The 144,179-nt window shown below is 47.0% G+C and overlaps 4 protein-coding genes and 1 long non-coding RNA gene across 11 annotated transcripts in view; 4 read left to right on the forward strand and 1 right to left on the reverse strand.

Moving 5' to 3' along the window:
• The first annotated feature begins 5,097 nt into the window (after window positions 1-5,097).
• Window positions 5,098-33,286, forward strand: MFRP (membrane frizzled-related protein). Its single transcript, XM_032976330.2, has 14 exons — window positions 5,098-6,922; window positions 15,598-15,670; window positions 16,975-17,094; window positions 18,253-18,303; window positions 20,234-20,308; window positions 23,177-23,405; window positions 24,083-24,213; window positions 25,408-25,536; window positions 25,881-25,957; window positions 26,704-26,846; window positions 27,859-27,989; window positions 28,343-28,489; window positions 29,335-29,462; window positions 30,660-33,286. The coding sequence occupies exons 1-14, from the start codon at window positions 6,860-6,862 to the stop codon at window positions 30,879-30,881; spliced, it is 1,719 nt and encodes a 572-aa protein (XP_032832221.2). The 5' UTR covers window positions 5,098-6,859; the 3' UTR covers window positions 30,882-33,286.
• A 3,778-nt stretch (window positions 33,287-37,064) lies between these two features.
• On the forward strand, window positions 37,065-69,132 carry PRDM15 (PR/SET domain 15). 5 transcript variants are annotated; one of them, XM_076074992.1, is made up of 26 exons: window positions 37,065-37,234; window positions 39,060-39,109; window positions 40,203-40,290; window positions 42,587-42,755; window positions 43,157-43,306; window positions 44,433-44,517; window positions 45,937-46,002; window positions 46,870-46,950; window positions 47,550-48,047; window positions 48,510-48,573; window positions 50,841-50,950; window positions 51,332-51,426; window positions 52,316-52,403; window positions 52,995-53,162; window positions 53,509-53,603; window positions 54,249-54,380; window positions 56,921-57,052; window positions 58,034-58,203; window positions 59,749-59,828; window positions 60,144-60,263; window positions 60,623-60,754; window positions 61,956-62,045; window positions 63,132-63,307; window positions 64,525-64,590; window positions 66,150-66,242; window positions 66,717-69,132. In XM_076074992.1, exons 2-26 carry the CDS (start codon window positions 39,073-39,075, stop codon window positions 67,563-67,565), a joined length of 3,834 nt encoding a protein of 1,277 aa, XP_075931107.1. In that variant the 5' UTR covers window positions 37,065-37,234; window positions 39,060-39,072; the 3' UTR covers window positions 67,566-69,132. The 5 variants fall into 5 exon arrangements, with proteins under 5 accessions (XP_075931107.1, XP_075931105.1, XP_075931103.1 ...); XM_076074990.1 differs by lacking the exon at window positions 37,065-37,234 and adding an exon at window positions 37,376-38,394 and having other exon boundaries at window positions 60,147-60,263; XM_076074988.1 differs by lacking the exon at window positions 37,065-37,234 and adding an exon at window positions 37,377-38,394.
• Window positions 69,133-76,450: 7,318 nt separating this feature from the next.
• LOC116955349 (transmembrane protease serine 3-like) lies at window positions 76,451-109,313 on the forward strand. Its single transcript, XM_032976375.2, has 13 exons — window positions 76,451-76,713; window positions 91,452-92,121; window positions 93,658-93,753; window positions 96,423-96,506; window positions 96,703-96,832; window positions 97,107-97,214; window positions 97,981-98,018; window positions 98,806-98,971; window positions 102,110-102,282; window positions 102,855-102,947; window positions 103,247-103,389; window positions 105,856-106,008; window positions 106,617-109,313. Exons 1-13 carry the CDS (start codon window positions 76,699-76,701, stop codon window positions 106,626-106,628), a joined length of 1,881 nt encoding a protein of 626 aa, XP_032832266.2. The 5' UTR covers window positions 76,451-76,698; the 3' UTR covers window positions 106,629-109,313.
• On the reverse strand, window positions 107,326-114,669 carry LOC116955367 (uncharacterized). Of its 2 annotated transcripts, XR_012947286.1 has the most exons (3): window positions 112,947-114,598; window positions 111,771-111,964; window positions 107,326-111,519 (listed from the first exon to the last, which is right to left on the reverse strand). It is a non-coding gene; the product is annotated as an uncharacterized LOC116955367 (long non-coding RNA). The 2 variants fall into 2 exon arrangements; XR_012947285.1 differs by having other exon boundaries at window positions 111,771-114,669.
• Window positions 114,670-137,696: 23,027 nt separating this feature from the next.
• TNFRSF17 (TNF receptor superfamily member 17) overlaps window positions 137,697-144,179 on the forward strand; it is a 7,644-nt gene continuing 1,161 nt past the window's right edge. Inside the window, exons 1-3 of one of the 2 annotated variants that reach the window (XM_032976406.2) lie at window positions 137,697-138,337; window positions 141,043-141,177; window positions 141,878-144,179. The exon at window positions 141,878-144,179 is cut by the window's right edge and continues 1,161 nt beyond it. In XM_032976406.2, coding sequence (XP_032832297.1) covers window positions 138,121-138,337; window positions 141,043-141,177; window positions 141,878-142,068 — 543 coding nt within the window. In that variant the 5' untranslated portion in view covers window positions 137,697-138,120 and the 3' untranslated portion in view covers window positions 142,069-144,179. The remainder of the gene's footprint in view (window positions 138,338-141,042; window positions 141,178-141,877) is intronic. The other variant, XM_032976415.2, reaches the window with a different exon arrangement.

Consider the following 144,179-nt stretch of genomic DNA (forward strand, 5'->3'; position numbering starts at 1 on the left):
ACTTACGACTCTCGATCCGAACAGGCAACTAGACGTACGGACATGTTTGTTCGTATCTGTGAAAGTTCGTAAGTCGAATGTTCGCAAGTAGAGGAGTCCCTGTACTGTAAATACAAGCAACCAAAACAACTCATGACACATTCTTCCATAAAAATTGCATTCACGGAAACAAAGAGGAAAATGTGTAGGGTAAATAAAATAAATGTGAAAAATGTATAATCAAGTAATTGCCCTTCATCTTTGCTGTGAAGAAGGCCCAATTGCCTGAAACTTCACCTATTTCTATACTGTATACTATATAGTATTTCCGCTTCGGGCCACACTGTTATTGACGTCTTTTATTTGTGCTTGTGAACCACTGCCAACTCTGTGTCACGTGTTTTTGTAATAAATAAAGCGACATATGTCTTTGCCACAGTGGACATGCTCTGTGTTAGTTATTACAACACATGGGAATGGTTATCCTTCATGTTAAGGCTGGTAGTCCTGATATTTATATTAATCCTACAAAAGCCACATCGCTTCAATGTTGCACACAGCTATCTACCACATCATGCACAATAATGTGATGAGGATGATTTATTTACTGTACTTAGTCAAGCAACTGCTGGATGATGGCCTTCTTACGGGATGTAAGGGGCCGTACATAAATGACGTCACGCGATTTTGTGCGATTTTTTGCCCCCCCCCCCTCGTCACACGGCGTCACAAAAAGTCAGACCCCTCCTTAAATATGACGTCACAAAGCTCTGCCCCCTCCCCCAAAAAAACATGCTTCAAATCGATGTTGCACACTTTTCTTAGAGCCTTAGACCAGGCTCTAAGGAAAGCGGTCTCGGCTCTGGACCAATCAATTTCAAGGACAGTGCATACATTATCAGTTATGTTTTTTGTTTGCGTTCCGACCGCAGGTATTGTGGTCAATGCAAACATGGCTCCTTGTAAAAAAAGGTGTCAGTTTTATTGCCAGATAAAAGGGTAAAAAAACAATATCATATTTTTCTACTGGCAAAGGAGGTTCCAATGGTGTAAATGCTTAACCCCAAGCTCTCATACTCTGATAGTGCATTGTCTTTGAGTCGTGCGCCTTTTGGCGTCATCTGGTCCAACACCATGTGAGACTAGTTTCTAAGGAAAGCTGTCTCGGGTGTGAACCAATCAATTTCAAGGACAGTGCATACATTATCACAGTTGTGTTTTTTGCTTGCATTCCGACCGCAGGTATTGTGGTCAATGCAAACATGACTTCTTGTAAAAAAATGTGTCAGTTTTGTTGCCAGATAAAAGGGTAAAAAAACAATTATCATATTTTGCTACTGGTGTAAATGCTCCAAATCGCTTTAAACTATTGTCATTGTAGGGCGTATTTAATGTACCGCTGCACTCTGATGTTGTAGGAGAAAACATTTATCAAAAAGTCTATTTAATTCAGTAGAACGTGTTGTCTATATTTATTTAAAGTTGCGCATTTTGATGTGACGTCACATTTCTCAAACCCCTCCCCCCCTCGTCACACACTGGTTCGTGCAGGCCTGGAGAAGATGAGCCCAGGAATGGTTCAGATGTCACTCACTGTTGACGTGAGCTGTGGTCGGGAATCGAACTCTCGGGCGGCTGTGTTCATGGCGCAGTGCGCTAAACCACGTCATCACCGTCATTTTAATTGGATGTGCACTGCGCTGACTGCCGACCTTTGAAGCCTTATATATCAGCATTCAATCAATTTCCATTTGCATTTAACTGTTGTGCTAACTCGCCTGCTATAACCAACGGTGTTAGTTGTGCCATTAAGAGTACCAGTGAAGCAAACACCCTAACTCATGGCCATACAGATTGGGTGCTGCACGGAGTTTGCTTGAGATGTGTGTGGAATGTGACTGCATGTCATGTGATGGCTTAGTCCCTCAATGCCTCTGGTGGGAATACACGTGACTGAGTGCATGCATATGTAGCGGTGTTACGGGAGGGTGACACGCGGTTGTATAACGGTGGCCACAAACACGTCCGCTACGGCCACCACCCTGGGAGGCTGTGGGGGATGCTGTGATCCCTCCCAGCCCCACCCCTCAGTGAGGGACAGTATAAAAGGTGGGACCCGGGGAGCTGAGAGGCACTTCGACTCAAGCAAGATGAAGAGCCAGTGAAGAAAGAAGATCGACTAGCCAGACCCTGGAACTCCTTTGGCCCGCTGTCCTTTTGAGGGCCGGGCAAAGCAAGCCAGGGTGCGACACCAGAGCCGCGAGGCCCGATGTCCTTCTGAGGGCCAGACTCGTGTGGCTGGTGATCGGGACCTGCGCCGAAGCTGTGCCAGGTCAGATAGCCTCCTGAGAGAGGACCAGGATAGAGGGAACCAGGAAGCTAGCGTGGGCTAAAGCTCGGGGAACGTACCCTCTATAGAGCACGGGTGAAGAGGCCGTTACCTCTTCAAGTATCAGATTCGCCACTGTCAGTAATAAATACGTGTTGCCTCAAGTGAACAGTCTCCGACGTCAATAAGGCCACTACACATACATGCACACGAAGATTAGAGGAGGTGCCTTTACTCCCATATACACTGTGATGGGTAGAGCGGTATGTGGCGTATGGCCCTGAAGACCTGAGTTCGATACCAGACCAGGACTAACATTGGTGAATCGTGATATATTATTGGCTGAGACTTTCCCCAGACTTCAGCTTGGCAGTATGGGTCCTTTATCTGATCATGGTGTCACTCAGTGAGAGTCAGCAGAAAGAAACAAGAGCTCACGCTCATGCCTTGAGTGAAGTCACATCAGTTCCACGAGAAAAACGGCTCCATTGAGAGACAAACAGCGTCATCTATGATGGTCTCGCAACGAAACGACCCATCTTTCCCATTCGCACGAGCTGATCTCACCACTCGTGACTCCATCACTGCAGCACATGGGTTTCTTCCCGGGAGTGTTTCAAGCCAAGCTTTAGCTCCTCTTTGATGTTGCGGGGCCCAGTAAAGATGTTTTACGCGGGGGCACCATCACAGTGATATACTGCTAAGGAGAGTGAACTTGAACATGGGACTTTGTTTTTACAGTAGCAAAGTATGAAAAAATAAGAATAGGTTTTACACTTTCTAGCAATAAACAAGTGTTAAGATAGAAACCTTCCTTGAAAAAGGTTTTTATTTGGTATTTCAACATATTAACACATGGTTCATTGCCAGAAAGGGTAAAAAGTATTCTTATTTTTTCAGAGTGAACTTGGGTTGGGGCCAAAGGAACGTTTGGCGGTGCACGGCCCAGCCCAACACCCCTCTAGCGTCAGCCCTGGCTTAAGTCTGTGTTCTTGCTCATTACAGTTAAGAAGGGTCATCACCCGAAACGTCATTCTATTGTTATTGACGAATATGTTGAGTGATTCCCATTAGAATATATATTTTTTATGGCGCGTGTATTTTTTAGTCACACCAAGCCACATCACTTGTTTGGCAGCTGGGTTTCCAGTAATAAAAACAGTATCACAGTACTTCATATTACGATACGAATTTATATTACGATAACAATTACACGGTAGAAAAATGTCAGCAAATTACCTTCAAAACTAATTTGCAGTATATGACATTACAGTATGTGAAAAGTGTATTTTGTATTATTAATGGCAGCGTTGCCAATAAGGTACCATATAAAAACTATATCACTTAATAAATACTTCTAATAATTTCTGGTAAAATATACATTTGTTGACAGTCAATTACCAATGGTCAAATACACATATGACTTAATCAAATTGTAATAAAAGACAAAACTAGCAAATTACCATACATTGGTTTTATTAGCATTCAACTGTAAAAGTTCATTCCAAAAATATACAGAAGGACATTTTTAAACTATTCAAAAACATTTATATTATGTATTAAACAGTAGAGAAACAAAATTAAAAAAATTAAAAAACTTTTTTTGAAAAACTTCTGGTTTCCAGTGTTAACTGTGGGGGAGGCTTCAGGCAATCCTGGTCCCGGAGTAGCACGCGACACCGTGTTTAGTCACAGGCACGTTATTCAGCACTTCGCTGAACTGCCTCCACTTGTTTCTGAGTTGAATGCAACTGGAAAAGTCTAAATAAGACGGTAATTAGTTCCATTAAGTAATCAAGAGATCAGTTGAAACGAAAATCCAACACACGCAGTAGTCCTCAAGAACATGCAGAGTGAAACTCTTGGTCTATAAATAAGAATACAATCTATTAAAATTAACTTTAATCATTATTATTTGGCATATCCTCCATTTTCATAATTTTCACGGTCGAAGTATTAAAAAATATAGTTTGAAATATAAAAATCTTATAATGCACTGTTTTGTCATAAAACCTGCATATATACGAGTGAACTTAATTTTCAATGTATACGAACACTTACACACATCCCCCGTATATCCTTTAACAGCTCTTGGGACAAGTGCTGTCAGCACGGCACGCGAGAAGGGGGCACAACGCTCGGCCGCCTTTGTTTTCCCAGTGGCGATGTTTACACGCACGCACCAGGTACTCATTTAAGGCTGAGTCGACCTAGGGGAGACCCAGGACCGGTTCATATAATCGTCACTGGTGTTGACCGTGAGCGGGAATCGAACTCGGCTCGCCGGGTTCGTAGCGCAGCGCGCTAACCGCTACACCACCGCTCACCACCACAAATACAAAGACCCATCCCATATAGCCTTAACAGACTGTTGGGGCAAATGCTGTTAGCGAGCACCTATGAAGGCCGGCACAGCACACGAGGGGGTGGGTGGCCAGCACCACTCCCCCACACATGAAGATGCGCACACACACACACGCGCACGCGCGCAAATTCAAGCACACGCAAACACCCACTTACGCTCATGCCCCCTTTTTCACGCTCGCCCACTTATCCTCGGTCCCCCACTTCAGCACAAACACACCCTTACGCGCACTTCCACTTTCAAAAACGTCCACACTTATCGCCCCCCCCCGCCCGCCCCCCACTTAACACACACTCTCACACACACGTAGACGCGTAATCCACCTCGCGCCATCCTACTTGCGCGCACGCACGCACGCGGTCAGCGTTGATTGGGGACGGTGGGTGAGGAGGAGGTGGGGGTTGGAGCCCCGCCACCGTTGAGTTGACCCGGCAGCGAGCGGCGAGCACTGAGACGTGCCCACCCACGGCTCTCACTCGGAGCGGAGCACCACGCTCGCCACACACGCGCGAGCTGAGCTGGAGGGGTGGTGATGGGCCGCGTGTGATGGATGGGTAGGGTGAGTGAGTGGCAGTGAGTGGCAGTGCCGGTGAGTGGCAGTGAGTGGCAGTAGGTGGCAGTGCCGGTGAGTGGCAGTGGGTGGCAGCGAGTGGCAGTGAGTAGCAGTGAGTGGCAATGAGTGGCAATGAGTGGCAATGCTGGTGAGTGGCAGTGCTGGTGAGTGGCAGTGCCGGTGAGTGGCAGTAAGTGGTAGTGAGTGGCAGTGAGTGGCAGTGCCGGTGAGTGGCAGTGGCAGTGAGTGGCAGTGCTGGTGAGTAGCAGTGAGTGGCAGTGCCGGTGAGTGGTAGTGAGTGGCAGTAAGTGGTAGTGAGTGGGAGTGAGTGGCAGTGAGTGGCAGTGGCAGTGAGTGGCAGTGAGTGGTAGTGAGTGTCAGTGAGTGGTAGTGAGTGGCAGTGGCAGTAAGTGGCAGTGAGTGGTAGTGAGTGGCAGTGGCAGTGGGGTGCGAGTTTCCGAGTGCATGGCGAGGAGTGAGTGACGAGGTCGCGTCGCGAGGTAGCGTTGGCTGCAGCTTTTATCGCTGCGACCCCCCCAGCTCACCCGAGGTCGATTCCCGCTCACGGTCAACAGCAGCGGCGGTTATCTGAACCGGTCCCGGGCCTCCCTTAGATCGATTCTGGTGCGATATGTAAACATCGCCACTGGGTAGACAAAACAGTGTCCGGGCGTGGTGCTGGTCACCCGTCCCCTTCGTGTGCCGTGCAGGCCGTCATAGCTGCTCGACGCTTAGCCCAACAGTCTGTTAGGGCTACACGGGGGACCTTGTGTGAGGAGTGCTGTGTGAGGAGTGCTGTGTGAGGAGTGCTGTGTGCTGTGTGAGGAGTGCTGTATGAGGAGTGCTGTGTGAGGAGTGCTGTGTGAGGAGTGCTGTGTGAGGAATGAGGAGTGCTGTGTGAGGAGTGAGGAGTGAGGAGTGCTGTGTGAGGAGTGCTGTGTGCTGTGTGAGGAGTGCTGTGTGAGGAGTGCTGTGTGAGGAGTGCTGAGTGAGGAGTGCTGTGTGAGGAGTGCTGTGTGAGGAGTGAGGAGTGCTGTGTGAGGAGTGCTGTGTGCTGTGTGAGGAGTGCTGTGTGAGGAGTGAGGAGTGCTGTGTGAGGAGTGCTGAGTGAGGAGTGCTGTGTGAGGAGTGCTGAGTGAGGAGTGTTGTGTGAGGAGTGCTGTGTGAAGAGTGCTGTGTGAGGAGTGCTGAGTGAGGAGTGCTGAGTGAGGAGTGTTGTGTGAGGAGTGCTGGAGGAGTGCTGAGTGAGGAGTGCTGTGTGAGGAGTGCTGTGTGAGGAGTGCTGTGTGAGGAGTGCTGTGTGAGGAGTGAGGAGTGCTGTGTGCTGTGTGAGGAGTGCTGTGTGAGGAGTGCTGTGTGCTGTGTGAGGAGTGCTGTGTGAGGAGTGCGGTGTGAGGAGTGCTGTGTGAGGAGTGAGGAGTGCTGTGTGCTGTGTGAGGAGTGCTGTGTGCGTGCTGTATGAGGAGTGCTGTGTGAGGAGTGCTGTGTGCTGTGTGAGGAGTGCTGTGTGAGGAGTGAGGAGTGCTGTGTGAGGAGTGCTGTGTGAGGAGTGCTGTGTGAGGAGTGCTGTGTGAGGAGTGCTGTGTGAGGAGTGCTGTGTGCGTGCTGTGTGCACGCATTGCGTCGCGCCGGGATGCGTGGGAAGAGTTGGGCTCTCCCGCAAGTACAGGAGCTGCACAAGAATGACAACAACAAGGTGAGGTGGACAATATCACATCACTCACCTCACTCACATCACTCACCTCACACACATCACTCACCTCACACACCTAACTCACCTCACACACATCACTCACCTCACACACCTCACTCACCTCACACACATCACTCACCTCACACACGTCACTCACCTCACACACATCATACACATCACTCACCTCACACACATCACTCACCTCACACACATCACTCACCTCACACACATCACTCACCTCACACACATCACTCCCCTCACACACATCACTCACCTCACACACATCACACACATCACTCACCTCACACACATCACACACCTCACACACATCACACACATCACTCACCTCACACACATCACACACATCACTCACCTCACACACCTCACTCACCTCACAAACATCACTCACCTCACACACATCACTCACCTCACACACCTCACTCACCTCACACACATCACTCACCTCACACACATCACTCACCTCACACACATCACTCACCTCACACACCTCACTCACCTCACACACATCACTCACCTCACACACCTCACTCACCTCACACACCTCACTCACCTCACCCACATCACTCACCTTACACACCTCACACACATCACTCACCTCACACACATCACTCACCTCACTCACATCACTCACCTCACACACATCACTCACCTCACACACCTCACTCACCTCACACACATCACACACATCACTCACCTCACACACATCACTCACCTTACACACCTCACACACATCACACACATCACTCACCTCACACACATCACTCACCTTACACACCTCACACACATCACTCACCTCACACACATCACTCACCTCACTCACATCACTCACCTCACACACATCACTCACCTCACACACATCACTCACCTCACACACCTCACACACATCACTCACCTCACACACATCACTCACCTCACTCACATCACTCACCTCACACACATCACTCACCTCACACACATCACTCACCTCACACACCTCACTCACCTCACACACATCACTCACCTCACACACATCACTCACCTCACACACCTCACACACATCACTCACCTCACGCACATCACTCACCTCACTCACCTCACACACATCACTCACCTCACGCACATCACTCACCTCACTCACCTCACTCACCTCACACACATCACTCACCTCACACACCTCACTCACCTCACTCACCTCACACACATCACTCACCTCACACACATCACTCACCTCACACACATCACTCACCTCACACACCTCACTCACCTCACACACCTCACTCACCTCACACACATCACTCACCTCACACACATCACTCATCTTACACACCTCACACACATCACTCACCTCACACACCTCACTCACCTCACACACATCACTCACCTCACACACCTCACTCACCTCACACACCTCACACACCTCACACACATCACTCACCTCACACACATCACTCACCTCACACACCTCACACACCTCACACACATCACTCACCTCACACACATCACTCACCTCACACACATCACTCACCTCACACACATCACTCACCTCACACACATCACTCACCTCACACACCTCACACACATCACTCACCTCACACACATCACTCACCTCACACACCTCACTCACCTCACACACATCACTCACCTCACTGACCTCACACGCATCACACACCTCACACACATCACTCACATCACTCACCACAAACACATCACACACATCACTCACGTCACACACATCACTCACCTCACACACATCACTCACCTCACATCATACCCCTCGCCTCACACACATCACTCACCTCACTGACCTCACACACATCACTCACCTCACACACATTGCTCACCTCACACACATCACTCACATCACTCACCACACACACATCACACACATCACTCACCTCACACACATCACTCACCTCACACACATCACTCACCACACACACATCACACACATCACTCACCTCACACACATCACTGGCCTCACTCACATCACTCTCCTCACACACATCACTCACCTCACACACATCACTCACCTCACACACCTCACTCACCTCACACACATCACTGACCTCACACACCTCACTCACCTCACATCATACCCCTCGCCTCACACACATCACTCACCTCACTGACCTTACACACATCACTCACCTCACACACATTGCTCACCTCACACACATCACTCACATCACTCACCACACACACATCACACACATCACTCACCTCACACACATCACTGGCCTCACTCACATCACTCTCCTCACACACATCACTCACCTCACACACATCACTCACCTCACACACCTCACTCACCTCACACACATCACTCACCTCACACACCTCACTCACCTCACACACCTCACTCACCTCACACACCTCACACACATCACTCACCTCACACACATCACTCACCTCACACACATCACTCATCTCACACACCTCACACACATCACTCACCTCACACACATCACTCACCTCACACACATCACACACCTCTCACACATCACTCACCTCACACACATCACTCACCTCACACACCTCACTCACCTCACACACCTCACACACCTCACACACATCACACACCTCACACACATCACTCACCTCACACACATCACTCACCTCACACACCTCACACACCTCACACACATCAATCACCTCACACACATCACTCACCTCACACACCTCACACACATCACTCACCTCACACACCTCACACACATCACTCACCTCACACACATCACTCACCTCACACACATCACTCACCTCACACACATCAATCACCTCACACACATCACTCACCTCACACACCTCACACACATCAGACACCTCACACACATCACTCACCTCACACACATCACTCACCTCACACACATCACACCCCGCGTGAACCTCCACTTCTCTCTATCTACTCATCTGCGTGGATCTATGACCTCGGTGATGAAGCGACTGGGCCCCTCTGTGAGTTTTGGCTTTGCCATCACCACGGTTTCCTGTCCTCCAGGTGACATTTACAACAATTTTGGTCCATCGGAGTCTCCGTGAACCTCTGTTAATTTTTTCCTTCAACTTATACCAGACATCGACAGTTTCTCCAGGTTTTCCCCATGACTTTCCCAGCTATGTGTCCAACATAACCTCGTTTCCATCTCTCTTATTACGGTGTACGATGTGGCCGTAATGTCACCAATATTGTGCAGTTACTTTCATGGGTTTTTCTTTGCTGTCCACTGGACACTACGTAACGGTCTTCTCCAGAGCCAGAGCTCACATACTGCTTGTCTTCCTCCTCTCAGCAGCATTGACAACCCCCAGTTTAAAATCTCCACATCGCAGACTCCAAACAAATACCACGCACAACCCCGTACACATTTGCACGCACTGTATGTTGAACTAATTTTGCACCGTACGTAGCCAACCGCGCTAATCGGAGGTGCGGGGGGGAAGGACAACAGACTAAACACAAAAAGCAGTTATAAAGAAACGAGCTTTCAATCTAGATCAAAAGGTGCATAGCTCCAGTGACTTCCTAATATCGAAAGAAAGAGCGTTCCAGACGGCCGCAGAAGCGCATCCGAAAGCGCGACGCGATGCGATGACCGTCTTAGTTCAACGGTGCGAGGATACCCAGAGTTCGCATGATGGTTTATGTTTCTTGACGAGATAAGCAAGGGTCAGCACGCTTCGGATGACAGCACAGCTACACTAACCGACACGTCTCTTTTGCCAATATCTTATTCTATTATTGCGTATCATGGCAGCAATATGTTCAGGATACAAATGCCAAAGTCGCTGTTTGCAAGCCACGAGAGGGCTTCAGGAGAAAGTTGGTGTAGTTCTGCTGTTCCCCCTCTGTTGAAGGAGCGTCGACTACTCTGGTTTACTATATAGTCCGTAGTCCTTTTAACTGTTGTTCAATTTTGGTAACTTGTTGATAACTCTTGCAGATTTCAACTTAGATTGTGCTGGTTTTTTTACTGGCCGCTTGACGTTTTAGGGCCCTTTAGGCATGTGCTCAGCTATTGTGTTTAAAGCATGTGCTCAGCTATTGTGTTTAAAGCATGTGCTCAGCTATTGTGTTTAAAGCATGTGCTCAGCTATTGTGTTTAAAAAAAAGTCACATCAAATAATCATGAGCGTCGTTGTGGAAATGTATATATTGAAAAAATACACAATCAATGTCCCCTTGAGAAATCCGTCTCTCCACATAAAATTATATTTTACACAATCAAAAAGCCCTAGGGCGTTCTGGATGTACATACTTTTATCAGCATTGATTCACTATAAATAAAAACGCTGCACTGATTTTGACATCAGCAAAATAAAAAATGTATACACGCCTCAAAGCACACATCATACACCTCCAAATCCTGGCCCACACTCTGCACAAAACAAAGATAAAGAGCCCCCGTATGAATGTTGAACTTCTTTCGCACCGTACGTAGTCAACCGTGCTAATCGGAGGTATAGCCTTAACAGACTGTTGCGGCAAGTGCTGTTAGCGAGCTCCTATAAAGGTCGGTTCGGCACACGAGGGGGTGGGTGGCCAGTACCACGCCCGGCCGCCTTTGTCTCCCCAGTGGCGATGAGTCGACCTAGGGGAGGCGCAGTTTTAGATATTCACTGGTGTTGGCTATGAGCGGGAATCGAACTCGCGTCGCCGGATAAACAGACTGTTGGGGAAAGTGCTGTTAGCGAGCACCTGCACACACACACACCCCTCACGTGTTCCGCACGTCACACTTTGCTCACCGCACTCTATCGCGCTGAGAGGTAGAGTGGTGGCCCAGTTATTAACGCACTGCACTGTGTATCCAGCCACACTAAAACTCAACACATTCGTCAATAACACTGCCTTATAAAGGGGAAAAAATATAGACGTAAAGAGCGAGTTTTCGGGCAAATGGCCCTTCTTCATAGCACATGGCCACATCAGTTCGATTCGAGGGTATGGCAAACATCAGTGTCGGAGTGACCTTTGAACCAGTCCTGGTCCTTCCCCCTAACCACTTCACCAATGTGCGTTGACCATATTGGTGAAGTATGGTCAAACAACTTTCATGACCGACACAGCATTGGGAGAACCTTCATCCAGCAGTGGATTGAGGGGGCTATACATTATACAATTAGGCAACTACTGTGCATCACTTATTTACATCTCATTACAGTATCATAGTTTTGTTTTCCTCTCACGTCAATATACAAGTGTTGGCATGCCAGGCTTAACCATATTATGGGTTGTTTTATATTTACATCTGTTGGAATATTACTTTACACTGTTTTTTATTTCTTTCCAGCTTATGAGGTTGACCTCAAATTAACTGAATTATTAACGATGACGTGGTACTGTAATTTGTCTTTACGCCACTTTTACTGGTTTAATTATATGCATACCTTTGTAATCCACGTAAAAGCTTACAACATAAAACAAATAACTTTTACGTGAGTGTAAAAAAAACAATCACAATTGGAGGTAATTGCACCCTCCCAAGAGCATGTTCACCTGATGAATTATTGATATATACCGTCTAAAACGTTAGAAAGATTAAGTCTTGTTACATGAAACCGACTGAAATACAGTATCAACATCAAGTCATATGATCACAAATAAGTTGGGCCCATCGGAAAGCCTTATTAAATTCGTCTTAGTTCTGGATTTAAAAACCAGGGATAAACGAAGACATTCTCGGGTGAACCGGTGGAAGAACATTCCGGAGGTAGAGGTGGGAGGACATTCCGGGGTTCGGGGCATTTATGAGTGAACGGGCCTGCTCACAGTTGCGTTGATTGAACTCACAGACGCTTCATAGCAGATGCAGATGATGAGGATGCACACATGGAAAATTAAATAATAATTTAGTTTTAGATCGCGTCATTCATGCGAATAGCATACTATAAAGCTGGACATTCATTATATATGAGGATCAAATCACATATACAACCACTGCCAAACAAATGAAAACCCTGCTACCAAGCAAAATAAGAAATGAATAAACAAATAAAGAAATGGCACTAAAAACAAGAGCAAAAGCAACCAAAAATGTATCACAACAAATAAATGAATCCTTTAGGTCACATCTCAGACCATAATCCCAACTTCCCAACCAAGCCAGGAAGCCTTCACAGGAGAGGTAGTGGAGTGCCAAAAAGTTCTGACTAATTTAGACCAATTGGTCAAATGTCCTAAATGTGATCACCTAGTTTTCAGCGTATGCCTGGATGAATAAACATGTCTTTAGTTCAGATTGTAATAATATGATAGAGTTGATTTGTGAGAGTGGGAGGGTATCCCAGACTTTAGGGGTTGCGCATGAGAAAGCTCATCCACCAATGGTTTTACGTTTTTTTTGTGTGGTGGAGAGCATGCCTAGCTAGAGAAGATGAACGGAGAACCTGGAGAGGGGAGTAAACTGAAATCGGAGGGGAAAGATAGGCAGGGGCCAGCACGTGAAGAATTTTGCAATCTTTCAGGTGATTCTGGACTGAATAGGTAGCCAGTGGAGGGTTCGTAACATGGGTGTATATGTTGACGTTTAAGAGTATGATGAGTGAGTACTCTTGCAGCTGTGTTTTGAACATACTGCACACGTTGCAAGAGAGGCAAAGGAAGGCCAAATAACAGAGAATGGCAGCAGTCTAGCCTGGAAGTTACAAATGCATGTATTATTGTTTCTGCAGCCATATCGGAGAGACAGTTGCGGATACGAGGAATGTTGCGAAGATGAAAGTAATTGGTCTTGCACATATAGGAAATGTGAGAAGAAAAGGAGAGGTTAGAGTCAAGAATGAAACCCCAGATTTCGTGCCTGTTGACGAATATAGAGATCAGGGTCAAGCAGATGGACAGTAGATTGTTGTAAGGTAATACATTTTCCCCAACTTAGTGAATTTCAGTTTAAACGTTATTTAGTTCAAGAAAATTTGCTGCGAGCCAGTCAGAAACTGCAATAACACAGTAAGACAGAGCAGACAGGGGATTTAAATACCAACGCAAATATCAACGCCAACCTCACGATTAATATACTCACCACCACGTACACCACCACAAATATTTACCACGACCACCACCATTAAAACTGTGGAGATGGTGTGATACCTGAACCTACCCTGGACCTCCCCTAAGTCAACTCAGCCACGAATACGTACCAACTGTGGTGTTTTAAGGCCAGCACAGTGGAGAGAAAGGAGGGCGGCAAGCCCTGGTTCTGACCTCACTATCCCCCCATGCCCTGGCTCTGACCTCACTATCCCCTCGTTCCCTGGCTCTGACCTCACTATCCCCTCATGCCCTGGCTCTGACCTCACTATCCCCTCGTTCCCTGGCTCTGACCTCACTATCCCCTCAAGCCCTGGCTCTGACCTCACTATCCCCTCATGCCCTGGCTCTGACCTCACTATCCCCTCATGCCCTGGCTCTGGCCTCACTATCCCTTCAAGCCCTGGCTCTGACCTCACTATCCCCTCATGCCCTGGTTCTGACCTCACTATCCCCTCATGCCCTGGCTCTGACCTCACTATCCCCTCATGCCCTGGTTCTGGCCTCACTATCCCCTCATTCCCTGGTTCTGACCTCACTATCCCCTCAAGCCCTGGCTCTGGCCTCACTATCCCCTCATTCCCTGGTTCTGACCTCACTATCCCCTCATGCCCTGGTTCTGACCTCACTATCCCCTCAAGCCCTGGCTCTGGCCTCACTATCCCCTCATTCCCTGGTTCTGGCCTCACTATCCCCTCGTTCCCTGGTTCTGGCCTCACTATCCTCTCAAGCCCTGGCTCTGACCTCACTATCCCCTCATTCCCTGGTTCTGACCTCACTATCCCCTCATTCCCTGGTTCTGGCCTCACTATCCCCTCGTTCCCTGGTTCTGACCTCACTATCCCTTCAAGCCCTGGCTCTGACCTCACTATCCCCTCATTCCCTGGTTCTGACCTCACTATCCCCTCAAGTCCTGGTTCTGACCTCACTATCCCCTCAAGCCCTGGTTCTGACCTCACTATCCCCTCAAGTCCTGGTTCTGACCTCACTATCCCCTCAAGCCCTGGTTCTGACCTCACTATCCCCTCAAGCCCTGGTTCTGACCTCACTATCCCCTCAAGCCCTGGTTCTGACCTCACTATCTCCTCATTCCCTGGTTCTGACCTCACTATCCCCTCATGCCCTGGTTCTGGCCTCACTATCCCCTCATTCCCTGGTTCAGACCTCACTATCCCCTCAAGACCTGGTTCTGGCCTCACTATCCCCTCATTCCCTGGTTCTGACCTCACTATCCCCTCATTCCCTGGTTCTGGCCTCACTATCCCCTCATTCCCTGGTTCTAACCTCACTATCCCCTCATTCCCTGGTTCTGGCCTCACTATCCCCTCATTCCCTGGTTCTGACTTCACTATCCCCTCAAGCCCTGGTTCTGACCTCACTATCCCCTCATGCCCTAGTTCTGACCTCACTATCCCCTCGTTCCCTGGTTCTAGCCTCACTATCCCCTCAAGCCCTGGTTCTGACCTCACTATCCCCTCAAGTCCTGGTTCTGACCTCACTATCCCCTCATTCCCTGGTACCGGCATTAACAGGTTCTCACCAACAGCAGTCATCCCAGTGGCCCGTCGCAAGCTACGTGGGGAGACCTTTGTCTTTGGCAGCAAATAATTCGTGGTGTGATCCTGCGTGCATGTGGTGTGACGAGAAGACAGATTTCTGCAATCCTGCATTCGAACCCAGTCCGACTGAGGGAGATAACGAGACACCTGATGCCACTCCAGGTAAGACAACTCACTCTAGCACTGATGAGGACCCATCACGTAGAGCGATCCCTTTATTAACATAACAAGCATTCAATCGTGTTTTTCACAACTCTGCATCTCAAGCAATATATACCGTGCCTGCACTGAGTTATGATTGGCTGAATGGAACATTTGACCAAATAGGACATTTAACTCAATATGACAACCGTTGTTTACTCGCTCCTTTCTCTGCAAGAGCTATATTGCAATTTTTTTCAGAAGCGACCTGGTCATTACAACTGATAGCTCAACGAAGTGGGCTTATCGTGTAAAAATGTATATCAGACAAATACCCTAAACGAATGTTGAGTCTAAATGTGGAGGGAAAAACCGGAGGACCCAGAGAAAAATCCACGTGACCACGGGGAGAACATGCAATCTGTACATATACAACAGGCGTCAGGGTCAGGATCGAAACCAAGACCTCCATAACAGTCGAGGGAGTTTACATCTCACCACCACGGCGCCCCAAGAAGACCCTTGCTTGCAGTGGCAGAAAGTAACCGAGCGCACGAGATTTAAAGACGCAGGGTTGCCGAGTTGAACACATGCCCTTCTAAAACCCGATCCAGCGCGGCGAAGAAGCTCGCAATGATGGATAATAAAAAGGTTTGTGGGCTATTTGTAAGTGGCAGGGCCTCGCGCGTCCGCGGGCCGCACGCTCTCGACTCCGAGAGGCATCGAGGGCCGCCGAGCTGTGAGGCACATTGGCTAAGAAACACGAAGTCATAGAATTGCTGAACACGTTAAATTGTTCACATGAGACGATCCGAATTTTGGTGAATATTATCTGAAAATATTCATTAGCGCTCAGTGATGCGGAACTATTTGGAAGAAACATTCCATTTTATGATTCTTTCAAACTAAGGTGTCTTCTGCTGTGCTGTTCTTTACTTTTTATTACATCCATTGCGAATCCTTGATAGTGAACAGAATGAACAGGAACGTTGTTAAAGGTTTAGATAGAGCGCGTGCTGATTTTGTGATGTAACTCTGAGGTATTGTATGATGTAACCAACAAAGAGAAGAACATGACTTCTAACACAAATATGGGGTTTGTACTCAAGCATCAATGCAATGCTTAAGTGCGGTACGGTGGTGTGTGTGGGATGTAGTCTATATGTGTAGTACCTATTTTGCTGTGTACATATCAGCACTGGTGAGACAAAGGCGGCCGGGCGTGGTATAGGGCACCCACCCCCTCCATAGGTGCTGGCTAACAGTACAGTACTTGCCTTAACTGTTAAAGGCTATACGGGGGATCTTTATCTGTGTGCGTGCAGGCGTGCGGCACAGCGTGTGGAGCGGCGTGTGGAGCGTGCGCAGGCTGCTGCAGGGAGTGGCGTTTGTGCTGGGAGCCGCTGCTCTTGCATCAGCAGCAGCGATCACCACTCACACCCTCCGTTAGTCCACCCCTTCCATAGCATACTCAACACAGGCACACCACCACTCACAGCACACCCCAACACCACCCACACCCACCGTGAGTCCACCCCTCCCATAGCATCCTCAACACAGCCACACCACAACTCACAGCACACCCCAACACCACCCACACCCTCCGTGAGTCCACCCCTCTATAATATTTCCCATCACAAAGAACCCTCCCTGCGTAGACTTTCACGGACTGTTGGGGAAAGTGCCATTTGGTGAGCACCAACACGAGGGGCTCTCCAGTGAACTGGAGTTCTCAATTCTAGTGACTTGAAGGTCTCAACCAATGATTGCATAAAAACCCGTCATATTGCATTTGGTTTTGTACCTAATTAGGCTAAATTTCAGCTCTGATAATTAAAAAAACATAAATTTGGTTATCATGTGAGGAACGTGAATTGTTAGCAGGCCGAGTGGGAAGGCGCTGCCCTCTATAGTGTGGAACAGAGGTCACTTGTATGGATTTCAGAAGTAGTTCTGTGATATCTGCTTCTGGGGACCGTTCTCTAATATGAGGGGTTGCACTCCTCTGCCAGCGTCACATGATGTGACGTCAACAGCCAAATTGGGATCAAGTTTGGAGAAAAAAATATTTTAAAAAGCAAGATGACAATGTGCATTGGCATCTACTTGCACGTGCGTGCACCGGCATAGCATGTGCAGTGGTAGGCAGTGCATCGACATAAGCCGGGTGTGGTGCTGGCTATGCACTTGGCTGCCTGCAGTCCAGCACTGTGGAGCTAACTAGGGTTGGTGGATCGCACAAATGTTGCAAAACTCCCTTCCCGTGGGCGTCAAGGTGCCATACTCTGGCTCGCCAAGAGAAGGCAGCAATGCAAGTGGGCTAATAGCCATCTGTTTCCATCTGTGCGGGGATGGAGTGTTGCTCACTCACGCACGTGTGTTTTCTCTGGAAGCTCTTGTTTCCTCCCACGTGTATATACTCTCATCATTATTCGGCAGGAAACATCATAAAATAAAAAAGCCAATGCTGGACCCTCCGGAAAAGAAGTCCTCCCACTCATTGTGGCTTTCCTGGACAAATAAGTCATTAAGTAAAAAGTAAATAAGGAAGTGAATGTGTGTCCAATGCTCACGTGTGAATGTGTGTGCGGTGTGAAACACAGTGTCCCAGTCGTCTCGGCCGTGGAACAACGCCACGAACGCACCAAGCCCAGGTGCTGTCGCTCACCTTCCGCTGCTTCAGCGAAATCCTCAACAGCTGTCTTTCTGCTGCTTCCCCCTGGCTCCTCAACGCTGCACCACCTTCTCTATGGACCTCTCTTCAAACTCCCCCCCCCCCCCCCCCCGCAGGCACCCTTACATCTTTGTGCTGCCACCTCTTTGCATCTTCCTTCTCTCCATCCCAGTAAAGAGCAGCGCACAGACGCAACGAGCACCGGTAAAGTCATGATGCACCCCCCCCCCCCTCCTTAATTACCCAGATCACATTGAACAGTCACCTTCGCTCACTAGTTTCCGTTCCTCACTCAAAATTCACTTATTTTCCCTAGCTCACCCCACAACCCCTTTAATCCCCCCTCATTACTACCACCATTCCTGTTCCCTCTTCATATTCTCATTCCCAAAATTCATTCAATCCATTCATCACCATTCACTGTCATCAATTTCGCTTTCACCGAATTCACGCATCACAGATGTGCCCGTTGCTTCCTCTCATCTGTTTTATCCACCTCATCTCCACCATTACATTCATATGTACCGTTCTTAATTATCTGTAAAGCGCCCTGGTTAAGGCGCTATATATATAACGTTCATATAAGATAAGATTATGTTACTCCTGCGTTAGCAGTGGTGCACAAGGAAACGTAACAAAAAAACTCAACAAATTCGTCAATAACACTGTGGCCTTAAAAGGAAAAGTATGTAATAGATGACGTTTTGGGCAATGGCCCATCTTTATAGCAATGGCCGATCTCCCCCCGATCTTCATGCCTTCATCTCCTTCCCCTTTCCACCTGTCACTCGTCTCTGCTCATTTTGTAAGTCTACTCGTAGCCTCCTCTTTAAACCTCCTCCTCTTACTTTGCGCTGTTTCCTACCTCAACAATCTCTTGCCCATGCCTCAAACTCCTCCTGTTCTATGTGATTCTCTTCTCTCTCTCTCTCTCTCCTCCTCTTCCCTCTCCGTGGTCTCTACTCGTTTGGTTTCACTGCTCCTACTCACGGCCCCCCACCTTGTTTTTTCTCTCCTGCTTGTTCCACCTGCTCATTCTCGCTTTCCCGCAATGCGTGAAGACAGAGGAGACTTTGCTCACTTTCGTAGCCGGACTGTTAAATTGTGCCCATGCAAAAAATAATACAGGATAAGCAAACAGGCATTGCTGGGAATTGAATTTAGATGGTCGGGTTCGTATTGTGGTGCGTGAACTGCTGCACCTTAACTCAACTCAAGAGTTAATTGCCGACCTTAATTGGATCGCAGCAACACGTGAATTATATTTGTCAATGACGAGAAACCCCATCATGGTGACCGAAGACAAGAGGACCACAATGTAATTAATCAGAAACAGCTGATGTGTTTTTTTGTAATGCGCAAAGGCCGAGTGCTCTCTGTACACGTGCTTTGTGCGTTGAGTGAGCCACAAAGAGATGCACGCAGTCGAGTGATGCGTGCGTGGCCGTAACCATGGAGTCAACATTGGGGGGGGGGCAATCTTTCAGGGGGTCTGGGGGTCCCCCCCCCAGAAAAAAATCTAAATTTGAAAATACTTTCTTGCCATATCCTGCCTAAAATATAAAAAATCACTAACACATAGGATGGGCTTTTATTTATTTATTTACAATAATGTCTAATAGTGTATTGTATTACATTGCTCTGTTTTTTCTTTTTTACATTTTCTTGTTTCATTGTATGTAATGGCAGAGATTAGGGATTAATAAAGTACAACCATAACCACAATCATATAAACATAAATCCATTTTATAGCAATATATTGGGGGGACATTTTGAGCATAATTTAATATTGGGCGGGATGTGTCCCCCCCATATATATAATAATATATTATTATAATATATTATAATATATATTATAATTACGGCCTTGGCGTGCGCGCACTCTCCACGACGTGCGTGCGTGTGCTCAGACTCGCAGGTGACAGCCGGCACCACCACCGCGTCGACGCCTCTCCCGGGGCCCACGCCCGTCCCTCCCCATCCAGGTGCGTCCGTGCCACCGATGTTAGCCGTGGCCGTGGTTTGTGGCCACACAACGGCGGTTTGAGCCACCACTTTTGACGATGCAGCCGTTGCTGAGTTCTCACCTGTCGGAAATATGGAGAGTGATACCCCGGCGTACGTTGGGGGATGCGTTCTTGACAGGTGCGGCGACGAATATATAAAGGATGTAAATCAAAGCGATTTACAGGGTAGTGGGTGGAGGCGATGGCTGAGAGGCGACGGATTCCAGGAAGGACGGATGCCATCAGCGACGTAAGTGTGGGTTGAGGCGACACAAATAAGGAGTCGTATTAATAAAGTGACGACGTATTTGCGAAACGACGTAAAAGGGGGGTACATAAATCGCAGCAGCAGCAGCATCACCAGATAATGAAGTTTCACCTAAAAAAAAATAGGGTACATTTCGTCCACCCCTTTTTACTGTCAAGTTTCTCAAACTAATAATTCAGGTTAAATTTGAAACGCCCTCGTTTGATTAGTCCGACAGAGTTTTGTGTCTAGGGGTGAGGAGCCGTGAGGCCTGAAGTTTGCCCAGCTGTGAAACAGATTTGGTAAATCCCTCGGCAAGTGCCGAGGTTTGCCTGCACAAGTGGCTCCCACCATCTGCATTTTCAAAAGCGCTCCCCCCCCCCCCCCCCCCGTTCTCGCCGACATCGAGAGCCCCTTCTGCTTTCCCGCTCGGCCGTAAGAGACCGGCTCGCGAGGCTGAGGGCCCGGTGGGCACTGGAGTGCCGTGAGTGTCGTGGAAACAGTTCTCAACAGTGGGCCCTGTGTACGCGCACGCACTCGCGTGCGTGTGTGTGTGCAAAGGTGCTCGCTAAAAAGTAACTCAACTCTCCACAGCAGTCTATCCGAGCTAAATGGTTGACATTCAACTCTCCGTGTGCGTATCCGTGGAGCGGTGGTGCGGTGGTTCGCATACTAAACTACGAACCTTGCAACCCTGACTTTTTAAATAACTCAAAATAATCATTTAGCGCCGTTGTGGTGAATATAAATCAAATAACCAGATACGTCTCCTTGATATGTCCGTCTCTCCACGTAAATCAAATAAAAGTATTTCACAACCCATCAGCCAGACAACCTTTCAGCAGCATTGATGCAGGACAAGCAACACTGAACCCGTTTCAACACACCGTGTCTCATGAGCAGTCAGGCTTGCTTGAATCAATAACGGTGAACTGCTGATCTTACAGGCAAAATGGTTCGTAGTTTGACTCTTTAAATAGCGTGTGTGATTTGAGGCCGTTGTTGGACATGTGACTTTGAAGTGAAACACAATTCGTGTAAAATCTTTGTCCATATTTTGTTAAATATAACGATTGCAACCATAGCTATGGCTAACATCAGTGGCGAACGATATCTGAACCAGTCCTGCCACCTCCCCCCCTCCACCAACCTGCAATGCCAAGCGTGATAAAATATGATCCATCTCCATGACTGACACTGCACGCACAGGTAGGCTTCTATCTAGCAGGAGATTTACAAATAGCTATCCATTCTTAATTACTGTATTAATATCAAGACCTGAACCAGACTGTGTGGAGCATGGTCACCCTAAGCCCAGTTGTTCGGCAGCAAAAGTAAGATACACTCTGCGGACAAATATTGAGTTCATGCTTAGGTGGCCGAAACCAGGCCCTACACCCTACACCAAAAATAGTTATTTGAATGGCCTGGCACGACCCGGGTCTGATTTTTAATTGTCGTGGAAATGTAGCATTAGGGCCAAGTGTGACTCCTACGTGGCTTTTAATCCAACAGGTTTTTATTGAAGCACCTATTACCTATACCCCAGCAGCAAATCCGTTGGGTGTGCAGGAGGTGAGACTGCACCAGGGCCGACAGTGCCAGAGGGGCCCAAGCTCCAGGTCATGGAGAGAGGGAATGTTGACAAAGATCCACCGTGTAGCCTTAACAGACTGTTGGGGCAAGTGCTGTTAGCGAGCACCTATGAAGGCCGGCACGCCACACGAAGGGGTGAGTGGACAGTACCACTCCTGGCTGGCCTTTGTCTCCCCAGTGGCGATGTTTTTACACACCGCACCAGGTACTTATTTAAGGCTGAGTCGACCTAGGGGAGGGCCCATGACCTGTTCAGATAATCGTCACTGGTGTTGGCCGTGAGCGGGAATCGAACCCCGGGTCGCCAAGTTCGTAGCGCGGCGCGTGGACCGCTGCGCAACCGCTGCCTATAAACGTGCCAACGTTGACCCAACGTTGTCATGCTTACTGGGCAGGGCCCATGTCAACCACTGCTACAAACCCTACCCACTACAGACGAGATGGGTAATCCTCGCAGTGCGCACACTTAAGTGGCATTTAAACATCGAGAAATTCCTGAGAGCAGGGCTCAAATAGGAGGCGCGGGGTGTGTTGCGGCGGCGATAGCTGCGCACGTAACCGCGAGTGTGCGCCGCCCGGGTGCTCTGCGCGTGAGGAGGGAGCTGGGGGGATGTTGAGGGTGCGATTATTGCCGCGAGTGTCGTCGAGTGTGGAGGGAATGTGGGCCGCGCGATACGCTCTCCAACACACCGGTGTGCTGTACTAGTAACGGATTGGCACCTGTTTACGTGACGAACCTTACTAATTGGCTGCGTCGGGTGGTGGTGGGTTTAACGACACATTTATATATTTACGCGATCTAACCCCGCAAAAAAAACCTGTATTATGGATATTGGTCATATTGGTCGTGTTAAATGCCTGCTGTGCTGTGTTCTGTGCGGTGTGCTGTCATGTGGTGAGCTGTGCATGGTATGCTGCTGTGCGGTGCGGTGCGGTACGCTGCTGTGCGGTGTGCTGCTGTGTGGTTCGGCGTGTTGCGTTGCTACTGTGCGGTGTGCACACAGCGCTTTGCGGAGGCGAGCTGCGGGGCCTGCTCGGATCGTTCCACACGCCGGGCTACGCGGAGGGGGTGCGCTACCCGCGCGCGGTGCGCTGCGAGTGGCGCGTGCAGGTGCCCGCACACCTGCACGTGGCGCTGCGCTTCTCGGGGCGCTTTGCCGTGGAGGGGGCTCCGCCGTGCCTACACGACGCGCTCACGCTCACCGACGCCGCCACACAGACGCCCATCACACGGTGCTCACGCACGGCACGCGGTGCCCACGCACGCCACTCACACCGCACGGTGCTCACGCACTGCCCACGCATGCCACAAGGTACTCTGAAATACCCATTGCATGGTACTCACGCAGACACCACGTGATACATTTTGCACTGTTTGTACTGTGAAATAAAATAATAGCTTATATCCCTTTATGTATCCACTGCTGGATGAAGGCCTCCACATACCTTGTCAGTCGCCAGGGTGTGGTGTTGTGTTACCAAGCTTCAGGTATGTTCAAGTGAGGGACCCAAAACCCGTTTCATAAATCACTCACTCCTGGCGCTTGGTGTGGCCAGGAATCACACTCGGGTCGTCAAACTGGGAAGTGTGGTGCAGTACTCGCCGCTGTGCCACCTTCCCCTCCAGCCGTGGTTTGGCTGCTGCGCGGGTTCTTCCACAGGTGCAGTTTAACGTGACAGTGGCAGGGCCTTGGCTGAAACCTTTGAACTTTGTCGTTGAGCCGTGGTGCGAACTCAAGTGAAACGCGTCGTGGAATCAGCTCGTGTGCTGGGTGCTGGGTGCCTTCACCCAGCAGTGGATCGATCATCGCTGATGATGGTTGTGCAGCGTGTGGTTTAGTGCGCCGTAGGCTCGTCGTGTCGCGCGCGGCGTGTGACGCGTCGTTTGTCCATGTGCGCCGCGCGTGCAGGCTGTGTGGGGGGCGGGCCCCCCCAACGCTCCACACGCACACGCACTCGCTCCTCGCAGTGTTCACCTCCGACTCCAGTGTGGAGGAGGCAGGGTTCAACGTGACGTACCACGCACACCACCCGGACACCCGTACGTACCATGCGCCACCATCACACTCCTACCCAGAACACGATTGGGTTCTACTTTGACATCTTATTTTATACTTTTGTTTTATAATGCACAGTGATGCCTTGATTGGACCGCGCAGTCTCTCTGAGTGTTTCTCAACTCCACTTCTCGTGACCCCCACCTCACCCCGCCACGGTACAGCTTTCCCTGATTACCAATCATCAGGTGCATGCAGTGTAGTCAGCGGTTTTCATTTGCATGAACAATAAAAGATGGTTGTTTACGAAAGAAAGCCGGCCGGGGTGTCACAAAGACTGGCGTTGAGACAGCCTGGTAGATATCATTAACTTTAGGCCAAGGCGTGCTCTGATTGTGTGGTTGTAATGCAGGTAAACACCACGTATACAATGCAGGTAAACACCACGTATACAAGGCAGGTAAACACCACGTATACAAGGCAGGTAAACACCACGTATACAAGGCAGGTAAACACCACGTTTATGTTGAAGGCACTGTTTCAATATGCGCAAAGCACGGAAAGATTAGGGAACTGTCATGAACAAAAGTCTGTTGGACTTTCGGTGTGCCATCCCACCGGAGAAAGTCAGCAGTGGTTGTCATATGAATAAACTGGCACCCACCATAAGAATGTGGAATTTCTCCCACTGGTCCAGGGCTCACAACAGATTTGAGCACCGTCCTAAATGTAGGAAGACATTTTGACTTGGATGATGTCTTCAAAAATGATTAATGATTCAAATTGTAAAAAATGGTTAAAACCTGCCATCTTCATCATCATCATCCATGATCAGTTGGATGAAGGCCTCCCCAAACTGCCATCATAACAATCCACCTAGCACCTGTACACGAACTGTTTTCATCGTTCTGTCTCTTTGGTGGACATCCTCTCAAATATACTGGTATATTTAAAATATATTTACGTGCTTTTTGTTTCCATAAACACCGACGATTACCCTTTATTTTATTCTGTCATATAAATATTTCCAGCATCTTCAGGGATCCGAGAATGACAGGAACCCCGTGAACACGGAACGTTGGGCCAACATTGGAACAACATTGGTCCAACGGTTCAAACCACATGGCAACGTTGGGGCAGTTGTTGCATGTTTACTGGGTAGGTGTTCACTTATAGCACTTGTACCAATAGTTTGTTAAAGGCTATACGGGGGATCTTTTTCTTTGTGCTGCTGCTAGTGGAGTGCGCGCAGGATGAATGGGCGTGCGACGTGGGACGCTGTCTCCTGCCGCAGTTCGTGTGCGACGGCGTCACGGACTGCGTGGACAGGAGCGACGAGGAGAGCTGCAACGGCACCTTCCAGCTCGGTGACGGCAGTCACAACAACCACAACGATCCACAGCAACCACGGCAACCACAACGATCTACAGCAACCACAACGATCCACGGCAACCACAGCAACCACAACGATCTGCAGCAACCACAATGATCCACAGCAACCACAACGATCCACAGCAACCACGGCAACCACAACGATCTGCAGCAACCACAATGATCCACAGCAACCACAACGATCTGCAGCAACCACAGTGATCCACAGCAACCACAACGATTTACAGCAACCACGGCAACCACAGATATTCTAATGTGGTATTGGTGTGCGGTTTGTGTATCGTACACACGGTGTACTTGGTTCGTACCGTGTGTGCAGGCTGTGGAGGGGTGCTCACAGACTCTGAAGGCACCATCACGTCGCCTCTCTACCCAGAGCTATACCCCCCGTTACAGGTGCCGGGTGTGAGTGGCGTGCGCACGGGGTACGATGTGCGCGGTGAGAAGAGAGGGGGAGCTCTTTCTGGAATTCCCCACACTGTCTCATTTGTGTTGTTTGTCCAGTCTCTTTCATTTCATTACGGTGGGCGGCAGGGTAGCGCAGTGGTAACATATGTGCTTCACAGCAATAATCACCTAGGTTCGATTTCCAACTCGGTGCTCCTTTCTGTGTGGTGTTTGTGTGTTCTCCACCTGGTCTGCGTGGTTATTCTCTGGGTTCTCCAGTTTCCTCCCACAATAGCCATGAAAAACATACAATGTAGCTCGTATTGGCCAAACATCCAAATGCTGAAAAAATACCTGCGTATTACTCAATTGGAATTATACATCGCAAACATCGGCGCCTCCCGGCAGATCAATGCCGATTTGCATGCCAGGTTCTATTCTTGCGTATGGTGGCAATATGTTCAGGAGCTCAATGACAATGTCGGGGTCTGCCAGTAACGAGAGGGCTTCAGGAAGGAGTTTGTGTAGTTTTGCTATTCCTCCATTGAAGGAGCGCAGACTACAGAGGTTTAATATATGGTCCATAGTTTGGGTGGCGTGGCCACAATCGCACTACTGTGGCTTGTCTTTAAATGTCTTGTCACCATGTGCCCACCGGGAGAACTGCCACTAGGGATACCCTTTCAAATGTGACGATCGTGATGATTGTAATTGTTAATCGATGAATGGCCACGCCCGCGGGGCACGTGGCACAGGTGTGCGTGTGGCATATCGTGGTGCCCGAGGGCCTGGTGGTGGAGCTGCACGTGGAGGAGTTCAACCTGGAGCCCCACCCCCTGTGCCTGTACGATCACCTTGAAGTGCTCGATTCACCACCCGCACGTACGCTCATTGGCCGGTAGGTGTGTGCGTGTGCATGCACATGATCATGGGGCACATTCGAAACGAAGTTGCCAGAGGAGAAGTGGAAGGTTGCGTCGATAGCGTAATGGATTAGAGGAAACAGGCTAAAGTTGTTTGATGTATATACATATTTCCTTATAAGGCCACATTGTTATTGACGAATGTGTTGGGTTGTTGATTTAAAGCTTTCGTGACTGCAGGAATTCATACTCTTTGGGTCTTTCGGTCAAGTCACGTAAATATAAATAAATAGATCACCACGTTTCGATCGCAACACAAACAATCGTCTTCAGGTGAGACGAGTGCTTGTGTTGCGATCGAAACGTCGTGATCTATTATTTATATTTACGTGACTTGACCGAAAGACCCAAATAGTATGTTGAGTTGTTGTTTATGATTGTGCACAACTGCCGAGACTGTAGTTTCACAAAAATAATTTGTTTGAAGTTGGTCATGTGTAACGGATGAGCGAGGAGTACGCTGGGAAGAACGGGCAGAGAACTGAAGTTGCTGGTGGAAGAGCAGCGGGGAAGCCGAAACAAAGATGGACGATAACACCAGGAGAGAGAGATATAAATGTGGAGTAAATGTGGCAGTTGCTAAATTAAAGAGAATGGAAGAGGACGAGAAAAAGTGTTCATGGGCCAGAGCAGAAATCTGTATCACCTAAGGTAGCACAACTTTATGAGTACCCATTTATTTATTTGGTTTATAAGAGTGAATTATTTCATAACCCACTAATTTCAAGTGGCTATCACATAATTCACTGTTAACCTTTCAAACTTTGAACTCTTTATTGCCCCCTGATTTCCACCATAACACCTGCGGGCGTGGTGATTACCTATTCAACCACTATCCAAACTCAATCCTGCTTAGAGTCCAAAATCTGATGAGATTGGGAGAATTATGGGTGATGTGGTAATAGGTTTTTTGTTTTGTACATACCACTGTATTCGTGAGTTTGTCTGTGTGTGTCTGTCCACGTGTTTGTGCGAATGTGCATGCAGGTTTTGTGGGTCCCATGTCCCACCTCCTCTGATCTCCTCTGGTAACGAGCTGCTGGTCAGTTTCGTGTCCGATGAAGAGACGACGGCACCTGGATTCAGGGCAACCTACATCGCCGTCAACCAATCAGAGCGTGCGACACTCACACGAATGCAAGCACACTTACACTTACGCATGCGGTGGTGCAGTCGCACAGCAGTTTGCACACTACATGATGAACCCAGCCATCTGAGTTCAATTCCTGACCAAAGCTAACATCAGTGGTGATATCTGAACTGGTTATGTGCCACTCCTAGTTTAATCCAGCCTTATATGAGAACCTGGTTTGGTATGCAAACGTCAGCACTGGGGAGCCGAAGGTAGCTTGGCATGGTGCTAGCCACATCACCCCTTGTAGTCTTCATAGGTGCTCACTAACCAGTTTCCCCAATAACGTATGTAAGCTACACGGGGAATCTCTGTGTTTGTCTTTGTGTGTGTGTGCAGGTGGGTGTGCGCAGGATGAATTCAAGTGCTTTGCCCCAGTGGCATGCATTCCCATGGAGTGGGTGTGCGACGGTTGGTTTGACTGCATGGACGGAAGTGATGAGAGAAACTGTACTGCATTGAACATCACACAAACCAACAACAGTGGTAGGACTCACCACCAGCACAGACACACTAGCATGGTGAGCACCAGCACACGCTAACATTGACAATACCGATTTAAAGCTTTCGTGACTGCAAGGATTCATCTTCTTTGGTTCTTTCGGTAAAGTCACGTAGAATGAGAATAAAATAATAAATTAATAAAATAAAATAACACAATAAAATTCTCACGACGTTTCGGCCATTATTAATTTATTATTTATTCTCATTCTACGTGACTTTACCGAAAGAACCAAAGAAGATTGACAATACCATCACACACTACCATGGACAGCACCAGCACAATGCCATGGACAGCACGTAACCGCATTTCATCACCGGCATAGCTGACCGAATCACACAGAATACACCCAATCTCGGCAGCGAAGCAGCATTGACCCTGGATAGTGATTGGATGGACATCTGTTGACATATTACTGAACATCTGTGAAAACGAGATTCATTGGTCATCGGATTCCTCCAGTCTAAATAAAGATTCTGATTCTGATGGGCGACCGCCATGCATAAAGCAAGTGTTGTAGACTGCTGTGGGGCTATGTTGTAGGAAGCAAAAAGGAGTGCTCTCTGCCACGTCTTCAGCTGCCACGTCTCTGCTCCATGTCTTCGCCAATCCACACTGACCAGCGTGGTGAAGTACGGTCAAATAACCCACATGACTCGGGGAGGCCTTCATTCAGCAGTGGACCGATTACGGCAAATGATGGTGGTGATGGCGGTGGTAGTGTTACATTTGGCATTGCGGGGTGTATGGTGGTGTGCACCGTGCAACGCAGTGAGTGTGCATGCTGAGCCACTGGGTGTAACGGCGTGCCGTGCTGTGGTGGCCACAGATGTGGAGTGTGAAGGTGTGCGAGTGGAGATGTGTAGCGGACTCAGCTACAACCTCACGTCGTTTCCCAACGTCCTGCTCTCGCTGCCCGACCAAGACACAGCGGATGCCCTGCTGCAGCATTACAAGGTGCACACCGTGCTGAATGCCACAACAAGCACTGCGTTCAGTTGTGTTTGTTTTGTTTAACTAAGTGAGAACTCAAGAGACAAGAATAAGTTTCATTTTGCACGAGTGACCTCGGGTAACCAAAATGTATGTATGCATGTTGAACTTCTTTCACGCCGTATGTAGCCAACCGTGCTAACCGGAGGTGCGGGGGAAGAACAACTAAGCACAAAAAGCAGTTGTAAAGAAATTAATGTGTAATATACATGATTTAAAAGTGCATAGCTCCAGTGGCTTCCTAATATCGGAAGGAAGAGCATTCCAGCCAGCTGCAAAATAAAAATGACAACCGCGTTTTCATGAGAAATCAATTACTGCACAAACACACGTGAATATTAAATTAAGTTACATTTGCTGTAACGTCTGTTGGCTCAGTTAAATTACCGCACTTGTAAAATATTCATAGTAAAAATTAATTCGAGAAAAGTTTCACACAATTAATGTAATAGTTGTGCTTTTTCTTGATCATGGTTGCTGTTGATGAATGATGATGAATGGCACTGGGAAACCCAGATAAGGCCCCTAAACTGGTGCTGCGACGGGGCTATCACACATCTGAGCCACGTTAAATAATTGTCTTATTAAAGTTGAGATTCAAGTTAGTTCAAGTGTGGCGGCTTAACTCCAAGACCATTTTACAATGCCCGGTTGTCTGGTAGTCCAGTCGAAGGGTGTGTGTTGCCTCAGGCTCAGTGATCTTCTGTTGCCAATAAAGCTGCTCCAAAACACGGGCAGCACATTTATCACGAAGTCATAACGCACCACTCCCAAGCCAAACACTTCACGTGTGCGTTGTGTGACCTTGACTTCAATTGGGCCGATGACCAAATCACCTTCGGGAGAGTTGTCCTTGGATAGTGCCTGGCTTGGCAATAACCATCCATAGCACAGGTTGTTGAAGGCTGCTACAGGACATCGCTGTGAGCAGCAGAGGGCAGTGCGTCAAGATCCATCGTCGTACTGTACTACACTCCCACATCTATGTTCCCTACTTTCACCAACCCGCACTGACCAGCATGGTGAAGTATGTTCACATAGCCCCCCATGACTCGCACAGTGTGGGAAGATCTTCATCCGAGACAGGCAATCAGGGCTGTGCGTGACTGCATGTGCACGACGTGGACTCTCCTGGCTGCTTGCGCTGCGTGCCGGCTACAGGTGCTGACGGAGCTGGCGTGTTACCCACACCTGCGCTTCTTGGTGTGTGCCGTGCTGGTGCCGGGCTGCGTTCCGGGAGAGGGCGTGCGGCCCCCGTGCCGCGAGGTGTGCGCCGAGGCGCTGGAAGCCTGTGCCGATGCGATGCAAACCCTCGGCTTACCCTGGCCAATTAGTTGCGAGCTCTATCCCGAGGCCGCCCAGGGTGGCTGCACCCTGCCCTGACATTTGACCGCGCGACCTCTCAACCAGAACTCTCGAAATGTGATGATGAACCTAACTCAGATTCCAGAGGAGCACATGACCAATATACAACCATGCCTAGAGTAATCTGAATCTATGTCCCCAAGCACAAATTACGAAGGGCTCACTATGTATGTTGTCAAGAATGTACTTTTTTTTTAAAGCTATCAAATTTCTGGGAGGCTCAACCGGAACACATGGTGAGCTTGCAGTCACTCGTGTCAACCGTGCCCACGATTGGACACTCAACCCCTAAACCCCATTCACAGAGTAGTGAGTGGCGTCTTCCTCCTGCTAATTGGCCCCACCCACCCCTCTCCCGCCCTTTGCCCACACAAGGAGTCGAACATGAATGCATGAAAAACATTGTAAGTGGGATAAAATTCTGATTTTCACAACATTTTCAGAACACTGGGACAGCCATCCTGAAAACTGGGACTGGCCAGGACATTTGGTAGCTTTGCCAGAATTTTGGCAAAAATGTGTCGACGTCTTTATCACCAGCAATGGGGAAACTATTGAATATGATTGATTTTTGGTGGTGTTTTAAAAAAAATAGTGAGGCTAGCTTGCACTCGACTGCAGACTTGTGTCATGAGGGCTGAACCATGCTGTCCTTGTGTTGTAAGTGGTGCTGCAGAGCATTCGTGTTCTCAGAACCAACCCCAGTTGTAATCAGATCTCTGCCAAACATGTGAAAATATAGGTAAGATAATCCATTGCAGGTTAGCAATGTTTTGATAAAATCTTTCAGAACATCATATTTTCCACGCTCTTTTCAGAATAGTACCGTGGGGCTGGTGTTTATTTTTTTGTATAAAACAATTAGTGCACAGTTAATAATAAAACAAATTATTTGGCAATGCTGCTGCGTTGGCAGTGGTGGACCAGCACAATGAAGAACAAAACTCCACACATTAGTCATAAACACCGTGACCTTAAAATTAAACAAATATATATAAAAGAGGTGACGTTTTGGTTAATGGCCCTTCTGCAAAGCAGAATCATAATATTTAGACTGGAGTAATCCGACGAGCAATGAAGCTCTTTTTCACAGATGTCCAGTAGGGGCGAGTCAGAAAGTTACAACAAACAATACAAAAATGATAGCAGTGCACAATACAAAAAAGGTAAGCAAATCACTGAATATAAATAAATAGATTATAAAATAAAATACTGTATACAAGTCTGATTTTCAACAAAATGCAAGAGTGGGCAAAGCATTACATTCCATTTCTGGGGCCACACAGGGGCTGCTTCATTTTAATGTGCTGTGAAGAAGGGCCATTGCCCGAAACGTCGCCTATTATATATTTTAAGACCACACTGTGACGATTCTATTGAGATAAAAAGAAACAGGCATAAATGCATTTCATCGTATGCTGTCCACTTTGATAAGGGCTATATTTGTAAGTTAACTTGTTAATGTCACAAACACATACTGGTATCAGTTGTCTGAACTATAATCTCATATCTGCCTTAATTTGAGAGGAGCATGGTGTCAAAAGTAGTGAAATATTCTTGCAGAGGTTTTTTTTAATCAGATGTAACTGGTTTGATTGCTGATGTGCTGGCAGACATTACTTTGACGTAGCGAATGGTATTTTTTAGAGCGTGAATTTGCATTTATATTTTTTATATCACCTTTTCAAGTTTAATGTACGTACAGTTCTATCGTAATTTCACCGCTGTTTTCCACTAGTCATGAGTTTTCTATATGATGTACACTGCTTCAACTATAGCGATGAGTTGTGGATTTAACATTTCTGGAATTATTAAGGACGATTTTGGATATATTTTTTCCAGATTTTCGGAACACTTACATTTCATGCATATGTAACGTGTCTTTGTGTCAACAGGGTACACTTTGATGTCACACAGCATCTTAGCACATAGCTGGCTGTGATGTCACAAGCTGTGCTGTCATAGAGCACAGAGCTTGCTGCGATGTCATAGGGCACAAAGCACGATGTGATGTCTCAGCGTGAAGCACTCTGCGATGGAACAGACAAATCATGCTGTGACGTTACAGACAGCATCCTGTGATGCCACAGAGGACAGAACATACTCTGGTGTCACAGAGCAGATCGCAAGCTGGCGATATCACGGTGCATATAACGTTTTGTGATGTCACAGAGCAATCTGAGACGCCAAAAAGCACTGAGCACGGTGTATAGTCACAGTACATAAATAATGCTGTGATTGATGTCAGGTTTTCCATTAACTATGTTATTCAAATCAATCTGCCGTTTATTTGAATAAAAGCGACGTCGAAAATCAGGTCAGATGAAAAGGCGCTCTGCTCTGTACACCCTTTGTAACGAACGTGTCCTGCTCGTGCACATGATCAACACGTTTCAGTCATTCAATAAATCGTTTTAACCACTTATGCATTTCCGACGCAGTGTTGTGCTTTTTATTATTCAGAATAAGCTATATATGACCATACTCTTTGGGTATTTCGGTAAAGTCACGTAGATAGAAAAAAAATAATAAAAAATCACGACGTTTCGATCGCAACACAAGCAATCGTCTTGGGATGAAAAATACAGCAGGCGGACAGCTGAGGCAGGAAATATAGCGAGAGAGCTTCTACAGCAAGAGGTTATATATGTTTAAGATGGGCACAACCCAAGGGTAAGTGGGCGGGGCTAGAGATAGAATTTGCAAGTAAATGTAAGATCGCAGAGCTAGGTATACCTCGGCCACTGTATTGCTAGAGATTAGCATGTCAATCTGTTAATGTAACCCCACGAATACGGTGCTGAAGAAGCCATTGCATTGCTCGAGATTAGAGATTAGCATGTCAATGCGAGACGGCTCCCGCAGCAGCGGCTGTGTTAATGAGACAGACATTCAGCCTATTAAACAACGAGCGCCACTGCCGCATCGAGGAAAAGGGAGCAGCAGCTATGTTAGTGAGACATTTAGCCTGTTAATGTAAAGACATTTAACAAATTTTGATTTAAAGCTTTCGTGACTGCAGTGATTCATATTCTTGGTTCTTTCAGTAAAGTCACGTTGAAGGGAAACACTACAATAATACACAAGCAGTCATCATGACTGCTTGTGTTGCAGTCGAAACGTCGTGAGAATTTTATTGTTTTATATATTTTTTATTATTTTATTGTTTCCCTTCAACGTGACATTTATCAAGGTAATGTAACTCAGAGAGTCTGAAATAACTGCTAACATAGGCAGATAGAATGGAAGCATCACAGCCAGTTATGACTTTACCTGGTTAATAACGTCCTTCCAATGACTGCTCAGTTTGTACCCATTTTCTTGGTTGAAATTGTGTCTGTGTTTATATATCTGGATGGCTTTATGAACAAATCTTTGTTGATAGCCAGTGGGTTTGCATAGTACCTTCGTCTTGGAGAAATCAATTTCACGTGTGCCCACAGCGTTAAAACAATGATCGGCCACGGCAGAGGTGTTGGTCCTACCGTGTTTCAGATCCGCCTTGTGTTCGCGAACACGGTCTGAGACATGTCGCTTAGTTTCCCCAATGTAACTACTGCCGCAGGCACAGCTTAGTTTGTAGACACCAGGGTATTGCATGTCAGGGATCACATCCTTCACAGATGGGATCAGATCACAAATTTTATGTACTGTGTTGAATCGGACCTGGATCTTGTGTTTGCTCATGATTTTAGAAATCTCTTTGGTGACCCCTGAAACATCGTGATTTTTTATATATTTTATAATTTTTCTATCTACGTGACTTTACCGAAAGACCCAAAGAGTATGAATTCCTGCAGTCACGAAAGCTTTAAGTCAAGATTTATATATGACCAATTTTGTGAAATTACAGGCAGAGCGTAATTTCTCATGGAATATTTCGCGGGCGCCCTCCAACTCCCAACATCCTCGGACCCCACCGTCACCAAGACACATTTTCTGTAACTCAGCCCCGGACAGCTGGAATCAGTTACGATTCAATTAAGCACTGAATATCGGTGCAATTAGGATGCTGTTATAAAAAGGATGATTTTGCATTGCTCCTGCGTTGGCAGTGGTGCACAAGCAGAATTAAGAAAAAAACTCAACATATTCGTCTATAAAGTTGTAGCCTTACAATGGAAAATATAAATAAGTGACGTTTCAAGCAGTGCCCCTTCATGTATGCGCTAGGAAAGACCATAGCCCAAAACGTCACCTACTATATGGACATATTGGCGGGACACCGGTGCAGCATAAAACACCAGTCCTCATCAAAAAAAGTCTGACAATGTCTCTGTTGCCCTTGAGTGAGCAGCAGACTCTCCATCAGAAGTTGCCTTAGATTCAGCAGCTGCTTTGCCTTTCGAACATGTGACACCACTCAATATTTTTATGCCACCGTCCGCCAAGAAATGAATTGGGAAATGCATCGAGGAACAGTCCGACGAAGTCTAGGGCCCGAGTCAAATCTGTCTTTGGAACACGGAGCAAATCGTCATCAGCCTGGGTGCTATACGGCAAAAGACTTTGAAGCTTTGTGTTCAACCGCTCATCAAGGTTCGTCTTCCTAGTGCCTCGACATGACGAACTGATTTTGTTGCAACCCGCAATATTTTTGACCGGGTTTGCGAATCGCTGGAAAATAAATAATGATTGCAAAAAATTTGCCTTTTTTATACAGCGCACTGGTGTACGTTCAAATATTGTTTTAATTTTAAGGCCACAGTGTTATTGACGAATGTGTTGATTTATTTTTATATAAAAAAAAGATAACTGCATCATGGGACCTCCTTTGCCAGTACCAACATATAAGAATAAGGTTTTCCTCTTTCTTCTGGCAACAAAACTGAAACCTTTTTTTTACAAGGATTCATGTCTGCATTAACCACAATACTTGCAGTGAGAATGAAAACAAAAACACTCTGATAATGTATGCATTTGTCCTTGAAACTGATTGGTCCACACCAGAGACAACTTTCTTTAGAGCCTTGTCTTAATAGGTGCTAGACCAGATGACGCCAAAAGGCGTACAGCTCAAAGACAATGCACTATCAAAGTAATGAGGGCTCAGGGTGAGCATCTACATCATTGGACCTCCTTTGCCAGTACCAAAATATAATAATAGGGTTTTTCCACTTTTTTCTGGCAACAAAACTAAAACCTTTTTTTACAAGGATTCATGTCTGCATTAACCACAATACTTGCAGTCAAAATGCAAACAAAAACACACTCTGATAATATATGCATTATTATATTTTGGTACTGGAAAAGGAGGTCCAATGATGTAGATACTTACCCCGAGCCCTCATTACTCTGATAGTGAATTGTCTTTAAGCTGTACAAGAAAACTGGCTCTGGTGTGGACCAGTTTAAAAAACAATGCAAATATTTTTATGTAAAGCTTTTGTGACAACAGGAATTCATATTCTTGGTTCTTTCGGTAAAGTCACGTTGAAGGGAAACAATAAAATACTAAAAATATAAAACAATACAATTATCACGACGTTTCGACTGCAACACAAGCAGTCATGATGAACAATAAAATGTTTTTGTTGTGGTTTTCACACCTGATGATGATTGATTGTGTTTGTTGTGGTTTTCACACCTGATGATGATTGCTTGTGTTGCAGTCGAACCGTCGTGATAATTTTATTGTTTTATATTTATTATTTTATTGTTTCCCTTCTACGTGACTTTACCGAAAGAACCAAGACAATGCATATATTATCAGAGTATGTTTTATGTTTGCATTCTGACCACAAGTATTGTAGTTAATGCAGACATGATTCCTCGTAAAAAAAGGTTTCAGTTTGGTGTTTTAACAACTTAACACCTGTTTTGTTGCCAGAAAAAAGGGGAAAAAACCTATTATCATATTTTGGAACTGGCAAAGGAGGTCCCATGATGAAGATAAAACCTATTCTTATTTTTCATCAATTATGTAGAACTTCTTTCGCACCGTACGTAGCCAACCGTGCTTATATTTAGTTACCTACATTATATTATAGTTTTGTTCTTTCAATCAATCATCATCATTAGCCTGTTTGACCAAACCAGCAGTGGATAGACCACGGCTCGTGGTTGATGACTGTGCAGCCCCCGCCCAGCGGTGACGTCACCGCTCCCCTCCCCCTTTACCCCTCCCCTCCCCCTTTAACCCCTCCCTTCCCCCATTTACCCCTCCCCTCCCCCTTTAACCCCTCCCCTCCTCTCCCCACCGGCTCCACCAATAGGACCGCGCCTTGCTCTGGCCCGCGAGCGAGGGCGCGCGCGCGCTCGTCACGTGGCGCGTCGCGCGGCCAATCGGAGGCGGCGTCTCCGCGGCGAAGGCGACCCGCAGGAGGAGGCGAAATCCGGGCGGGATCCGAGTGCGGATCGCGGCTCCTCAGGTGCGCGCGGCGCCGGGGCCGAGACCCCGGGGCGACCCGGCTCGCGGGGCCCGCGGGGTCCGCAGGAACGGGGCGGAGGGGGCCGGGCGGGTCGCGGGGCCGCGGGGAGCCCGGACGGGGCCGCTCCCGTGCGGCGCGGGCGGGGTCCGCCCGCCATCGCTTGTCCCGGCCCGGGGCGCGTGGGGGAGCGCGGGGGAGCTCCGCTTTAGCGCAGGGCCGGCGTGCAACACCAGCTCCCGATTAGCGCATTGAGTGCACGCCAGGCTCCACTGAAGTGCATGCATAAGCTCGTGCATATATCGTCACGTAAGCGCATAGTGCATGCCGAACTCTGCGTACGTGCATCCATGCCATCCGATCTCCGCTTAAGCACACGGTGCACGCCGAACTCCGCTTAAGTGCATACATTAGCATTCGAGCATCGGTAAAGCACGTACCTGGATCAGGGCTGCGAACTCCGCTTAAGCGCACAATGAGTTGTGGAGCCTCGTTTAAGTGCCGATGTGGGCATTGGGATTCGTTGCTTTTTTGAGATATTAGTAAATGCAGTGAAGTCCCCAAAAAAACCCCAAATATGGCACAATGCTAAATAAATGGGTAAGTTTCGTTAAATAATTTGCAGAAATTTCCTAAATTTTTGGGAGCTTTCAGTCGCACGCACGAATCTTAAAATCCACGAAAACTGCTGATTTTGTCGTAGTTGCGCCTTGAATGAATGCACTCACGCACACCCACCTTACATTTGCACGGATGCATTTGTATTGACGGGGTCACGATCACAGGGGGTCACAAACTTGAGTCGGGATAAATTACCACACGAGAGAAGCAGTGACAGATGCCGATATTGTTTTCGCCTCTTTCCCATGATAATAAAGACTGATTTATACTTACAAAATGTTTGTTTTATCTGACATGCATCAATATTAAAGCAAAGTGAATTAGCCACTCGAGAGAGCTTTAACTAATTTGAGAACACCAACCTGAACGGCTTTTTCATTTGCACCACGATTTGTAAGTGATGAAGAGAAAGATAAATTGTTGGGAATGGGACCGCATAAAAAATGTGATGGGTCCAGCCAGTGTTCCGCTCCCTCTGTTTTTGACCATCAAGTAACAAGTCTCAATGACACAACTCTGAAGCTTACATATCGTGAATGGTGGTGAGCAGTTATGCCATACATTGTCATTACCTTGTTTAATGAGCTTATAATAGTACAGTATATCAGGTTTACTAAGGCTCTTTGCTTTGTTAATGTTGTTTATTGTGTCATGAAAAGTCTGAGGTTCCTGAGCCAATGCCTTTGTAGGCATATGGGTATGATCGATGTCATGGGTTGGGGCTTGAACTCCCAAGTTTATTGAGCTTGATCTTGAATTAATCGACCATTTGAATGTTTTGTGCACAATAAAGGACAATATGTATTGTCTAAGGGTAATTATGTTACTTTTTAATTTGTTGCTACCAAAACCATGGCCACACCAAGTCAATTACAGCCACAGACACTGGTTTATTACATTGTAATAATTTCCAACATTTCCACAATTGTTATGAAGTGTCACATCTTCACAACTATACTTTAATGGTACTCCAAAAAAAATATTTCCTGAGGGGCGATGTCTCAGGCAGTGACCCTTCCATCGATGTTCTACAAACAATACCTATGATATTTTATTTTTATTTTAAGGCTGTGTTATTGATAAATATGTAGAACTTTTAAAAAATTATATAATGGTAAAATAATTTTTTTTGATGATTACGACAACCACATCGACCTTTGCAAAAACCACACCATGATTTATCCGTTTTATGTGTTTGTGTCCTCAGGCAGCCGGGCATCATGGCCGAGCCTGGTCCAGAGGATTTGGAGCTCATATGTACGTGATGACAACTTCGTCAACACTCCCATCACTAAAGTCTCTGGCTACAAGCAGAGTCAAAAACTTAGTTCACATATACTTCACGTAAAATTAACCCGTTAATTCACTGCTGTGTGAAGGTCTTCCCATGTAATGTCGGTCGTGGGGTTGATTGACCATCTACGCCATGCTGTTCAGTTCGGGTGGTTAAGAAGGGGAACCCAGAACCTGTTCGGATGTCACTTTCCACTGATGTTAGCTGTGATCGGGACTTAAACTCAGGCCACCAGGTTCATAAGTGTAATGTGGTAAATACTATATTAAATTACCTCCAAAAAAATGTACACCTCAACACTCACTTTTGAATGTGACAGGGTTGTATTATGACTAGCACAGTCCCTTAGTTTTACTGCAATTATTCTTTCAAACTTTGTATTTGCTTGCATGCATATGCCGTACACTATAGTATCATCGGTTAAATTTCTGGCCATGCACCATATCAGTGGTATGCAGTATTTTGACTCCCCCCCCCCTTCCCCTCGAGGTCAATCCAGCCTGAAAGTAGTTTACGGTGTGGTGTATGTATATCGGGTGAAGGTGAGCAGGCATATTGCCAGTCACAAGCTCTCATGTTATCGTCATCAGTCATGCTCTATTCCCTGCTGGGTGAAGGCCTGCCCTAGCCACCGGCACTTCTCACAGTCCTATCATGTAACAATCCATCCAGCACCTGCACACGACCTGATTTCATCGGTCCATCACTAGTCTCTAACACTGTCCATCATCCCTTCGCATGACGTATACTGCCCAAACCCACTTTTTTACAATATAATGTCTGTTCCTTGTATATGTTTTCTAATCCTCGTGCTCCTCCTTCTGTATGTCTGTCATTGTAATTACGAGCATACAGCTCTTTGCTTGTGAATGCATTTGTCAGCTTTTGCTGTATTGTTTTGTCATTGTTCATGTGTCTTATCCACATGCCAAAGCAGGTAGTATGCACAATGATCACATTGTTGTGTTTGCTTTAATTGGTGTTCACTAACAGGACTTGTCCCAAAAGTCGCTTAAGGGTATACTGGAATGTGTTTGTGTGTTTACCTGCCTGCAGGGTGTGATGAGTGCGGTGAATATCATGACACAGAGTGTCCTGAGAGGGGGCCGCTGCAGGTCATCACCACAGCCACCACGCGCGCACGGTACGCACACGTCCCGCAAGTTTTCATTAAACAATCTCATTCTTAAACAAATATATAGGTCGATGTGGTTTTTTTACATATATTGTGTGCGTCATTTTCTTGGTATGGTCGTGAAAGATGTGACGGGGGTAGGAGGACGATGGTGGGTGGCAAAAGTGGCGACCAGCAGTGACGCGTGGGTGATAGAATGATTATTGTGTGTGCGCGTTTTTGAGGTATGGAGTAAGCTAGGGTTGAAAAGTGTTTATGCATGAGCTCTGTCCGTCTGTCTAGCTTTGTGACATGGGGTCACAGTTCTCCAATAAAATTACGTTTTAGGCTAAAGTTGCATTATAATGAATGACTTACTGAAGAGAAAAATCTGACAGATTGATCAAAAGGTTACCCAATACTTGGCAATAACAAATCCAGAAACAATGGTAAGCGTCTCTGTCCTGGCAATGAATTATGGTGCACACATTCCGGTGACGAAGTGCTGTGGATGGAGACTACCGGTATGTTGAGATGTAGATAAGTTGCCACGATCCTAGAATTATCTCTTTTCTGTGTGCAAAGTCCAGGAAAGATTCGAACCACCCTCGTTTAAGCAACGTTGATTCTTTCTGTCAGTCACAGCCAGACTTGAGTAGAATCCACGGACTCGTGAGATTGATTTTTACACGAATATAAATTATGATCTTTGATCAAGATAAAAAAAAGATTGATATCTTCTCAACTAGTTCTGGAGCCCCCTTTGCACCATCCCTCACCGACCAGCGTGGTGAAGCAATAATCGAACGATCTCCAAGAAGAATGTAATGTGGGGACACCTTCGCTAAACAGCAGATTAACAAAAGCCTGAAATATATTCTTGGTTCTTTCGGTAAAGGCACGTAGAAGGGAAACAATAAAATAACGTAAAAAATAACTGGTGCTAACGTTAAAAATAACCGCCATTTTTTCAAATTTTCTTGTTGTGGTTTTCACACCTGATGATGATTGCTTGTGTTGCAGTCGAAACGTCGTGAGAATTTTATTGTTTTATATTTTTACTATTTTATTGTTTCCTTCTACGTGACTTTACCGAAAGAACCAAGAATATGAATCCCTGCAGTCACGAAAGCTTTAAATCAAAATTTAAAAGCCTGAAAATAATTATATTTATTTTACTAACCCCGTGGACAATTTCTCTCCAATCGCCATCTACAGATTCGCATTACTATAACATCACCAGATATCTCTTAAACGTCTTGCGTCAACACGTTCATGTGTGCAATCATCACAACATTTCACGTGTCACCCCGGACAACCTTTAACTTATGTTCAGTGCTACCCCCTTAAGTGTCTGACCAGAGCATGCTAGCCCATAGGCAAGAGTGTTTGTATTTCATAGTGCATTAATCATGGATGTGAGCCCATGTTCTACATAATACATTATATGGATCTGCATTGTCTTGTATTGGCTGGTCTTCAAGATCTGCTTCCTGTAATCTTAGTGAACTTATACAAGACCCTATTCAAGAAGACACTTGCGTATTTTGTAATGTTCGAAGTAAAACAACAGCGGCTACCAACAGCTGTTGTCTCAATTACATAAAGGAACACTGTGCAATGTGAGGGCTCTTATTGTAGCCATCATGGCAGTTGAGGGTCGCGGTCCAACTTTTCCAGATCTCGTGGCTCATGAAAAAATTGTTTTGCTTTTCAAATGCCATACAAAATAATGGGTGGTTTTCTTGTGGATAAACTCACGCCCATTGTAGGAACATGACATTTCCAGCACTGGCTTAGAGCCGAGCATTGCCCAAGTCTCATTTGAGTGGACATTTACACGAATGAGGTTTGGTATTTAATGCAACGTGCAGCGTGCAGAAAAAGATCCTAGGGGAGTGCATAGAGTGTATAGCACATGTTTCAAGGGTATTTCATTTAACCATGTGAAAACTCAAGGGACCAGCATAACCTCATTTACAAGAGTGACCTGGGGCATTAGTCTGCAAGTAGGGGGCAATGATTGCTATGTATAATCCCAATTGAGTAATTTGTGAATACATTTTAACTTGCCAAATTTGGACCCTGATGCCGGCACCCAATTGCTTACTCTTGACAATGACGTCAGGGAATCGTTTTGCGTCCACTGTGAAGCCAGACGGTGCGCAGTATTATTCTGGCTATTACACTCACTGTCATAAGTCATGGCGTGCACTGCAATGAAACCGTGGACCTCTGCAACAAGCGGCGAATGCGCTACGGCTGGGCCAAGTTACCAGCCATCATGTGAGTTCATGCGACAAGGTGTACTTTGTGCGGTGTGCAGTGCGACCCTGCCACCGTCCCTGGAGATGCGTGGGTGCACGCGTGGTGGCGAGGGCGTGTTCTGTCGTATCGCGCTGCTCAAGCGCACGCAGTTTGGACCCCTGGAGGCACCACGCACACCCCACACACCGCCGCCCCGTGCCGACGGGGTGCATACCATGCCACTCAAGGTAAGCACACCTCCCAGACCACACCACTATAACACATAATCCCTCAATAAAGTGGAACATTAACATTGAACTATCGATACACTCACTCCACTGCTGAGAGTAATTGTTATCAGGTGACAAACTTAAAAATGTAAATTCTTACAACTGGAATTTAGCCAAATAAAGTGCAGAATCAAATTTATTGTTGAAGGCATTGTGTGCAGTCATTCATGACCGAGTTGAGGCCATCATCAACTCACTCTGCTTGAGAACCCGGTTTTACCACAGTTGGCGGCTTCCTGAATTTGAACCAAGGATCTCAGTGGAGCCAGCTCAGCAAGCGTTCTGACTCCTTGACCCACCCGGCCACCTGATGGAAGGTGAGCACGTCTAAGCGTCTCCGTCATGCTTGTTGTGTGCAGGTGTTCTCCAAGGAAGGAGTGGTGAACCTGGACATGCAGGATGAGTCGCTGTGTAACTGGATGATCCTGGTGAGGCCGGCGACCCAGCACCACCATCAGAACCTCACCGCCTACCAGTACAACCATGACATTTACTTCACCACGTCACAGGTATGATGTCGGTCGCCTTCAGTATAACATGTGGACGTGTACGTGCACAGTGCCCCTGCAGCCTTTGGCAACTGGGCAGTGCATGGTGGTCACTCATCCAAGCACTGTCCAGTCTCAAAGCCCTGCTTAGCTTTTGAATTATGATGAGATTGGTATCTTACAAGCGATTTGGTCATAGGCGGTTTAACAAGTAGCAGTGTAAATGCCACAACCACGAAAAGTCCTGCCAATATTAGGCTACTACTCCCGTGACCGATACCGGCAGGGCCACGTCATGTTCAACTTAACTACATGTTAATCCATAAGGGCACATTCCTGTGTGTAAACACATTTACATTGAGCTTCCGTGTGTATATGTATTGATTTATATCGTTGTACGTTGGAAATATGCATGTGTAAGTTCACGTAATGTATAACATGTTAAGTCTGTCACCCCATCATAAGGTGGTAGATTGTGTTATACTGTATTCTTTGGATTATAAGACGCTCTGGAAAATTAGACGCACCCCAAACGTGTGCCTGGCGTCTATAAAGTTATACAAATCTGGTCACACACACACCCACACAGCTTCCACATCGTCAAACAGTTGCTTTAAAATACAAGGGGAAAAAGGGCATCTTATAATTTGGAGAAAACGGTTGCATTTTATGCAGATGTTACTGTTGTCACAGCAATGCCTGAGCTGTGAAAAATAAATAACGACCATAATTATGTTTTTGTCCAATTGAGAAGCGAAAACAGGTTGTCTTTGCTCCTGTGTTTGTTCAGTTTCTCTCTGCGGTTCAATATTTGTGGCGTGTGCACTTCTGACCTGTTTTATTATGCTTTCTTGTATGTGCAATTTAGGGAATTATATTTGTGACTCTTTATATAACCTGTCTGCGACCTCTACAAAATCGTCAACATTATTTTTGTTTTTAGAGTACAACATCTGGCACAGGTGCATTGGTAGCATTACCAGCATGGGCAGAGAATGACACTCGTGTGTTTTTGTGGTTATTGCAATTTGTAAAAATATATAATCTTGTTGGCTCTGGCTGACACCAGTGGCACTTGTGTTTTTGTGGTTATTGTCACTTGTAAGCATATATAATACTTTTGGCTCTGGCTGATGTGATGTGCCAGGACATCCCGGCTGGCACGGAGTTGAGGGTGTGGTACGCTGCATTCTATGCCAAGAAGATGAGCATGCACACCCTTCGTCCCCGCGGTGCGCACAACCCACACACACGTGTGACACCAACGCACCCTGGGACTGCCTTTCCAGCAGGTGGCCGAGTGGCTCAGGGCCCTGGTATCCGTGTCAGAGCACCTCAGCCAACACTTCCAATCCGGGATCCAGCCATCTGAGAATGAGGTTATAATTGCGACAGTTTCGACGGTCTTAGGCTTGTCGCGCGTGTACGTGCACAACCCTTTTGTCAATCTGCTGCCAGATGTGGGCCCCACCCCAACCTGTGCGGGTCGCAGGGGCTGTTTGACTGTCCTCTGCGCTGGTCAGTGCGGGTTGGTGAAGGCGGGCAGCGCAGATGTTGAAGTACTGGACAGTACATAATTGTATTTTGCTGCACTGTCTTCTGCTGAACGTGTCAGCAATGGCTGCACAATAAGTGCACTACATTTATTCTTTTCCTCAATTTGGTATATTTTAGCTCTTGAGTACAAGCAAGGCCCATGGGTCCTAGTTCGACGCAAAACTATATTAAACATAACACAAGCGTCAATGTGGAGAATTTTATTTACAATGCAGGCGACTATAAACATATGGCATTTCAAGCAAATCTGACTCCTTGCAAGATTCTGAATGTCGAAACCAGTCAATAGTTCGTATCAAACCAATGCTGTTGATAAGTTGCATTCCCAGAAAGCTGCTGGCGGGTTGTGTATAAAGTACTTTACATTTTTTACGTGAAAAACAATTATTTAGTTTTATGTCCAATAGTCTTAACATTTAATTAGTGTAATCATTGATGAATAATTGCATAAGCACATGTGCATTTCTTTGTTGTCTGGGATTTTAAACAATAGACAATAGAGCAACATACATCTGAATGCAGTGGCTATGAACGTTGTGTATTGACGTGTGTTTTGCTAAAAAGCATAAGCTAATAAGTGGCCTAACCCGAAAACAAATGTGGATAGTTGAATTGGCTGTGGCAACCTACTTTTGAGCATAAGAGTGGGCTGTTAGTGTATCCACTGTGGAATACACTCAGCTGTATTTGAGTCTCATGCTTGCTTAGCCGATTGTTACCTTTGAGTTCATACTGCCATTTAAACATGCTTGTTTATTACAACTAAATTACATCAAAACAACTCTGTGACCAAATGAGGGAGTCATTAACAACAATGACCTTGCTTTATAATTGAGAAATGACTTGGGGGAAAAAAAAACCTGATATCCTCCACCGTTTAATTGTCCTGGATGGAAAGCCTTTGTTAAGAGTAGGCAGATTAAGTGGATGAACAAAGTAAACTGTTAAATTAATTGTGTAGCCATCCGTGGGGAGATGCTATTTTAACGAGGAAACATGGTTTGTAGGGTTCCAAGGGAGCTATCATGGGTTATCTATTTTCCAAGACACCCCTGAAGGATGCATCGCCTGCCTCTCTCCCACCTGCCCCACAGGGCAGCTCTGCGTTCTGTCTGCAGAGGCTCCTGCCGGAGGTCCCAGTGAGGTCTTCACTCAAACGAGTAAATCACTCACGCACGCACGCAGTGACTGCCGTGACAATGGAGTCGATGCACAGGCCTATTCTCAGTCCACTGCTGGATGAGGGTTCTACCACGCCATGGGGATCTTGGAGGTTTTTTAAGCATACTTCGCCATTTTGGTCAGTGTGAGTTGAAGGCATTTTATTGGTTGAGTTTAACAAACAACTGATCATTTTGACATTTGTAGGCTTTAATTTTATTTCCAGAAACGGCAACCCTTATGTAGTTTTATAATACAACTAATATGGCTTTGCAGTAATGAAATGTGGTCAATTCAACCACAATGCATTGCACGAAGTTATTGTACTTGCACTATACACCTGCACAAGTTGCTGTGTTGTGTAGTCAATTGGGTTTTGCTTGCTGTGTACGTGGGTCTGCATGCTATCTGTAGATGCTGTGCGTGTCGTGGTGATGGTGGTGATGGTGGTGATTGATTGTGGTGATAGTGGTGGTGGGTGCGAGTGGGAAATGTGTATTCGTAAATGGACACACATTTTGTATCCACTTAGAAATACAAATACATTAGTTTGAATGGAACAAGGTTGACTATAAGACTGAATACCATACAGTACACAGTACACCTGTATAATGTAGTAGTATTATATCTAATAAGGTACAGTACTATACGCCTGTATAATGTAGTATTATATCTAATAAGGTACAGTACTATACACTGGACCAATATTAGGTTGTCCTTTTTCTACTCGGAGACTAACTCTCCACCGGCTAACTTCATCACTCAAATAACTCTTACATTCTTACTGGCAAGGTCTACTTTTCAGTGCTGTGCTTTGTTTGGTGTGTTGAGCGTGGTACGTCTCGTTTGTGCTGTGTAAACCACAGGTGTAGAGGAGGGAGAGGACAAGAAGGTGTGGAGGTGCCAGGTGTGCCCAGCACTTTTCGAGCATGCGCAGCAACTAACAGGTACCCATGCACATTGGGGCACGCCTTGTAAACTATTTGTATTTTACCAGGTAAAGACCACTGAGCTAGATAGCTCTTTTTCAGAAGCGACCTGGCCACAAATGATAGTTGAACGGAAGTGGCTTATCACGTGGAAATGTATAATAGCCAAATAATCTCAACATACATGATTCGAAATGTGGAGGGAAAAACCGAAGGACCTGGAGAAAATTTTACGCGACCACGGGGAGAACATGCAAAGTCAAAATATACTACAGGCATCAGGGTCGGGATCGAACCCAACAACCTGTATACCGGGCAAAGGAGTTAACATCTCGCCACTGTGAGCGCCCGGTGTTGCAAAACCTACGCCCCATGGCCTGGGTGCGGCCCACAACTTCATTTCATACAGCCCATAACTTCACATTATACGGCCCCACAAGTTAATGTCGTACAGCCTGCAGCCGCATTAAGCCAATCGCTTCGAAAAGCCGTAAAATGTTATCTGTAAGCTGGAAAGCTTGACGTTTCTTAGATTATTTATGTAATTTCATGCTTGCCTATACTTTTGTATGTTTGTAAATATACGTGTACCTGTGCCTACACGCACACATTTACAGATCACCTGGTGGTTCATCTGAACGAAGCCCCTGCCCCAGCAAATGCAGGGTCATCGTCGCACCCTAATTTACAGACCCCAGACCCTACACCGCACATGGCACCGCTTACAACAACAACACCACACCCAGTACCACACAGCGCACCACACCCAGCACATCACACCACACCGCTCCCCGAATCGCAACTTCTACCGCAAACTACAACGCACACCACCCACCAACCTCCGTCCCACGTCCTGCCGCCGATTATGCCGCAAATGCTGTCGTACGCGCCGCCTGCGGTCGCTGGCCCTGCCGGGTTTGGTGCCGAATCCACTTCCGCCGCCGCTGCCGCCAGCGCCAGTGCCACGTCCGAGCTCGATTCCGTCGCCAGCACCGCCTTCAGCGGTGCCACTGGTCCTGGATCGGGTTCCAGTTCGGCTTCTGGGACGACGCGTGCTTCGCGACATAGGAAGGCGGCCAGGCCCTACGGGGAGGAAGCGTATATGGGGCTGAGGGGTGAGCATCGGCGACCCTCTCGTCACCACGGACACACGCCACAGCACACGTCGCCAGCACGCACTACCTCCGCCAAACACCATCGACATGCGTCATGACCCCATGTTTGTATTTACAACCACGCATACTTCTGCCGTGCTTATGATCAAATCACCCAGCAAACACGTGTGTGTGTGGGAAGCGGAAGTGTAGTGGTTAGCACGCTGCACTACGAATTCTGCAACCCGAGTTCGGTTCCCGCTCACGACCAATACCAGTGACAATTATTTGAACCAGTCCTGGGCCTCCCATAAATCGACTAAGGCCACCCACCCCCTCGTGTGGCGTGCCGGCCTCTCTAACAGCCCTTTCCCCAACAGTCTGTCAAGGCTACACTCGCTCGCATGCACCATCTGCGTCATGTGATGTCACCCTTTGTGTTAGTGTCATGTACATGTGCGATGTCACCGACATGTGTTTCAGGTTATGGCGAATTGTCAGCGTCGGAAAAGGCAGATGGAGAGGGAGCAGCACACACCACTCTTCGGTACGTATTCACTGAAATTGCACAACCCTGCGCTACATGCCAGGCTACAACCATCTTCCACCGTACTTTGACCCAGGTTGCTCTCGCAAAAGAGGCAATGCTGTTTCACGTGTCTCAATGGATTTATGCCATCTCCTGGTTATAGAAGGGATATTGACTGACCTGGAATATGCCAGCTCTTATCAGATCTCTAAGTAGGGTTGAGCGAGAACTGGATAGTGCTTGGATGGGAAACCACCTTAAACCAATCAGGTGTTGTCAGCAGAGGGCAGTGCAGCAAAATCAGTTGTACAATAACCCTGCTGTCACATTTGTTTCCCTGCCCTTCACTAACTCGCAATTATTGGTGTGTAGACATATGGTTATTCGCAGGCATGATCTGGGAAGGCCCTCATTCAGCAGTATGTTAACAAAAGGGCTGTCCGTGTAGACGTACCCGACAAGCTTTGAGTTGCCACATATGGACGGCTGGTGGGAGTTATTCTACCAATAGATGACTGGTAGGGTGAAACACCAGTCAAATACAGCGATCACAACATGGCCCCCTACGCCGAATGGCAAACGGGAACCTAGCTGCACAGGTCCAACTCTTCCGTGTTCCTCCACCACTACATATTCCCCATTTTTTTCTTTGTCACCATCCACACCCATGTGTGCTCATTCTCAGTGAAGGCAGATTTTCTCCAGACACGGTACTTCGTCTGACGAATGCTTATATTCTTTGCTTATATCCTTTATGTGTCTCCAAGTTATCCTAATCAATTCTCCTGGCCCTCTCCCTCATTCGGGCCTTTGGCATCCTTTCATATGTAAACCTAAACGTGCATTCGAGTTCCTTGATTGGTGATTTATTCACTGATGATAAATGTAAACACTTCATATTGAAACCACATTCCAGAAGCAGTGGAAACGTTGCTACACTGGTGCGTGGGGTCCTTATGCTCCTTTATTGCTTTCTTGTGATTTCCACACTCTGGCCCATGCCTCACCTGTATGACACAAGGTAAAGGATTCACATAATTTACAGTAGTAAATATTCATATGCGGAAACATTGCTTGATATTCCTTACCCCGTGCATAGGGACTTGCTCACCTTCGTCTTTTTCAGCATTATTATTATCCCAATCCATGGGCGGATAGCTCGTAGGTGTCCACTGCACATTTCGTAATTTGTTTACACTTTCCTCTGGCTCGTGCCAATTTGCTCAAGTAGTGCACATCTTTCTGGCACCAATCAATCTCTTATGTCTTCAAGCCATTCTCTGTTAGGTCTTCCTCTCTTTCCGATTCCTTCCATCTTTCCAAACTACACACTTTAGGTTTTCCTCTTGTTGTCCATCCGACATATTTATCCAAATGGTGCCAGTTTCCTTTTTCATCACTGCCTGCATCACGTTTTCTATATGCAACCTTTTTCTTATAGGAATAGGTTTTACCCTTTTAACTGGCACAAAAACTGACACCTTTATTCAAGGCATCATGTTTGCTATAACCACAACACAAGCAGTCAAAGTGCAAACAAAAAAGACAACTCTGATAATAATATGATGCCTTTTGGCGTCTTCTGGTCCAACACCAATGGAGACTAGGCTTTAAGAAAAACCTGTCTCGGGTGTGGACCAATCAAATTCAAGGACAGTGCATATTATTATCAGAGTTGTCTTTTTTGTTTGCATTTTGACTGCTTGTGTTGTGGTTATAGCAAACATGATGCCTTGAATAAAGGTGTCAGTTTTTGTGCCAGTTAAAAGGGTAAAACCTATTCCTATATCTTGTTACTGGCAAAGGAGGTCTCATAATGTAAACCTTTTTCTTCTACGTTGGTTACTCTTTGGGTCCAGTTTAGATGCAGTAACATTTTTTCGCGTTATGCAGAAGCTAAAAGGCATGCCGAGTGATGTCCACTTTTCCGCCGTTGACTTCCCACTCACTTTTACTTATTTCATCAACAGCAGAGGGATGATGGACTTTATTGATCCCCGACCAGAATTTGAACTCGCAGCCTTAAGCTTATGAGTCAAAAAGCATCCTAATTTGCAGCCTTTGTCAATCCACTGCTGGATGAAGCCCCCTGCCACCACCACTTCACACCCCAATGCTGTGTCGGTCATGGGGGTTATTTGACCGTACTTGACCATGCTGGTCAGTACGTGTTTGGTAAAGCAGTAACCCAGGACTGGTTCAGATGTCACCCACTTCTAAGTATTACGCTGTGGCCAGGAGTCCTGTACTTAATTATAAACGGTGTCCATTGTTTGTATACACAGGCGCAGATTCAGCAGGAAGGGGTATCGACCTCAAAGGGTCCTGCAGTGCGAGTTCTGTCAAAAAACCTTCAGCAACTGCAGCAACTTCAACCGACATGTGCGGTCACATGGTATGCATTGCCACAGACACAAATCTACAGACGGGTACCAACTGGGAGGCACGTGTAGGGACACGTGTACATAAAATTCAACAAACGTGTGTGCAACCACATGGACACAACAAACACATGGACACGGGCATAATGGCAATGCACCTAATATGAGGATACGCTCATAGCATTTTGTAAAAATTTCGCACCTCCAATTAGCACGGTTGGCTATGTGCGGTGCAAAAGAAGTTCTACATACATACGTTAATGGTATCAGGTGTTTACTTGTGACTATTTACGATTGAGATAGATGTACACCGACTGATTGTTGTGCCTTGTTCTTAAGAGTCATCACTGTGTTACTATGGGAGTGGTTGTTATAATTTTGTTCTCATTGGTCAGGGGATAAGATGTTTCGCTGCGAGGAGTGCGGAAAGGACTTCACTCGGAAGGAGAGCCTCAAACAGCATGTGTCCTACAAACACAGCCGCCCCACGGTATGGGTGCATGTGTGTGCGTGTGTGCGTGTGTTCTATGTTTTCTTTATTGGTAGGAAAGCTTTTGTGCATTTTCTTTGTTTTCTTCATAAGTGGGAAGGTTGTTGCTAATGTGGAGGAGCGTCTGTATCCAAGCATCTTCTTTGGTTCTTTCGGTAAAGTCACGTAGAATGAGAATAAAATAATAAATTGATAAAATAAAATAACAATAATATTCTCACGACGTTTCGGCACAACACAAGCGACCTTCATCAGGTGAAGGGACGAGACTGTCTGGTAGGACAGCGCTGGAGTGAAAGAGCCACGTTCATTCTACGTGACTTTACCGAAATAACCAAAGAAGATGAATCATTGCAGTCACGAAAGCTTTAAATCGAAATGTATCCAAGCAGTTTGTTCATGCACACAGTGTGCATACAGCAGCGCTATCTAGTTTTTACTTGTAGGAGAGACATCCCTTCTCGAAGGTTTTCACCTGGTTTTTAAATGAGGAATATTGAATGTTTATCCAGGTAGTGTGCTCTATAATTGACGAGTAGCGGCTGCATGTTCTGCTGTGTAATGCTGTGTCACCACTTCTGCATGTTCAGCGACTCATACCTTCCAGTTTCCTGCAGTGTTGACATTGTCTATGTTGTTGCTCTAAACTTTCCATGACTAAACATTGTCTCAACTAAATCCCTTCATCTTCGGGTAACAAAATCCTTCACACACCACACACTTCCCTTGTGTGGCTAAACACCTAACTTCCTTCTGTCCAGAAGCATGTAAAGCATTCACAAAGCCTTAGTTTTCACTTCACAGAACTTTTCAGGATGATCAATAGTACCTCTGTGAAACATTTTTAATGGTGTATTGACTAATAATTCCATGTGTGTGTGTTGAGCAGGTGGACATTGAATTCCCACATCAGTGCATCGGTTGCCACAAGGCCTTCAAGACCGAGGGGGCATTGCAATTTCACAATTGTCAAACTGGTGGGTACTCCCATCATGGCACACCGGAAAACCATGCAGCAGGACACACTTCTGTACACCTCTGTGCACCCATCCACCCACATTCACTTACCATCCACTGTATACCTGGGAAAACCACACACCGCACTTTGAAACACCACAGCACAATCCTTGGTGATGACATTATTTCCACCAGAGTTCTTCAACTTGTGGCCCGTGGCTCTTGGAGTGGCTCACCAAGAGATGTCGCTTACCGAGGCATGAAGAGATGCAGATTACTGAGACGAGATAATCAAAATGTAGATGCGAGAGTGCTATAGACAACAGTTACAGATTACTGGTAAGAATGCGAGATCAACAAGAAAGATATGAGATAATGGAGACAAGAGGCATACATTATTGCATGTACGGACGTTGTGATGTCATGACACCGTGTGAAATTACACCCTCAACTAGCACAGTTGGCTACGTACGGTGCAAAAGAAGTTCAACATACATCCAACATATGTACGCATGATGTATGATGTCATTATGTGGACTGCCGGAAAAACATGGTCAAAGGTCCCCAGTTTACACCGTGGTGTGCGTGTGTGCTGTTGCTGTGTGCTGCAGATGAGCGCACCTTCCAGTGCGGGGTGTGCATGAAGTTCTTCTCCACCGGATCCAATCTCTCGAAGCACCGCAAGAAGCACGGGGAGCGACGCTTTGCGTGTGAGGTCTGCCACAAGGGCTTCTACAGACGCGACGTCATGTTGGAGCATTTGCGCCGGCATTTGGAACGTGCGTTCCACACCACACCTCGCCGCACAGCACACGCTTCACCTCGGCACATCACACGTACACAGCGTTAAGCATGAGCATCTGTGCTGGCACTCGGGACGTGTGTACCATGTGTCATGTTTAATTCACAGCTTGCAAAGGGCATTATGCACATCATATAATCACAGTTACCAGTCTCATCTCAACGAACTAGACACTCCCTTTTTTGTGCACTTTGCTGTAGTAGCCACACCCATTGCAAGAGGTATACTGGATGTGTTTTTTTGTTCCAGGTCACTGACATACCCGGCTTAAATTAAGCCCATGCGTGTATCTTGTGTAAATTCTGGTGTTTGTTTTGGTGTAGGTGCTAAGCGCTGGAGCAAGGAGGATGGAGATGCGGAGACAGAGGGGCGAAACAAGTATCGCAAGGAGCCCTCGCCCTGTCCTGTGTGCAATAAGGTGACATTATGAACGTGGGCAAGGTCAACAGTGTCATATAGGGCTCCTACCTGTGAACCTTCTTCTGGTCTCCTGGTCATCCAAACCACTGTTCAAATAATTTAGTGGTTTCATGATGAGGCATAGGCCTAAAAACAGTGAAGATGCGGTTAAATAATTTCGTAAAATAAAAAAAAATAGTTTTTGTGAATGTTATCGTAACATATTTCTTGTTCAAAACCAACAATTTAATATTTTTATGCTGGGTGACATCATGCATTTAAAGCCCATACTTCTCTTGAAGTAAATGAACACAATTCGAAACTAGGCGATAGTCCTGTTTTCTTTATTTCATAGCCGAGTGCAAAGTTATTATTGCAGCTTCATTAAGGTCCGAATTAATCTGTAGGTATTGAAAAAAATCAATACCTCTTGATTTATTACCATGTAAAAAATATATGTATGCACGTTGAACAATCGTTGTTAATTCAGAGTCGGGAAAAGTGGTTTCCATTGGTCTGCGAAAAAACCCAACTCCAGCCAGCAGAAAACCGCGAGAGTTTGGTTGTCATCCGCTAATCTCCGCCCGTTGCTTTGTTCGGTCTGTTGTCTCAATGCTATGCTGTAGATAACCGATAGATTGAATTGATGGTGTCCATCGTACAGGTGTTCTCCTGTCGCAGTAACATGAACAAACATCTGCTGACTCACGGAGACAAGAAGTACGCGTGCGAGATCTGTGGTCGCAGGTTCTACCGCGTGGACGTCCTTCGAGACCACATCCACGTGCACTTCAAGGCAAGCACACCGCCCCACATGCAGTGAACGTATCGCACTCTCTATTCTTACACCAAGCACACTGTACATTACAGCACACGCCAATACACTGTACAACGCGTGCTGTTCCCTTGGTATCGCTCGTTCGTTTCTCAATCCACTTGTCTTGGTGAGGGTCGCGGCAACAGCAAATTGAGTAGGGCGATCGAGACCTCCCTTTCCCTGGTGACAGATTCTAGCTCTTCCTCGGGAATTCCCAGGCGTTCTCAGGCCAGCCGAACAGCATAGTCCTGCCAGCGTGTCCTGGGCCGGCCCCAGGGTTTTCGCCCAGTATTGTGCAACTACGTATGTATGTTGAACTTCGTTTGCACCATACGTAGCCAGCCGTGCTAATCGGAGGTGCGGGAAATAATAATAACTATATACACGTGCAGGCCTTTAAGTAAATCCACTGCTGGATGAAGACTCCCCACACAACGTGCAGGTTCTGTGGGTTATTTGACCCTATGTCGCCATGCTGGTCATTGCGGTTTGGTGAGAGGCAGGGAGCAGAAATAATGTCACATAGTACAGTGCAACGATGGGTTTTGCTTCACTTACCTCTGCTGATAATTAATTCACTGTGTAACAAAAAACTAATTTTGTTCCTGGGTAGTAAGTGTTATTTCCTAATTGCTTATGCCTCAATAGTACAGAAAATGGCTAGTATTCCCCACAAACTTTGCTTCGTGACCAGGACACAAAAGCAAAGTTAATAATCCACTCCATTAAATAACAGTGTAACACATTTATTTATTTTTTGTTCCTGGGTAGTAAGTGTTATTTGCTATTGCTTATACATCAAAACTACAGAAAATGGCTATTATTCCTCACAAACTTTGCTTGTGATATTTTGAAATTTACCTATTTTCAATGAGAACACGTGGTGTGCATTTGTCTCTTTCGTTCACATAAAGTCCTGGTCACATAAGGAATTAAAAAAAATACACTTAGTACCCATGAACAAAAATACATCTTATGATGCATGCCTGCCAGTCGCCCATCCAAGCACTATCCAATCTTAATGTAGCTTGGCTTTCGAGATATGATGCGGGCAGGTGCATCCTGGGTGATTTGGTCATAGTTCTCGTTGAACATATCATTAATATACACGACACGAAGTTGCTGTACGCATCGCAACACAACACCACCACCACCATGCATACCACACCACACGGGGTACCCTTTGTCGCATGCAACTATGCGCTGAACAATAATCCACACTACCCACCATTTCCTGCATACCGCACAGTCACCGTAACACGGCACGACATATCAAGTGGTTGCCCACTCGAAAAAGCGTGGGGGCGTTGGTCATCTCCTGTTCTCATTCCTGAGCCAAATTACGCTTCTGTGACATGGGCGAACTTATTCACACAATAACCACTGCCGGTTGTTGTCCTTCCGCTGCACCTCCGATTAGCACGGTTGGCTACGTATGGTGCGAAAGAAGTTCAACATACTGTACATACATACGGCCAAGTAGTGCTCGTTATGTCGACCGCAGCCGACTAAAGGGATGAATCAAAATTTGAACCTTTCACACTCAAAGCACCGTGCCGCCTGGCGAGGTTGCCCGCTTACATTGTACAGAAGTGTTAATAGTATTTGTATTAACAACCTAGCTATTTTGTGTCCATGTCTATGTGCAGGTAATTGTGTGGCTAGGTGTGTGTAAGGGAGGAGAGTAGGGAGCGGTGGTGCAGTGGTTAGCATGCAACGCTACGAACCCGACGACTGGAGTTCAACTCCCGCTCACAACGAATATCTTATCTTTCGTGACTGCAGGGATTAATCTTCTTGGTTCTTTTGGTAAAGTCACGTAGAAGGTAAATAATAAAATAATAAAAATAAAACGTCGTGAGAATTTTATTTTATTATGTTTTATTTTTTATATTTTATTATTTACCTTCTACGTGACTTTACCGAAAGAACCAAGAAGATGAATATCTTATCTTCACGTAATTTATATAGCGTCTTGATGAAGGCGCTCTCTAGAGAAGTAAGAATGGTACATATGAATGTAATGGTGGAGATGAGAATAAAATAGATGAGAGGAAGTAATCGATGAATCTCTGATGTGTAAATTAGGTAAAAACTAAATTGATTAAAGAGGATGATGATGAATAGATTGGATGGATGGGGAATGAGTGGTCGCCATGTAATGAGATTTTGCAGAGGGAGCAGGAACGGTAATGGTTAGAAACGGGAGTTTGGTGTCGTGGATTGAGTTAACGGAAATAAATGAGTTTTGGGGGAAGAGCGAAACTAGTAAGCGAAAATGACTGCTTAATGTGGAGGGGAAATTTGGAGGCGGGGCAAGATTCCTGCTCACGACCAATATCAGTGGTCCTGGGCTTCCACGAGGTTAAGTGCAGTATGTAAAGTTCAGCAAGTGTTCGCTAACAGCACTGGCCCCAACAGTCTGTATGGCTAAACTCTATGTGCTTGGTGGGAGGAGAGAAGGGTTGTTTTGTGTAAGCTGTGTGCGAGTGGGTATGCATGCATGCATGCGGCTGCAGGACATTGCTCTGATGGCCGATGGGGAACGTGACACCTTCATTAGTCAGCTGGGCATCCAGGCTGACGAGGACGGACCACCCGGAGATTCCCATGAAGACGCACCCCACAAATACAACTGCAAGCGCTGTCAGGTGCTGGCAGGCGGGTGGGGAGATGTAATACAAAGGGTCTATGATAGACACGTAATCATTCACCCAGTGCAACCCCTCCATATGATTGATGAATTGTTACAATTCAGGGTCACAGTTGTAGGAATTTATTCATGTATGTCTTGTTTGTCCTGTTATTTTCTTGTTTGTCTTGTGCTCTTTTGTTTGGTCTGATTTATTCCGTTAACCTAAAGCTCCATTTGCATATAATCAGCATAACTCCGAAACTTGAAATTCAACGCTTGTGTCATGAGCTTATGAATCAATGAATAATCCCAGGCCGAGTGCTTGTTATACTACACAGGTGATTCCTGTCAAGGATAAAACAGGTGTACAGTTGTCTTATCGTCCTGCTGTTGCTGTCTAAAACATTGGTCTAAAACAAGGCAGTGTGCAATTATACAGGCAGCAAGGTGATGTCATTTGACAATGCAAGATATAATTGGAGGACTGATCCGATGGTAGAAATTGTGCCTATTATTATAAACCATCACACGAACTCCAGTCATCTTCACCGCGGCTTTTTGCTAGCCATCGAACGCTTTCATATGCACTTCTGCGGCCATCTGGAACGCTTTTCCGATATTAGTAAGCCACTAGAGCTGTGCACTTTTAAATCATCTAGATTTGAAACTCATTTCTTTAGAACTGCTTTTTGTGTTTAGTTTGTTGGCCTTCCCCCGGACCTCCGATTAGCACATTTGGCTACATATGCTGTGAAAAAAGTTCAACATCATACGTATATTTAAAAATCTGCTTTTGTATGTATTACGGTTTTTGGCTTCCAGAATGCAAGCACTTTTCTGTCTTGGAGAAATAGGCATCTTGGTGTGGTGCTGGCCACACTACTCCCTCGTGTCCTGCGCTGGCCTTAATGAATGCTTGCTAACAGCACTTTGTCCCCGAAGTCTGGTAGAGGCGATACGAGGGAGAACTTTCCGTTTGTTTTGCGTGCAAACACAGCTGACGTTTGCACGTGGCGGGGAGTACCTGAGCCACATCATGGAGATCCACAAAGAGCGTGGGTTCTGCTGCGACATCTGCGGCCGCCGCTTTGCGCTCAAAGCCACGTACCACGCCCACATGGTGATCCATCGCGACCGCCTGCCTGAGTCCGACCCCACTGTGCACAAGTACGGCACACTGTCGCACCACGTCGCACCGTTGTTGTACCAAACACTGCCACCGGCACTGTACCGCACCACGCTGTGTCGCCATTTACCAAACACCACACCATGCACCATCACAATTTTCCATACACACCCAGCGTGACACCACGCACCATAAATACGTCATGTGAAGAGATGGACGCCTGCCATAGAAATGTGGAATTTACACCACTTAGAGCTACCTCACATCCTGGTGTGGCCGAGACAGTCTTGGTCTTGAAAAGGCTGTTCTGGTCTCCCAAATAATTTATGAAACCTCAGGATTTTCTTCCCAATTTAACATTTTTTGGCCTCATGCTTGACTCATTATTGACCAATGAGCAGGCCTACCTCTATAGTGGGTGACGTATTTGTTTTATTAATACAATTTTAGCTCCCTATTGCTCAACCATGTTATGTATGCCAATGATCTGGTAATTGCTGCTCACTCAGAGGAGGAGTTGGAGGCGCTGCTGCTGAACCTAGAGCTTGCCACTTAAATGTGGGTCCTTACCATCAGCCCCACCAAAACTAAGGACCTGCCTGGGTATTTTGTACCATCGGACACCGCTCCCACAACTCCTAATTGGTGATAGGGCAGTTGTGGAGAGAGTGGAGAGTTTCCCATACCTGGGCAGTGTGCTCATGACTGGCTCCGGTTTAACAGTCGAGCGGCATAATTATTTTTTCTTTGGTTATGTAACACTGTGTGGCAGCTACCTGGTCTGTCGCTCCGCACAAAGCTTCAGGTCTTCTCAGCCACAGTCATTTCCTCCTTCTCTATGCTTGCAAAACTTGGACCCCCCAAATGGAACATCTTCGCCGGTTAGAAACATTTAGGCTGGCCTGCCTACAATCCATCCTGGGTTTAACCAGGCTAGATTGTGTGAGGAGCTCACAAATCCTTGAAAGATCTGGACAAAGTCCCATCGGTGAGCTCCTCCGGCAGGCAAGGCTGCGTTGGCTGGGTCATGTAGCCCGCATACCCAGCCACCGCATGCCTAAACAGCTTTTGTTCGGCCGGATCGAGGCTAAACGGGCGCGGCATGGGCTAGAAAAGAGATGGAGTGATGTGGTACAGGAGGATGTGGAGCTGAGTGGAATTGCCGATGACTGGTACCAGCGGTGTCAAGATCGGTCTCTTTGGAGGAGGCTCGTGAAGGACGCTACTGGGCAGTTTGAGGCAATCGCCCTCCAACAACAACTGAGGGCAGAGGAGCGACGCTCACAACAACGAGCGGAGCGCCGGGTAGCTAAAGCACAGCAAGTTGGCACAGTAGGGGGCATAGGTGATGCATCAGCCAGTCATCTCAGTCAGTTGACCCGTGGGACCTGGGTCTGCCCCGTGACCTCCTGCCAGTGGGCGTTCGACACTTCACGTGGCCTCAACATACACATAGCCTGGCACAAGCGTCGTGGTGATGTCACCGCCACTTAATGGCAAATGGCGGTTGTTGTTGTATTTGTTTTAAAAGAGAGAGACAAAAGTTTATTGTTTTATGGTAATTGTTGTCTTCTTTGTGGTTCCAGATACATACACCCATGTGAATTGTGTGGAAGGATCTTTAACAGCTCCGGGAACCTGGAACGACATCGTGTCATACACACAGGTACTGTGCATGGGTGCACAAAGTGGCATTCACATTGGAATTGACATGGGGGTGGCTAAAATACACAATTACCCATGCATTACCTACTAATGTACAATGTCGGTTGGCATGGTGTGTGTGTTACCCTCGATCGACTCAGCCTTAAATAAGTACCTGGTGCGGTGTGTAAACATCAGCACCAAGGTGACAAGGGTGGTCGGGCATGGTGTTGGCCACCCACTCCCTCGTTTGCCGTGTTGACCTTCATAGGTGCCCGCTATCAGCACCTGCTCAACAAGTCTGTTGTGGCTATAGGGGGGATCTGTTTGTCTGCAGGAGAAAAGACACACGGATGCGACGTGTGCGGGAAGTGCTTCGCAAGAAAGGACATGCTGAAGGAGCACATGCGTGTGCACGACAACATCCGGGAGTACCTCTGTGCAGAATGCGGAAAGGGTACTCACAAGAGCACCAAGAGCACGCAGAAAACACTCGCACAATACAGGAGCACTCTAATCCACAGTGATGTGGGGGGACAAACGTCGCAGTTCCTATCATCCATGCGGTTATCTGAATTTGCTTCGTCAATCCACGGCTCTACTCAGCCTAAAATGAGTACCTGATGCGGAGCGTTAACGTGAGAACTTCGGTGACAAATGTAACCGGGCGTGGGTTAGCAACACCATCCCCTCGTGCATTGTGCAAGCCTTCATCATAGGTGCTCACTAACAGATGCTCCCCCAACATTCTAATTCGGCTATAGAGGGGATCTATGTCCTGTCACTTGGTGTACATGGTGTGTATGTAATTTTCAGGTATGAAGACAAAACACGCTCTGCGCCACCACATGAAGCTGCATAAGGGGATCCGTGAGTTTGCCTGTGAAATCTGTGGCCGGGCCTTCAGTCAAAAGGTCAACATGCTCAAGCATATGCGACGCCACTCTGGTACGAATTCCTTCAATCGCAGCACCATAAGCAGTCCACCCCATCCCACGTTATAACAACAGCAATATGCGGCCCTTTTGTTAATCCACTGCTGGTGGATGAAGGCCTACCAGCGGCATGTTATGAGTTATTTGGCCAGAGCTCGCCACACTGGTGGGTGCAGTATGGTGAAGTGGGGAAGGTGTAAGGAGCAGTTAAGATATGACTCATCACTGATATCGGTCGTGGCTGGGTTTTGACCTCAGCTCATCAGGTTCATAGTGCACTCTTTCAACACGACACAATGCACAAACCACTGCATCATCGCTCCCACAATAATAGCACTCTATATCACACCACATTTCGCCACGGCATTCCACACACCACCTAACACTTGTTTAACTCAACACATCACACTTATGGTCTAGTGGTTGTGCAATAATTAGCACATTGCACTACAAATCTGGCAACCAAAGTTCCATTTCCAATGGCAAGTAATAAAGAAATTAGTCCCCCCTTCAACAACCGGTCCTGACCAGTGTGGTGATGTATGGTCAAAGTCTCTGTAACCAATATGGTGTGGGGAGACCTTAAGCAAGCAGTGGATGGACAAAGGGTCGTGCGTTATACATCACACTTATATACTGCACACCACACTGCATCACCCCACATTGCATCTGTCCATTTCAACCATGCCACATTATGCCGCAATACACCAAAACACACACCCACTCCACAACATGATGCCTTCAAACCAACCACCACTCTGGAACACAGGCCTACGCACAACACCACTTTCGCTCAACTGCAACACACCGCTTTATACAATCCACACGCAAGCTCCATGCTAGAACACCACGCTCAACGCCTCATCAGTGCTTTGCGGGTTTTATTTTGCTGGACTACACTGCAATTATTGACAAAAACACACTCATCGATAACACTGCCTTGAAAAATAAATCTATAATCGGCGACATTCATGTGCTATGAACATAGCCCATTGTCCGAAACGTCACCGATTGTATCTTTTTTATTTGAAGGCAGTGTTGTTGACGAGCGTGTTGTGCTTTTTTTCTTCATTGCGTTTGCACCACGGCCAATGCAGCAGCAGCATCACCAAATCATTTGTTCAATTGTTGCGGGTGGCGTGCTACGTCGTGTGCACTCCGGTGCGGTGGAATTGGGCCGTCGAGACCTGGCTCCGTCGTGTACCGTGTGTGAGGTGCAGGTACCAAGGACTACATGTGCGAGCTGTGCGGGAAAACCTTCTGTGAGAGGAACAGCCTGGAGGTGCACAAGTTGGTACACACGGGTAAGACACATGCCACCCCTGCGCGCCACACGCGTGATGCGCACTTCAAACACCGTGAAGTAAAAACACCCATTCTGGATTGTAGGGGGAATATTGCCTCGTGTCTAACCCAAGCGCTGCCCTGGCATAGCTATGTCCTCTTGTTTAGTCTGCGAAAACCAACCTAAACTTTTCACATAGAGGTAACCATTAACCATTAAGCTGCATAGTGGAAATTACTTTGTAAGGTTTTCTGCTGTGAATTTCCATTGATTTGGCTATTTTCTCACAAATTAACCTTATGGCGGTACCCCGGGGTCACCATAGCACCCCGGCTCTCGCATAATGTCCGTGAAGCAGTCATTTTTAGTCTGTTGATGGTCGGCGATGCGGCAAGCCACTCATCTCGACGAGCTGTACACGATGCACCGCTACGGTGCGTACGAGCGTTCAGGGTTTCAGCGCAATTGTCCTCGCCGCGTTTCGACATCGCGGAGTAACACCGATTTCGGATTGATTGGTACCCCAGTCGCAGAGTTAAGTTACACCCCTGGAAACAATAGTGTCCCAGGAATAAAATATTTAATTGCCTCGGCCATTTTGTATTATTTGGTAACCGGGGTACCGCCATAAGGATCAATTGAATTACTTTTGAGTAAAATTTTGATTTAAATCTTTCGTGACTGCAGTAATTCATATTCTTAGCTCTTTCGGTAAAGTCACATTGAAGGGAAACAATAAAATAATAAAATATATATAAAACAATACAAATTCAACGTGACTTTACCGAAAGAGCTAAGAATATATATACTTTTGAGTACTTGAGGACCCTATAAAGCGATCACCATCACTGCTTCATTAATGTAAAAAATCAGTTTCACCTTGCAAATGAATGGACTCACCTGCTCCACATGAATTAATTATTTGTGTCAGTTGCGCTCTGACTTAAATTATGAATCACAGGTATGTAAACTCACCTTGTGCACCCCGAGCAATCGCTCCAGGTATGCATCTGAAGTGGACGTATTTTCTCTAGGGGGCTCTCACAGAGTTACAAAGAAATGTGCGGCTGAATTGTGTCCTCGTGTTTTTCCCCGTGTGCACCAGTTGGGAAGCAGTTTGAGTGCACGTTGTGTCAGCGAAAGTTTGTCACGGAGTACATGCTGCACAAGCACGAGCAGCTCACCCACCAGCGCGTGGAGGCACGCGCTTGCGATGCCTGTGGGGCAAAGGTGTCCACGCGCGCCTCCCTCACGCGCCATCTCAAGCGCAAGCACCCTGAGGTGCGGCTTGCCCTGCATACACACACGTACACACGCACACACCCACGCACGTACATGCCCACACACGCCCACACCTACACATGCCCACACCTACACACGCCCACACCTACACACGCACACACCCACACACACGCACGCACACATGCACACACATACGCAGTCACATGCGCTCATGCACACACTCACTCGCTCACACACTCACGCACACGCTCGTACAAACCAGGCACAGGCAAGCACACCCCGTCTGCCATGCACACTTTCAACACAACGCTTGTGCCCCACAGGTAAGAAGAACCTGGGTTTGGTTCCTGACTCGGGCGCGTTTCTCTATGGTTTCTGTATGTTCTCCCCCTGTTCTACATAGGTTGCCTTTGCGTTCTCCAGTTTTCTCCCATAGCAAACAAAAAAAATAAGCAATGTATCTGGTATTGGCCAAATGTCCCAATGCTGAAAAATTACCTGCAAATTTCTCAATTGGGATTACAAATATGAACATCAAACCCCCTACTGCGAAAACTTGGCAGGACCCTCCTGAAGAAGAGTCTTGAAACTCGGTGAGGCTTTTCCTCGGTAAGTAAGCATACTAACAATAATATGACGACCTCTTGCCCGAGCGCTTGTGGGATTTCCACGCCTGGTTTAGGATCGCCACCTAACATAAGCAGCACTACCCCACACTTGTTTGGGCAGCGTGACACTTTGACCGTGTACCTTGCGCACACATATTCTATTTTACATCTCCACGTGCAATCCACGTACAAGCGCCATAGCCTGCACACAGCATCATACCCACCACTCCCACCACAAACTCCTATGCGAGCATTGTGCAATGACTTTTTTGGCTATGAACATTTGGCCTCTCAGGCTATATAAAGAAGGACGATTGTCCGAAACGTCACCGATTAAATATGTATTTCTTTTTAAGACAGTGTTAGTTAACAAATCTTTTTTTTTGCAACTTATTTTGGCATTGCCTGTAATTCTCATTGTATTTATGTTAAGATGGTGCATCTTGTTTTTATCTAGAGGCACAATTCACTCTGACAATTCACACCGGTTAAACCTGCAAAATACGGGCTCGAGAACTATTTTGTCATGGCTGTTTAATGCTGATTTACCCTTTACCACCGTAAACGGGATAGTCTTGATTGGTGTGTATGCTGTGTAATGCGGTTTGTGCATCTGTCTTGGTTTTTGTATGTCGTGGTGGTTTGTAGTTGGTGCATATTCACTTTGCTCAGGGCCAAGACCTGGATAACACACCCACCATCACCATCGTGCCGGTAACCACACCAGCAACACTGATTCTACCACAACACGACACCTTGAACACCCACCACTCCAGCCACACCACTCTTAACAGCATTACACCTGCCACATTGTAACAGGATCTGCACCAGTCCAACCTCCCTACAGGAAATAATACAGTACAGGGAAAAATAAATCCAACCTGGTTTTTACATTGCCACAGTACGAATTTATTTCAAGAAGTTGGGTGGATATGATAAGGTTATTATATTTCACAATGGATTTGAAATACGGTAAGTCACTCGCTTGAACGCGTGTTGACACAACGCGTTTTCGCTAAAATGCGCTTCTTCCATGAGGCAACACTTTTCGCACAACGCGGAAAGCGCTCATTATACAGCGGAACGCGTCTGTTATAACACGGAACACACCCATTATACCACGGAATGCGTCTGTTATAACACGGAACACACCCATTATACCACGGAATGCGTCTGTTATAACACGGAACACACCCATTATACCACGGAATGCGTCTGTTATAACGCGGAAGGCACCTGTTATAACACGGAACATGTCTGTTATCACATGGTTTCTGAGCGGTCGATGACGAACTACTTTCTTGAGCTGGGCTGCTGAGCGGTATGATATAGTACGTGTAATGAAACAGTAACGCGGCGCCATATCCTCTGTTATTTGTCCCAACATTTTACTGTGTGTGCGCATATTTTATCTCGCCAAACTTTATCATTGCATTATTTATGGGGAAATAGTTTTCGCTTAATGCGACACTTTTGAGGAATGCATTTTTACGAGCACTTACTGTAAGGTAAAAGTGGCGTTTAATATAGTTATTTTTTAATGGGTAGTGTTTACATGCTATGGTTATGAGAGTTATATGTAACTTATCATTTGGAAGTTATGAATTGCACTAACCAAAAGTTAATAAAAAAAAGCCTGTGAGACTAACTTCACGGAGCCTCAAATTTATGCAAATATTACTCGATGGGATAGCTCGGTGGTCTGAACATTCATTTCGGTGACAATAAAACTACCATTCCCAACTTTTGCAATATATTTCAGAGTTCTGTAATGTTGCTCAAGACAATTAATACATTTGGCTGGTTTTCTAATGGGGTGAGTTCTTCCCAAAGAGCAACAACATTTTATACAAAACATTTCCACTAATATATCACCTTCAGGAGAATTTTTGTGACAGACGAATAGGGCCAATGCATTAATGCTTTCAACCTTAGTTGGAAAGTGTAAAAAATGCCTTTGTCTTTGTGCCGTGTGTCCACACTTGTGTACCAGAGAGCGATAGTGTAGTGGTTAGTGCGTGGTGCTACGAACCTGGCGACCCCAGTTTGATTCCCGCTCATGGCCAACACTAGTGACGATTATCTGAATTCGTCCGGGGCCTCCCGTAGGTCGACTCAGCTTCAACTGAGTACCTGGTGCGGTGTGTAAACATCGTCACTGGGGAGACAAAGGCTGCCAGGTGTGTCTTGCCAGCCTTCATAGGTTGCTCACTAACAGCACTTACTCCTACAGTCTGTTAAGGCTATACAGGTGATCTTTGTGTTTGTTCCAGACACAGCTGACTACACTACAAGAGGAAGATGAACCAGCAGCCTCGTCCCCTGGCACCAAGCTTGAGATGCACACCACTGAAACAACTCACCAGGTCAGGGCATCACCGCATGCAAGTGTGTGTGTACGTGTGTACGTGTGTGTGGGTTTGTATTTTGGGGAGTTGTGCACTGCGATATGAACCTGGTCACCTGGGTTCGATGCCCAACCACGGATACTATTGGTCGAAGAAGAGTTTTGTTTGGAGATGAATCCTCTCATTAAAGATAATTGATGTACATGCATTTAAAAAATTCCAAGTCTAGTCACTGTTCATTGTGTACAAACCTTCATAGCAATATGCTTCTCTGGAGGTTTTTATATTGGGAGGCATAGATACAACAGGATTAGATTATTTTGTGGCTTTTCAGCAGCAGACTTGGTTATGCTCCTCACCATCTCGAATACCTGGTAGAGACTCCAGCTTTCCGGAGAGAAATCGCTTGTTTAGATTTGTGATGGTAAGCTGGGCTCTGGGTGGTGTTCCAGATGGTTCGGTGCATTTTTACCATTGTTTTCATTCTTTTAGGTGGTGGTTACAGTGACCGAATCCATCCCGGATGGGAGCGTGACCTGCGAAGATGGAAGCATGACCTGTGACAACGGGGGTGTGGGCGCTGACGAGGGGGATGTGGCTTGCAGGGAAGTGGGTGTGGCGTGCGGAGAGGCTGGCGTGGCCTCCGCTATGGTAGGGGTGTCACTGGAGAGCGCCATCCTGGCCACGCTGGACATGGTGCAGCGTGCGGGCGGCTCCATTCACATCACCCCCGCACACAGCATCACAAGCTCGCTGGGGCAGTCCATGGCATCGCTGGAGCAGCCCGTCACCTACACGAGCTCGTCGGGCATCGTGTCGTTACCGGGGCAGAACGTCACCTACACCATTAGCCCGTCGTCTGGGGCTGTAACCTTTACGAGCGCAGCCGGCGAGCTACCGTCTCCGGGCCATTCGACCGTGCTGTCGCCATCGCCCACGCTGTCGTGCGGGGTGGGGCACGGCGAGAAAATACGCTCGCAGGGGAACTCCGGCACGGACATGGATGACGAGGAAGCGAGTGTGCTTGCCTGCGCTCGCCACGACGCCGACGTGCTCGTATTAAAACACGGCGGCGCCGGCGGCGTGCTGTCGCACAACCGGACCAAGGTCGTGCTCGTGCACAGGGACACGGACGTGCACGTGCTCGGACAAACGGGTGCAGATGTGCACGTGCACGCGCATGGCAGCGCTGACGCACGCTCGCTTTCGCACGGGCACGAGGACCCGCAGGAGCTTGCCAGCACGCCATGGGTAACGCATGGTGGGGAAGATGATGTTGTTGAAGATATTGATGATGTTGATCATCATGGTCAACATGAACATATGGAGCAGGATGTGTGATGTGTATGTGTGATGTGTGTGTTTCTGTTGTGATTGATGTGTGAGGTTATTGCTGAATGAGTGATTGGTTGAGGTCGTGTATTTTGTGTGCGAGTTAATGTCATTTAGTGTAATATGGGTGGTGTGGTGCATCTGTCCATCTAACTCAATCAACCCATAACACTTGAGTCTGACCGATCTGCCAGCCTCAAAGTGCATCTAAGCTTGCACAAGCGCAGTGGTGACGTTACCTGGCTGCAAATGGCAGCTGTTGTTGTAGAGAGGTTGTATGTATGTTGAATTGATTTCGTGCCGTACGTAGCCAGGGGAAGGTTCTCGACCTGTATGTGGATATAGTATGCCTTGGGCCTTAATGCCAGCTTATCATATCCATAAAAAATATACATAAGCTGGAGAGTATTTGATCATGTTAAGGGATTTTGTATCGGATAAAATTACGTTAATTTAAAAGTGAGGTTTTTTGCAGAACTGTCCTAAATCTGGCCCGTGGTTCTTATGAAACATGAGGTCTGTATAAAGTTCGTAAATCATTTAAATAAAAAGTCGTTTGTATAGCCAAAATGCTGTGTATTTTTGAGCAGGTTCAAATTATATTGTATTAGGATTTGAGGTTTTAGGTCGTAATATGTTCCTTTGTAATGTTCCTGTGACATTTTAGCTGCTGCATGTGTCATTTTGTTGAAGTATCTCTGGGCATGGTAGCTGTCTTAATATTTGCTGAAGTATTGATTATAATTATGGCATAATAGCACATACAGCATCGTCTAAATAAAATGTATCATAGCACAATAGCAGCCCATTGGAATGTCGCATGTGCATCACAGTGTGAGTGGTAGGTTGTCGGAGGGAATGGAATATGTTGAAATAGTGGACCACAAACAGTAGTCTCTTGCAGAATGATACTGGAAGCTCACTATTTACGAAATTCAAAGAGAGGTTCATTATTTCCTTTGTTATAATGTATTTTTGTGAACACTTTATAACGCTATAAATGTCACTACATATTATTTGGGTCTTTCGGTAAAGTCACGTAGATAGGTTCAAAGAAAATAGCAAAAAGCTACGACGTTTCGATCACAACACAAGCGTCCTGATGATGATCGCTTGTGTTGTGATCGAAACGTCGTGGTTTTTTGTTATTTTCTTTAAACCTATCTACGTGACTTTACCGAAAGACCCAAAGAATATGAATTCCTGCAGACACGAAAGCTTTAAGTCAAGATTTATGTCACTACATTTAATAACATTTCTTTCAAATGCTAGATATCCACCAGCACATTGTTGCCAATGATTTGAAGCGGAAAATGGCCAAAGGAACCTCGACGTTGCTAAATTTTGCAATATATGCATTCAAAAGATGTCAAAAATGGCAGTAGACATTTTACCATATTTTACACGAAGCAACCCGATGCAAGAACCCTAATTACATACCAAGAACCGCTTCAGTCTCATCCTTGTTTTGATTCAAAAGCATCTGTGTAGTTTTAATTGCGCCTGCTCCTTCTTGACGTTTTAATTAACAGGCTTTTTTTTAAAACCGATTAAACAAAATATAAACAGGCCCAGACTTATGGCACCTATGGGGGTGTTTTTGTTTACGTTCTTTCGGAGGGGTGGGGGGGTCCAAAGGGTGGAGGGGAGTGATGGGTGGGTGGGGGCCAGAGTGGATGTAATTTGTGGGCTTTTGCGAGGGGGCGGCCTCGTCTGGGTTCGAATTGGGGAGGAGGGGTTTTAGAGGGGAGTGATTGAAGGAGATGAGCGAGGGGTTTGAGGGTGGAGTGATTGAGGGAGGGGTTTGAGAGGGGAGTGGTTGAAGGAGAATGGAACATCTTCGCCGGCTATAAACATTTAGGCTAGCCTGCCTACGATCCATCCTGGGTTTAACCAGGCTGGATTGTGTGAGGAGCTCACAACCCTTGAAAGATATGGACAAAGTCCCATTGATGAGCTCATCCGGCAGACAAGGCTGCGTTTGCTGGGTCATGTAGCCCGCATGCCCAGCCACCGCATGCCCAAACAGCTTTTGTTCGGCCGCATAGATTGGGCTAAACGGGCGCGGCACGGGCTAGAGCAGAGATAGAGTGACGTGGAGCTGAGTGGAATTGCCGATGACTGGTACCAGCGGTGTCAAGATTGGCCTTTGTGGAGGAGGCTCGTGAAGGACGCTACTGGGGAGTTGGAGGCAGTCGCCCTCCAACAACAGAGGAGCGACGCTCACAACAACGAGCGGAGCGCCGGGTGGCTAAAGAACAGCCAGTTGGCACAGTAGGGGGCACAGGTGGTGCGTCAGCCAGTCATCTTAGTCGACCCGTGGCACCTTCTGGGTCTGTTCCGTGACCTGCCAGCGGGCGTTCGACACTTCACGTGGCCTCAACGTGCACATAGCCTGGCACAAGCGCCGTGGTGACGTCACCGCCACTTAGTGGCGAATGGCTGTTGTTGTTGAAGGAGAGGGGAGGGGTTTGGCAGGGGAGTGATTGGGAGATGGGGGAGTGATTGAAGGAGAGGGGAGTGGTTGGTTTCTGCTTGTGCTTGATATCAAGAGTACGAATGTGAGACTCCTTTGTCCTCAAGTTATTTTTAACTTGGAGCAAAAAAAAGTCCGTAGGCAGCAGCTTATTAACACCTGCCCAATGTTCCAAGTGACTTTTACATTGGCATTCAGTAACCCATCTGTTTGTGTGCACCGAGTTTAATAGACTGAATGGTACTCAAAAGGAATTGCGGGCTGATTGTGTTAAAATAAACAAAGAAATGTAAAACATTCACGGCGCCCCTTGCAGAGTGGTTTGGGAGCCGCGCTTAAACAAACTCGCTACAAGGTCCGCCATCCCCGGCAGCCTCCCTCCATCGGACCACATTTTAGATGAGGTTAATCCCTTAAGCCCTCCGTTCACCAGTGGCATACGTCGTGCATTGAGAAGAATGATTGTTTGACTTATCTCAAGATAACGTACTGACAAGCGTATCCTTACATCTGATCAGAAATGTAAATTATCACTTGGCTTATTGGACACTTCGTTAATGTCCCACGCCATTTGACTACTGCCTCGGCGAGGCATGAGCTTACCAGATACTGTCACGAAGCAGCAGGATGATATGCCTTATAACCTAATCTGCTCCATATCGCATCTTCCCCCGACAGCGAAAACATTGCTGGCATGTTACTGAAGAGTGGCCCAGTAAACGTGCGGTACGTTCGGCCAACGTTGTTGATCCAATAGTTCCAATCACGTGCCAAAGTTGGTTCATGTTTACTTGGGAGGCAGCCTTGTCACAGTTTGTTTTTTTGGCCCTTTGCCAAATGAGGGTGGGTTGTCAAGTCTGGCGTGTTACGATCCGCCTGGCGTGAAGTGCCCATCAATAAAAACAACTCAACATATCCATCGGAAACAAATGAGGTAACGGCAACGTGATAAGCAACGATTCGGGCAAGAACATTTAATTCATTTTTGGGCAGTGTCATTGACAAATGTGTTGAGCTTTTTGTACCTCTGCTAAAGGAGTATCACAGTAAAAAAACACCCTGAAATATATTCACTGAGGTGACGTAAGAGTTGCATTTGCCATTGGTCATACACACGCACAGGTCTGGTGCGCGTGTGGACGTACAGGATTGTATGTAGAAACATCGCAGCATATCACGTGTTATTTCAACTCGTGAAGTGCATAATAAATGAAATAGCATCGGCATTTCAGGCTGCTGTGCATTGCATTGTTTCAAGAAAATAGAGAGTGGCCTCTTATAAGGCAATGGCAAAAGATGCTTATCATACACGTGATGTTTGTCATGTGTTTTTCGATATTGTTTACCTTTTGCTAACAATATAAAAACCCTACGCGTATAAAGATGGGTGGAAGGCGACGTTGAATGAGTACATCTTTGGTTTAAAGAAGGTTCCCCATGAGGACTGCTGTATTCCAACACGTACCAGGGTGAACTTCAACAACAACAAGCCTTTAGTATAGTTAGACTTGTATACCACTTATTTTAGATTTAAGATTACTATATGTTGAATGTATGCACCTTCCTGCCTAAGTAAATTCCTTGTTTGTGCGACCTTTCATGGCGAATAAAACCCTTTCTGATTCTGATTTTCACTCAAATTCTTCCCAGTAAATCAGCACACTTGGGCCACTTGGACGATGCCCAAGGGGATTTGCACACCGCGCAGGTCACGGCAAACATTGCCCTCTACATCAGAACATTGCCATACGAGGTTGCATTTTAACCCCACGAAAATCCCTTCAGCGCAAAGCACACGACGTGTTGTTAACTTCAATGTTGCGTTTCAGTGACATACACAACTGTATTTAACTTCAGGATGTGAAGGAATACCTTTCACCCATGTCCCCCCATCATATAACCGCCGATTGTCTTGTTGAGTGTGCAAGGAAACAGTGTTTATGCAGACAAGCTGCCGGCCCCCACAGGTCCAATTCAGCTCTGATTAAGCGCCACGTGTGGGCTTGTAGTCTGAGTGAGTTATTGTACCGTGTTCAGTTTTTATATTTATCCTTCTGCAAGACATTTAATAAAGCGTGGGTGTGGCCGATGATAAACCCGGATTTAGGTGACTTCCTTTTTATTTTGTGTGCGTGATCTTATAACAACAACGACTTCAAAAGAAGCAACACCAATAGCAACAAAAACAGCAGCAATGATAACAGCAACAGCAGCAACAAATGATGACATTCCATGAGGGCTGTTTTTCCCAGTCTGGTTCAAAATTTGGGACGTAACACCGCTCTTGAAAAAGTTGCCTTGAACGATTTTGACCCTGCAAACTATCGCCAAATCTCAAACCTGAATACGATTTCAAAGAGCGCCTGTGCGTGAAGCGGTTACTTCCCCCACGTCACTGCCATGGGTAGATTTAATCCATTGCAGTCAGCGTAATGTAAGTTCTGCAGCACTAGAGATGGCTCGACAAAAGATCACTGATGGCCTTTACAAGATCATGGATGACTGGTGCGCCACAGCACTGGTTGGCCTCTATCTCTCAGCCGCCTTTGACACCAGCAACCATGAGATATTCATCAGGCAGCTAAGGTCAAGGTTCGATGTATCAGGTAAGGCACTGAGGTGGATTGAGTCATACCTATGCAGTGACTGACTCAGAGACACTTCACACTTTAGTAATAACTATGGTTCCCAGTCAGGACAGCTGGCAGACTGCCTGACTGGCGACGCCGAGATGGAGAAGATGGTGACGGCGACGAAGACTCCAGCAGCAGCAGCACGACGGTGATCCCACTCCAAACGACAGCCCCGAGGTTCCCTCCCGGGGCCCCTCTTATATTATCAGCGTGGCCTGGCTCCGCCCCGGTCATGCCCCCCTTCTGGAACCTACTAGCAAGTTCTCGATGTGTCCCTTCTGTCACCTTTTCCCTACATCCCTCTCCCTGGTCTATCACGTGACCTGCTGTCAGTCAGAGCTGCTGTAGCTGCAGATCCCCTTCCCTGCCAGCAACCAGCGCTATGCTGCTAAGTGACCGATTCTATGTCACTACACCTACATCGACGATCACAGTTTGTCAAGCCGGGTGGCTAGCCAGAGTATCGCAGGGGTCTGTCCTCGGGCCCTTCCTATTTTCAACATAGGTCTCTCCAATCACCGAAATAATCTTATCGCATGACATCTATTCATCTAAAGAGCCTCGGCACCATACTCGTTCAGAATATGTCTACGACTATTGAGTCGTGACATAGCCAACACGGTGGCATGTAGCACAGTATCGACAAGGATCGATGATTGCAAATCACTACTCGACGGGACGTCTGGGGAAAACATTACCAAGCTGCAGCGTGTACAAAATAATCTGACACGTGTCGGGACGAGTGTTTCAAGATCCGACCATGTCCGTTCAGTGCTCGCCGACACTGCATTGGCTTCCAGTTGCCGAACAAATCCATTATAAGATCGCACTCATTACACACAAAGTGCTTGCCACAAATGAATCACAGTACCATGCTGATTTTGTCAAGGAGCATAAACCATCGCGCAAATTTCAGTTAAAAGAGTGGATATTTCTAACTCTGACGCTTGTATTTCGGGGACTGCCTGTATTTATTTAAAAACATTGTTTTGCCTTCATAAGAGCATCAGCAGGCCATAATATCCTATTATGGCATCCAGGGAACAATAGCTGTTAAAAGAAAAATAACTACAGCGAAGCAATCCTGAAAGTTCTTCAGCAGCAATGCTAGGCGTTGGTGTTAATAATTAGGTTACTTTGGTAATGAATGACGTTGCGTTTTTATAGCCATTTGTCAACACATTGCCATGTGAGTCATAGCCCTCACAGGGAATGTTTGGCCATACTTCACACTGGTCAGTGTGGGTTGGTGGTAATCTACTTATTACATCCCTGAGCCAGTAGGGGGAAATTCCACGTTCCTATGGCGAGGGAAAGTCTCCCCATACTACAACCACCTTTGACTTCCCCACAAAGTGGCACTCATGGTTTTCGACTCTGACGGATGATGGGTTAAATCGACAACCAACTAGGATTAGAACTCTCCCTACCACGGAGCCACATTAAGTTAATAAATGTTAACTAAATTTATTATGAGTAGGTATTAATTACGTGCATGTAAATAATGCAAATATAGTACAGTAATTGTAAAGTAATTAATTGTAAAGTAATGAATACCATATAACAAAATTCTGATATTGGTAGGGGTACATGGACAGTTGACAAGGCTGGTAAGGGGGTACATGACAAGCAATGTTTGCGTAGACCACTGCTGTTCGTGTATATATGTGTACCACTGGTTTGCATAAACCACTGCTACATGCAAATTGTGCGTTTAGTTTATTGTCGAATGTTTCATAGCCCTGGAAACAAAATCCCCATTCTTAGTCAAGACTTGAACTTTGATTCGTAACGTGACTGCGTCGTCTGAATATGACTAACTTGATTTTTACAAACATATACCAATGTGAGGTGTTTCTGGGTAAACAAGCACTACATCAATAAAAATGGGTTGTTTAGCCCACAAGACACTCCCTCTTCGGTTGTACATTTAGTTGGGGTCGTAATTTCTGTTGAGCAACGTACCGCGCCCGAGATTCCACAACGTTGTCTATTCAAAGATTACGATTATTCACGGAATTTATTAACATGTTATGAAATATCATCAGCCATGATCTATGCAAGGGCATCGCCAGTCCTGCCTGTGATACCCACAATCCGTGCCACACATCCCCGCACATGAACGAATTACAATCGCTCCGTGTCCACGTTGGTTGATCTCCTCTCCGTGTTCACACCTTTGGCTGCCATTCCGTCACCAGCCTGACTAGCATCGGCCATCAACCCTTAGCTGTGCCCTGCCCAAACTACGATACAAACTTGAGTAAAATATCATTAACTAGCCTTTTGCCCGTCCAAGGACGGGTGTATTGCAGTAAATCTGAAACTTGCAAGTAGAAAAGCAGACCGCGACGTGAAATTAATTGCATCAATTCGTGTGCAATTTGTAAGGGCGCGGTGACACAGGCTTATATCATTTAAAGGTTATAATCCCTTGTTCATCGTGACGTCCTTTTTACTTTGATGTCTCAACAGCGTTACGGAGATCGCGTGACGTGAGGGTTCTGCCTTTGTAGTGAGGGTTGTGAGTTGACGCCGAGGAGGGGGGAGGAGGCGCCTCGCCCCCCCCCATGTGGAGTGACGTCACCCGCTAATTATTATGAATGGGGGGGGGTGTTTATTTGGAGGAACCTGCTCATGATTATTAATGAGGGGAGCTGGTCGATGTGGAGTGACGTCACCTGCTCATGATTATTAATGAGGAGGGGTCCGTGTGGAGGACGTAATCTGTTCATGATTATTAATGAGGGGGGCTGGTCGACATGGAGTGACGTCACGAGCGTTGCACAGACATTCTTGGCTCATTATAGTAGGTAATAATAATAGGGGGGGTTGCCATTTGGAGGACGTCACCTGCTCATGAATATTAATGAGGGCTGGTCGATGTGAAGTGACGTCACGAGCGTTAAGGACAGACATTCCTGGGTGATCATAGTAGGTATGCTATGGGACCATTCTTTCGCCAGTATCGAAATGGTGAAATAAGAAGAATATGCTTTACCCATTCTGATAACACAAGAGGCGTTAAGATGTTCAAACACCAAATAATACGCATTCTGTTTCTACAAATTGCCATAAGCATGTGGTTAATGCAGACTTGATGCCTTGCAATAGGTGTCTATTTGGTGTTTGAACGTCTTATAACACCCGTGTTATTTTTTTTATTTAAAGCTTTCGTGACTGCAGGGATTCATATTCTTGGTTCTTTCGGTAAAGTCACGTAGAAGGGAAACAATAAAATTATAAAACAATACAACAGAAAGGGTAACGCCTATACTTATTTCACAATTGATGCGAAACTTTACTTAACGTAATAAAATCGTACAAAGTAAATGTTCGTTGCTATTCGTTGTTTTTAAGTATTTAAACACACTATTCCTGTCATGTTCTTGGGTCTTTCGGTAACGTCACGTAGATAGGTTCAAAGAAAATAACAAAAAAAACAGGTCCCTGACAGGGTGGGCTGGTAGGAACATTGGAATTTTTCACTTCGTTAAAGTATTGAAAGGGGACGGACGGACGGACACATGAATCTATTGCAGGCTGGTACACTCAGTTTACAACTTCGTTCCTACCAGTATAACCATTACTGTCATGTCAAACATGTTGTCTCTGAAGCACTTTATAAAAGAACATCGCATCTTGAACGGACGCACGCACGCGGTCACGAGAATGGCGCATGACCTCATCTCGCTTGCACCTGGGCTAAACGACGGTGGCGTCTATAAACATTGTGTGTGTGGTAGGTGAGTGGTGGTGGTGGTGATGATGATGCGGGGTGGATGACGCTCCGTGCCCCGTGTTTGTTTTTTATCCACATTCAGCACCCCTCCCCATCGCCCGCAACGTCCGCTGCCTGCGTGACGTCACTCTGCGTGACGTCACAGGTCGCCCTCACCTGCGCGGCACGGCGAACCCGTGCGTCACTCGGGACTCGAGAGTCGGCGGCAAGCGGCGGAGCCCTCCGTCTCTTTACTACTGCGGCTGAACCCACGGACGCGACAACCTCCTTCCACACCTCGTCGCAGCGACGATGCCTTCGGAAAAGGTAAGGGGGGAGGGGTAAACATGGGGAGGAGAAGGAGGAGGAGGGAGACATTTGGCAAAACGTGTGGCTGGTGGGAACAATGGGCGGTGCTGTTTTTTTTTCTTCTTCTACGGTGCTCATGGAGTGTCCTCGGTTCGATTGGCCTTCTCGCTCGAGACGTCGCCGTTTAGCTCCTCGAGTGCAACGAGACGTCGGGGAGGAATCTTAGAACACCCGGCGGTCGAGCGGGGGGGCGAGGTCTTCCATTGTTCTGGCTTGTCCCCCCAGGACGAGTGCTTGCGATCGGTCCACGCCGTGTGATGCTCAATCCCGAGTCGGGAGGAGGTGGAGGTGGTGGGCGGGTGGCCTCCACTCGGCACCCCTCCGGCGGAATGGATACAATGAGTACCCCGGGTGATTTACACTTAGTGGGCATTAAGACAGCGGCGGTCTGGCTCGGTGAGAGGATTGTGGACTTCTATCTCGTCCACTAGGCTCAGGGCTGTAAACACGATCTGAGTATTTGTCTAGCGCTCTGTCATCATTGCGTTCCTCGCGTTTTCTGCTGAGTACATGGACTATGTACGGTACATAGGATGTATGTAGTAAACTCCAGTGAGGCCTGTGATAAGAGCATCCGGAATGCGGCCAGTCTCATCTTAAATGGGAAGCTAAGCAAAATTTCAGTCGGGATATCATTGTGTGGATGGGCAACCATATAGCATTATTACACATGTCTGTTGTTTCCGGCCTTCATCCCACACTGACCAGCGCACTGATGTATGGTCTAATAAGCCCTCGCCCAGCAGGGTTTACATGTGGTCGGGTCAGCAAAGAGCTGGGCCGGCACCGCTGAGAGCCTGGGTTCGAGTCCAGGCAGTGCCCTACGGTTAAAACCGAATTTCTCAATTGGAGCCAGTTGATGTTGATGTCATGCCGGCGACGGTCACCGTTGACTGCGCACGCAAAAACACCCCGTCACCATACATTTGGTTCTCCACTTAATTTGTCCAAATTGCAGCTTTCCGATATTTAGCACATGCTGCCTTTGACTGTGTGTGCCCAGGATGCCACTTGAAGGCGGGATCTCAGATGTAGTTCTGTTGTATCTGCGTGAGATCCGAATGGATTCCTTAATCTCACGACAGAACGCTAATATCACAATTTGGGTAAAACTGGCGGGGGCCGGGCACGCCGAGATTATAATTTACAAGCTATTGTACTCATCAGATGGGTTGTATCTATGTAATCCAATGCTGGATGAAGGCCTCCGCTTGCCCGTGCTGGTCAATACCGTTGTTTGATTATACTCAGTGCGTATTGCTTTAGGTGAAGATTGGCCAGCTTATCAGGATTACCCCCCCCCCCATCATCCCGCCATGTGTCTGTAAAGGCGTCGTGTAAAATATATGTTACTCTGTGGCCTGCAGAACAAATCAATTACCGTTACGTGACGTTTCTGTGTTACCTCGGCCGAGGAAGAAAACACGTTTGGTCTGAGCTCTAAGGTCATAGCGAGCCCGTAATGAATGCAGCCCCAGAGCCAGTGAAGGAAATTCTACGTTACTGTGGTGAGAGCAGGCACCAGCCACTGCTAGACTTCGAGACGTTGAGATGTTGACTACCTCGGCTGGTATACAGGAAGCCGTGGGTTCAATCCCGACCCTGACGGCTGTATTTTTGGAATTTGCGTGTTCTCCCTGTGGTTGCGTGGATTTTTCTCCAGGTCCTTCAGTTTATCCCTAAATTTAGAATCAACATACGTTAGGAGTATATGGCTGCTATACAGAATCAAAATCATATTTAAACTGGAAGAATCCGATGAGCTATAAAGCTCTTTTTTCGCAGATGTCCAGTGATACGTGTTCAGCCACTTTGTTGAGCCGTGATTTGTGGCCAGGTTGCTTCTCAAATAGAGCTATATAACTCAGTGCTATTAACCTGATAAAATAACAGTAGTTTAACAGCAGGTCTAGAAGGAACGACCCGACCCTCGTAGTGAAAAACGAGAAGTGATGCTGTCTTAGGTTGAGTCATCTGCAATTGAAAGGAGGGAAATGATGGCGATTTAATTAAACTGGCTGGGGAATTCCCACTGGGTTTTTTTCAGGAGCATCCCACGTTGAGATTGTTTTGACCAAATTACTTTTGAAAGACAATTTTTCCACGTGGTGGCATACACAGAGAAAACCCCTGGCGTACGAGAGGAGAACGCTCGGAGGTCTGCACAGATGGGTTCCCCAACACACTTGCCTTGTGCTCACCTCTTGGCCACCTCACAGCACATGCTAGCGTGATCCATCAACCCTTGCCTCCACAAAACGTTGGATCTCAGGGCGTGCGCTCTACATGTTTGTAGCTCACATTTGAACTCAACACTGTCACGTGTCGTGCGATAGTTCCTTACATATATGGTATGATTTTTTACAGCCTTTTGTCAATCCACTGCTAGATGTATCCCTCCTCCACACTGTTGATTTCATAGGGGGGCGGGGGTGGTGGTAGGTTCAATCATATTTCGCCACGCTCATTTGTCTCGCGTCTGGAACGATGTACGATTTCGCGTTGTGTATTGTATAGCGAAGCTGTGTCCAGGTATTTCTACGTGCGACGTGAACGCGTGTGTTAAGTGATTTCCGTGCATTGTTTTAGCCGGTCACTATGTATTTAGTGTGAAATTGTGTATTTCATTACAATACTGTAAAACCCCTGGTGTATTCAGGTGAGAATCCATTTTGTTGCAGACGTTGTTGGTCGTGGCTTGCACCTCTCATGCCCCCTGGCTCGGCATAGCTCGGCCTCCCCTATCAAGTTTCTAGTTGAATATATATAATATATTTAACCAGATAAAGAAATCGCGAAACCAGGAGACGCAGCCTAATTTACATGAGTGGCTGGGGGGGGATGTCACCAAAACGACAAATGGAATACAAATTAAAGTACTGTGTGTACAGCAGTGAAGCAAACATATATCGGGAGCAATAATTAATACAACAGCCATAAATTATGGTCAAATAGAGTAAAAACTGCGTTTCGCAAGAACTCAAACGAACTGCACGAACATAAAAACACATTGGTGAGGTGAGCATTGAGGTGGTTTTACAGTCCTGCACATGGTGTAGAGAGGACGTTTTATGGTTTTGGTAGGCGAGGCTGGTGGTAGGCGAGGTTGATGTTAGATGGTGGACTTGCGATGGTCAGCGTTCTGCTCTCGTCTCTCACGTGATGTTATTCCACCCATCTTGTCGGCAAACTCGTGCCTCTCTCCTCTCTTCTCCCCACTTTGTTAATTGGCTTTGTTTACTGAATCGCCACACACAACATCCTGCTAAAACTCGAACTCGTTAGGCATCCTCTGTCTTTCCCAAATGACTGCACAGGTGGCAGGCTTTATTATTAACATTTGTGACCGACCGCATCGCTGATGGTGATATTTGTCCACAGTACATGCCGGACCCTTTCATCGCCAACTTTTAACGACTTGGTAAAAGTCGCAATGCAAATTCAGTTGGTTAATGCAGCGTCCGCATCTTAACCACGGTGTGTATTCGCTCGCTCTGTGTTGAGGGCAAGGCTGCAAAGTTTCACCATTCCCCCTTCCTCCCATCCCCCCAAAATGTAATATTTAACTACAGGTGTAATCTGTAACCAATTTATCCTTATTGTGACTGGATAATTTAACGTTTGGGATGCAAGATGCGAAATTTAGTTTTATGAGCAGAGTAAAATAACACGAATGTCGTTGCGATGCAATAGGGAGTAAGGGATTATTTAGTTACCATGGAAAAAAGAAAGTCGGTAAAAAAATTAAAATATTATGCATTAATTACAGATAATTATTTGGGTCTTTTTGTAAAGTCACATAGATAGGTTCAAAGAAAATAAATAAAAAATTACGACGTTTCGATCGCAACACAAGCGGTCGTCATCAGGAAAAGGGGGTTAGCTTCTAAAGGCAAACTGTTTATAAAGGTTTGAAATGAATTCCTGCAGTCACGAAAGCTTTGGCAAGATTTAATTACAGATAATATTGATTTTATATAAAAAAATTCCAATAGACTTCAAAAATTCTGTTATCAGCCTGTACATTCCCACTTCTGGACATAGGCCACCCCTGGTGTTCTTCCATCCTTTTCCTGGTTGTTTTTGTCCAGGAGTGGCCTCCAAATTCACTGCTAATCTCTTAAGCTGGCTTCCTCTGCTGCTTTTGCCTTCTTTTCTCTGTGTCCATTTTAGTTACAACTGTTTCTCCACCAAATGTAATGTAGTAAAAGCTATGCACCGTCTGGTGATCCTGAAATGGTTGGTGTGGGTCCCCCACTTGTCGTGGGAGGCCCACATAGATGCACTCTGATGACAAGAGATTGAAAATTTGATTCCTTAGAACTGCTTTTTGTGTTTAGTTTGTTGTCCTTCCCCCGCACCTCCGATTAGCACGGTTGGCTACGTACGGTGCGAAAAAAGTTCATACATACAGCTGGTTACGGCTAGTCATCTCAAATAACATGTTGTGCACGGCCCAAAGCCCAACGAGGCTGTTTTGGAAATATTTCACAAAAAAGTTGGCAGGGGCAAACCTGATTTCTAACCCACTGATTGCGTGGAGCAACGCCTTACATGCAATACCCCATCTATCGCAGGGACCGGTTTAACTGCATAAGCAAACAACAAGTTCTTACACGCTATGACGTAAAAGTCACATTTGTATCGTTGCCCACGTCGCAGGAAGGCCACACGTGAGCACATATCACAGAGTGGCTTTTTGAAAACTGAATGTAGGGTCCGGACCCTGTTTTTGGAAACAGAATGATCTGTTGCCAACACCACGCCTCTCGCAAGCCGATAACCGCGTTTCATTCCGGCTGCTGGTCACCCTATTGGCCCACAAACACACCTGCCTGCTGGTCACCCTATTGGCCCACAAACACACCTGCCTGCTGGTCACCCTATTGGCCCACAAACACACCTGCCTGCTGGTCACCCTATTGGCCCACAAACACACCTGCCTGCTGGTCACCCTATTGGCCCACAAACACACCTGCCAGTAGCACTTTTGCAACAAGTGGTCTCTAGCAATAGTCACTGTTGCGTATGTTAAACATCCTAATGGCTACCTGACTGGCACTTGACATTGATTTCATCATTGAATATGGTTTTGATGGTGGTCACAAGTTCTTAGGTGAGTCATTATCCTAACATAATAAATGTTTCTGACTGCGTTAACAGGAAGCCTGAATGAATCAATCGTAGCCTGTTCAATAATGTCTTGGGACAGTACATACACCTCTTGAGCCGATAGTGTAAATTCCACATTCTCGCAGAAGTGCTTGGTGGCGAGACGTTAACTACCTCGCCTGGTATACAGATCGTGTGTTGGATCTCGACCCTGACGCCTGCTGTACATTTGGAGTTTGCATGTTCTCCCCGTGGTCGCATGGATGTTTCTCCGGGTCCTCCGATTTTTCCCTCCACATTTAGAGTCAACATGTGTTTAGAGTATTTGGCTGTTCTTAATTTCCACATGATAAGCCACTTCGTTAAGCTATCATTTGTGACCAGGTCGCTTCTGAAAAAAATCTATATAGCTCAGTGGGCCTTACCTGATAAAATAAATAATAGTTTAGTTTAGATTTTCGACTGGGATTTGACACCCATGAGCTTGATGCTCAAACCCACAACCAGATACAATCTCAATGCGGGTTGTTATTTAGTGCTGAGCATTTACATTCCCTTGGCCCTATAACATTTGAGAGAAATACCAAAGTGCACAAATGGCCATAACATACACGTTGAATATCACAAAAAAACGGCAGTATATACAACAGCAAATCGTATTGTGGCAACGTCACAGCAGGAGTTTGAGAATTTTGCTCCAAAATGAATTGTTTAAAACAAATCTATGTAGTCCATCAGTAAATAGTCAATGCCTCCCCTTACAGAAGTGATAAAGAGATCATAGAGCCTTCAGTGGGCTCACACCAATTTAAATAATGAAAACAAGATCTAATTCTCTGCATTAGCGGTCCCATGCCTCTGGCCATTCAGAACCGTGTGGGAAAACATGATTTACGGTCGTAACTTAAAGTTCAAGTCTGTATACAGTGCTCCTAATAAGTAAACATTGTCTGAATAGTTACCTCTGTTTGAAGTGCCATTTTTTTATTTGTGCGACTACGTTGTAGTTTGTTTGTTTCGGTTCGACATACAAATATCCCCCATATAGCCTCAACAGTGTCGCGGGCGGATGTATGTGTGTGTGTTTGCGCGCACTGACAAGCATGGTGAAGTATTGTCAAGCCATCTCGATGACCTACACGGTGTGGGAAGGTCTGCATACAGCAGTACATTGACATTGTGCTGGTCAAGTCGGGTTTGTGAGGCGTGGTGGCGTGCGGGCGCTGTCACTCGCAACTGGTGTCGGCCTTGGCTGGAAATCGAACTTAGGTTGCTGGGCTTATCGCCGCAGTATGCGAACCACTGCCCCCACCGCTCCCCCTATGATGTTTTGTATGAGTCGCATAGAGTATTTGCAACATATAAACTATTCGGTGTTGCGTGGATGGTGGTGAAGCGGGAGTGCAGTGCTCCAAACCCTGCCACACGAGTTCGATTCCGGCTCACGGCAAACAGCAGTGACGATTATCTGAACCAGTCCTGGGCCTCCCCTGAGTTCGCTCAGCCTAAATTGAGTACTTGGTGTGATGTCCGAACATCGCCACTAGGGAGACAAAAGCGGCCGGGCGTGGTGCTGGCCACTCACCCCCTCGTGTGTCGTGCCGGCCTTCATAGGTGCTCGCTAACAGAACTTACCCCAACAGTCTGTTGCAGGCTAAACTAGGGGGCGGTCTTTGTCTTTGGTGTTGCGGACGGCACCCATTGTGGATAAGTCACTCCTGCGGGTGTATGGGGTTTGGCTGAACTACGTTGTCCTGCTGCTGGGGAAGTCTGGCATTCACAGATCCCCTTGCACAGGGTGCAAATTCCAGCACCATTGGTGGCATTTCATTCCTTGCACAACGTTTTCCTTGGGGTTCTCCGACGGAGAGGAGAAGCGTGGCTTGGCTATGTTTGGTTGGTGGACCACTGGATACACCGATAAGATTGCAGTCGCAGACAAAGAGGCGTTTAAATTTTAAACATTTTGGGATTTACATACAGCAGCCACCAAATAAAGCAGCTAAATACGTTTTTGAATACAAGCATGGGGCAATACCCATCGGATCACACGTGTAAACTAATCGTTTAATATAATCACCTGTGACTAACATGGCTTTGGATACCGTATTCCAAGTCGTTTTTGCCTGTGTACTGATTAATCGGACTCCATGTGTGTATTTGGATGTATATCAGCAATGTTGTTTTGTATACTGGAGGCTGCAGTTAGGTGGTTGAGCTGGCGAGCTCTTTGTGTAGCGCGTGTTGTGCGTGTGCTCTTGGAGCGGTGGTGCTATGAACCCAGCGAGTCGAGTTAGATTCCCGCTCACGAACCAGTCCTTTCCTAAGTTGACTGCCTCAAATGAGCACGTGGTGTCGTGTGTAAAACCATCGCTATCCGGGAGACTAAATCAGCCAGGCGTGGTGCTGGCCGCACACCCCTTTAGGTGCTCATTAACGGTACATTACTTTCACCAATAGTCTGTTAAACGCTATACGGGGGTGTCTTCGCCTTATGGTATGCGTGGCTCACACGGTTACGAGCCATCTCCGGGCAGTTACGAGCCAGCTGTTAACCCTTGTGCGAGTGTCAACGCGCACTCATGCGGCGACAGAGGCTCAACACGAGAGCAGCGGTGCCATATTGCTGTGTATGAGTCGGTCTAAAAACCTAAAATAGTCTGAAACGTATAGAATAACGGCACCCATTATACTGCACCGTCCATTATTTCCGTCACAAGACGACAGTGCTATTGACGAATTTCTTGCGTATTGTTTGTGCTTGTGCACCACTGCCAACTCGGCGGCACCATTAAAGTGTGTGTAGTCGTGTGCTCTTTCTGTTACCTGCAGGAGTAGGAATGGGATGCAATCGGAGGCAATTTTTTTTATATATACCAGGGGTCGAGTGATCTCACAAAAGAAGTTTAATTTTATAGGGCATATATATAGGGAAAAGCCATGTTTCAGATGTGATTGTTTTGTTATGGCCTTTGAATAAATAACAAAAAAGTAGATATTTAGTATATATACTCTGTAGTGATGATTGCTTCTTCTGTTGTCTGGCTGATGCAAAGGCGTGGCCAGGACAGATCGGTGAGAACACAGGAGAGTTCATACTCACGAATGGAAACCTTATAAGTTCGCAGAAAGTTAGCAAAAACAACAAGATTAATCCTTGATTCCTTCCGGAAAACACTTGTCACAAGATTCACATTTTGATTTAAAGCTTTCGTGACTGCAGTAATTCATATTCTTAGCTCTTTCGGTAAAGTCACGTTGAAGGCAAACAATAAAATAATAAAATATATATAAAACAATAAAAATTATCACGACGTTTCGACCATAACACAAACGGTCGTCATCAACGGGTATATAAACAACGACGACCATTTGTGTTATGGTCGAAACGTCGTGAGAATTTTTATTGTTTTATATATATTTTATTATTTTATTGTTTCCCTTCAACGTGACTTTACCGAAAGAGCTAAGAATATAAGATTCACATTTTCACTCCCATCACATCGTTCCGGGGCGTTCCAGCCCCATTTCCACCACTGGTTACCTGCCAATGGTTGCAGCAGAAGCGACATTCCAATCATGACCCCGAGCGGTCACGCGGTGTTTGCTGCCTGTTGCAGAATTTCACAGTTTCGAAATCCAGCAGCCCCCCTGGTTATTCCTGCAGCGTAACAACCACGACCAGTTTACAATGCGCCTGCCACTTTGCTCACAGTGGACGTTAAAGCGTAGGCCATCATTTCGTGCCTGGTATCGGGGTCTAAATGTGCCAAAATTCCAAAGTTATCTGCAAATTACTCAATTGGGACTATACACGGCAGCAATCTTCGCCCCCTACTGGTGGGCTAGTGCTCTAGGTCACCCTTGCAAATGAGACTATCCTGGTCCCTTGAGTTCCTGCCTGGCTAAACTAAACAAACCTACAAGAGATTCTGCTTTACTCGATTCAAATCTATGGCATTGGTCTTTTATTTACACAATTGTTGATGGCTGAACGTGCAGGCTTAATGACCTAGTCAACGCATCCACACCTGCCGAGCGAGAGCCTACCCATCACTCAAATATCTATCGTACAGTCATACCTGGATAAACCCGGTATAGGTTGTAGGCAGAGGAGCTTGAATGTTTCAGACCCCTCCACGCAGGTGTTCTGCGTGGAGGTGCTCCTTGTTTTGCAAGCATAGAGAACCGAGGGCATAATTGTGACTCCCACACTGCGTTGCACAACCGATGAGAAATTAATGCCGCTCGACTGATTGGGAAACCTCTGTCTCCAGCCAGAACTAGTCATGAGCATGCACAAACACGTACCCTAGAACAGCTACCATAATGGCCGTATAGCAGCCATCTTGTGTAAGGAAAGGCTAGGTTAATTTACACAAAGCTATTAATGTGTGTATGTTGAACTTATTTCGCACCGTACGTAGCCAGCTGTTCTAATCGGATGTACGGGGGAATGACCTTTGTCAATCTATTCCTGGGGCGAGGCTTTCCCCATGCGGTGTCGGTATGGAGGTCATTAATTCACCATGCTAGCCAGTGCAGGTTACTGAAGTGGTGTAGGCTGGAAGCGGTGCAGATGTAATTCGTAACTCGCGGTTGCCCGTGTGCCAGCATCGAACTCGGGTTGCCAGGTCCAAAATGTAGTGTGCGAACTATTGCAGCACCGCTTCCACTCCCCGTGTACGAAATATTTGCTAAGAGCAACGCCTGAGAAACCATTTGGCCACGCATGAAGCTCAACTCCTTGCCTCTCCTCCACCCCCTTCTTCAGAATCATAAGATTTATACTGGAGGAATTCGATCAGCTCGAAAGCTAATTTTCACAGATGTTCAGTAGGGTCGGGTCAAACATTACAACTGAAAACACACAGGAGTGGAAAGTATAGAAAAGGTAAGGAAATCACGCAAAAAAAATGCCTACAAAACTATTTTTTTTATCTTACCAAGTAAAGCCCACTGAGGTATTTATTGTTCGGAAGGGACCTGGCCATAAATGCTGGCGCAATAAGGTGACATATCATGTGGAAATGTATAGCAGCAAAATAATGTAACTACAGGCAGTTCCTGGGCTACGGAAAGGTTCATTTCCCGAGAAATATCCAGAACCCGAATTCCCCGTATGTCGGAAACTGAACAATTTTTTTTCCCCAAAATCCCGAGATACAATCCCCATATCCAGAAATAGTTGCGCCTCCCCCTACCGTTTGCTCTCGATACCGTTTCGCGCTGTTCCATATCGCGAGCTGTATCGTAACGCTGTGTAACGTACGCTCGGCACCTCCTATGAGTCTTTCGTTTCGTCGAATATCTAGCCTAACACTACCCATTATTAAACTAGTGTAACGTATACCATACTGACACGTAGGCTTTCGCGACCAATATCCTCCATAATATAGTTGTTTTTTCTCTGGGTTGCATCACGTAAATAAATGTGTCGTTAAACCTGCCCGCCACCCGACGCGGCCAATTAGTAAGGTTCGGCACGTAAACAGAACGTGGCAATGGTCTGTGTCCGATTGTTTATGAATACCCCGAAGCATAGGAAACAAAGTATGACGTAATGCTATAGAAGGGCAAGGGACGATGTGGCGGCGGGTCGAGTCTACTCAGAGGGTAACGATGTCACAGCGTGACTCGGAGTGATCTTCTACTGCAGGGGCAACACCACCGCCTTGGGGAACACGCGGCCCTGCCTGCGGTGTTCATCCGCAACCTCACCACCATGCACGATTTGCGCTTGCGTAGCTAATGCTAACATTTACGCACTCAGTACTGCAGTAAATGCGTGTTTCTCAATGTGGAGGGGAAAACCTTGAAGCACCGTGACCCCCTTAATCTCCTGCACCACCCCCCCGTTAAGCACCGTGACCCCCTTACCCCCTACACCCCCCCCCCCGTTAAACACCGTGAGCCCCTCCTCTGGCGCCTTGCACCACCCGACGTGATGAGGGTAATGGTCGATGAGGAAGCAGTTTGAATGCCTCTGGGAAACCGCCCGGCGAAGAGCGACTGCGCCCCCCCATCCCCCCAAGTGCGGTGTTGCGCATTAACGGAGTTCCTTGTCCAAGGCGATGTTGGTGAACTCGGCGAGAACTCGGCGAGAGCTCAAGTTATAACCGGCCTCAAGTTATAACCGGATCGGCCTCGTCTGCGACAGTGACCAGCGTCAACAAATTGCCACGTGCAAAGCAAACAACGCAACACGTGCAGCTATGAAGCGAATAGGGATGGGAACACAAAGCACAATAAATCTAATATTTTGCACAATAGTAAATCACTGTTAAATAAATAATATTGCCCAATGCCGCAAGTCGGCTCGGCCGGATTATTTATTTGACTGATCATAGCACAAATGCCAACTTTATGTTGACCCTTTTGCTCATGAGGATGCAAGAAACGCGATGATGGTGGTGGTGGGGGGGGTGAGTGCGGATTCACGAGGGGTTTCTCAAGACCTTCAGTCCTCGTCACCCACCACAGCTTCGTCTTCACGCGTTCACCAATCTTCTCATTTACTCGCTCGACGCAGCAAGCGCCCGACCATTGCTCAACACCACGGCCAAGACGCGCGCTGAACGCCGTCTGCGTTCAGCACGGGGCGGGGGGGGGGCGATGTAAATACGGCACAGGTGAAAAGCAGCAGCAACAACAACAACAAAAAATAGCGCAACAAATAATTCATCGAGGGGTTAGGGTTGATCATCTCTTTCTTTCAGATCTGTATTTAACTATTAGTAAAAGCACTTGTTACTGTTGGCACCGTACTTAGAATTGTTCATACAGCATTGTTTCATCGTGCCATTTATACCTCAAATCGTACACACTGAGATCTTGATCTTCAATTGAATCGGCTGTTAACGCAGGCAGCGTGAATTGGCTAGCGGGTCACGAAGGGCCTGTTTAACCATCATCGGGCGCGTGCAGTGGGGAACGAGTTGATGAGTAAATCGGTAAACGCGGAAACACATTGCCAGGACTGGATTTTGGGAAGCCTTGGAACGCAGCCTCAGCTCTGTTATCGCACATAACCAATGTGACCAGCATCCCACCATTTAACAGTATTCCACCATCTGCCTTTCGGCCTTCACCTTGGTGAATTTTGCTAAGTTTAATGTTTTATATTTTGAAATGTTGTTAGGAATGTTTTTTAAAGTAAGTTTAATTTTAAATGACAAACGTGTGTGTCGTTTTGGTTTTATATCGATCTTATTGTTATATCTCATTTCAGCTTAAGTTTACATATCTACATTACTGTGGTGCTTATACTGAGAGTGTTTAAATGTTCAAGGATTTTTGTTCTTTATTCAGTAATCCAATAGAAATCAATATTTTGAAGTTTTGTTTAGGCGTTTTGGTCTTTTGGGGTCTTTTTGAGTAACTTTAAAATCAACAATCGGAGATGAACATTCCATTGAGACTCAACTTTATCTCTCAATAGACACACTGGGTACAAGTGCCAGAGGAAAAACATACATGAAGATGATTAATTTCAGACAGAAGGCCTTGTGGGTGATGGATTGTGTAAGAAATATTTTTTAAAAAATTACGTGGAGAAGGATATTTGAATGAAGACGATTGTCTCGTTAATTACAGTTATTTTGATGGCGTCAGCGAAGACAAGAGGTCCACTTTGCCTTTCTTCAGGAACTGCTGATGTTTTTTTTCAGACTGTACATAACGGGCTGAGTGCAATTTGTACACGTTTCCCTGTGTCGTGTGAAACGTAGGGCCTGCACTATTGTTCTCTTGTGATGGTGGGGGTTTTTATTGTAATTTACAGATTTGATTAACGTTACCAGAAACAGAAAAAAGACTGTATACTGCCAATTAACAATACTTAACAATGTAAAAGTAATGCCCATGAAAATAATCCCGAAATATCCTATGCACATTGAAGTGCAACGTAATATTGAATAGCGTCAGAACAACAGCAATTTGTTGTCAATAGTCGTCACCTTATCAGTTTAGAGAGCAAATTACTCTCACACTGTTCCTGTTGTGATTGTATCCCCCAACCCCACCGTGTTATGCAATGTGTAACATTGCTGCATTTGCTTAATCTGTACGCTTGTTCTCAGTGGATTAATTATTAGTCCAAAGTCCACAATCATGGCTGATCATTAACATTCATTAACGGTTCGTACCAACCGCCTCTCATCTGTTAGGTCACCATGGCATTCACGGCCTACTGCTTCTGCTGAACGTTGTGAAAATTGCTTTCTGTAATTGGTTTCTTTTTTTTATTGAAAGCTTTCGTGACTGCAGGGATTCATATTCTTGGTTCTTTTGGTGAAGTCACGTAGAAGGGAAACAATTAAATAATAAAAATATAAAACAATAAAATTCTCACGACGTTTCGACTGCAACACCTGATGATGATTGCTTGTGTTGCAGTCGAAACGTCGTGAGAATTTTATTGTTTTATATTTTAATTATTTTATTGTTTCCCTTCTACGTGACTTTACCGAAAGAACCAAGAATATGGTTTATTTTTGTTTAAAATTTTGAAACCTTACGAGGGAACGGTGGCACAGTGGTTCGTGGTCTTCTTGATGAACATTGTGAACGGAGTTGTATTCTCGGCCACAACTTATGTCGGTGGCGAGTGATCTGTGAACCGGTCCGGGGGCCAATCCCCTGCATAAACCCGCACTGATCAGTATGGTGATGTGTGGTCAAACAATAACCATGTGGGGTGGATTGCCAAAGGGCTGTAAAATGAAAATAACCTTTCAATAATGATAAGTTGCACCTAGGCTATCCATTGCTGGATGAAAGCGTCCCCTGCCATCGGCATTCCTTCATGCTCGTGTGATACCACAAGTCCATCTGAGGTCCAAGAACTAAGCTTGTCGCTCCCTCTCTGGATTGTCCTTTCCTTTGGCTGGCATTCTGCCACTAGTCTTGCCCTTCAGCTATCTTCCCTTCCAGCAATGTAAATTGCTTTCTCTTGCCCAAGCCGACTTTTTTCCCCGGTCAATTATAGTGTCTCTGATTTTGTGTAACGTTCCCTGATCCATGCGTTTCTGAATGTACTCGAATGTCTATGAATGCATCGTTCCATGTAAACGTAACGACCGAGCTGAAATCCCGTGATACCGTGGGCAGCCATCACCTGCGGCCATTGTCCCACCTTCCTTCTGTTCGTTTGCACTTTTTTGTTGTGTTCCGAAAGATTTTAGGTGGGGGGGAGGAAACAAACCGAGTTGTGAAGGGCGCAAAGCTCTGCTGGCAGACATCTCAATAAAATGTTTGGAAGATGTTTCCACCATGGTCCCTCATTCAGAATGTTTTTTTCCTCATGTTCATTTAAAACTATTAATCTTCTGGAAGATGTTCACGCCCTTTGGTGACATGTCTTCCCCTTACGGAAGAACGCATTTACCCATTGGGATTTATCTCCTTCAAGAATAATATATTTTTAAAAAGTATTGTTTTGACAATTCTTTTTGCGTTTGACACCCAAAATATTCGTCTGTCGCCTGCTTTCCGTACCCAACAGACAGTGGTCCGTTACAGAATGCCCTATTGAGTTCACAGTGCACTTTTAACGCATTATGTGTTTGTGTTCTCGCTGCCAGCCGTACCACGTCAACGTCGGGTACCTGCCGGACAACGACCCGACCCACGGCAGCGCGGACCCCAGGCACGGTCGCGGTGACCGCCGGGAGCCGCGGCGGGGCGAACACAGAGATCCACCGCGGGACGACTACCGGGACCCGCCTCGCGGAGACAACAGAGACACCCGTCGGGACGACTACCGGGACCCCCCACGTAGAAACGACCGACGGGATGACTACCGGGACCCCCCACGTAGAAACGACCGACAGGATGACTACCGGGACCCCCCACGTAGAAACGACCGACAGGACGACTACCGGGACCCCCCACGCAAAAACAATCGGGACGATCGTCGGGATGACTACAGAGAGCCTCCACGCGGCGACACTCGGGGTGGTCGACGGGATAACTACAGAGAGCCCCCACGGGACGACTATCGAGACCCTCCCCGAGCGGACAACTGGGATGCGCGACGGGGCGACATCAGTGATCCGCCGCCTCAATACGAAGCAGCCCCACAAAGCAACGTGCGAGCAGTCCCCCACGCGAGTGCCCCCCACACGAGTGCCCCCCGCACGAGTGCCCCCCACACGAGTGCCCCCCACACGAGTGCCCCCCATGTGAACGTCGCAGTCCCGGCAGCGTACGTCCACCAGCCGCCGCCGCTGAATGCTGCCAAGAAAGAGCAGAGTGAGTTGTGCTCAATCGCGATGGGGACGAGGGGTCCACGGTGAGACGTCGTCCCAGCCAGGGGGCGTGCGTGACGACTTCGAGTACTTTTACCACTCAGGAATGAAAGCTGTCAGATTAGATTTGGGTTACCGGTTTGAACCGGTTAAGTTAATTTAACATCCCAATCTGTGCTGTCAGCTGCTGTTTTGCTAGCTGCATGTTACGATGACGTAAAAAAATAAACGTTGATACGGCACTATTTAATGCTAACCTATGGGGCTTGCATTGACTGTTTTATCTACTGAATAATCTGGTATTATCTACAGCACGATAGACTGCATTAACTGGGTGTGCATTAAATGCATTGGAGGAATTGATAATACTTTTATCCAGATAACACTGCGGAGATTGAGCGATGAAATCTGCTCATGAGCAAAAGCTAAATGGCTTTTTTCATCATGAGCCCATCAGGCATGGCAGAAACTTGGTGTGGCCTTCATCCAGCCGTGGATAGATCAGTTCATGGCTGTTGATGACCATGAATGGGGTGTTGTGAATACGTATAGACAGCGCTGTGTATTCTAGATTTGAAGCTTTCGTGACTGCAAGGATTCATACTCTTTGGTTTTATTCGGTAAAAGTCACGTAGATAAAATAAAACAAAATAAAACAAAATAATTAAATCACAGTGATTTAAATAAAACCAGAGAGCGCTGTGTATGCATTTCTCTGCACACAGTTAATTAAAAATGCAATTCTGAACAATTTCTGACAGTATACTTTGGGGGAAACCCCCATCAAACAGCCATATACATTTTACATTTGACCGAATCCTGTTTTAAAATAAAAAATGTTATAACCCATGGGTAATTCCCAAAGTGAACTCTGCTGTGATTGCAGTAGTAAAGCACTTTTCACTGCTGCTACAGTCTGAGACACCATGACCCATGACTGAATTATTCAGGTCGAAAACTTGTGTAACTTACGGATTTGAAAGAGTCACCCTTAGGAAACAGCGAAACCGTAGCTTTTGAAAGCTTAATCCCTGGGGAGTAGGGGGGGGGGATGTTGCTATTAATAGAAGCGGCTCCAGCAGAGTCTTTGAGCAATTGGGAAATACAGTACAGTACAACTCTTTCTTGTCTCCGTGATAGAGATGGGGGGGGGGAGAACCATGTAATTCACAGAAGCATAATTGTGGATAATGGGGTGGATTGAACCCCCGAGTGATTTGAACTCTGACGGTTGAGCGCTGTGCTCCATCGTCACCCAGATAATTGCTCACGACGATGCGGCCATAGCTACTATGATCCGTGAGTCCGCCCATCCACATTGGCACGTGACTCCCAGTGTGGTGTGATTGAAAAACCACCGCGTGTAAATTCTCAAAGCTTAAAAAAATTATGCACAAATCAACTTCGCTCCCAACTTCCAACATTTAAAAAGTCCAGAGATTTGGTGAGGCTTTCCAGGATGAACAACAAGCATGTCGTGTTGTTCTTGGCGTTGCCTGTGTGAACGTTGGAGCGTGTGTGCACGTGTGCACGCGTGTAGGCAATTGCTGCCTGACTCGACGGACGCTGATCATTATCGCCATCGTCGCCACGGTGTTGATCATCGCAGGAGTTTCCGCGGCCGTGGCACTCATACGTACGTATACGCTCACAAACCATGGGTTCACGCGCACGCCAGGTTAACGCGTGTAGCGCACATGAAATGGGGCTATAACACCACTGGGGAGAAGCGTAGGGATGCGTAGTCCCGGCTCGCTGCGCTGCACGTTAATCATAAGCAGTGCAGACAGAGCAAAGGGGGGACCCTGCCGGCCATACGACTCCTGGGCGTGAGGATAGGCGGGAAAGGGGAGGCTCGTGGGGACGAGTCACGTGACACGGGTCAGCTGACGGAGTAAATGAAGCAATTGGCGGGACCCCGGGGTCCCATCACTGCCCCGGGGTGGGGAAAACCGCGTAGCGACACGAGTCTTGCCTTACCGACAACAAAACTAGTGTCAATCGATTGGCCTCTTCGAGAGCTACTCGGGGCACTAAGTTTCGTAAAAAGTTGAAAAATTACATAAACACGTAAAATTCACTGCGGGGGCGGGCTCGCCTTGGCAAAGAAGCTGAGGATCGACGGCTGACCGGAGGGCGTTGTCGCGTTGCTGTCGGGATCACGAGTGGGCGGACTGAAAAATAATAATTGTTGACCTGATTTTTGCGGGACCCCAGGGTCCCGCCAAATGATTCAAATGGTCAATTAGGACCTGGCAATAGCAGGGAGCAGACGTGCTTTGGAGTGGCCTCTGAGTGAAGCCAAAGATAGATCATAAATCAGGGGTAAGAGTTAAGTTGCGTTATTTATTAATTTCAATATCCCTGATCCATATTGTTATTGCTACTTAAACCTGACACTTTATTGTCCTTCCCTGCACCTCCTATTTACACGGATCGCTACATATGGTGTGAAAGAAGTTCAACATACATAGTTATTGAAATTTTTCAGCCAATATGGGCCTTAAAGGTGTGTCTGAACTCTACTTCAGTAGTTAGTGCAAGTAAATATGACACCACACGCACAACCCTCACCCACGGAGACGGAGGCACTCTCGTGAGCTTGTACAGACAGGGATGAGGTCGTAGGCACTCGAACCGTCGTGTGAATCCAACTGTGTGGAGTGATGAGTGTTGTCCCCTCCGATGTGTGGGTCTTCTCCAGACACTACGCTTTCTTCCCAAACGTACATCGATATCATTTACCCAATAACCCAAAAATGCAGGACCCTCCTGAAAAAGCTTTTGAGACTCCAGAGTCGAAGGCGTTGATATGATTATTATTATTGCTGTTGTGTGTGTGTGCATGAACTATCTGCATACGATCAGGCACAGTGGTTCGGCCAGCTCTTTGGGGGCCCTAGCAAACACATATTTTTGGGCATCACATGACTACAAATGTTTTCTTCGGGATAAGCGGCGTAACAATGTAATGCACCAATTACAATGATAATTATTTTAGAACTGCCATTGAACATTGTGATTGGTGCACCCCTATTATTTTATGAAGCTGAGCTACTGGGCTGGGGGGCGTCCCAAGCTCTGGCTTGCTTTGTTTTTGCTGAGCCTCTCCACTGTACAGGTCTCACTTCCTTGTAAGAATAAGAGAATACAATAAATAATCTCTTGCCTGAGGCTAAACTACGGTTCGTGACACGATCCCAAGACAGCTGCACGGGCATGCCAGGCGAGTCTTGTGGCTAGACCACCCTCGGCCAAAGCCGCCATGTCCTCTGCTTATTTTGTTAAATAATTATTACCCTACCCTGGATGGCAGGAACAGGATCTGCACGTACAGGGTAACTGTTAATTTGCTTGGCGATTTCAAACGCAGTTTGCGTTTACACGTGGACCCAGGGGGGGTCGGTCTCCTCTTCGTCGTGTATTTGCTTTCAGTGAGAACTTGTTTTTTGCGTAAGAATGTGGCATTGGGCAAAGTTGCATGGGCATGGTGCTCAGGGGCGACTCTTCCATATAGGCGAACGAGGCGGTTGCCGAGGGCGCCAAGTTGAGTGGGGCACCAAATTCGAGGGGAAAAAATACTAACTAAAAACAAACAAAAATAACGAAGATGTCATTGTTTCTATTCCCGTACAGAGGGAATATGAATTATAATTAACTTAACATTTCTGAGAACAAATACCGTAATTCGAACTGAAATATATCGTCTAGCTGTCGTTTACAAATCTCTTCTGAAAATGTATCTGTACAGATGGATGGACAAACCGAATAATTATGCCTCTGTTTAAAAAAAATGGTTAAAAAAACATGAAATGTAAAATAGGGGCAAAATGTTTCCCAGTTTACCAAAACAAACCTCAGCCTAGGTCTGCCCCTGGGGTTTGGGGACATTTATTGCATGGTTCGCCCTCGGGCCCCAGCTGCTGGCAGCTAGTCTAGGGCCACCCCTGATGGTGCTCGCCCTGAAACACATTGTGTCGCCCACTTTGCGTGGCTTGTCACCTGTAATAAGCATCCTCAAGCAGAAGGTTCGTTAGTTTCAGACACGTCTTAGGTTGCAGCTGTATTTCGATGCTATATCAACTTGTATTGTAGTATGACCGGGTAAAGGCATAGTTGTGCAGTGTACAGGCGGTGCAGCTGCACCTGGGCCAACGGACCGCAGCAGCCCATACGCCGGGCATCGAAGAGCAGGGAGATTTTTTAAAGGGGGCCCCCATTTCATTGCTAGCACCGGGGCCCCATGCTGGCCAGGCTACGCCACAATCACCAGACTAAACGACGTGTGTGTTTGCGTGCGTGCAGTGCTGAAGGATCCGTGTCAGTCCGACTCTGTTCGTTGTAACGGAGTCAGAGACTGCGTCAACGGCACAGACGAGCAAGGATGCGGTAAGGAACAAACCGCGCACGGGGCTACACCGATCACACACACTGGTGTGGTGTGAAAACGCCAGCAATGGCGTGGTACTTGCCACGCAACCCACTCGTGCGCTTTGCCAGCCTTCATGGGTGCCCACTACCAGCACTTGCCCCAACAACCCGCACAGGCTGTACATAGGGATCTTTGTCTTTGTGTGGAGAGCAGCACGCAGCAGTGGAGATCAAGCGTACCTGCAGGTGTGGAACACGGCAGCCGGCGTGTTTTCCATGGTGTGTGTCGAAAACTTCACAAGCGCCTACGCCGAGCAGGCCTGCGTGCTCATGGGATACGACAGGTGACGCTCAACGCAGGATCTCGCGCACACCCACGCTGCCCTTCAACCCACAGGGCGAGCGGGTACCACACCACACACGAACGCAGTGCTATCTCGCAACACCGCAGGAGCTCACGGGGATGGCACGGGGAAAGAACACCGCCATTGTGTTGCGAGCCACATTCGATGGCTTTGGAATCATTAATTAGCTGCGATTTGGAGATTTTCTGCCATTCTATGTGAAGCGTGCCGTGTTGTGTGCGGTTTTTAATTGTTTTTGCGCGTGTGGTTGTAGCCGCGGTTCTGTCACGTGGAGTTCGATCGCCCCTTCGGCGGGGGCTGTTGTCGCCGTGAGCAACGGCGCTGCTGACAGTGCCAACCTCCAGCTCGTCTACGCCCCAAGGTCATCTCGACGGCGCGGCTTGCACACACCCCGCTCCTTCTCCTCCTCCTTCTCCTTCTCCTCCTCGTTGTTCGCGACCGTGGGGGCGCCCCTGGCCGAGCCGCCCGTGTGCGGCGTTGCTTTGTGAAAGTTTCTTCCAGTGTCGTCTTCTTCACTGATCCGTCTCCACTGCTTCCTGCTCTGGTCTCTAAACTCACGGTCCCAGCTGACACGCAGTCTACCATGGTCTCTTGAGCCAATCTACTCGTCATTCCAGCACTGTGCGTGCTTTTCGCCTTCGTGGGTTTCTTTATGTGTCCCTAATGTTGGAGCTTCAGTCTCTGGAGTATTTCTAAGAGTCTTGTTAAAGTGCTGGAAGTACTCAATACCACCACGTGGTAGGTGTTTTTCAAGTGATGTAACAAAAATACCCTTGGTATTTCATTATATCTTACCGAATGCTAAAAAAAATGATCCTTTGTCCATTGCTGGATGAACGTGTTGGTCATAGGGTGTGGTGTTGTTTGACCATACCTCACCATGCTGGTCAACGTGGCGTGGTGAAGTGAGGGTCCCAGTATCAGTTAAGATCTCTCACTCACCACTGGTTGTTAGCCATGGCCAGGAATATGAATTGAGGTGGCCAGGTTCATAGAACAGTTCATAAACCACTGCATCATTGTTCCACCCATTCTATTTAGGGGTTAGAGTGAGTTAAATGTTTCTTGATAATGTGACGTGGCCTTGATTACACCATAATTAATGTATCCCCTCTCTATTTCCACAGCAATTGCCCGGGTAATGTCGTCAGCATTTCGTGCCTAGGTGAGTTCACGTTGCACGTTAAATGCGGCGTTTTATATGTTGTGTGTGTGTGTATATATAGAATTTGTTTTTTTATATATATAATTAAATTGACTTGCCGATGACCGGACCCAGCAGTGTCAAAATTGGGCTCTTTGGAGTAGCGACGCCACTGCAGGAGCAACTATATCAAATAATACGGACGAAACGTCAAATATCTTAGAACCGTTCCACAGTGACCACGCACACATGACAGTAAAATGAAAAATGAGTTAAAATCACTATCTGGCTGGACGTATACTATTCCACCCTTGCTTATAAGCCTGTGTTCGTGGTGAACGTGGTCGTGTGTTTGCATGTGGCGTTTGCGTTGCCGTGTGTCACTGCTCGTGCACCGTGGGGTCGTGGCGTTCACGCGGCGTGTCCGCACGCGGCATGAATGCGCGGTGTGTCCGCACGCCCGCGTCGTGCGCCTGGGAGGCCGCGTACCGTGCATTCCGCTGTCCACACGCAATGCTCTCCATCGCTCGGGCCACCTGTGGCAGAGTTCTTCTGTTTGACGGGCCCGTAAAGGCCTCTTGGCGGTGGCCTGCCGGGAGATATGGCCGGCTGAGACTTAAAGCTACAGATGGTGAGATGCAACAGCGGTAAACAAATTTCAAGAGAACTTTAGACAAAAGTTTCAGTGGGGACGACAGTGAGGTGAAAGCGAGATCGACGAGAGAGAGAGAGACTGTCGAGTCAACGAAGCCTGCTCTGTAGCGTTGCTGCATGCTCTCGTGTGGTGTGCGCGCGTGCCTGTGCTCAGCGTGTGGGTCCAGCATCAAGAGCACCTCGCGCATTGTCGGGGGGCAAGATGCACAGTTGGGCTCGTGGCCGTGGCAAGTCTCGCTGCAATTTAACGGCCAACACACTTGTGGCGGGACGCTTCTGACCCCCACGTGGGTGCTCTCTGCCGCCCACTGCTTTCAGGGGTGAGTGTTCGTCCGGCGATGTGCTACACCCGGCCCCGGCGCTACCGCGCCGCTCGCGAGCACTGGGGTCGCCGTGATGTGACCTTGCGATAAGTCGTATGATATACGACCCACAGTAATAACATTTGTCCGGTTTGCACGATATCGTCACGGGGCGATTGTCTCGTCGCTCGTTTTAATTATCGAAAGTGTGTGTTTTATCCTCCTGACGAAAGATTCATGAAACGGCAAAGACAATCTTTAAAGTTATAAATAAATAAATACGTATTACCCGTGAAATGTGTGCCTTAAAAAACTTGTTTGGAGTTATTCAATGTAATGGTAATTGACATAATTTTTTTATTGGGTTTGATCATTTTTTTTCTGGTGTTGCTAGCAGCGCGTGCATTTTCAGTGCTGAAGATTGTGAAGTTCTGAAGGTTGAGAGACTTACAGCCGCAGGCTTATGCTGAGCAAGCTGCAGTGTAGAATCTGATGAGCAATAATTATTTGCACTGGAAGTACAGCACTGAACCAAATAAACACGCTTAAGTCAACCCAAGTTCCAACTTGCAGCATGCACCACGACACGAACTTGCCTTATTTTTTTGCTTGTTATTTCCCCCAGTTGAATCCAACCCCCCTCCCTCTTGTGTCGAGGCGGAACTCCGAGAAGTTAATTTCACGCCCCGTGTCAGGGACACTCTTGAAGGCCGCCGTGGGCTCGGGTAGCTGGTGCGATAGCAACGAAGCAACTGTCTGCTCGTCCAATACGCAGGGCGCCAAGGCAGTCCCATTTAATCTGATTGTTTTGTTATATTATGCGCCATTATTATATGTATTTCATATGTAACGTAAAGGATTGCACTGGCAGTGGTGTACAAGCACAGGCCAAAAAAAACATCACCGCCTGTAGTTTTTAGCAAAGATTTGCAGTGTTTTGCTGCCAGGAATGTGGATGCTCGGGTGAGTTCTATGGAATACAGGCGAGGGATTGTTCATACGGCCATAATTGTGTTCAAAGAGGGGAAGGGATGTGAGATGCCATATTGGAGGAGGGGATCGGGTATGGTCGGTTCTGGCTCGAGATGTTATCGGTCTCTCCTGAGGTAAAGCGCGTGCCAAGTCTTCAGAGTGTGAAGGATTGAGGCATTTGTGAGCTGGACAGTGCGGTGTGTTCAGAGAAGGCTGGGAGTGGCAGGCCGACGCTGCTAAACTTTAGAATGCACCACTGGCCCGTCTACCTGCATTCCTGGAGATGCACTGTGTGCGGACGATAATAATGGTTACCGCACTAGGGAGGTGTGCATGTTTGACCAGCGTTCGTAACCATACATGTGTATATATGTATGTTAAACTTTTTTCACACTGTACGTATCCGACCATGCTAATTGGAGGTGGAGAAGGACAACAAATTAAGCACAATAAGCAATTCTAAATAAAAGTGTGTACGTGACATAAAATATAACAATGACATTGCAAGTTTAACAGTAACATACAGAACCTCTAAAATGGGGACTTTTTGCTTCTCCATCATGTGCCATACGACAGTGTAATAAGAGCAGCAATGTACACGTGCGCACGCATTACGTACGCACGCGTGCGTGCACAAACATTGCCGTCCGTTCACATTGCACGCACAAGTCCCGCGCGGTCGGCAACGACGCGCTCGCGACAGACGAGGTCGTTCCCTCCGCCGGCGCTGGGGGAGGGGGGGCAGTGCACGGGCGACGGAGTTTGGCGCCATGCTCGTTGGGCCGGGAGAACCCACGCCGATTAATTACCTCGGACCCGATATGTGGAACGTAACGTGAAATATGCATTGCGCATCAAAAGAACGCAAGAAAGGTCGCATCTTCCCCGTTCGGTTGTTCACAGTACGTTGATTTTGGTGTCGCGTTGAAGCATTTCGTTAAGTCCCAGTGAAATTCCCTGCTCCAGGCTGGGGATCCATATCCTAGAGTAGAGGTGGGGAAAGTCCGGCCTGTGGGCCATGTAAGGCCCGCGAAATCATTTGGTGTGGCCCTGCCAAGGCAACTGCAGGCGGGACTCGAAATTCAATAAATCTAGGCGCAAACCTGGAAAAGCAGTTGCGAGTAGCAACATCATCAATACCAGCTAACATCACCACACGCCTCACCAAAGAGAAGCAGTTGCAGCCATCACATTAGGGGCGAGTTAATTAAATGTTTGACCAAATATAACAGACTAATTTTAAATTTGATAATTTTGTATGGCCCGCGAATGATGTTATAAATATCCAAATGGCCCTTGGCAGAAAAAAGGTTCCCCACCCCTGTCCTAGAGGGTGACCGCACCTCGAACCTCGCAGGCAGTTCATCAGCATTAATTCAAGCTAACCACACCGCTGATTAAACACTATATCAAAACGGCTCAAGAGTTTGCTGGTCTTGAAACAATGGTGCTGAAGTTATGCACTCCCAGAAGGCTGTGGGGCCGATCTTGAGAGGGTGAACCCTTTCTGTGTAGGAATCCATGCAATGTAGATTATACCACTGTTGGTGGAAAGTACGTGAACGTAATGAACAAAGAGACTTTTGTTTGAAGCAAATCTTTCTTTGCGGATTTAAAAAAAATTTGCAGCCATTTGTGAATTTACTCAATTATGCAACTCTCCACATGTTTTAATCATTGTGTCGTTTGACCATATTTCACCATGCTGAACTGGATGGTGCACATTGGTGATGGGTGGAGGCCCAGCACTGGTTAAGACATCACTCGCCACTGATAGTTGTCGTGGCTCGGAATTGAACTGAGGTTGCTGGGTTTCTTGCGAAATTCCATGAACACTGCTCCTCCACCTCAGGAGTTCATGGAACTTTAATACAGCCCCCAAAGAAACCTGGGTTTTTGCATTCGTTATTCATCCAGTGGTCACAATCCAGCACGGATACAAATTAATTCCATCATGTGCTGGGCATCCAGATTCTTAATAATAATTGTATATACATGTGGGGTCTCCTCTTCTTCCCCTGTGGATGGGGGGGGGGGGGGTGAAGCCCCTACCATTTTATCAATGTAAAAAAGTTTCTCAGCTGGGTACTCAGAAAATGTTTTATTTTAACGCATCCATTGCTCTGTTCATGCACGCGCTAGTTGGAAGCTTGATGTTTGTGTGTCTGGTGCGGTGTGTTGCAGGGTTATGGCGGTCAGCGATAGCTGGCAGGCGAACCTGGGCATCATCATTCAGCCCGGCTCCAAACCCTACAGCATCTCCAAAATCATCACCAATTCGCAATACGTGGACAACACCAACAACGACTATGACATTGCCCTCGTGAAGCTCAGCAAACCCTTGAGCATGAGCAACAGTGCGTGTCCTCCACACTGCGGCACAAACTCGCCAAATCCGCGGACACGCACGAACTCTTCGCGATCGGCTGAACACCTGTGCAAAGACAAAAGATAGACCCGCACCTCCCCCTAAAACAGCTGTACAGACTGTTGGAAGACAGGTGCTATTAACGGGCACCAATTAAATTTGGCACAGAGTATGAGGTGGTGGTGGTGGTTTGGCCAGCGCCATGCTCAGCTGTGGTTGTCTCTCCATTACTGGTGTTCGCGCATTGCACCAGGTACTCATTTAAGGCCAAGTCGACCTAGGAGGAGGGGGGGGACCTTGACCGTTTCAGATAATCATCACTGACCTTTAGCCGTGGTCTGGAAGTGTACTGGGGTCGCCGGGTTGTGCAGCACGTTGCACTTGTTATTAAGCAGCCACTGTCCACTGTGTGTGTGTGTGCACCTGCCCTGGTATGCGCACTCGGCGCCCGTAGTGTTTGCACGATCGCCTTGCCGAGTTGATTGGTTGTGGTCACTGCATTGTATTCGCGTATTTAAGTGCACTGGACTAATGTTCTCGTTTTTGGTTGCTGTGTCGTAGCGATCGGTCCAGCTTGTTTGCCAAACTACCAAACGGACTTCCAAGTGGGAATGAACTGCTGGATCACAGGGTGGGGTGCCACAAAGGTCTCAGGTAACGTGGTGTCTTTTCCTCACTAGACCACCTTCACTTCCTTGTGCACTCGCGGGCATAGCGGTTAGTGCACTGTGCCCACGGGGACCCACGGGGGCCCACAGATAGCTGGGGCCCATGGGGCCCACGAAGCCAAGCAAGGCTGAAAGTCTTTTATGTTGAGGCCAGAGTCAAGGCCAGTCGAGGGATGATCCTCCAGGCTGAACATGGCTCATGATGATGACTCGTTTGTGTTACGGTGCGAGGGCATGTGCTGATCTGTATTTGCTTGGATGTGTGTGCTTTTGTGTGACATGCAGGTCCTGCTTCGACGACTCTTCAGGAAGTAATGGTGCCGATACTGAGCACCGAAACATGCAACGCCGCAAACTCTTACAATGGGCAGATCACGTCGCGCATGGTGTGCGCCGGCTTCATGCAAGGAGGCCAGGATGCATGCCAGGTAACGCACGAGCCACCAGAACGCTGTCCACCCCATGGGGCATCTACACATTCCACATGCACGCACATAAGCGGCCTACGGTACACACGCGTCACGGCGGATTATCAGTATCATCCGCCATGGTGAAATCCACTGCTAGATGAACGCATTCCCATGCCAGCACCGTCTCCTGCTGGCCTGCGATGTAGTTATCCAAGCAGTACGCGCACATGAGCTGGATTTCCTCTCGGGCGTGAGAGCCATTCCTCAGCGCTGCTTCTTGACCCTTCGACCATAATCTCTTCTCACCGCTCATCATGAACAGGCCCACTTATTACACCTTTTAACCTGTGTATTGTCTATAATTCAAAGGTTACTCATGTCTCTCAATGCATTTCCAAGTATGTGGTAGATTTTAGGCAATAAAGGTAACGAGACAAAGGTCTGCTTCACCACTGAAAACGAAACGTTGAATTCAGCCTATGGGCGTTCCTGGCTAAATTTTTGCAGAAGCATGCGTACCGGTTTAGACATTCCGAGCCTCCTCAGCAGTCGGACCTGCTGGGTTGTGTGCCGCATTTATTAGGTTGGGATCCACGTAATCTATGGGGCCCGTTTAGCGTAAAAGAGAACAGCAGTTCAGAATTGGTGGTGGGGATTCATCTTCTTTGGTTCTTTCGGTAAAGTCACGTAGAATGAGAATAAAATAATGAAATAACACAATAAAATTCTCACGACGTTTCGGCCACAACACAAGCGGCCTTCTTCAGGTGAAAGGAACAAACCTGTCGGGACGACAGAGCTTCAATGAACACTGTTAAGATTAACAGTGTCTTTTAAGCTGGTTGAGAGAAGTGAGGCATCTTGACAAAGGGGTTTACATATCAAACAGGAGAATTTAGCATTGAAATAGCTGAGTGATTAGCTTGTGACTGGTCACAGAAATGGCTATGTTAAAGTCAAAGCCTACACATCCACAGAGGCACCTAGTACAAATCAAACAGGAGAATTTAGCATTGAAATAGCTGAGGGTTAGCTTGTCACTGGTCTCAGAAATAGCTATGTTAAAGTCAAAGCCTACATATCCACAGAGGCACCAGTACATGGACGCCAAAGGGGCTGCAACAACTCAACTATCATACAGTAAACCGATGTGAAAAACCTAAGTCTAAATTACATCAATATAATAAATGTACGCTGCGAATCTTAACAGCGTTCATTGAAGCTCTGTCGTCCCGACAGGTTTGTCCCTTTCACCTGAAAAAGGCCGCTTGTGTTGTGGCCGAAACGTCGTGATCATTTTATTGTGTTATTTTATTTTATTATTTTATTCTCATTCTACGTGACTTTACCGAAAGAACCAAAGAAGATGAATCCTTGCAGTCACGAAAGCTTTAAATCGAAATGGTGGTGGGGAGTCCGTATACTCTGGTGTTTGTCATCATCATCATCATTAGCCATGATCTATCAACAATTCAATTACAGTAACACCCCGGTTTACACCCTCCTGCTTAACATACTCAACTTATTGAAACCAAATCCCATTTTATGTACTGTGGTACCTCGCCCTAACGTACTCGAGATTTACAAACTTAACCATTAAGCCCCACATTGTTTACGTTCCTCGGCAAACATTCAGGCGCCAGATGTCCAGAAGCGCCAAAGCAAGCATTAGCGTCCCTGACTGTTTCTCGGTTATTTCCCTGTCTCTCGGTTATTCCCTGACTGACTCTCAGTTATTTCCCTGACTGTCTCTCGGTTATTTCCCCGACTGACTCTCGGTTATTTCCCCGACTGACTCTCGGTTATTTTACGTGTACTCTTTTAATATTTCCCCCCCCCCCCCACATACCGTATTTAATGACATTATTTCTTATGGGGAAAAATGCTTCCATTTAGGTACTTTTGATTTACGTTCTGGTTTTCTGGAATGCATCCTGGGCCTAAACCGGGGTATGTCTGTTCCTCAGCATGAGCCGATTTCATTGCTCAGTGTCAATGGTTGACATTCCACTCCGTCGACTCAGATGTTCTTGATCTCATTCGTGGTTGTAGAGTGTGGTCACTTATTCATAGACAAAGAAATTAAGCAGGCTTGGGGCAAGTGCTGTTATTGAGAACCTATGAAGGCCGGCACGACACACGAGGGGCTGGGTTGCCAGCACCATGCCCGGCTGCCATTTGGCTTCCTCGTGGCGATGTTTACACACTGCACCAGGTACTCATTTGATGCGGAGTCGACCTAGGGTAGACCCAGGCAGGACTGGTTAAAAAATCGTCACTGGTGTTGGCCGTGAGAAGGATTCAAACTCAGGTTGTCTGGTTCGTAGTGCAGCGCGCTATCCACTGCACTATCGCTCCCCACATCGAAAGTTAAAACTGGTCCGGAGTTTGCCGGCTTAAAACAAATGCAAAGAGAAGTGGTCCAAAAGGCCTTTAACTGCACCGGTGTAATACAATGTGTTATGTATCCTGTGTGTGCTGCAGGGAGATAGTGGAGGCCCTCTGGTATGCCAAACCGGTACAACCTGGTTTGTTGTCGGGGCCACCAGCTTTGGGGAGGGATGCGCACTGACCAATTTCCCTGGAGTATATTCCCGCGTCACGGCGTACCTTGACTGGATACACGGAACAATGCAGGCAAGGCACACAGTTCACCCAGCACATCGGTGCACCGTGTGATACACGCATCCCACTCGTCCTCACTGACTCTGCACCCCACACCGCATGGCACGCGATGCCACCATTCGTGAAGACACCATGGAGAGCTGTCAAACGTCACAACGCAGCACAACACAACCTTCCGACCACATGACACGCGTCTCATGCCACGTGCTAGGTGCTTAGCTACTGTGTACATGACGTGTGCAAATGTGTTAATGTTTTTAACATACGTGCTTTGCATGTGTACTGCTTCCAGTTTATAGTTTATATTAAAACCCTGCAGTGGGATAAATGTAAAAAAATACTCGACACATTAGTCAATAACACTGTGGCCTTAAAAGGCATAACAGGTAATTGGTGACATTTCTAGAAATTAAATTTCTAGAAATTAAATTTCTGGAAATGTCACCAAATAATTTGGATAGAGAGATGCATTTATATACCATATAGCAGTTCACCAGCTGCTTGGTCTGGGACTGTAATCCTTTTGTATGGTAGATGCCTCATTGCACGCGTGTGTGTACAGTGTACATTGTGCTTGTATTTGAATACACGTATAATAATTGTTCCTGTTATACTTTCAGGAAGGTAACTGATTCTACAAACGGCAAGAGGAGGGGACTTTACATCCCGTCGCCTCGTCAGGCCTCGCCCGTTCAGCGCTGGGATCACTTTGCCTGGCCACGTTATTCTTCACCTGCTTGAATCCTGCTTTGGTCCTGCCTGCCACGTTTTTTCTTGCCTTATCTCTCCTTGCCTTATCTCTCTCATGCCTTACCGTACTGGGACTTTCCCTCTGACCCATTGGCATTGGATAATTGGCATGAGCCCTATGCAAAAATGAAATGGGGCTCCCTGCTCAATTGGCGTCTCTCCTTTGTAGCTCGGCACCTGGGCCTCTCCAGCCCCTCGGAAGCCCGGTTCAGTTGCAAAGCCGTTTGCATGCTACTCGATAGCTATGCCACTGCTTTGACACAACATGTGCTTATAGATGTGTGTTGGTGTGTGCGCGCGCATACGCACCCATCTCCATTATTCCTACTCGTGCTATACAGTTATCAAGTCCACGTTTTTGCGCCAGATTTTTGTTTGAGGACGAAACCTAAATCTGTTGCAATAACTATACACGTTAGTCGCACACCCTTGCATATGCAGCACAGTCGCAACAAGCCTGGTAAATGCCAGTCGCATCGATGTCCGTGCACCTTAGTCGGACGCTGGACGGCCGCGCCCTTTACCATCAAATGAAGAATCTGCAGGTACCCAAACATTTTAGTAGCTTGCAATACGAGCGATGTTCAAAAAGTTTTTTATTTAAATAAAAAACACATTTAATGATTTACACTTTTTATTTTACAAGCGTACGAGTTAATTCGATTTTGAGTGCTGCAGTCAACAGAACAGTTGTTTCCTTGGCGTGGAGTCAAATGTTGAGACTCCCGTCTCTTCTGACCCATCTGGCTTTGCTCAGGACATGGTCATGCCGTTTTAAATGGTTTGGGCCCTAGACTAAAAGGTTGTCACAGTTTTAATCTGCCTGTGATCCTGACCTGAACTGCAAAAACACACGTTCTCATAAGATTGTTTTTTACTTTATAGCGATTCTGCTGAAACGCTTCCACGTGTGTGTAAGGGTTTTGTATTCCGTCGCTGCTGTTACACGGCGCACTGACCATGGATAGTTTTTGTAGCTTCAAGGTGCAACTGCTTGACATGTGGGTGTCGCTGTGCAGGCCGTGACGATACAAACAGGACTATAAATCGTCTTTAACATCGCAGAACATTTAGCAAGATGCAGGCAATGCAAATGTCAAAAATTATATATGGCATCATTGTGCTTATCGGAGCAGAAGTCAAACTAATGAAATCATTTCATCATTTTGTCTGATTGTCAATCTTGAAAAAAACCGTGTATATTTAGTCTACATTAATTAACATCTTTATGATTTTAATTGACTTATGAGTCACGCTTTTTTTGTGAGTGGCGTACTTGGTTGTTAGTGAGATACAAATCGCCAATCTGTAAAGGCGTGGGTTTAGGACCAAGGTGTTATCGGCATCATTTCTTCGATTCACAAAGAATTGGGCCAGACGACCACTGAGTTGCCCGATCAAGAAAAAACGAATCCGGGAGTGATCGCAAATCACTCAAACATGGCACCGTATATTGGTTGACGTTTTAATTAACATTAAAATATATACAGATGAATCTGAAGTCATGTGAAGTCACTTATTAGACTGACGCGCAATGTATTTCAAACGTCGACGGTAGGACTGCGCTGTAGTTGAACAGCATGGCCCTTTTGTCAATCCGCTGCTGGATGAGGGGCCCCTCCCTCGAACCGTGCGGGTCGTGGGGAGTTATTTAACCATACTTCAACCACGTTGGTCGATCGCCCATTCGATGCGTCTACGGAGCTTCAATTTAGGCCGCGCCAGTCAATTGTTCGTGAAAATTGGTGCAGTTAGCCAAATATATCACATGCTTGGCCCATGTTTTTGCCAAAATATCGGTCGATATTCTTTCTAAGACTTAATGATAATTGGACTTGAACTAGCAATTCTCTGCCCCGTGATGACAAGTTGTGCTTTCCCCGCACCTCCGATGAGCACGGTTGGCCACGTACAGTGCGAAAGAAGTCCCAACATACATACTTACATACTCAACCCATGTTGGCCTTCGTATTCAGCTTGTTCTGGCTGTTCAACAGATGAAGGCTGCCCCATTCACGGTCTCGAGCAGTCGCAGAATGTCGTGTATGGTGCAGCCTATCATACGCAAACAGCTAAGGGAATACTTAGTATGATGATGGGTGCTTTGCTATTTACTGCCTGATATGATTACACTCATGGTTTAGTGTCAAATTATTAAATTGTCCAGAGCTTTAGGCTGCTGCTGATTAATCTTATGGTTAATTCGGATGAAGGAAATTTTAATATAAGTATGCATTCATTATTTTCTCTTGCCAAGTGTGAAAAAAAATAACTTGATGAATTTGACTTAGAACGTTTTATACAATGTCAGTTTAATCTCGATGGTTATAATTTGTATTGCTGATTATTGATGCTTTTTTACATAAGGGATGTGTGAAAGTTATACCCTGGTGTTGTCGTTAAAGTTGGGTGCCAGTGACCATTTCGTTAAGTGTGTTTTTATTTGAAGCTCTCTTCAGCTTCCTCAAGGGTGGCACGTGGCCCATGGAGTGAATCGTTTGATATCCCCCTTTTGTTATAACTACCGCTCGTGCAATTATAAAACGGATTTTATCTTTCTGTTATGATTTACGCCTGTAATGTTTATTATTTTTTACTCTGCCGTGTGAGAACTACGCGTGTTAACGAGCTGTCGTCTCCACGAACGCGAATCTGTTGTGACGCGCGTGGAACCTCGTGGTGCCGGCATCGTGCACGTGCGAATCGATCCACGTCACTTGATGTCGCATGTGATGCTGGCTTTTGTGAAAAATGTGTTTCTGAAAATCCTGCAAGCACTGCAGATTGCACACGGCCCCGCACACGACATCGATACAAGCCTTGAATCGTGACTCCAAATACTGGCAATCGAATTGTGTGGGTGGGCAGCATCATTGTATCCCCCAATGGTGATAACGATGCAAACACCAACACGTGGGATTGTGCCATCAGGATTCTGTGTTCCCATTGGTGTGTTCTTGAAGGTGCCTCAATGTAGTTTCCACATCATTACAACATAACTGTTCTCTAAGGGAGTGAACACTCTCCCCAGGTTGGAAACCAAGTCTGACACGACTTCCACACAGATACGTGTACAAACACAGAGCAGATGTCGCGGTGGCGAGATGTTAACCACCTCGCCTAGTATACAGAAGGTCGGGTAATATCCCTACCCTGACGCCTGCTTTATATTTGGAGGGTGCATGTTCCTCCGTGTTCTCCGGTTTTTCCCTCCACATATAAACACATGCTTGAGTATGTGGCTGCTATACATTCCCACATTCGAAGCCACTATGTTGAGCTATGATTTGTGGGCAAGTCGCTTCTGAAAGAGCTTTAGTAGCTATGTGGTCCTTGCCTGATAAAACAACACTATTTTCATATTCACTTGGGTTGGGCTTTCGCTGTCCATTCCAATCCCTGCTGCTTCAGCTTTGAGTTGTGTAGGTCATGGGTTAGATTGTAGGGGCTTCATTCAGGGGTGACACTCGGGGTAAGAGGTTTAAGGGTTAGGGACAGGGGCGCCTAAGCCCGCTTTGCTCGCCGCACATCGACGGGGACCAGTTTCGCACCGCATGTAGCCAACCGTGCTCATCGGAGGTGTTCCATTAGTATTGGATAATCGGAGGTGCGGGGGGGAGGAACAAACTAAAGACAAAAAGCAGTTTTCAAGAAATGAGTTTACTCATCTTGATCGACCTGTACGGCTCCGGAATCTGCATGCGGCTCTTCGCGGACTGCTTTGTGACGTCATGTATGTAGCCACATGCTGCTCTTGAAATCTTGTTTTTTTTCGGTGAAGTCACGTGGAAGGGAAATAAAATAATAAAAATAAATACATAATAAAATAAAAATAGACATTTTTTTACCGAATTTTTAAAAATGGCTATTGTTATTTTGGTTGCCCCCTCCCCCCGACCCCTCATCTAGATTTAAGAGTGCACAGATCCCAGTGTGTTCCAGATATCGGAAGGAAGATCGTTCCAGGCCGGTCGCTCATCGGCTTCGCGGCTCGGCTAAATGCTAGCTAGATAAGCAACGATGTAAATGAAATCGATGGACGCCAATGGAAGTTGGGTGTGACGACCCCAGCCCGTGTATGCCAGTATAATGACAAAGATCCCCCGTATAGCCTGAATAGACGGTTGGGGCAAGTGCTGTTTAGTGAGCACCTTTGAAGGCCAGCACTGCACACGAGGGGGTGGGTGGACGACACCACGCCCGGCTGCCTTTGTCTCCCCAGTGGCGATGTTTACACACCGCACCAGGTACTCATTTGAGGCCGAGTCGACCAAGGGGAAGTCCACCGGTTCAGATAATCGTCCCTGGTGTTGGCCGTGAACGGGAATAGAACTCGGGTCGCCAGGTTCATAGCGCAGCGCGATAACTGCTCACCACCACTCCACCCCACAGCATGATAAGCTCACACACACACGTGCGCGTCTTGACGTTTTCACGAGCCCCCCACTCCGCAGTGTTGTATTTCACGTCCGACCTGTGGCAGTCAGGATTCGTTCACGCGCATGTAAATGTCCTTTGTGCTTTTAAATGCTATATTGCAAAAACGATTATTGCTAATTATTATTAAAGGAATGATTTTACCCGGCCGTTAAGCCTGTCGTAATTAAGAGTGGCCAGAGTCGATAGCGATTGCCAAGCGCCTCGTGAGGCCTCGTGAGGCCTGGGGCTGGTGGGGTCAGCTCCGACCAGGTTGAGGTGAAGATTGGCGCCCTCCTCTTCAGCCATCGGCTCCTGCTGTTGTCTGCAGCTCGGCAGACAACCACGTGTGAGCACCTGGACAAACAAACAATGCCTTCTTAAGCCACCCTCTTCCCTACTGTGCTCGACATGAAGTTGCATTTATTTCCAACCGGCCACATTTGGCATCGTGTCGTGGGAAGAAGGCATTTCCATTTGGAACTCTTGACGACGAGAAAGTGGCGACGTCGCATTTTGTCTGAGAACAACACGTGGCAGATGTGTGTTCGCAGAATTGCTGCTGCTGAAGTCGCTTCAACCGGCGTCTTACCCCCACCCAACCGTACCTGGTGCACCCTGATGTTACTCCATACGCACGCCTCTTGTTAACCCATTGAGCGATGACGTCCTTGCTGTGCGGGTCATGGAGGGTGATTCGGTGAGTTGGGGTTTGTGAAGGCGCCGAGTCATCATCGGCGTTAGTAGAGGACAGAGGGCATCGTCACCCTCGTCATGCACCTGGCACTGGACAAACGCGTGACTGGTGGCAGAGCACGCACGAGACGACGACCATTTTGTTAAGACGAAAATATCACCCAAGAAGAGTGAATTGATCACGTCATCATATCGCCGGCATCCACCAACTGTAACATTACCCAGCACTCCACACCGTGGAATAAGCCACGTTAGAGCCGCCACCCATTGCTGGCATTCCTCCATGGGACCTTTTAAGGGCAGCAAAGCCGTGCTTACGTATTGCCAAACGCTAAATAAAGCGTAGACGTCTCTCGAAGTATCCAGTCTGTTTGGCAGCTGTCCTTGTAGACGACGACGTGTCGGCAGGGTCATCACTAGACAACTCCGTGGGCTATAAATTGACACGTCGCGTCACTGGGCGACTCCACATTCAAGAGCAGGGATCGCTCGCTCAACGACGCTGCTGAAAAGACACCGCGCGTGGTCTGTGCACATAAACCTCGTTTCCCCTTGCATAATAATCACAACAACAACAAGATGTTGGTCGAGAGCAAGGCGTTGGATAATTTCCCACTGCTCATGTACATCCTCGCCGCCAAGTCTCTGCTGCTGTGTCTCGGCTTCGTGTGGGCCAAGAGCTACCAGCGCAAGCGGGTCGAGAGGCAGTTGAGGGAGAAGGTGCAGAAGAGAGAATAGTGGATGGAAGGACGCGAAAGGCGAGGTAAGCTATGGATTTGGGGCATTTCGTGCAGACGCGCAAGAGGGTTGCCGTCTGTCCGGCTTTGACCCCGATTGTCTCAGGAGTTTGGCGTCTGTGGTCGCGTGGCAATAATTGATTTGTACTGACATCTGGTGGCGATGTGGTGTTGGAACTTTATTTCAGTTTGGTCTGTGAATAAGGTGGCGACCCGAATGTGCATGTCTTCGCAATATGAATTTATTGCTGTGTGAGTGTTTCCTAAACACTTTACGTGATTTAGGTTAACATTACCAGCGCATTCGTTATTTTGAAGTTGAGTGAAAATTTACCTAAATTATCTAAATACCTGTAGTGGCCATGGACGTCGCTGCGCCTAATCCAACACTGCGGGAGGCTAGGGTTGGTGGATCGCGCAGATGTCGTGAAACTCCCTTCCCGTGGGCATCGAGGAGACGCCACGGCTTGGCTCGACAGGAGAGGGCGGAACAGCAACTGTGGACAAATCTCAATTTGTTCCATCTGTGATTTGGATCGAGTGTTGCCTCCTCGCACGCGTATATTGTCCGGGTGCTCCGGCATACTTTTTCGTGTGGCTGACGTGTTCATATTTAGAAGGCGGCAGAGATGGGGGGGGGGAGGATTTGGTGCCGGCTAACTGCATTGTGAATCTGCAGCGGATTCACAATGCTGTGCGCATTAACATTCGTGAACTTACTCTGGTTCTTTACCTACGTGACTTTACCGAAAGAACCAAAGAGTATGGATCATTGCAGTCGCGGAAACTTCAAATCTAGAATTCGTGAAATTGTTACTGTATTTACATCATGGAAATCGGTGAAAAAAGAGCGTCATAGCACACTGGATTCCTCCAATCTAAATTAAGATTCTGATAATGTCCGTGTCATTTTACAGCCATTTGTTAATCCACTGCTGGATGAAGGCATCCCTACGTCGTGCGTATGGTGGCGAGTTATTTGGTCATGTTTCAGCATGCTGGCCAGGGCGCGTTGATGAAGGACGGAAGCATGGATATGGTGGCATAGATGTACAGTACAACAATGAATGTTGCTTCAATGCCCCTGTTGCCCACCCACGTAGGCAACCCAGGGCTGGTTTGAAGCTTTCGTGACTGCAGGCATTACTCTTTGGTTCTTTCGGTAAAGTCACGTTTAGAAAGACAATAAAGTCAATAATAGAATACGACGTTTCGATTGCAACACAAGCAACCGTCATCAGGTAGAACTAAATTTGAGAAAGAGACACAACACACACACGGAGACACACAGACAGACACAACATAGACACACAGAGACTCAACACACACACGGAGACACACAGACAGATACAAGCAGAGAGAGACACAACACACACACGGAGACACACAGAGAGACACAACATAGACACACAGAGACTCAATGCCTCTGTGTCGAGGCCTTACATAGAGAGAGAGAACCAAAGAGTAACCCAGGGCTGCTCGACGTTTCTCCGGATTATAAAAGACGCGCTTTTCCCTCTCGTATTAAAGGCATAGGTGAACAGTTTTGTATAACTTCATTGACACAGGGCATTCGTTTGGGGTTCGTCTTACTTTCCGAAGCGCCTTACAATCCAGAGAACACGGTAACAGGTGGCAACGTGGCTTTGTCCGTGATATTTGTGTGTGCAATGTACCTTCTCATCCAGCAGAGGGCACTCTTGTCGTTATTGAAACATTAATTTGGTGATACTGCAATACACACACAAAAACCTCAACACGTTCGTCAATAACACTGCATAAGAACATTCAATAGGCGATGTTTCTGGTAGTTGCTTTTTGTGTTTAGTTTGCTGTCCTTCCCCGCAACTCCGATCACCACGGTTGACTACGAACCGCGAAATAAGTTCTACAGAAAGAGGTTATCGCCCTGGCCTGTGCCATAAAGGGGCCGTCCATAAATGACGTGACGCAATTTTGGACGGTTTTGGATCACCCCCCCCCCCTCGTCACACGGCGTCACAAAAAGTCAGACCCCCCCCCTCAAATTTGACGTCACAAAGCGCTGCCCCTCCCCCCACCCTCAAAAAATAAAACATGCTTCAAATTGCTTTAAACTATTGTTGTCATTGTAGTGCGTATTTAATGTGGCGCTGCACTCTGATATTGTAGGTGAAAACATTTATTAAAAAGTCTATTTAATTAAGTAGAACGTGTTGTCTATATTTATTTAAAGTTGCGCATTTTGATGTGACGTCACATTTCTCTCCCACCCCCCCCATCGTCACACATCGTCACAAATGTCTGACCCCCCCCCCTAGGTGCGTGACGTCATTTATGGACGGCCCTTTTCCCTCTCGCCGCGGTGGTCGCGTGGATTTTTTTCCCTGGGTTCCTCCGGGTTTTGCCCTCCACATTTAGAACCAACACTCGTCTAGATGATTTGGCGGCTTCTGTAAATTCCCACGTGTGATGATTCTATAAGCCACTGCAATGAGCTCTCATCTGTGGCCAGGTGGCCTCGGAAGATGAGATACTAACGCAGTGGGCTCTACCTGATCAACTAGAAATCGTTGTTTCCTTTATCGAGTATTTTGTCCGTTAAAGGTCACACTGTTGACGTACTGTTTGTATTTTATTGTTTGTCCTTTGAGCCCGGCACTCCACGTACACCACCCCATAAATATTCTACCTTACTGCCGAGCAGTGGCGATGGTGACTTCCAAAAAGTACAGTAGTGTATTGAAATTGAAAGTTTCATATCGAAGATCTACCGTTTATCGAGGCCAAGCCATCGCCGGTATTCACTGAACGAGCAGGCCACGTCGTCAGCAGATGGCAGTGCAGCAACATCTCTGCTGAAGCATCTATCGCTGCCCGCCTTCACCCAACCGCACTGAACCACCGTGGTTGAAGTATGATTTAACAACAACAAAAACCCCAACCCATTATCCGCTTGGTCTGGTGAGGCCCTCATTGTGTAGGGAGGCTTTCATCCAGCAGTGGATTAACAAAAAAGCCTGTAAATCAATTAATCTCAGAAAGGACATACATTCGGAGTGAACATTGGGAACATACATTCTTATAAATTCGATTTTGATAATAATTTAATTGTATTACGGTTCTCTCTTCAGCTGAAAACACAAATACTGTAACTTTTCCCCTTTTTGCTCAGGTGCTGTGGAAATAAATGCCTCAAAGCCAAGGGAACATTCAAAGGTGCAGCAAGGTGATGGCAACATCATCAAGGCGATCGGAAGCACGGCCAGGGAAAATGTGACATCAGCTACCCATTCATGAGCACACCAGAGAGGTGGTAACGCCACCAAAACCACACCACCGAGGTGTCGACATGAACGCTTGACCTGCAACTAATCAAGGAAGCCACAGGTCAACAGTTGCTGCGACCTGGTGGAGGAGTGAACAGTTTGACTCGGAATTAAAGTGTGTGGCACATGTATGTGTCCATATATTTATATATTTGGATTGCATCTCCACACTTACATTTTCATTTACAGCGATGTTTCCCAAGTTTAAAAAGGTCTATTAAATTTCATACATCACTCGTATGCTATAATCCAGGGCGTAACATCTACTGCAGGAATCTTTGTGTGCGACTCTCACAATCATTCACACACACAGACGCACTGCACCGCTTGAGTGCTGACCACGGCACTGTATAAAGATTTATAGGGGGGAGGGGAGAAGGGGACCAAAGTCTCTGTTACTCACGGACCACTCCAGTGAACTGTACAGTCGGGTGGACTGAATCCTCATGAGTGCCAATGTGGTCACCCGGGGATGTACCCTGACTCCGGGTCCAGTGAGCTCCGTCTCGAATTTTCCAGCCAATAAACTCATGCAGCCTCCCGCGAGAGACGGACTCGTCACAGCACAACAGCACCCTCTGGTGCATTAAGGATTGCCTCTGCATTCCTCATCATCATCAGCCGTGATCAATCCACTGCTGGATGTAGGCCTCCTCAAGCCATGGGTCTGCAGTGTAACATTCCATCTAGCACCAGCACGCGAGCCGATTGAATCAGCTCCATCTCCGTGGTGGACGCGTTCCTGACCATATTCCTTCCTTTGGCTTTCCTCTTGTCCTCTCACTGATTCGTCGCCTGCTCATGTCACCAAATCCGAGTCTGGGCTCACCGTCTACCGGTACAAGTGCCACGTTACCTCCCCGTTTTCATAAACCCTGCTGCTGTTGTTCCACATCAACGCTTCATTAGTGGGAGGCGTGGGGTGCTCTTGGCCCCTGTGGCTCACTCAGTGGCGTAGCGTGGTTGGATGGGCCCTGGTGCAAATAATGAAATGGGCTCCCCTCCTCGTAGCCTGTCGCCAGGGTCCCTTCCGATTCTTGGGCCCTTGTGGTTCACTTGCACCCCCGGCACACTCGAAAGCTAAACCACTGGGGTCACCAAAATGGAAACGAGGCAAGTGATGATTTAATAAAATTGTCTCTTACACCCACGATACAGACCTCGCATTATGAATGTAACAATTGATTATTATTTAAGATGCATTCAAATGAAAGCGTATGTCCGTGTCACATTTTGTTGACAAAACCACAGAGTGGCAGTCACAGGAGGTAAGACACTGGAGAGGATGTTCGGCGTGGATATGCAGCGGCTAATTGGACTCACGTGCAAGACCGACTGTTGCATCGCGGGACGAAAAGTAATGGCGAAGGCTTAGGGAGATCTTCATCCAACAGTGGCTGGATGGGGGCTGATGAGGACGACGATGATTACGTTTAGGCTCGTGGAGGGAATTAAACTGTCCATACAACGCATTAATAAAAAATTACAAAAACTTAAACGAGGAAATAAAAATGGGAGAACATTGTTGTATTCTTGAATTAAATCGCAAACAGGAATTGTGACAACTCATCGTATTGTGGTGGTGGTGGATGGGCGGTTGTGGTGAATAGTTTTGCGTATGACTAATTCATTTAAAATTGCATTAAAAAACTTATCAGATTTAGCATGCCCAGCACGGAGCTCAAGCAGTGCAAAAGGCACCGGAAACAAAGATAAACATCTCCCGATTAGACGTACACGACTTTGCGAGGCAAGCGCTCTCAGCAAGCGTCTGTGAAGGGGCCGGCAGGGTGGCCGGCACCGCTCCTCGGAGTGGCGATGTTTACACACCGCACCAAACTGAGCGGCTGTCCATAAATGACGTCACGCATCTAGGGGGGGTCAGACACTTGTGACGATGTGTGACGAGACGGGGGGTGGGGGAGAAATGTGACGTCACATCAAAATGCGCAACTTTAAATAAATGTAGACAACAACACGTTCTACTTAATTAAATAGACTTTTTAAATAAATGTTTTCTCCTACAACATCAGAGTGCAGCGCCACATTAAATACGCACTACAATGACAATAAATAAAGCGATTTGAAGCATGTTTTATTTTTTTTGGGGGGGGAGGGGGGCAGAGCTTTGTGACGTCATATTTGAGGGGGGGGGGGGGTCTGACTTTTTGTGACGCCGTGTAACGATCTAGGGGGAGGTCCAGAATCGGTCCAGATAATCGCCACTGGTGTTAGCCGTCAGTTGGAATCAAACTCGGGTCGCTAACAGCGATTACACTCCCGCTCCCCATACCCACACCACACAAACATTCGCATCCATCCTCTCGTCAATGCTAGACCGTGGTCACCAGCACAATATGATTGTATCATCACCGCGCGTCTCTCTCAAGGCCTTAACATAGCCAACCCATCGCCACCCGTCCTTGTCAAGGCTTCCGAATAAACAGCACACACGTTCAGCAACCACCTCGCTCTGCACGCCAATGCGGCAGCTCTGCAAGTCGAGCCCCAGTTAAGAGCCATGCAGCTGACCATGGTGACTTTAGTGACGGCACTAAACCCTTCAGCGTGCGTGCAAGTTATTGCATTGAGAAATGTCTCAATCCAACAACGCCTGATAGAAGACATCGCAATACACGCTCGCCATTCTCCAACATAGCACGGTTAAAATAAGAACCTAAAACATTCGTCATGAACACTGTGGCCTTCAAAGGAAAACATTTATAACAGGTGACGTTTCGGGCAATAGCCCTTCATAGCACATACCATGGTTGGCTCTACTCTGTTCGCCTCGACCAACGCAGCGTCACCGAATCATAATAAAACGATCTGTTTCGTTTTCCGAATGGACACCGATAAACTCTCACCTGGAACGCGATCTGCAGGACAGGGCAGATGCACCTCTCGGTGGCGAGGTGTTCACTGCCTCGCCTCGTATGCAGGAGGTCGTAGGTTCGATCCCGACCCTGCCTCCTGTATATTTGACATCTGCACGTTCTCGCCGTGTTCACGTCTCCCGTTTTTCCACTCCACATTTAGAATCGCCATGCGTTTAGAGTTTATTTGGCTGCTATACATTTCCACACGAGCTGTGATTTGTGGCCACGCCGCTTCTTTATAGCTCAGTGGGGCTTTACCTGGTAAAAATTAAAATAGTTTATATATTTTTTTTGTTAGTTTGTTTTCTAAGCAGATCTTCCTGTTACGTGCTTTTATTCTCCCCCATCTTGTTGGAGATGATTGCCACGTCTCCTTGAGATGATTGCCACGTCTCCTTGCGATGATTGCCACGTCTCCTTGCGATGATTGCCACGTCTCCTTGCGATGATTGCCACGTCTCCTTGAGATGCTTGCCACGTCTCCTTGCGATGATTGCCACGTCTCCTTGCGATGATTGCCACGTCTCCTTGAGATGATTGCCACGTCTCCTTGCGATGATTGCCACGTCTCCTTGAGATGATTGCCACGTCTCCTTGCGATGATTGCCACGTCTCCTTGCGATGATTGCCACGTCTCCTTGAGATGCTTGCCACGTCTCCTTGAGATGATTGCCACGTCTCCTTGCGATGATTGCCACGTCTCCTTGCGATGATTGCCACGTCTCCTTGCGATGCTGTGGGTGGCGAGGCAGTGCCAGGACACTGCCCTCGCTCTCAGCAACGCTGTCGTTTGTTGTGGACCCGCAGAGAACCGCGGGTCTCTCGTGTCAGCTCGCCGGGAAACTGGCTGAACGGGATCGTCCGTGTAATTAAAGTCGGCTACAGTGAGTTAAAATGATCTGTCACGGGTAACGTCAGTGGCGAGCGAGATTCGGATCGATTTTTGCCACCCGCCCGAGCATGCATCCACCAACGCTCACCAGCATGGTGAAGTATGGTCAAACGCCCCCCCACCCCCCTCCCCGTGACCGACGTGGCGTGCTGAGGGTTTTAATTCAGCAGTAGTTCTCCAAAGTCGTGGAACTTATGTTCTTATTACGAATTTACCTATTATGTTTATGTCTGTTTATAAGAAAATGTCTACTCTGCACAACAACATGAGCAGGTGTTCACAGTGCACACAGCCTCCCGCAGGTGTTCACATTAAACCATTCAGGTGCACACGTGGTGAGTCTTATTGACTCACCACGTGACCACGTGTCTTATTGACTCACCACGTGTCTTATTGACTCACCACGTGAGTTGGCGGATAATGGTTTTCACTTTCGCGTGCGGATCTCTCCTTATGACTCAAAGACTTCCACGATTCAGTGCCGGATTATCCTCGTAGCAAAAGTAGCTGCATAATGCTCCGCGCTAAATACATTCAAGCTATCAATTCCGGTTCAGTGATTCTGCACTTGCTCTATGACTATAGTACTATACTGCATTCAACTTTTATGAACGACTGGGTGTTTAAGGTTAGCGATTTGTCGTATTATCTGGCTGTATAGCAAATGCAAAAATACAATTACTTTACTATGCAAGTAAAAAAATGTGTTTTAATATTGACGTTTTTGTTTATTTATTTAGGGCCCCTTTATAACATATGCTACAGGCCCCGCACTAGCTTAATCCGGCACTGTCACGATGCACTTTGTATTTCTTCAACCGCAAGGGAACGGGAAGAGAACGCGCATCCGTTTGGACCACGTGGCTGAACGGAAGGAATCTCACTCAGGTAAAAGGGGTGAGTTTATTTTAGCGATTCAAACACCTGTCAAACGAAGCGCTCGACAGCCGGAAGCTGAGGTTATTTTTAGCGTTTTTTTGTTATACCCCATTACGCAAACTTAAAACACCGTGACGTCACAAAATTGACTTTGGAAATAATTTCCGGAATGTTGCTTTGCCAAAACCAAGCAGGTTTGGCCCGGCATCAAATCATGGCAGCCACCGCAGGCCATAACTTTGGACGGCGATACAGGATGTTTCCATGCAGAAAACCCGCACGGTTATAATATGGGGGGGGGGGGGGATGAGAGGAGAGCATCCTTTTGGTACACGTTTCAAAACCCAATCTCACTCAATACACGTTGTGATCACGTGGACACTCTCTGCTCTGTAAGATATGGGAGCCATCGTTTGCACAATATTCAATGAAACATTGATATAAAAAACGTATGGTCATTAGAAATCAGTGAGGTAATGAATTAATGTATCACATTTTATTCTTGCCGCTGCTGCTCATAATTCAAAATTTAAACTTTTTGCAAAACGTTTTTTTTCTTTTTATCAACTATGAAGCTCTTAAATTTTGATTTAAAGCTTTCGTGACTGCAGTAATTCATATTCTTAGTTTTTTCGGTAAAGTCACGTTGAAGAGAAACAACAAAATAACAAAATATATATAAAACAATAAAAATTCTCACGACGTTTCGAGTTATGGTCGAAACGTCGTGAGAATTTTTATTGTTTTATATATATTTTGTTATTTTGTTGTTTCTCTTCAACGTGACTTTACCGAAAAAACTAAGAATATGAAGCTCTTTTTCAGAAGAGACCTTAGCCACAAATGATAGCTTAACGAAGTGGCTTATCGTGTGGATATTTATCGCAGCCACATACTCCAAAGGCGTGTTTCTCAATGTGGAGGTGGAAAACCGGAGGACCCAGAGAACAATCCACTCGACCACGGTTAGAACATGCAAACTCCAAATATACAGGCGTCAGGGTCGGAATCGAACCCACGACCTCCTCCATACCAAGCAACGGAGATAACATCTCGCCAGATATGTCGGCCTTAGTTTGGCTATTGTTGTTCAGGCATTGCAGTTACACAGGGAGCCTATCGGGGTACAATAGTTGGGGTAGGTGGGTAGGTGGGCGCATTGCTCTGTGGGAGATGTCCTGCAGAGTAACTCAAACAGATTGAAATGGGCGACTAGGGCAAGCAGCTCGTGGCGAACCACGCAACGATCAACCGGGTAAGTTGAGTTCGATTCGAGTCCACTGGCAAATATCAGTGGCGAATGGCAGATCTGAACGGTTCCTGGACTCCTCCACAAATCTCTACTAACCAGAGTGGTGAAAAAAAAGTGTCCGAGAGTGTAGAGGCCGTTACTGAGCAGTGGATTGACTCGGGTTATGCATTTAACTTAGTTAAACTTACATCCAGACAAGTGACCCCCCCCCCGCCCCCCCCTAAATGTTTTAATCGCAGGCACTGCCCTCCTCTAATTTGGAGTCCAGATTTCAAAGTAAGGTTGTGCAGCCTGCAAGTGCTGACACAATTAATAGATCATGTATTAAAATAATTGTCAAAACAATATTTAATCATATTTACGAGCTGATTTCATCGCTCCTTCTCTTTGGCTGCCACTCCATTTGTCGTCTCGACCACCGGCCACCATCGCCTTAACGGGAAGTGCCCAAGGCAAATCTACTTGACCTTCCTCACCGGTGAATGTGATTCTCTCGAGCATGCACGGGATTGTCCGATCCACGTGTACAGGAACTCTTCTACTTACGAACATTCGACTTACGAACTTTCAGAGATACGAACAAACCTGTCCGTACGTCTAGTTCCCTGTTCGGACCGAGAGTCGTAAGTTCAACCGCCGCCGCAATAGATGGCGGTGGTGGCATCTACATCTGCAGAACATGAACCAGTGGCATCTACAGGAGATTATACAACTTTTAAAGCCATTTCCCGTGTTTAGTGTACATACCGTACAACATGTTTGGAATCGGGAGGAGTAAAGTTGAATTTATGAACAAATCGACTTATGTAAAGACCTCTGGAATCTTACTCGTTCTTAAGTAGAAGAGTCCCTGTATTCCTCTTCCAGTCTCCGAGTGCCATTCCCAGCGTGCACCTCTCCATTACTTCTCGTGGACAGAACCCGGGTTTACTGCCGTGCATGATGGGTACGTCACAAAGCTCAAAATAAGCAGAGTTAACATGTCGGACAAAATGTTGCAAAATGCAGCATTGCAGCGTTCGTATTTGACGGCGGCGCGGCGTTTAGAATGTGGCTGTGTAAAAATAGCACGTGACCTTTTCTATAAAAAGAGTCAGAGGGGGAAATGCGTGCTAAAAATAGAATTAAGTGTTGTCATACGTACGTGGTGGAAAGTAAGCTTTCCACCACGTACTTGAATAACCTACGAGGTATCTGGCTGGCTAAGAAGGTTAATAATTCTGGATCGGAGTACAGAGCCGGAACCGCTGAGGTCCTGGGGTCGAATCTGGCCCGTGACTAAACTGGGTTCTCAAGGAGGCACCGAGTTGGTTGTGTCAGCCTGGTGTCCAATGACTGCGCGCAAAAAAAGTATATATGCTGAATTGAGTGAACTGATAATACTATCGCACCACTATAGCAGAGCATGTGACACCTCTATAGTAGGTCAAGTGGCGCTTTGCAACAGGGCCTGTGACGAGGTTCAGCGCCCCTGGTGTGAATAAGAGGCAACTGAACGGGTCTCAGAAGTAGTTCTCTCATATCCCTCTCCAATGGCTGTTCTCCTAAATGTGGTGATGCAATGTTGTCTGAGAGAGCTCTGAATGTAAGTTCCTTTGTCTGATGACAGTGATAAGCATAGGTGGGGGGAGAAATTAGGTTTTTTTATACTATATTAAAACATCAAGTCGTGAATAATGAGAGGTAACATAACCTGTTGATGAAACATCTGTGCTCGAAAATGCATTGTATAAGGCTACAAATCATATTTGACGTGAGGTTATGTTTTAAATGGGCAGTTAGCAGTGTCGCAGTGTTTTATGGACTGCGACGAGAATCCGAGACCAGAGTTCAATCCCCTGCCACAGCTAACCTCAGTGCTGGGTCCTCTCTTCGCCCTCCCCCCTGCACTAAACAAGGTTGGAGAAGTATGGCCAAAACCCCTCGTGACCAACAGAGCGTGACAACGCTTTTATCCAGCGGTGGATTCACACACAGCTATAATATGTTTTTGTGTGAGTTACTCCATGTGGCCCGTGTTCTCTCTCAAAGGAATTGGCAATCATGAACTTCCTTCCATGTAACTCTGTCCATGATATTGCTTATGATCAGAACGTTTGTCCTGGAGGAATCCAACGAGCTATAAATCTCCTTTTCCGATGTCAAGTAGGGCGGATCAGAACCAGGGGCGGAGCCAGGATTTCAGGCCGGGGTGACATTCAACAAATTTTAATTTCAAGAATGATTTAGAGAGTCAGGCTGTTGAACTAGACGCCATCGGTTGGCGACACACTCTGACAATGCAGTTGCACGGAGTCCGCCAGACCGAGTGTCGTACACTTACACGCAGAATGTCACCCCTGTCACCCCCCCCCCCCCCCCTGGCTCCGCCCCTGGTCAGAACGTAACAACAAGCAATGCAAAAACATGATAGGAGTGCAACGTTCGGAAAGGTAAACAAAATAAACTTATGGAGGTTTTGCTGCCTTGTTGCCCAAGATTGCATTTGGTGTTGCAAAATCGGAAATTTGTACACACATTTGTATAAATTGACATTTTTATTTCGTGCCTTGCTCAGCTTTCCTATACTTTGCACTGCTATCTGTTCTTGTACTGTTTGTTGTCGTGACTTTTTTGACCCGCCCTTACAGGACATCTGCGAAAAAGAGCTTCAAGAACTCATCGGATGATTTCAGTCTAAATAAAGATTCTGATTCGAAAACTTAACTTGACATCGCAAACTATTATGCATTTCCCATCAACGAATAAGGCGACCGCATCTGTACCGCACGCTGCTGCAGTTTTTGGCCTCACCTCTGTTTACTGGGTTGTACGCGCAATGAAAACTTGGCATATTATGTTATATTTTTTCCTTTTGAGCCCACGGCGCTATTGATGAATGTATTGAGTTATTTAAATGTATTTTCTGAGTTGGTCGAACCCCAGATGTTCTTGTGTGGGGTCCGTCACTAGCTCGCGTGTTCAGATTAACTTTGAAAACAGAGCCAGCGAAGCCAAAAGTATCGTCCAGACAGGTGCCCCCCCCCCCCTCCTCGTTTCACCACTGACCGTGCCCCCCGATAAATGTTTCGATCCCGGGTCTCCGAGTGTCATTCCAAGCGTGCACCTCTCCATTACTTCTCGTAGACAGAACCCGGGTTACTGTGGTGCATGATGGGTACGTCACAAAGCTCAGAATAAGCAGAGTTAACATTTAGGACATAATGTTACGAAATGCATCGGCACATAGTTCGTATTTGACAGCGGCGCGACATTTAGAACGTGGCTGCGTAGAAATAGCACGCGACCTTTTCTTTAAAAAAAGAGCCAAAGTGGAGAATGCGTGCTAAAAATAGAATCAAGTTTAGCCATAGATACGTGGTGGAAAGTAAACTTTATCTAAAACATTTGAATAACCTACGAGTAAGAAGTGACTGGGTAGCTCAAAATGTTAATCATGCGGTATCAGATTACAAAGCCGGAACCGCCGAGGTCCTGGCATTGAATGTGGGTAGCCGCCCGTGACTAAACTGGGTTTTCAAGGCATCGAGTTGGTGGTCTCAATCCGGTCTCCAACGACTGCACGCACAAAAACGTATTCGGCAAAATACATGCTGAATTGAGTGAACGGATCATACTTAGCGCCTCTACAGTAGAGAATGTGGCACCTCGATAGCATGTCACGTGGCACGTTTATAACAGGGCCTGTGACAAGGTGCAACGTCCCCGGTGTGGATAAGAGGCAAGTGAACGGATCTCAGAAGTAGTTCTGTCATATCGCTGTCCAGAGGCTGTTCTCCTATTTGGGGTGATGCAATGTTATCTGAGAGCGCTCCAAACGGAAGTTGACTATGTACGGTGCGAAAGTAGTTCAATATACATAAAGGTGGGGCAAAATAAATAAGCATGTACCGTTATACAAAGTCAAAGAACTACTCTGACCAACATGGCTCTGTGACACCTTGATCCGCCAGTTGATTGACAAATGGATTTAAATTATTGTTACCATAAGGAGAGGGACTTTCAATGGACAAGTTCAGCTGTTTCCATGTGATTGCACTGAAAGCCATATAACACCACCGCAGTAAACAGTGGGCACACGAGTATGGCCTTTGTTCTTGGGAGGGGACGTGTGCTTGCAGCATGTGGGAATTTTACCTGCAATAAAATCTGTTGGGGTTGGGGCGGTATGAGCCCACGATGCACTGATTGGTGGCTATTCAGCTCCTGCACTCGATGCAAAATAAATAATAAAATACCACTCGTAGTCAAGTTGCTGACGCTCCGTTTCCATGACCACTAGACAGCGTGCTGGCTTGGTTCACAAGCCAGGCAAGTGAACCGAGCCCGAATTGCCACGACCGTTCTACCCGGGCCAAGCGAGGCTGTACCTAGGCCGTGCGCCTCACGCTGGGGCTGAACAATTCGCGTTGCGAATGAGGTTTCCTGCTTTTCAGCAGGGCCACTCTCAGACACCCACCCACACTCCCTGTGACCTGCCTCTCTTCCCCTTCTGTGTTTCTCCATGTCTGTGTGCGTCTCTCCGTGCTTCTCTCAGTGTCTCTATGTCTATCTTTGTCTTTGTGTCTCTTGTCACGCATCTGCCTCTCTCTCCATGTTTCTCTGCGTATTTTCTTGCCGTGTCTCTGTTTCCGCGTTTCATCGTTTCTCTGCCATTGGGTTCATAATAAGAAGTCGGAAAGAACCCCCAGCTTGTTAAAATTAACATGTATTCGCTTAAGTTGAGTAACTTATCGTTTTCCGATACGAGCAATGTCTGCCATATAAGGGCCACCACTGGTACCGTGTGCTGTGATTGATGCGTTATTTTCAATGTTCATTTGTGATTATAATTGTGGTTGGATGCAATCCATCACGTGTGGCTTATTTCCGATTACAAATATCTGCATGCCTAAATACATTTGCTTGCAAACATATAAAGGGTGGGCACATGTTCATCCTGCTCATGAGTACGTTAAAGGTGTTTTTGAAGAAGGTACAGAATGCAATTGTATCTGCCTCATTCAATTTCTGACTCTTATTTGAATTGCTGCACTCATTGCAACAACAAAAAAGTGAATTTCGACCCCAGCCACTCCGTGTCTCCTCCCACATCCTCAAGGCCCCACTTAGTGGTAGGTGGAGCCGTGGGGGCCTGGGGACACACGTGCACAACCCTGCTATCAATGGGTGATCTCTTGTGGCATCGTCTTATCTGCCAGCTAAACAGAGCACAGGGCCAACCGCATGTTTATTGGAGGACTTGGTGGACAGGGCAGATAGCACGAGACTGGTAGGGGTTGGCTAATGATGCACATTATAATTTAAATTTATAAATGCAAAATATAAGGAACTATTTATAATTTACAGCGCTTTGCTAATCCGTTGTTCGATACAGGCCTCTTCATACCAAGGCGGTTGTGTTTGGAACGTGACTAATGAACTTGGGGCGCCACGGTGGCTAGGAGATGTTAACTACCTCAAGCTGGTATGCAGGAGGTCGTGGGTTCGATCCCAACCCTGACACCTGCTGTATATTTGAAGTTTGCATGTTCTCCCCGTGGTTGCGTGGCTTTCTCTCCGGGTCCTCCTGTTTTTCCCTCCACATTTAGAAACATGTGTTTAGAGCATTTGGCTGCTATAAATTTGCACACGATAAGCCGCTTCGTTGAACTTTCATTTGTGGCCAGGTCGCTTCTGAAAATGAGCTATATAGATAGCTCAGTGGGGCTTGCCTGGTAAAATAAAATAAAAAGTTTAGGTTAGTTTTAAACTCTACACGGCTCTTTGTGCAAACAGCCACCACTCCATTCCACCCTCTTCACTCAAGTGCAGTGACACTGCTCATCACAATCAAATCTGGCCTGCACGTTTTCCATAACAAATTACATGAAGCGCCATTGCCCAAAACGTTGCTTATCACCATATTTAATTTTCCTTTTAAGGTCAGAATATTTATGACCAATGTGTTGAGATTTGTTTTCGGTAAGGTATTGGATTTATCCGGTCTACACTGTTTTCCTGTTATTATGATGGAGTTTCATCGTCATTTCCGGATTTGATTATTACTATTATTATTAGCATTAACCGAGCTAATGTGCCCCTTCGTGTAGAAGTGGGGACTGCATAATTGGTTCCCAGAGGCCGACTTTGTAGCAGTGAGCATTGGTGACCGTACTGTACTGATGAGTCCTTTTAAGTTTGACACTACGATTGTCTATCTCTGTATCACTGCTGCTGTCAGTCAGGCACATTTGATCACATTTATTTTTATTGTGAACTAAGATGATGGGTTTTTGATTAAATGCACAAAAGCTGTGTGCTTTGTGTGGATGTTTTTGCGCATTGTTTGAAACGTCAGTCCTTGTTCACAAGCCTGTCCGGCATCTCCCCTCGACAATGACTAAAGGCACTGTTGGTCAAACAACTCCCATTGACCGCAATGTTGTGGTGATACCGCCCAGCTATGGATTGACAAATGGCTGGTAATCAAATCAGCCATCAATAAACACGATGCATAATAACCACAATGCTGCATATTGTACACACAAGCACGGCACGTAATGGTGCATACAGGGATTCATTAGCAAGCTCATGAAGCAAAAAACTATTAAATATATATGTAAGAAGACCTGCTTCGAAGTACACTGGATGATTACTTTTGCTCATCGGGGGAACAGAACTTGGCTCATTTCGTAAGACACCACAGCTGTAACCTCGCGATTAAACAAATCATTTAGCGATGCAGTTGTTGCGTCGTTGGTGGTGCTTAAGCACGATCATATTTTTTTAAAGCCTCAACACACATTCGTCATTAACTGTGTGGCCTAAAAGGAATATGTAATAGGCGACATTTCGGGCAATTGGCTCTTCTTGATGGCACGTGAGACGTGTCGTGAGATCGGGCCTTGTCGCTCGTGCTGGCCGTGTCCACGAGTGCTTACGTCGACATGGCCACGTGTTCTCCCAACGGCGAACTAAAGTGACATCGACGTGGCCACGTGTTCTCTCAATGGCAAACTAAAGTGACGTCGACGTGGCCACGTGTTCTCTCAACGGCGAACTAAAGTGACGTCGACGTGGCCACGTGTTCTCCCAACAGCGAACTAAAGTGACGTCAACTTGGCCACGTGTTCTCCCAACGGTGAACTAAAGTGACATCGACGTGGCCACGTGTTCACCCAACGGCGAACTAAAGTGACGTCAACGTGGCCACGTGTTCTCCCAACGGCGAACTAAAGTGACATCAACTTGGCCACGTGTTCTCCCAACGGCGAAATAAAGTGACGTCGACGTGGCCACGCGTTCTCCCAACGGCGAACTAAAGTGACGTCGACGTGGCCACGTGTTCTCTCAACGATGAACTAAAGTGACGTCAACGTGGCCACGTGTTCTCCCAACGGCGAACTAAAGTGACATCAACTTGGCCACGTGTTCTCCCAACGGCGAACTAAAGTGACGTCGACGTGGCCACGTGTTCTCCCAACGGCGAACTAAAGTGACGTCGACGTGGCCACGTGTTCTCTCAATGGCGAACTAAAGTGACGTCAACGTGGCCACGTGTTCTCCCAACGGCGAACTAAAGTGACGTCGACGTGACCACGTGTTCTCCCAACGGTGAACTAAAGTGACGTCGACGTGGCCACGTGTTCTCTCAACGGCGAACTAAAGTGACGTCAACGTGGCCACGTGTTCTCCCAACGGTGAACTAAAGTGACGTCGAAGTGGCCGCGTGTTCTCTCAACCGCGAACTAAAGTGACATCGACGTGGCCACGTGTTCTCCCAACGGCGAACTAAAGTGACGTCAACGTGGCCACGTGTTCTCTCAACGGCGAACTAAAGTGACGTCAACGTGGCCACGTGTTCTCTCAACGGTGAACTAAAGTGACGTCGACATGGCCACGTGTTCTCCCAACGGTGAACTAAAGTGACGTCGACGTGGCCACGTGTTCTCCCAACGATGAACTAAAGTGACGTCAACTTGGCCACGTGTTCTCCCAACGGTGAACTAAAGTGACGTCGACGTGGCCACGTGTTCTCCCAACGGTGAACTAAAGTGACGTCGACGTGGCCACGTGTTTTCCCAACAGCGAACTAAAGTGACGTCGACGTGGCCACGTGTTCTCCCAACGATGAACTAAAGTGACGTCGACGTGGCCACGTGTTCTCCCAACGATGAACTAAAGTGACGTCGACGTGGCCACGTGTTCTCCCAACGATGAACTAAAGTGACGTCAACTTGGCCACGTGTTCTCTCAACGGCGAACTAAAGTGACGTCAACGTGGCCACGTGTTCTCTCAACGATGAACTAAAGTGACGTCAACGTGGCCACGTGTTCTCCCAACGGTGAACTAAAGTGACGTCGACGTGGCCACGTGTTCTCCCAACGATGAACTAAAGTGACGTCGACGTGGCCACGTGTTCTCCCAACGATTAACTAAAGTGACGTCAACTTGGCCACGTGTTCTCCCAACGGCGAACTAAAGTGACGTCGACATGGCCACGTGTTCTCCCAACGGCGAACTAAAGTGACGTCGACGTGGCCACGTTCTCCCAACGATGAACTAAAGTGACGTCGACGTGGCCACGTGTTCTCTCAACGGCAAACTAAAGTGACGTCGACGTGGCCACGTGTTCTCTCAACAGCGAACTAAAGTGTCGTCGACTTGGCCACGTGTTCTCTCAACGGTGAACTAAAGTGACGTCAACGTGGCCACGTGTTCTCCCAATGGCGAACTAAAGTGACGTCGACGTGGCCACGTGTTCTTTCAACAGCGAACTAAAGTGACGTCAACGTGGCCACGTGTTCTCTCAACGGCGAACTAAAGTGACGTCGACGTGGCCACGTGTTTTCCCAACAGCGAACTAAAGTGACGTCGACGTGGCCACGTGTTCTCCCAACGATGAACTAAAGTGACGTCGACGTGGCCACGTGTTCTCCCAACGATGAACTAAAGTGACGTCGACGTGGCCACGTGTTCTCCCAACGATGAACTAAAGTGACGTCAACTTGGCCACGTGTTCTCTCAACGGCGAACTAAAGTGACGTCAACGTGGCCACGTGTTCTCTCAACGATGAACTAAAGTGACGTCAACGTGGCCACGTGTTCTCCCAACGGTGAACTAAAGTGACGTCGACGTGGCCACGTGTTCTCCCAACGATGAACTAAAGTGACGTCGACGTGGCCACGTGTTCTCCCAACGATTAACTAAAGTGACGTCAACTTGGCCACGTGTTCTCCCAACGGCGAACTAAAGTGACGTCGACATGGCCACGTGTTCTCCCAACGGCGAACTAAAGTGACGTCGACGTGGCCACGTTCTCCCAACGATGAACTAAAGTGACGTCGACGTGGCCACGTGTTCTCTCAACGGCAAACTAAAGTGACGTCGACGTGGCCACGTGTTCTCTCAACAGCGAACTAAAGTGTCGTCGACTTGGCCACGTGTTCTCTCAACGGTGAACTAAAGTGACGTCAACGTGGCCACGTGTTCTCCCAATGGCGAACTAAAGTGACGTCGACGTGGCCACGTGTTCTTTCAACAGCGAACTAAAGTGACGTCAACGTGGCCACGTGTTCTCTCAACGGCGAACTAAAGTGACGTCGACGTGGCCACGTGTTCTCCCAACAGCGAACTAAAGTGACGTCAACTTGGCCGCGTGTTCTCCCAACGGTGAACTAAAGTGACGTCGACGTGGCCACGTGTTCTCCCAACGGCGAACTAAAGTGACGTCGACGTGGCCACGTGTTCTCTCAACAGCGAACTAAAGTGTCGTCGACTTGGCCACGTGTTCTCTCAACGGTGAACTAAAGTGACGTCAACGTGGCCACGTGTTCTCCCAACGGCGAACTAAAGTGACGTCGACGTGGCCACGTGTTATCCCAACGGTGAACTAAAGTGACGTCAACGTGGCCACGTGTTCTCTCAATGGCAAACTAAAGTGACGTCGACATGGCCACGTGTTCTCCCAACGGCGAACTAAAGTGACGTCGGCGTGGCCACGTGTTCTTTCAACGGCGAACTAAAGTGACGTCGACATGGCCACGTGTTCTCTCAACGGCGAACTAAAGTGACGTCGACGTGGCCGCGTGTTCTCCCAACAGCGAACTAAAGTGACGTCAACTTGGCCGCGTGTTCTCCCAACGGTGAACTAAAGTGACGTCGACGTGGCCACGTGTTCTCCCAACGGCGAACTAAAGTGACGTCGACGTGGCCACGTGTTCTCTCAACGGCGAACTAAAGTGACGTCGACGTGGCCACGTGTTCTCTCAACGGTGAACTAAAGTGACGTCGACGTGGCCACGTGTTCTCCCAATGGCGAACTAAAGTGACGTCGACGTGGCCACGTGTTCTCCCAACGGTGAACTAAAGTGACGTCGACGTGGCCACGTGTTCTCCCAACGGCGAACTAAAGTGACGTCAACTTGGCCTCGTGTTCTCCCAACGATGAACTAAAGTGACTTTTGATTTAAATCTTTTGTGACTGCAGGGATTCATATTCTTGGTTCTTTCGGTAAAGTCACGTAGAAGGGAAACAATAAAATAACAAAAAAGTATATAAAACAATAAAATTCTCACGACGTTTCGACTGCAACACAAGCAATCATCATCAGGTCTTGTGGTTTTCACACCTGATGATGATTGCTTGTGTTGCAGTCGAAACGTCGTGAGAATTTTATTGTTTTCTATATATATTTTGTTATTATTTAATTGATTCCCTTCTACGTGACTTTACCGAAAGAACCAAGAAAACTAAAGTGACGTCGACGTGGCCTCGTGCTATCCAAACAGCGAACTAAAGTGAGCACTTCAGTGGTGGGTTTAGTACTCGGCGGCCATCCTTTGTTGTCGACTGCCACTTTCTGTGCCATTGTGTCCGTGATGCCTGCAAACTCTCTCCACTCACTTAAAGCTGTTAAGTTGTATTACAAAGGAGAGAGTGTGTGGTGCTGCTGCTGCTGCTGCTGCGTTGACGGTTGTGCACAAATAACATTCGTCTATAACACTGTGGCATTCAAAGGAAAAATATATTCAAAAGGGGAAGTTTTCGACAATGTGCTATGCAGAAAGGCAATTGCCTAATCCGTCTCCTGTTCTATTTTTGCCTTTTATTACCACAGCGCTGGCTGGTTCTGGACACAGCAGATGCCTCATAAGGAGGATATATTCTCAACTCGACCGGATAGCGACACGTTACTGTTCATTGCATCCTTAAAGAAGGCTGTCTCTGGTGTAGATCAATTAGTTTTAAGGACAATGCATATGTAGTGTTGTAAGGACGAGCAGACTTCTTAGGAGGCACACTCTGTTTATTGTATTATTTCCTTATACAATGCTTAACACACACAGAGGGATATACGGTCCCCTCACCCGATACCCTAGGGAGGTACAGCCTCCGGACTTGGCGGGACTCACACGTCTACCGCTAACCTCCTTGATACCTAAGGAGGTACAGCCTCCGGACTTGGCGGGACTCACACGTCTACCGCTATCCTAGTCCTCCGGCTAGGACCTAGGGGAGGCTATCTGACCCACTGCTGGCCCGGTGGGTCCTGACCACTGGGTATGCCGAGCCCTAACCCTTAGAAGGGCTGGAAGGCTGGTCCAGGGTCCTAGCTAGGCTTCAGCCCAGTCTTCTGTCTTCGTGTAGGGAGAGAACCCCCGAGGTCCGTTGGGTCACCCGTCTTATACTCCTTCGTGGCCAGGCAGAACCAATCATACATTCCCACGTGGAACCGTCTGATTGGTTCGTACCAAACCCTGGCTACGATCCGTTTAACCTCAACTGACCCCAATCGTTGTACCCAGAGGTAATGCTGCACTGCCCTGGTGGCAATGCAGGTTACGCAACAGCGCGTAGTTAACACCTCTACACATATATATGCGTGTTCACAAATACGGTGGCTAATGCGGACTTTATTCATTGAAATTTCTTTTATATTTGCCGTTTGAACATCTTGACACCTGTTTCATTGGCAGAACGGGTAAACCCTATTCTTATGAAATCTTGACTTGAAGCTTTCGTGACTGCAAGGAATGCATATTCTTTGGGTCTTTCGGTAAAGTAACGTAGATAGGTTCAAGGAACCTATCTAGATAGGTTCAAGGAACCTATCTAAAAAAAACCTATATACGTGACTTTACAGAAAGAACCAAAGAATACTTATTCTTATTTTTTCATACTTTGATACTGGAAATAAAAGTCCCATTTTGTAAACTAATATTGTTCTCCATTCGGCATAAGCGCCGTTGAGGAGAATGTGAGTTCTGTATCGAAATAAATTAACAGGGAAAGTATCTCCTTCATGTGTATATCTCTCCATTCCCCATCAATCACAGGGCCTACTGTGAGTGCATCCTTTCAGCAGGATTGGTTCAATGCTCTGGTCCAATTTGGACGTTTAGTGTTTCATCATCGTCAAAGACATGCTTGATTGAGCCAATGCACGCTAGTGAACATTCACACGTTATAGGCAAGAACCCTTTTTCTGATAAGTATATACAGGTAACTTTAAAATGTATACTGTTTTATTCTGTATGTGTCCTAAACCATTTAAACGATTACGTGTTGTATATAATACTAATATCTACCAGAAAAAAAACATTTCAAACAAAACAATTGATGTACAGTATGAATAGGTATGAAGTGAACGAAAACGTTTTACTATTTTTCAAAATGTATTTCTCCAAACAGCATCTTCACTCCCCCAACCTGTTGCAACGTCAACCGGTGGGAAGTGAAAGAGGATTCAAATCTCATTACACAGCATTATCATTATTATTTATATCCTTGAAACATTGCTCAGTTGGTGACTCAACCCGTGCCTTCAAAGGGAAGTCTCATCTCGATAGTATCAAGGCACCGCAATTGACGTTTGCTTTGTTCTAATGAACTGGAACTATATTTCAGGTTTCTATTTCACGGTTTCTTTACTTGAAATAGTGCGATGACAACGTCACTCGGGGCTGCTTGGGTAAAGCACAGTGCAGTGCAGGAAAAATCCATAGTTTAGTACTGTACACTTTTTATTGAACTTATTTCGCACCGGATGTGCGGGGGGAGGACAACAAACTAAACACAAAAAAGCAGTTCTAAATAGATTCGTTTTCAATCTAGATTATTTAAAGGTACATAGCTCCAGCGGCTTCCGAACATCAGAAGAGCGTTCCAGACGGCCGCAGAAGCGCATCTGAAAGCGCGCGATGCAGTGGCCGTCTTTATTCGATGGCTATCCAAAAGCCGCTGCTGGGAGGATGCCCTGAGGTTCGTGTGATGATGGTTTACGTACCTTGACGAGATCAGCAACGGTATTGAGGTTCATTTGTGGCAAGCACGCATTACACGTGGGTGCGTGTAATGAATGCGACCACATAAATGTGTTCAGTGAGTATGGCAGCATATCACGTCTATGCTCCTTACCCTGCCTTCACCGCCCCTGCACTGACCAGCGCGGTGAAAGATTTGTCAAGGGCACGGCGGAGGGCATAATCCACAACACGGGGGGGCAGGGGGGGGGGCTGTTACATGTTCGATGTAAATCCGCATGAACACCGTTTACAATCTCGACGTCACGTCGACGAACGGCACGCCGCGAGTGCGATTGCGAGAGAGACAAAACTTCCCTTGCTCGTGAGCGGCGTGAGCGCCGGGAAAGGGCCCCGTGCTGTTGTTGTGGTGGTGGTGGACGGGAATTCCTCCCTTCATCCGCACAGAGCCCAACCCACTCGTGACGGACTTCAACAACCACAAGTCGACGCGTCACATCAAGGAGCATTCGCGGCGTTGCCGGGAATTCCTCCCTTCGTCCGCGCGGGGCCCAACCCACGCGTGACTCACTTACGCACACACAAAACCAACCACAAGTCGACGCGTCCCATATCAGGGGCACAACAGCGGCGTTGTCGAGTCGAGAGATGCCTCTGTAGGGCGAGAGCGACTCGCTGTTGGAATACTGTCAACTCAACTTGCGTGCACAGTACAATATAAACTACCGTAGTGTATATATATGTGTGGTGCTGCTGCGTTGGCGGTGGTGCAACGAGCACATTGCACAATCGGCAAACTCTACGTACTCATTAACAACACTGCCCTACGGGGGGAAATATATTCTCGGCGACGTTTCGGGCAAAGGGCCTTCATCACAGCACGGCTGTGTTGAATCATCTAGATTGAACACTCATTTATTGAGAACTGCTTTTTGTGTTTAGTTTATTGTCCTTCTCCCGCACCTCCCATTACGACGGTTGTGTATGTACGGTGCGAAAAAAGTTCAGCATACGATGTGTTGAGATTTTTTCTCTCTCCAAATTACGTCAATGTACAGCCCATTTGTTCAATCCGCTGCTGGATGAGGTCCGCCCGGCACAGTAGTGTACAGATATGCTGATGTCCGCATTATCCACTGGTCAAACATTCCCCTGACATTCAATGACTGCACAGGATGATCCATTTATAGATCGGAATCAGAATCTTTATTTATCCTGGAGAAATCCGATGAGCTATGAGAATCTTTTTCACAGATGTCCTGATACACCACCAAAACAATTGTAAGCAATCACAGTACAGTATAGTGAATATTTTACTTCGTAATCCTCCACATGCCCCTCGCATCAATTGCAATCCTCACATCCTCGCCGTCGTTATGAAATATCGCGACATCTCCGTGTTCACATGATTCAACACCATCGCCTAAGGGGCCGTGCATAAATGACGTCACGCACCTAGGGGGGGTCAGATATTTGTGACGATGTGTGACGAGGGGGGGGGGTTTGAGAAATGTGACGTCACATAAAAATGCGCAACTTTAAATAAATATAGACAACAACACGTTCTACTTAATTAAATAGACTTTTTAATGTTTTCTCTTACAACATCAGAGTGCAGCGCCACATTAAATACGCACTACAATGACAATAGTTTAAAGCGATTTGAAGCATGTTTTATTTGGGGGGGGGGGGGCAGAGCTTTGTGACGTCATATTTGAGGGGCGTCTGACTTTTTGACGCCGTCTGACGAGGGGGGGGGGTCAAAAATCGTCCAAAATCGCGTGACGTCATTTATGGACGGCCCCTAATGCACTCGCTGTGCGTTCATTCAACACAACCAATCCGATTCGCTGGATTAGTTCATAGTTCATAGTTTAGTTCATTTATTTGGTATAGCCCTGTGAGCCATTCGGCTCTTGAATCGGGTGCAACCGCAACAAACAAAAAACATGAACAAGAAAACATCTTAAAGTGATTTTGTGACTGTGCAAACAGAAAATACAAGAAAAAAATATCAAAATATTCCTGAAATAGCACCGTACACCAACGCTGTGTGCAAAAATCCCAGTGGAATGCAAGTCAAATAACAACAACAACCACAAGACAACTAAGATTAAAGCCATTAGAAGGGGGATCGGGGGGGAAATCCAACATTCAATAACGCGCCATCTCAATGAATCATCGAAGCAGAGGCGAAGTCTGTGCGGTGTACAGCTTCCATAAATGAATCCATAAATGAATCGTCGCCGCGTGTTAACGATGCGAACGCGTTACGGCTGTGCCGGTGCGTGGCTGCATTTGGTGGTGGGCGACTTTTGTTGTTCTTGTTGTTTGTATCCAACTCCTGCAGCGTGGGAAGTCGGCGAGCGAACCTCTGGGCCCCCTCCTCGCCAAGTTCACAACAAAATCTGCCCGCGAAGCACCCCCCCCCCCCCGGGGAGGTGGTGGGGGGGAGGTGGTGGGGGGGAGGTGGTGGGGGGGAGCTGGTGGGGGTGGTGGGGGGTGGTGGGTGGAGGAGTGGTGGGGGGTGGTGGGTGGAGGAGTGGTGGGGGGGGTGGCGAGAGGCGCGCGCGTGGGCGGGCTGGGGGCCGTCGGTTCGTGGCCAAAGCAGCCGCGCAAAAGTCGCCGCCTCCTCCTCCTCCCCCCTTTGTATTTAGTTTGTTGTGCCGTGCCGGCTTAGCGCAACGTCCTCCCCCAGCCCGCCCGCACGCCCGCCCGTGACGCAGCTTAACAACGATCCGTTCATTGCGACCCTCACCAGACGGCCGGCGCAACCAAGGAGCGAGTCACTCGATCTGCGTTGGGGCAGAAGCGGCAAAAGTCAACCGACGACAGTGACTCATCCCAACTCGCCGGGCTCCGACGACTCATCACGGGCACCCCCCCCCCCCTTCGCCAAACAACAGCTCTAGACGCCACACTCGAGGGCTCACCGCAGCCGCTCGTCTCCTTCGTCCTCCTCCTCGTCGTCATCCTCCTCGTCGTCGTCATCCTCCTCATTGTCGTGGCAGCAGCAGGAGCTGCTGTTGCTGCGTCGTTATCCCCACGAAGGAAACAAGACGCGCATGGAGACGTCTCGGGAGCCGGCGTGCGGGGCTCTGCTGCTGCTGCTGCTGGTGGCCGCCACCGGCCTCGCGTCCGTGTCCGCAGCGGTGGACGGAGCGCCGTGCCACGGCGGGCAGTACTTCGACCAGCTGACCCGCGCCTGCGCTAGCTGCGAACTGCGCTGCTCCAAGCCCCCCAAGGCGTGCGTCGCGCACTGCAGTGCCCCCTCGGGATCAGGTGCGTTGCGGGCGAATGCGTGGGGAGCGACGCATGGGTGCTGCCACCACCACCACCACCACCACCTCCTCCTCCTCCTCGTCCAAGACGTCCGAATGTGCGGCCGACGTGGACGAGGAGGCCACGTGCCCTCGTGATATCTTCCTCTTGAGCAGTGGTGTTTAACCTTTACCGCAGCCTTGCACCACGTGGTTCTCAGGCGTTATTTGAAGACCGTCTTATTGACAGAATCGACATGCAGTTGAGCGCCAAAACTGCATTCGAGTAAACTGGGGACGGTGTTGATGTGCTGGCGGGATTGGTTCGTTGCCTCCCCCCCCTCTAGAGGGAGATATCTCGAGCGATCCTCTAGAGCGGTGGTGCTTTATTTGTGGTGCGAGACGCTCTTTTTGGGGGTGCGAGACATGGACAGATTTTTTTTTAGAAGGTAAATCATCAACACGCAAATTAAGCACGGGCACGTGAGTGCAACTGCTTTCTTTCATCAAACCCTCAGTGTATTTATTAATATTTTACATTGCTTTAACTGTGGAGCACAATAGTGTTGCAAAGCTGCAGTGAAGGTGAAGAACCACTGGTTTACACATTCGTGCAACGACAACGACGTCACGTGTTCTGTGAACGAACGGGTTTTGCAGGGTGATCTGGCTAAGCCAACTTTCAGTACAGGAAATGTATCCTCTTGCATTTTGGACGTCTCCTTGTGGCACGGTGGTTTTTTTTTGCACGGATAGTCTTATATTTGCGTCGTGAATGTGCTTTCCTTTGTCATTTTGGTGACCCCAAGGGCACTCTCTCTTGACTTGGTTAAACACGTACTTGAAATTGTACATTCAGCCCTCATGCAAGCAGCGGATTGACAACGGTTGGCTAAGTACGGTGCGAAAGAAGTTCAACATACCTGTATATACAGGCCGTACACGTGTACTGCACTAGATTGTATGAACGATTTGTAGATGCAGTACCTTCGCCTATCATGAGAGAGGGCTTAGGATTAAGACATGTCTTAAACTGAATGAACAGCGTTATTGGTGTCGGTAATCATAACGGAACTATAATACATCGCAGATGAAACATTAGCTTCCTTTCGTGTATTATCCAAACGCAGTCGACATATCACTTTGGGCGCAAATGTTCCAACCACGTGCCAGCGTTGGGCCAACAACGTCGTGTTTACTTGCCAAAGTGTTTGGCGGCGTTGATTTAATGGTGACCAATCGTAGAATGTCGAATTTCCCTATTTGGTTATTATCAACAGACCGGGCCGTTGTATCCATTCAAAGGGAGTCGTTAATCATTAAATGTCAACATACCTGTCAACCCATACGGTTTGCCCGTATTCTTGTTCAGTGAAATTGAGTTTTGAGGCCCATACGGCGTACAGACCTCTCAAAACAGGCAACATTTTTTTGTTCTAGTTTGTTTGTCTGTTTCTCCCTTGTGATGGGACTTTGTAGGATAAACGTTGAGATTCATAAGGGCACGGGGTGACTAATAAGGTCTGAAATGGTCTGCAGTAAGGTAGTCACTGGTGAGGGGTTGACAGGTCTGTGTCAATTACCCACTCCACCCCCCTGTAACCGAGACGGCCAAGCCCTATCCCCGGGGGACATCACTCACTCTCGAGTGGTTTAGTGACGCGCTGGAAATGGAATCTCCGAATTTGCCTGCCAGAATAACCAACACGGCGGCCAATGGTGACGCCAACCGGTGATGTCGCAATGCTCAGGCATTGACGGGTGTTGCCGCCCGTGATGTCGCAATGCCCAGGCATTGCGACACACATCTTCACGTTGTACCGTGTACTACGTGCAGCCCTTGCTTGCCGGTACACTTTTCAAAACTCATTTCTTCAGAACTGCTTTTTTTGTGTTGAGGTTGTTGTCCTGCCCCCGCACCTCCCGATTAGCGTGGTTGGCTACGAAAGAAGTTCAACGTACATGCGTTCACTGCTGGATGAGGGTCTTGCCGCAGGTCAAGGTGGAGTAGGTATTGCGGTTGTTTGACGATCATACTTGATGACGCCTGGCGAAGGTGGGGGAGACCTCACTCGCTCACTGATCTTAGCCGTGGCAGGGGGATCGAATGCAGGCCCCACCGGGTTCATAGCCCACCGCACCAACCACTGCACCACCGCTCAACCCAATAGTGGTCATATGCCCATGGGGGTCTCTGCAGGTTCCGGAACCCATCTCACCAGGGTGTTGTGCACACGATCAGGGTGTTACTCGAATATATTGTGGACTTCGAAAGACGTTATTTGGTGATGCTGCTGCCGCGTTGGCACTGGTGCACAAGCACAATTAACACGAACAAAACTCAACACATTCGTTAATAAAACTGACCTTCAAATAAAATAAATATTTTATATGCGACGCTTTGGGCAATGGCCCTTCATAGTATATATAGAAGGTGATGTTATTGACGAATGTGTTCAAGTTTTTTGCCATCAATATTATGACGATTTCCACACTTTTAAGTTATCATTGTGGCCAAAGATGGCGCACAAACGTGTTGTGGAGTACTTCAGTCACATATCCTGACAAATGTGTTTGGGACAACGGCATCAAATCGCAAGAAAGGGTCAACACAGTGGTAAGGAGACCGATCTGACCTGCTAAGCATGCTAATTGTGGACGGGTGGCATCAACCCTTGACTCATTGTTCGATGTGTGCAAACATGCTAACAGTGCTCTTATGCCCAGCAGATAAACCGTCAGCGGTGCTTATTGGAGGTCTGGTGGCCGGGGTGGCCTGCCTGTTGCTGCTGCTGGTGGTGGTGCTTGGGGTCATATGCAGGGAGCGCATTGGCGGAGTCATCCGGATAGACAGCTCAGACGGTACGTAACCAAAGTCACCGCACGGCCACTGTGAGTAGCGGCGGGATGGTGCCGCAGAAATCTAAAGAGGAGTCGCGTGCATTGTGTGGGTTTTCTCTGGGTAATTTGTTCTCATTGGCACCTCCATTACAAACACAAGTCTTGATACTTGGTTAGGGCCTTTCTGGATTAATGGTTTTAAAAGTTCATCGGTGTACCTCGTGTTTCCACGGACCAGAATTATGAAAGGAATACTAAAAGGCCACATAAAAACTACGGTGAAAACCGATAAAGTTTTCAACGATGCAATCACAGTTATATAAGATTTAGTGTATAATGAATACACTCTTTAAAATAAACAATCTCAGGATTTCCCACATGCTTAGGCACAATCTCTAGCCCCCACCCTCTTGCCCGATGTGGCAGCCCCCTCTTCCCCCCCCCTCTCGGCTCTATATATATGAGGACTTGTTTCAGCAGCCTGTTTCTCTCTCCCACCTGAAGACGATTGCTTGTGTGGCGATCGAAACGTCGTGATCTATTATTTTTTCTACCTACGTAACTTTACTGAAAGAACCAGAGTATGGATTCCTGCAGTCACGACAGCTTCAAATCAATATTTAATCTCTGAAGTGTTTTGGGTAAATAGGCAAAGACATCAAATGTTCTATGAAAGTGTGATTAATCAATTTGCATGCTCTTTCTGCTTTTATTTTCACAGGAAACATATCAACGGACAGTGGGAACAAGGAGGAGACAACCGTGATGATTGGCGACGTACTTTCCACTTCAGTAGTTACTCCAGTGCAGGACACGGAAGTCTCCCCCATCGTAGAAGACACATCATCAACGTCGGGAAGCCAGGAGACCTCAAATTGGTTGGAAGGCCCATCTGAGCTTGTTGTAGGGTGATATTTATAAGAGAAAGTGCATCAATGAGGGTCTGAATACTGAATAACCCAAACGGGATAGGTTGAAGGGAAAAGCTGTTCAGGGGTTCTACTAAAAAAATGCAAATTGTAAAATTACCGCACAGGTTTTCGCGGCTGCTCTCTTTGTCTCTCAGACTAACTTCCGGGTTGTACCACGTGTTTCTGAGAGCTTCCAATCCTAAAGAGGAACACTAGAACACATCTCCCAACAACAACAATTACACCACACGGTACAACCCGAGAAAACACATTGGAGAGATACGTATAACGTCCCTCTCTTGGTTGCACTTTCTTTAGTGATGGCTGTACCAAGCGAGAATCAGGGCAGTGAGGATGGTGGATGGGGACACTCTTGAGGCTGCTATGCATGGTCCCCTGTGCTTGCTTGTGGTGATGCGGTTGTCAAGAGTGAGGTTTGTCCGGTTACGTTGCCAACGTTGTACGTGTGTTGGGGCATTAGTAAAGGACTCTGCAACACTTGAACTGGGTAGGGAGAGGGAGGGGTATGGGGGGGGGAAGATGGTAAGGTTCCACATTTTTTGCAGGAAGTGGTTGTGAGTGTGGATGTTCAGCTTGTCCCCCTATTGAACAGCTCCAACACGTGGGAATACAGGAAACAATGAGATTCAAACTTAGTTATATACTACAGCTATGCTTCTTCAGGGACCGTGGTGAATTAAGCATGATGGGGCACTCCACTGTACAGTACTTTGTGGTTTGTAAAATAGTTCTTATATTCTGGAGCACTGCCTTCACTTTTCTACGTTATGTTCGATTTCTGGTCTGGAGTTTAAACTGCAATGCTCACGTCTGAGTTTTTTTTTCTCTGTTAGCCACACGAACAACTACATTTCCTGTGTCTTGATAATATTCTTGCGGGAAAGCTTAGCATTGCATTTTGTCAGTGTGTTGCTCGTTTAGGCAGGTACACCGTTGGAGTTGGCTCAGGGTTTAGTGATATTAAATCTGACATCGTCAGTGGTTGGGATTGAGAAGACTCGACAAGACAGCAGATTATATTTCCCCATTTGCCAGATTTGCACAGGAAGACTGCTCTCGTGCCTGAGAGCTCAGTTGTCATTTCCTTAAAACACACAGGCCCGCTGTGTTGTTCTTGAAATCCCGTGTCACATTTCCATCGTGTAACAAAAAAGGCACCAACAGAAAAAAAACTGTCAGTGTTTTCTCCACTTATTGTAATTGGACAGTGATATTTATTTCAGAATTATCTTGCAGCTTTTCGTCTCCCCACAAGTCCGTCGAGCATTGCGTACGCGTGACAGATGTAAAAACACGTCTGCAAACTAGAGGTGAAGTCTTATGTGCACACGCGTGTTTGTGCTACATATGACAAACGATGTCAGTTGCTGATTACTATTGTTCCTTTATAAATAATCATGCAGCTTCATTGAATTGGTATTATAAATTACGATTGAAAATTTTATACATATATTTTTTTATCAGTGAATACACCGTATTGTATAATGTACAAGTGAAACAGTTTCACCTGCTGGGGAAATGTATTTCGTGATGACTTTACCCAACCAGATCAAGTGTTGCTGTATATTGTTATACAATACCTGGTTGTATCTGTACCTTAAACTGGTCCAAGCAGAGCTTGTGTTCCAGAACAGGGTTATTTAAACGCCTAATTGTCTGCTGGCCAGGTTCTCGGGTTATGTATATGGTTTCCACTGTTGTATTTATCTGATTTGAAAACATTTGCTACTGTGTACAAATGAACTGTGAATTGCCAATTCCTCATCGGTTAAATTCCATATTCGATATAAAAACACCATGCCATGAATATGCTCATGGCAACATGCCAAATGACAATCTTGAAATTGTGGGCCATTTCAATTGTACAGAAAAAAATTCCACAATTTTAATGGCTTTGGGAGCGCTTAAAAAAATATTGTAAGTTTCTATATTAACAAAATGTTCACGCTGGTTTGTGAATACTGTCTTTCTTGAGATTACATTACATTTTGTAAAAAAATATGGTGTTTCATGTGTAATTTTATGAGTGCAATATGTTCAAGAAGAAATCCACCCATTGTGGTTGCCAACTTCCATTTCCATCAAACACGT

Source organism: Petromyzon marinus, chromosome 3, assembly GCF_048934315.1.
Source record: "Petromyzon marinus isolate PM22_M1 ecotype Great Lakes invasive population chromosome 3, UKy_Petmar_22M1.pri1.0, whole genome shotgun sequence".
Taxonomy (NCBI): Eukaryota; Metazoa; Chordata; class Hyperoartia; order Petromyzontiformes; family Petromyzontidae; genus Petromyzon; species Petromyzon marinus.

What these genes read in the sequence shown, in the direction of transcription:
- MFRP (XM_032976330.2), top strand. Translation starts at nt 6,860, where the DNA reads ATGCGTGGGAAGAGTTGGGCTCTCCCGCAAGTACAGGAGCTGCACAAG. An exon ending in CGCCGTCAACCAATCAGAGC is followed by an intron (nt 27,990 to 28,342) that starts GTGCGACACTCA and finishes GTGTGTGTGCAG; the next exon opens with GTGGGTGTGCGCAGGATGAA. An exon ending in CCCTGCTGCAGCATTACAAG is followed by an intron (nt 29,463 to 30,659) that starts GTGCACACCGTG and finishes TGCCGGCTACAG; the next exon opens with GTGCTGACGGAGCTGGCGTG.
- PRDM15 (XM_076074988.1), top strand. Translation starts at nt 38,279, where the DNA reads ATGGGACCGCATAAAAAATGTGATGGGTCCAGCCAGTGTTCCGCTCCC. An exon ending in ACATCCACGTGCACTTCAAG is followed by an intron (nt 54,381 to 56,920) that starts GCAAGCACACCG and finishes ATGCGGCTGCAG; the next exon opens with GACATTGCTCTGATGGCCGA. An exon ending in CCACCATCACCATCGTGCCG is followed by an intron (nt 64,591 to 66,149) that starts GTAACCACACCA and finishes TGTTTGTTCCAG; the next exon opens with ACACAGCTGACTACACTACA.
- LOC116955349 (XM_032976375.2), top strand. An exon ending in TGCTGCCAAGAAAGAGCAGA is followed by an intron (nt 92,122 to 93,657) that starts GTGAGTTGTGCT and finishes GCACGCGTGTAG; the next exon opens with GCAATTGCTGCCTGACTCGA. An exon ending in CGCGGCCGTGGCACTCATAC is followed by an intron (nt 93,754 to 96,422) that starts GTACGTATACGC and finishes GCGTGCGTGCAG; the next exon opens with TGCTGAAGGATCCGTGTCAG.